The 141095-nt window shown below is 44.9% G+C and overlaps 10 protein-coding genes across 11 annotated transcripts; 3 read left to right on the plus strand and 7 right to left on the minus strand.

The window, feature by feature from the left end:
• Window positions 1–8725: 8725 nt before the first annotated feature.
• LOC128727475 (tyrosine-protein kinase Btk29A-like) lies at window positions 8726–72509 on the minus strand. The gene is made up of 14 exons (XM_053821390.1): window positions 72354–72509; window positions 61132–61227; window positions 60904–61036; window positions 60647–60790; window positions 13604–14037; window positions 11600–11728; window positions 10586–10666; window positions 10259–10518; window positions 9990–10183; window positions 9744–9915; window positions 9474–9642; window positions 9167–9404; window positions 8958–9091; window positions 8726–8883 (listed from the first exon to the last, which is right to left on the minus strand). Exons 1-14 carry the CDS (start codon window positions 72507–72509, stop codon window positions 8785–8787), a joined length of 2439 nt encoding a protein of 812 aa, XP_053677365.1. The 3' UTR covers window positions 8726–8784.
• Window positions 72510–76390: 3881 nt separating this feature from the next.
• LOC128723970 (dolichyl-phosphate beta-glucosyltransferase) lies at window positions 76391–76828 on the minus strand. Its single transcript, XM_053817734.1, has one exon. It carries the CDS (start codon window positions 76826–76828, stop codon window positions 76391–76393), a length of 438 nt encoding a protein of 145 aa, XP_053673709.1.
• Window positions 76748–83656, minus strand: LOC128725583 (putative RNA-binding protein Luc7-like 1). Of its 2 annotated transcripts, none has more exons than XM_053819337.1 (7): window positions 83500–83656; window positions 83270–83364; window positions 80750–80848; window positions 80081–80661; window positions 79961–80005; window positions 79729–79893; window positions 76748–76971 (listed from the first exon to the last, which is right to left on the minus strand). In XM_053819337.1, the coding sequence occupies exons 1-7, from the start codon at window positions 83558–83560 to the stop codon at window positions 76878–76880; spliced, it is 1140 nt and encodes a 379-aa protein (XP_053675312.1). In that variant the 5' UTR covers window positions 83561–83656; the 3' UTR covers window positions 76748–76877. The 2 variants fall into 2 exon arrangements, with proteins under 2 accessions (XP_053675312.1, XP_053675313.1); XM_053819338.1 differs by lacking the exons at window positions 76748–76971; window positions 83270–83364; window positions 83500–83656 and adding exons at window positions 82307–82460; window positions 82516–82793; window positions 82881–82927 and having other exon boundaries at window positions 78745–79893.
• Window positions 83657–84010: 354 nt separating this feature from the next.
• On the plus strand, window positions 84011–84807 carry LOC128727351 (uncharacterized). The gene is made up of 2 exons (XM_053821254.1): window positions 84011–84103; window positions 84163–84807. Exon 2 carries the CDS (start codon window positions 84232–84234, stop codon window positions 84733–84735), a length of 504 nt encoding a protein of 167 aa, XP_053677229.1. The 5' UTR covers window positions 84011–84103; window positions 84163–84231; the 3' UTR covers window positions 84736–84807.
• An 857-nt stretch (window positions 84808–85664) lies between these two features.
• LOC128725582 (TBC1 domain family member 20) lies at window positions 85665–88524 on the plus strand. Its single transcript, XM_053819335.1, has 7 exons — window positions 85665–86058; window positions 86126–86245; window positions 86831–87075; window positions 87147–87340; window positions 87418–87634; window positions 87702–87811; window positions 87877–88524. The coding sequence occupies exons 1-7, from the start codon at window positions 85665–85667 to the stop codon at window positions 88091–88093; spliced, it is 1497 nt and encodes a 498-aa protein (XP_053675310.1). The 3' UTR covers window positions 88094–88524.
• Window positions 88525–88942: 418 nt separating this feature from the next.
• LOC128727834 (acylphosphatase-2) lies at window positions 88943–92753 on the minus strand. Its single transcript, XM_053821781.1, has 3 exons — window positions 92421–92753; window positions 90816–90942; window positions 88943–89677 (listed from the first exon to the last, which is right to left on the minus strand). The coding sequence occupies exons 1-3, from the start codon at window positions 92488–92490 to the stop codon at window positions 89563–89565; spliced, it is 312 nt and encodes a 103-aa protein (XP_053677756.1). The 5' UTR covers window positions 92491–92753; the 3' UTR covers window positions 88943–89562.
• Window positions 92754–96457: 3704 nt separating this feature from the next.
• On the minus strand, window positions 96458–99681 carry LOC128723971 (uncharacterized). Its single transcript, XM_053817736.1, has 4 exons — window positions 99136–99681; window positions 98156–98308; window positions 97556–97739; window positions 96458–97472 (listed from the first exon to the last, which is right to left on the minus strand). The coding sequence occupies exons 1-4, from the start codon at window positions 99679–99681 to the stop codon at window positions 97039–97041; spliced, it is 1317 nt and encodes a 438-aa protein (XP_053673711.1). The 3' UTR covers window positions 96458–97038.
• Window positions 99682–101203: 1522 nt separating this feature from the next.
• On the minus strand, window positions 101204–108143 carry LOC128723972 (uncharacterized). Its single transcript, XM_053817737.1, has 4 exons — window positions 107702–108143; window positions 106407–106571; window positions 103679–104133; window positions 101204–101404 (listed from the first exon to the last, which is right to left on the minus strand). Exons 1-4 carry the CDS (start codon window positions 108141–108143, stop codon window positions 101204–101206), a joined length of 1263 nt encoding a protein of 420 aa, XP_053673712.1.
• A 3688-nt stretch (window positions 108144–111831) lies between these two features.
• On the minus strand, window positions 111832–119802 carry LOC128726611 (START domain-containing protein 10-like). The gene is made up of 4 exons (XM_053820425.1): window positions 119511–119802; window positions 112809–112947; window positions 112437–112707; window positions 111832–112359 (listed from the first exon to the last, which is right to left on the minus strand). Exons 1-4 carry the CDS (start codon window positions 119800–119802, stop codon window positions 111832–111834), a joined length of 1230 nt encoding a protein of 409 aa, XP_053676400.1.
• A 15449-nt stretch (window positions 119803–135251) lies between these two features.
• Window positions 135252–139931, plus strand: LOC128722669 (phosphopentomutase). Its single transcript, XM_053816346.1, has 7 exons — window positions 135252–135317; window positions 135420–135682; window positions 135992–136237; window positions 137616–138026; window positions 138109–138314; window positions 138526–139072; window positions 139220–139931. Exons 1-7 carry the CDS (start codon window positions 135252–135254, stop codon window positions 139320–139322), a joined length of 1842 nt encoding a protein of 613 aa, XP_053672321.1. The 3' UTR covers window positions 139323–139931.
• The last annotated feature ends 1164 nt before the right edge of the window (window positions 139932–141095 follow it).

The following is a 141095-nucleotide window of genomic DNA, read 5'->3' on the forward strand; positions in this document are numbered from 1 at the left end:
AATGAAGTAGCGAACTACGGTGTAAAATGTGAAATTTTACATTTTTTTAAATATTATATTCATCCTGTTGTATGATGAATTTAACAAATTATCATCACATACAAATTAACATCACATCTATTATTGGACTTGAATAAAAAGTTACATAAAACGTAAAGACGTTACGGCCAGAAAATATGACCATTAGCGGCACTAGGCTGCTCCATTGGTTAGTAGCACGTCATGAGCGCACCACTAGTAACTCATGGGCGCCTGTACTAACGAGACGGTGGAAAAAATATGCGTGAGCGGGAAACTCTTTCCTCACAAGTGGAGCACAGCAAGCGTGTTCCGAGCTATTTCTGCAGGCTCCCCAAGCAATGCCCAAAGGAGGCAAGTGATCGTAAACCGGTTGGTTTTGGTCATCATTCGCTCGCGGGAGTTAAATCAGACTTTTTTTTTTGGGAGAGCCCCCGAGCGGCGTAAAATGAGTGAGTGCTCTATAGTTCCGAATATGATTCACTGAATGGAAACGGTTTACGAATTTGGTGCGATTTGAATTGATGCTGAATAAATATTGTGTTGTCCGAAATTGGTATTTTCAATAAGTTGCAAATTTGTAATAATCATCGGTTCAATCACATTCAAATACATGCATGTGGAAGATATGCAAGAGATTCGACACGAACGAAAAACTATCATGAAATGCGTGAGCAAAATATATAAAAATTGTGATCTTAAATTTCAAGACAGGTTGCGCCAGATTGGGCGATCTCAATAATGCTTTTGTATTATTTGGTACTAATATAAGTTTATTTATATAGATATATTTCTAGAAAGATGAATATTCTAGTGAATAGCTCTAGAACTAGAATAAAGTCATATTGCCCTTAGGTAGATCCATCGTTTGTTTAACTTCAACGAACGTACATTAGAGACTTCCTACCCTAGCCACCCACATGCGCCATAGGACACCTTGGTTAGGCCATGCCCGCGTGGTGGATTGCGTTCAACAATAACCCAACTATGCCGCTTAGCTCGACTGTGGCAAAGAAGCAGCCAGTCGTCTCGGTCAGCAACCCTGCACGACGAATGCGCAAACCTGGCACGAACCAAGGCTCTTCCTTACCCTGCGGGCGCCGTATAAGCCACCCGCGACAGTACGACCCAACATCCGCCGTTCAGTGTAGGTGGAACCAATCCTCCGCCACATACGTGGCCTTCATCCTTCTGCTGAGCTTCGAGCAATTCCGGTAACGATGTGCCAAATGGCTAAGCTTTTACGACTATGAGGTGGTTCCCGCGGATTTGGTGTACTACATCTTGAACGCGCAACCAAAGTCCCGAACCATCCTCGTGAAACACGATCATCAACCTCCTGGTGGGACCTCAATCGACACGGCGGTAAAATGGTTTTCACGCCATTTTCGGTAATTCCGTCGGTATCGAATCCGTTACATCCTGCAGCGCCAGTAGTGAAATGGTTCACCGATCGAAACCCACCAAGGGACGCGGATTAGTCGTAGCGAAATGAATGATGTCATGGCATGACCCCTTTTGGGGCTGGTAGGTGCATCTGAACACGCCCCTGCAGTCGGCTGGTTCGTCCCACAACCCTGGAAAGCAAATGTTCACCCGATCGTCGAGCTGGTTTAGCAAGTAACGTTCGATTAAGGCGTGTGACAACGGGAAGATGTCCGCGTGTTGGTCGGCCTAGGACGGTGCCTTTCTACAAATGCACGTTGGGCAATTGCCGGGATAAAAGTCAAAAAACAAATTTGAGATTTTTTTAAAACTTTTGTTATATTATGAAACTGGAGGGTTGAAGTTAGTTAACACCAAAATATTATGGGCTTAAGTTCAACATTCACGGAGTAACAGCCTGTCAATGTCGAAGATGAGTGAAAAAATTGAAAAATTGTCAATTTTTTAAGCTGACTTTAATCTTTTTTTTCTCTTTGACTAAATATCACAAACTCAACATTTTTGTACCATTTTGGATAGGTTATTCAATTGTTATTGTAATTTGATTAAATAAATTTAATTTTTTTAAAGAATATATCATCAACAAATGTAAATGTACGAAAAATACCATGTAAAATCATGTTTTTTTTATACAAGATGATTTTTTTTATTAAGCTTCAAAAGTCTTCAAGCAATGACATAACACAGGATGTAGTACAATAATTTATCTTTGATTTTATGACATAATCTGCTGCCACCTTGCGCCACCTCACATGAAAATGATTTTTTTAAACCGCACTACAGGGTTATTTTGGGGGGCGGACTGTTAAAAATGGCGCCTTAATTTTTGGCCAAAAGATCCATTGCCGGGAAATTCGTTCCTTTCAGCTAAATAATCGATGTTATTATTATTACTAGGTACTGGAAATATCCTTTCCAAAAACTCACGAATTCGCACGCAGATCATGCAAAAATATTGAAAAGGGTCACCCGAATTTATATAAAAAAACCACGTGACGCACCCTGCTCGCTAATCGAGAGGATTTCAGCGACGGATTTTGAACGCCAAAATCGCCAAATTTGAATTCGCTAGTAACGAGAGAACATGCGTCGAAGAGGATGCACGTACCAGCTGGAATATCGCACTAAATTTAATGGATTTCCCCTCCAAATGTTATCAGTACATATCGTCGATCTTTCTGGCGCATGATAATCAGCATCCTATCTCGTTTGCTCTCGTTTGCTATCGATCGGTTTGTTCTAAGCACACTGTAGCGTATTATTGAGTGTCTTATCTTGCCGGTCATAATTCGGTCGCAGCATCTCGCCGATCATAATAAAAGGTGTGGCAACGTACATAAAAAGCTTTTTCGATACAAAACATAGCAGCAAACTGTGTGCGATAAATTTCTGTTTCTTTAATCACTGCTCCCCATATTATTGAGCATCTTTATATCACAAAACTATATGAAAATAGCGGGATTATCAAACACGGTGTTCAACTAGCATGCATCACTCCATAGTGCAGGTAATGGTCACCTTCTAAGCTCGCCTGGTAAAAAAATATAGTAGCTTGTCCTTGTTACGCTCACGTGCTGCTCCCGTTATCCGAAATAGTAACGCCCATAGCGCACATCTTTAAGCCCATGGCGCACGTTTTTTATCAGCAGGCCAAATCGCTCGTCGTTGCGCGTGTTTCTTGCGCACGTGAATTCCACAAAATTCTATCGGTAAATCGCCACGACAAAGCCCACGTGACGCACGCTTCTGCTAATCGGGAGAATTTCGACGACGGATTTTGAACGCCAAAAGCGACAAATTTCATATTGTGAGTAACAAGAGATCATGCGTCGAAGAGGTTGTATGCACCAGCCAGATAACCACACTAAATTTAATGGATTTCCCCTCCGAATGTTATCAGTACATATCGCCGATCTTTCCGGCGCATGAAAATCAGCATGCCATTTCGTTTGCTCTCGTTTGCTATCGAATGGATTATTCTACGCACACTGTAAGATCTTATTGAGCGTCTTATCTTGCCGGTCATAATTCGGTCGCAGTATTTTGCCGGTCATAATAAATTGTCTGGATGCATACATTAAATAATTAATTGGTGCGATTGGTGAATAATTAAATAATTGGTGCGATAAATTTCTTTTATCTAAACCAATGCTGCTTTGTTTTGTATCAAAAAAGCATTTAATGTATGCAGTCAGACAATTTATTATGACCGGCAAAATGCTGCGACCGAATTATGACCGGCAATATACGACGCTCCATAATACCCTACAGTGTGCTTAGAACAAACCGATCGATAGCAAACGAGAGCAAACGAGATAGGATGCTGATTATCATGCGCCGGAAAGATCGACCATATGTACTGATAACATTTGGAGGGGAAATCCATTAATCTTAGTGTGGTATTCCAGCTGGTGCATGCAACCTCTTCGACGCATGATCTCTCGTTACTAGCGATTTCAAACTTGTCGCTTTTGGCGTTCAAAATTCGACTCCGAAATCCTCCCAATTAGCAGCGTGCGTTCATATCGTTCCGATATTGGTGGCTAATCGAAAGAATTTTTGTGATATCCACGTGCGCGAAAACCACGCACGACGACGCCAGATTTGGGACTGCTGATAAAAAGCGTGAGGCATGGGCTTAAAGATTACTATTTCGGATAACGGGAGCAGCACGTAAGCGTAACAAGGACAAGCTGCTATATTTTGTACCAGGCGCGCGTAGGAGGTGATCTTGCTTGCACTATGGAGTGATGCGTGCTAGCTGGACACCGTGTTTGATTATCCAGCTTGTTTCATATAGTTTTGAGATAAAAAGATGCCGAATGATATGAAGAACAGTCGTTTAAGTAATAGAAAGTTTTCGTGCACCGTTTGCTGCTTTGATTTATATCATAAAATGATTTGATGTATGCAGCCAGACAATTTATTATGTCCGGCGATATACTGCAACCGAATTATGACCAGCAAGATACGACGCTCAATAACATCCTACAGTGTGCTTAGAACAAACCGATCGATAGCAAACGAGAGCAAACGAGATAGGATGCTGATTATCATGCGCCAGAAAGATCGACGATATGTACTGATAACATTTGGAGGGGAAATCCATTAAATTTAGTGCGATATTCCAGCTGGTACGTGCATCCTCTTCGACGCATGTTCTCTCGTTACTAGCGAATTCAAATTAGGCGATTTTGGCGTTCAAAATCCGTCGCTGAAATCCTCTCGATTAGCGAGCAGGGTGCATCACGTGGTTTTTTTATATAAATTCGGGTGACCCTTTTCAATATTTTTGCATGATCTGCGTGCTAATTCATGAGTTTTTAGAAAGGATTTTTCTATTATCCTCCCTATTTTTCCTATTATTTTAATAACATCGATTATTTAGCTGAAAGGATCGAATTACCCGGCATTGAGATTGCAGATCTTTTGGCCAAAAGTATGCAGGTCTTTTTTAGCAGTCCGATCCTACCCCACGAATATTTGCGGGCTCAGAGGGATATCTGCAAGGCACGATGGCAGACCCAATCGGATACAGACGAGTTAGGGAGGTACCTTTACCCAAACTCTCCTAAAGTCTCCACCAGACCTTAGTTCTACGGCCCCAATGTGGATCGCGCCTTCAGCTTTATTGGGCGCAATTGAGGCTAATCTAAAGCTGTCGGAGATCCCTGTTCGTGAGCTATCTAAGAGCAATTCATCGGTTTGCTTCGGCCAAGACTTGGTCATCTGAATCCCTTCTTCCCTATATCCTAAATACCCTCAAGTTTTCCAATTCATGCCAGGAGGCCGAACAAATGAAACTGATTGAACAACAAGACCTGCAATTCGAAAGAGTCCTCTGAAGGAGAGAGGAATAGCATAGGTCCAGTAGAATTGCATAGATAAACTAACCTTGCCCACCCAGGACAAAGTGCAATCCATACGGTTGATGGGAGGATATGCCCACCAGCCATGGAATTTGTAAAATTGGAGTTTTGGAATTCGAAAATTCGGAATTGTTAACTGTGGAATGAATTTTATATTATGTATTGTATTTTTTATTATGAACGCAGTTTAACGGTCAGGCCGTCACTATAATAAAAAAATGTAATTATTCCAAAATGATAATGTATCGTGTTTCCAATAATACCAATTTGTATGTTCCATTTAATTTTTCCAGTAAATAATGGCGCTAGACTTTTATCCCGGTATTTGTATGGGAGTGCCCACTGTGAAATGGAGTCGCAATAAATCATTTTCATTAAACAAGTTTGCACAAGCGGAACTGACCTACTTACTGATTTGTCAACGCAACACCGCACGGTACGGTGTATTTCGCTTTTAACCATTCTCAAACGATGTGATATCCAAATATTAACATACAGGCCCCAAACATGGCGCGCGGTTTCATTTCATACAAGACATGTTGCTTTTTTGTTTATTTGTAGTGTAAAAAAATGGATCGACATCTATCCAATAAGATTTCCATCGGTATGTTTTGTGTTGCTCATTTTCTTCACTTTTCCGTGCATTTCGGGAACGCGCCCGCGCACTGCTGGCCAGAGATCTCATGTCACAATCTCGGCGCAACCCGCGGCGCATCAGTCGGTTCCAGTGGCTTTCCATTCCGGAATGCCTTGCCTGCCCACCTACGGTTGCTACGATCGATTACGCTAGTAATTAGATTAGATTTTGTTTTGATATAATTAATCCACTGTGTCACATATCCGGTACGCATATTATTATATGTTTGCTTCCGCGCCCGTCCATTCCGGTGCGGTTGGCTTACTTGAGTAGATTCGATTCCCGTGTGAATGCTTTTTTGTCCGTACTCGCTACTCACAAAACAATTTAACGACTATTAGCTGTATACTATTAGCTGATTTCACGTTATTTCATTATTGTATTTCGTTTTCCGTATTCAATGTCTATGCTAACTGTAGTTTGCTACTTTATGCCAACGCTTTACCATTGGAGTTGTGTGTTTCGTCTTTTGTATTTCATTCCCATCGCATATTGCTATCGTCGGTCTGCAATCCTTCTGGGTCCGTACTCGGGTTGAACGTCTGTCGCGTTCCTCGTATTTTGATTTTAAATTAGCAACCGTTTTGCGTACTGCTGTAAGCGCAGTAGCGACATGCTTCTAAAAGTCTGCCATAAAATGGATTGCTTCTCGTACGTCACGTTGCCTTCTGTTCACTACAACGTGGTCTCTACTAGTCGACTTGGTTTTGACTTGAGTTGCTTTACTTGTTGGAAATCAAACAAAACAAAACGAATGGCATTGTTGTTCCTCGATATCATCTTCATCATCATCATCATCATCATCATCATCATCGTCGTCGTCGTGTTTCGTCGTCGAGCGAACGAGTCGTTCGTGTACGTTCTACGTGATTGATTTGATCTTAACGATTTGCTTAGTAGTTAAGGTAGCAATAGTAGTTAATAGTAATAGTATCAAGTAGAAGCTTACTGCCAGTTATCGCTAGCCACAATAGTTCGCATTCTATTAGTTGAGTTTCGCCAGTAAATCATATCGCAATCGGCAACATCGCAAAGAGAACGACGTGTGTGACCACGTGTGTCGATTTCGATTAAATAATAAAAATAACGCTATCTATGGTCGTGCTTTGCGCAACTTTGCCAATTCTCGCTCGTATGGTTGATAGCACGATAGACTGAAACTCGTCAGCCGGTTTCTTCCTTCAAGTAAATACAACGAGGCAGACACAATTAACTACCGAAGGAGCTGAGATATGCACTGCTAAATACAATCTGCTGCTGTGGTTGTAATTATATTATCTAACTGACAAAAAAGAAAGAAACAGTAACAAAAGTAAGGCCGTTGCCGTATTTACAGAAAACATATCAATACACAAAAGACGCTTAGGGGCGCTAGTGCGTAAAAAAAAGGTTCAAACGCAGGCCAATCGTTATGTCTAATGAGAGTGAGAACAAATTCGAATCATCCTCTGTCGCGATTTGCCAGCGAAAAACTGGCAAAGACAATTTTAAATATCACTTAAATATTTAGCTACAATGTTCCCACGATGTGTACCATTCGACACGCGTTTGTAATGCTGCTTCTTTGTTAGTTTTAGTCATCTATCGTTTAGCTTCGAAAGCAGCTAATCCTCAGAGCTTAAGTATGATTTAAATTTTGTTATTGTTTGTTTTGTGTGTTTTTCTTTCTGCTTAGCTACAGGAGAACTGGTATGTTTATGGTTGGTTGTGAATGCTTGTAACTATTTCGACATTACGCGTGCCAACGACGTTCGAAATGTCCACTCCGTTCCATTCCTCGGTGCGGACATCTTAAATCAAATCACTTTTATCACTTGCGAATCCGAATGCACTCGCTCCAATCGGGTCGGTGAAGTTGCGGTTGTTTAATAGTAGTATATCATAGAGTTGCGATATAACGATATTGATGTACGTGTTGGCAGACTCTGCTGCATATAGGAAGCAAATGTTTGCACGCACAACTTATTGTTTCTCTGGTTGCCTTTCATTAGCTCTGGATCCCATTCAGTCAGTTTAATGCTGTCGGTTTTTCGTACTATAATTACCTAACGGAAGATAAACGCAAAACCTGTCGGTTTACGGACAGCATCGTAACCAAACGAACCGTGCTGGAATTGGCTACCACTATTCTGTCGCTTATTTGTCCCTCTGTGCCTTTCCCATATTGAAAGTAAAGCGATGTAAGGACTACAAACCTTTGTCTTGCCACAAGCCGTACTGAAACTCTGCCTAAATTTCAAGTTCAGTCAATCAGCCACTAATCGGGCATTACCACTTTGCCATAATACATTGTGTTAGGCTGGCTATACAACTAATACACCCGAAAAGAGAGGTTTTATCTCTGATACCAAAGGAGCTAATATCTTGATCTTCCAATGCATGTCCAATAATATCCCTCTCGCTAAACAGAATATATTGAACGAAAACATGCCATTCGATGTAGTCGCACTCGAACACAGAACCCAAAAGTATATTAGAACATATAAATCTGGCACTCTTCGCGTTGATTCCAATTCCGATGCCTTTATCTACAGTTCGTTAACCAAATTTTAACCGGCATTAGTTTAAGTCGGCCAACGGAATAACAAGAAAAAATAAGGGTTTGCTCTTTACATCTACTAATTTTTTTTCGTACAAAATAAATCAAATGCCTCGAGGAGAGAAGCAAAAATCAATGATTTAAATACGAAAAGGAGGCTTTTGAGAAAGATTAACACATGCCATCGCTAGATTATGCTTCTGATGTCTTCGAGCTAAGAGCTTACAATGTACGCTTATATTTAGTTGCATCAAGAGGAGTAAAATGCCACTTAATTAATCTGTGAGTCCTTGGGCAACGGCGGCAAGTTGATCTTTCAGTATTCGGAATCCCGGGCGATCCTCAGGACTGTGGGACCAGCACTTTTTCATAACCTGAAGAGAAATGGAAACCATACATCAGTTTGAATAGCACACAGAATACTTCTCAGCACGGCTTGGATGCTTACATCGTATATTTCTTTAGCGCACGCTTTAGGCTTCTCGAGAATGATTCCGCGTTGGACGCGTTCCACGACTTCTGTATTTTTTAGGCGACCGTAGGGCATCTTGCCGCATGTGAATACTTCCCACATTAGAACTCCTAGAAGGGGTTTAAAGAAACAAGAAGCTTGGTTAAGCGGTGGTGACTTTTCGTAAACTCCATCATACGACTTACCGTAAGCCCATACGTCACTCTTGGAAGAGAACCGCGTATAGTTCAGCACTTCCGGTGGGGCCCATTTGATGGGGAACTTGGTACCACCGGAGCTAGTGTACTGGTCGTCCAACACGTAGCGTGCCAATCCAAAGTCCGCTACCTTCACAGTGTTCTCGGAGCCTACTAGACAGTTGCGCGCTGCCAAATCTCGATGAATATAGTTGTGACGCTCCAGATAAGACATACCCTTGCAAACCTGGGAAGGAGTGAATGCGTGTTCATGTTGATCATTTGCTCTTCTATGCCGACGTCCAAAGAACCTCACCTGTATGCACATGTCTAGCAGCAAACCCATGTTTCCAATCAGCGATTGCTCGTGCCTTCGAAGGTAGTTCAGCAGAGAGCCATGCTTCATGTACTCGGTGATGATGTAGATGGGACGATGCTTCGAGCAGACACCGTACAGCTGCACCAGGTTAGGATGCTGGAGTTTACTACGTGGGCGGAATGGAAGGAACGGGTTTTAGTACACCAACGGCACCGGAAGATGTTCTTGGCAGAGTGTGAAGACACCCCAAAGTCGCAAAACACTTACGTCATTACTTTTGCTTCCTCGATGAAATCATCCTCCGACATGGTGCCCACCTTCATCATCTTAACCGCCGTATCGATGGAGCCGCGCCATTTGGCACGTCGTACCACCCCAAACTGGCCAGATCCCAGCTCCTCCAGGATCATCAATTCCGATGGATGAATTTCCCATTTGTCTGCGCATTGTACGAGAGAGAGAGAAGTTGTTGTATTAAAATGATTCTTTTTTTTCAATCGATCGTGCACATACCATGCGATAAACCGGCTGTCGGTGGCACTGGACGATCGCACGGTGACGTCTTAAGGCGACAGGCGAGCCCACCGGAGTTATGGCGATGGTAGTTTATCAAATCCGGGATCGTTTCACAGCAGTGCTTCTCGGAGAGGTAAAATTCACTGCGAGCATTCTGTTTGATATGGTAGTGCTTCACATGCGATTGTGGTCTGGTGGGAAAGAGCAACGAGGAACAAAATGCAACGCACGTCCTTTCGTGACAATTTTCGGTACAATTTACTCACACTTTGGTATGTAGCGATAGTGTGTAGAGACCCTTGGTGGATGATTTGCGGACCACGAAACAGCCTTCCTTGTCGTTCTGCTTCAGTAGCGACTCGGCACGCTGCCGGGACATGTCACCTACGTACCAGTCGTACTTCTGCAGTCCCAGCAGCTCCTTCTCCTTGACGTAGTTGCTCGGAATGTAGCCGATCGTGCCATGCTGATCCTTAACCTTCCACCAGTGTTCCTGTGAATCGTCAATCACCTCGTACTCGGCATTCTAGAACAAGAACAGTAAAGTTGCTAATATATCTCGCACTCGGAAACTAACCCCTTCAAAGACTCACCTTTTCGAGGGACAAATCACCACTTTCGATTGCCTTGAATGGGTAGAGGGCAACGACGATCTTTACCCGTGGCGATACATCCTGTGGATAAAGGGAGAAGCCGGATAAGAAAAAGAAGAAAAAACGCAAGAAAGAGCGTACAATAATCCCGTTCCAGTTGCAGCATTTTAAGCATATTAATTGCTCTAAGTAGGGTATCCGGTTTCGCAAAAGTCAAGCCTAACGAATCATATTAAATCAACTCACGAATGGCACGGTGGCAGAAAAAAAAATTATTCGCACAAAAGCAGGCAAGTCAGCGCCGCCAGCCAAAGGAAATTGCAAATAACGAACGATTAATTAGGAGTGTGCGCGGTGGAGGTTGTGTTGGTTTTCTTGTTGTTGCTTCCTTCATCGTGCATCAACAACTGCATCCGCAAAGATGCGCCCCGAAAACGTCTCGTCTTGTGGCCAAACGCGAAGGGCAAACGATCGCAATCAGCATTAACGTCGCTCGCTATAATGCACCGGCAGACACCCGTGACGATGGCCGCGGACAGACGTACCGCGCGATGATGAGGGCCGTCTGATGGATGGAGATCTTTTGCAGTGCCTAAAACCGCGCGTTTGCTAGCTGGAGCGCATCGACGCTTTGGGTTGGGCCGTCGTCGTGAGAATCTCTCCTTCGGTGGCGCGCGTTTGAATGGAAAATTCATTTTTCGGCAATCTAGTGCCTTCTCTCCCGCTGTCGCTTTCGATCGTGATAAAGCGCCGAAATAGTTACAAAAATAATAATGACGAAATACCCCCCTCGAAGTGAGGGTGTGTCTGAGGGTGACTAACTTGTCCTCGAGTTTGGGAAACGAAGCTTTGTACGACGAAAAATAAGATGCAATCCTGCATAAGAGGCCAAATATTTTTTTATTTTCTTTGTTCTACTTCATTCAGCCATCCTTCTTGCATCGCGTGAGCCGTGAAATTGAAACCGGAAATGGGTGACTCGCGCAGGCGCGTTTTTCTTCCCGATATACGTACCTTAGCCTTTGTGTTCGGTGTTCCAGGCGTTGCTGCTGGACCACCGGGCATATTTAAATCCCCTCCTCCGTTCACGTGCAAACCAACTCCGTTGAGGGACGCCGTTTTAAAGGAATTCACAGTCGGAGACTGGCGTGGAGCAAACGATCGAGAAGGAAAAGAGCAACAGATTGAAATATATTAACTGGGGTGCTACGAAAAGTAAAAATTTCTACATTTTTGAACGGTTGAATGATTTTCGACCCATCATTAAACACTCCAGAGGTTGCCACTCCTGGATGCCCGAACAGAAACCCATTATTTTGTCACTGTCTATTTCTATTGGAGATTCATCGTTTTGGTGGGTACATTTGTGCAAGTCACACATCTCGATCGTTACTTTAACATATTTTCCATTGCTTGGGCTACTTGCTTGGTGATAATGAATAATTGGTACTTGTTGTCGGCCGTTGCTACTAGTGTGCACCTGAGTGTAGTTCCATTATGCTTAGAATGGCATTAGCATTATCAATGTTCAACACATGCAATTAGCGCTGTCAAACCATTTATAACAGGCTTGATTGCCTAGTTGAACCAAACACGATGGGCTTTCACATTTCTAACATAAACAAGTAATAGGCTATGTATAAAGTTTCAAATTCAAATACTCTGACGCCCATCACGGCTTTCCTTCGGAAAAATGTTATAAACAAATTCCCAATATTATTCCGCGACGGGGCGGGATGATATCATTATAATAAAGAGCAATAATCGAACGTTTACGAATCGAGAATGGAATGCATGGGGGCTCAGCCAAAATGGCAAAGCAAACTAAAAGGAAGAGAAAACACAAAAAAAATGCCTGCCAGACCCAAACATCGAATTAGCGCTGAGTGGAGCCATTAAAAAGAGCACCCCTAAAAAGAACACCAGAAACAATTTGAAGAGTGTTCGGTTGCATCCGTGCGTGCGATAAAACCATAAGTCATTCTACCACGAAACACAAGAAAAAAAAACACCAAAAAACCATCCCCAAAAGAACCCAAAAGCGCAGGGGTGAAGAGAGAACGCGACGTCGCGACAAAATGACGGTACACGCGCATCGTATAAACCAGTAAGCCCACCATTCTCAAACACACACACGCGCGCGAGCACATAAACCTCGCCAACGTCTGATCCGTGAGAAAATATTCCTCCTTTCGAGTGCTCCCTGGCTCGAAGGGCACCGCGACTCGGAAGGCTCGAAAGGCAGCCGAAAAGGCTCGACCATCTCGAGCAACAACAACAAGAAAAAATGCTCGAATTTAACGAATTTAATAACACAACCCAAACGGTCCCCCGTCGATCTTCCGTGCGAAAGGGCGGAGGATGTGTTTCTTTTTTTTTTGCTTTTGCTCCGGGATTGTTGATTGTTTTCTCGATTTTTATTGTCCATCTTTCCCTAATTCCCGGCCATGCATGTGGAACCCGTGGGGCACATAAACGCGAACGCCACCGAAACAACAGCACAAATCAGCATCGGTTTGATGCTCTTTTGACGGTTGGGGCCAGCAATTCGGTGGCCACTCCTTACATCCCACTACCCGAGGAGAGGTAATCGGTGTCGGAAAATTAGGGACCGACCGAGGAAGCACCCGTGGAAAACGGGCCTTAGGGCGGAGTCTTGTGAACAGGATGCAGGGATTCAAATGATCAAACGATCACAAGCGATGGGATAACGATCGGTCACATTCGCCATTCGGGACGGTCTTCCGCCACAAGATCGAAAGGTATGCTACTATTCCTCTACATCGTGGTGGCTTACTCTCTTTGGTGTCTACATTTAGCCCGACAGACGATGATCGGAACCCTTGGAACGATTTTCGATCATTCCGATGATCGCCGATTGTCTAATAACGTAACACGCCCCTGTCCGGTCATGGTTATGCTTAATTGCAGTATTTTCTTGACGATCTCGCCTCGAGGCGGGGTTGAAAATGCATCGCGAAAAAGAAGGATCACTCGCTAATCACAAACACACCGTACCTGTGGCTGTGCAACGAAGGTGGGCGTTATGTTGCCTAAGCTGCTCGAGCTGCTGTTGAGATGATGGGACGACTGTTGGGATGTTTGCTGCTGCAGCTGGGGCGATTGTTGCTGCTGCGCTTGGATTGCAGCCTGAAGGGCTTGCTGTTGCTGGAGGTGCACTTGTTGCTGCTGCTGGACCGGATGCTGCAGCGAGGGCGAATGGGACTGCTGCAGGGGTTGCTGGGTGGATTGGGGCTGCTGTTGTTGCTGGTGCTGCTGGAGCACCGGCACTGTGCCGGAGTGATGTTGCAGTTGCTGCTGCTGGTGCTGCTGCTGCTGTTGCTGCTGTTGAGAATGGACCTGCGCTTGCTGCTGTGGCAGCGGCAGGTGACCGTTCGGTACGTTTGGGCTGGTACTTCGTGTAGAATTTTGGGCAGGAGAGCTTCCGGTACCTAAAATGATCGTAAAAGAAGGAGAAGCACTCTATTAGTTCGATTGGTAAATTTACACTTTCTTATTAGGTCTGTTTTTAATCCTTCAATCCGAGCTTCTAAACCGCACATAAAGAGCCTCACGGACAGGAAATCATTCCGTTTCACCGAGGATCATCATCTAAAACGGTACTCTCGCAAAGAAAATCGACGCCAGCCACAGATCCTCGCGGTAAACGTCTGGAATGTTTTAAGTGGCCTCCATCGGGGGTGCGATCGAAAAAAAACCCCACCAGAGAGAAGGCGTATCATAACTCACGATTAGGTAAGCCATTTCTGCCGCTTCTTTTTCGCTCATTCATGCGTTCATTCATTCGCCCATCCCAGGCGTGTCCAGCGGGAATCGCAGAAGAAATGCGCTTAAACCATCCGCGCCATCCGCCGCCGCGGGCTGTTGCGCTGCCCGAAGCAGGAAGCTAAGGCTTTTGTTCTTTGTCTGCGCGTAATTCGAACACACAACCGCTGCGCCGAAAGGAATGGTAGGACTTTTCATTCAGAATTTTATTACACACCGCTAAAGCCCGCACCGAATAACTTCCCGCCACAACCGTGGGAAGGCAAAAGGGCGTATTCGTTGCGCTCCCGGTTTGGGTGTTCGGTTTTGCTGCGCGATTTACGCCGTCCTGAGACGTCGCCGGATTGCGGTGCGTAATTGCGTGCGGAATTTGTGCCCGGTCTCGGTGCAAACAACGCGCACACAAACCACAACGCCATCATTCCTGCGGCACCAACTTCCAAACGCCCCGAGGGCAGGTGTGATTGATCACTGTGCTCCCAGTGAAGCCAAGCGCGATGAGTCACAACGGTTAGGGACCACTTGGAAAATGCACGTATCGCGGGTCGCTACAGCACTGCAACGATGCAACCAATGCATCCGATGGGTGTAACGGACCGCCGCGTAATGCCGCTCACAGTTGATGGCAAGATTGGCTTCTCTTGATGGGCGCTCGTACCCCAAGGACCTGTACCTGTGCGCGAAGGAAATGCCAGTGAAATTGCATAGTTTGAGCAATAATTGTACCGTAAAACATAAAATCCCGACCGAGCGGGACTTGCGCGCCGTCTCTGTACCGTGTTGGATCGCACTCGATACAACACCCGCACCCCCGAGGCGGATGTTTTTGGTCCGACCGGCAATTAAGATCTAATTTATTATCCACCGCGCAATGGCACGGGAATTTGCGCGCGCGAGCGCGTGGGAATTTCGCCTCCAAGCCCGGCCACCTAGAACACAATGATCGCATAACGCGAGATGTCCAAACAGCGGCGGTATTCAGCGGTCAACACGCGCCAACGACGGCAGAAGAACACTGACCAGAGCCCAGAAGTGGTGGCCGGGTCGTATTTTAACGTGGCACGATTTCCCGAAACACCTCCCCACGAGCTGAAGCGGGATAAAGCAAAGCGGTGTACACTTTATCACGCGCTTCGAGTGATTGCATTATAAATCCTGCCATATATTAGGGTGGGTGAGAGAAAACGCTGGTAGCTGGGTTTTTGAATCGGTAAACAGACGAGGATCATGCCGTAATCGGCTAACGTTAGAGGTTAATGTAGCGTTTCATTCTAGCGGCAGATTTCGTTAGGAAAAATGGATGAGTCGTGGATGGGCGATGGAACTTCAGTGCACCTGTGCGCATGGAGCTCAGGTGCGTTGGGTTATTATCCTACCATGCTTCGTTAGGCTTAGTTTAGGAGAAAATGAAACACCACCAACGACATGCGTAAGCGTCCCAACCAACGAAGGCGATCGCACGAAGAAGCATTGGGGCGTGTAATGTGCCTATAACTGTTCCATTCCTACGAAAGCGCGTTTTTTTTTTTCAAACATCTCAGGAAGAGTGCAACCCACTCAGCTCAATCACTTTATAGCTTCCATCTGCGTGCGTGTGGAGCAACGTGGAAAACGATCGACCGAATCAACCGATCGGGCAAGTGTCTTTTGTCTCGCGCGACAAACTTCACATCCGCCGCGTGTCACGCTGATGACCGGATGTGTGTCAAATGGTACCATTTCTATTTTCACCAGCGAGGATCGTTGCCCGGTGATGTCCCACGTTGAATTGGAGGGGAATTTACGAGGGCTGAGGCACACAAGAACCGGCGTTGGTGCATCGTGCCCGTCGGCAACGCATTTCCAGCGCCGGGAGTTCAGCTATGAATGAGCAATTTCGTGCTTCCTGCGAAATAGACTTCAAATGCACGCGTAAGCGAGTGCGAGCGATGCGCATCGTAAATCGACCGTGGTTTCCTGTCGGAAATCGGTTGTGCCGTCTGCGTGGGGAATTCTTAACCAAACCTATCGTTGTCTTTGCCATTGAAGAATCACAGAAATGTAGACATTTACGCGCTGCGATCGAGTTCGCATTTAAATTCTCTTATAGTTCATAGACCGAAGCAAAGGAACACCAGCAGGAGAAGCGTAAAAATAACAAACCAACCAGACAATCAAAAGCAATATGCTATGCGATATGAATTTGTTACTCGCGAAAAGATTACGTCGGCTCTTGTTTGACACGATCCCGAACAGCATCAAAATCTAACAATCGCTTCAAAATGAGCCAAAACGTTTCACACTTAATCCGCGTGCTTTCAAAGCGTTCCTTTTTTTTGGTTGGCTCAACCAACTACAACCCCCATTGCATCTCTATCAACCCGCAGAAAGCGAACTAACTGCGTCTGGCTACGGTTTCGTCACGCATACCGACGGAGTTTGCTCTCATTCCAGGTGGCGTTGGTGGACAAAATTGCTTTTAATTGTTTTTTGATTGCATCGCGCCCTCCTTCGGCGTCGCGATCGGTTAATAAATACGACGGTGACCTGTGAAAAAGCTCCCAAACCACAGGCAGGGGGGCCCATTTCCACCCATGCGGGCTTGCAATGAACACACGGGACCTAGAACATTAGGAGTGGAAAAACGAACCAGAGGACGAGGCACGTTCTGCTCGGGTGGTTGGAGAACTGAGAAAACAAAAAGTAAAATTAAATAAACAGCGCAGCATAGCCGCGAGCGGGCTATGTTTTTTTCCCTCTTTTTTCCCCCAATCTGCCTGAAACTGAAGAGGAAAGCCAAAGAGAGCGTCGGCTTGAAGACAGAACGGTAATTAAGCTATTGATGGCCGGAAGCAACTATCGCGCGGGTTTGATCTAAAAATTCATTTGTTTCTAATAACGCAACGAAGCGCGATGCAGACACCGAGCCGCAGAAGAACCCCACGAAGGCACACCTTTGGGATGGGAGAATGTTTTTTTTTTTCAGTCTCAGGGCATTTTTTTATCATTTCTCCATCTAGTAGTTTTGACGGAAACTTCTAAGAACGGACCATGCCCGTGAAGCAAACGGCAACCCTCCGTCACAAAGGGCCCCCACATGGCAGGGCAGATGGGCGGTGAGAAAATGAAAAAAAAAACACCCCGGCAAAAAGGATAGCCCCTTCGAAATGGGCAGCAAATTTAAATGAACGGGATTAGATATGCAACCATTTTTTACCTCTTGTCATCACCGCGGACAAACAAAAGGAAAACAAAATGAAGCAATTTGGGTGCGCCGTTCTGCTCGCGTTCTCTTCGCGTTTGCACGCTCTTTTGCTGAGAGATAATTCGAACATCATTTTCTTTTAATACAATGTTTTGGGTGTGTGTGTTGTTTTACAAACAATTCGCTAGGTCGCCTTTTTTTTTTGACGAAAATCTCACGCGAGACCGTTCGTTACAGGTGACTGCGCGTAAGTTCGGGGTGTGCATTTTAATCAACACTCAATAGGTTAGCTAAAAAAAACGAGCTGGTTTAAGTGCACCGTGTTACCGCCACATTGCATGACGGACTGGTTTTTTTTTTCACCCTCTAAGGATTTCTTTAATCCCAGTGCGAGCGGAGACTTGAAAGGTGATCGCAAGATCGCGCACCAACCTGAAAGCTGCAACGCCATTTTATGACGCGGCCGAATACGTTTTTAAATTAACGTACAAAATACGCGAGAAACTTGTAACCCTTTTAATCCCGCCTGCTCTAGGTTCGGCGATGAATCTTGCCTTTTCACACGACGGCTATCGGAGCGCAAAAAAGCACCACTCGCACCTCGCCATTAAATTCAGTCACGGGACAAAGCGTTCGCCGCCCATCGCTGACAAACATCTCTGCACTGAAATCCCCCTCTTCACAAATGGGCGCCCTTTCGAAGGCATTACACTAAAACAAGCGCTTAAAAAGGCTCCAGCCACCACTTGCAAGATCGCGTACGGCGATCATTTGCTTCATAATTAAAATTCGTACGGCTCGCGATGTGAACCCGGGGTTCTTTTGTCGTAGATCGCTCACGGGCTCCCAAGGGCGATGAAATGTTCCATTCCCAAAACAAAACAAAAAACCAACCCACAAAAATAAAGGTACACCGATAATTAACTCGCCGGGTCGCTCGAGTGAAAGGGAAAAGCAACGGAAAACGTGCACCGAAAGCGAGAAACCTCTCCACCAGAGGATCGCGACACGGCACAGTGTGTTAATTGATCCGGTTCGGGTGCGACGACGAGAAAGTGAACCTGACATGTTATCCTTGAGGGCCGCCAGCAACCGTTGTCTCCAGCAACAAAACGCAATCGAAAACGACCCAAAACCGGGCGATCGATACGTTCGACGTGACATATTGGCACAGCTGCTGCCGATCGCATTCATCACGGGTAGATCCTGTTCAGCGAACAGCCCCCGAAAAACCTGTTACCACCCAAAGAAGTAAAGCACCACGCGATGATCATTTCACACAATTTAATCCACTCACGCAAGGCAGAGCCCACGAGAGCACTTTATTGACAGTGGTTAACCTTATCCCGGGTTGTAAAACGGCTAATCTTTGCAGGCGCGTACGCGAAAAGGGAGGATCCACTAGCCGTTGCGCAATTTATTGCATTGTTAGTTGCCACTCGCGATCGCTGTTTCAATGTAACCGTGGAGATCGACCCAGGATCGATGGTGCGCATTAAACATTTCAAACCGCTTCATGCCACCGATCCATGTTAGCCTTTGGGCGGACGGAGCATAGAAGCCATTTCCAGGGACACGTCAGAATGACACTCATAATTATGCCTTACCGTGCCCATCGGACCGACACGCTGGTGCGTTGCAAGAGATGCAACCTTCGGGTGCTACATTCTAATTTAGTGCCCACTCCGCGGTAGCGAATAGCAACGGGGTGCAATCTCACCAAAGCACCAGTAGGGCTAGAGAGAGAAAAAAAGCCCCCTCGACAATGCGATCGTGCGTTCTTGGTCGGTTGGTTTGGTGGATCGATCGAAAACCCACCTCACGGTGGGCTTTGGCGGCGTGTAAGCCACTCACATCTCGCAACTGATCAACGCAAAGAACAGCGCGTGTAGGCTACATTTATTGCCCCCTTAATTGGGATCAACTTTTTACGATCACGGTTCGCGTGGTTTTTTTTCTCATCGTTTTCTTGTGTCTCTTCAATCGACCTCTACCGTGTGGGACGTCTAGAGGATAATCTATCCACCGTCTGCGTGCTAACGAGTGGTGGCTTTTTTTTCCTGCAGCCTTCTAGTGCCTTTCTTCGTAGGCTCGGGCACATGTGCCACCCGGCTCTATTCTCCCGGCAATGTGCAATAAAAAGCAACCTGCTGATGGAGGGTGTGTTTTTGTTAAATGATCCTTCAACTTGCTGAGCCACCGCGAGCAATGGAGCTATTGATCGGGCCCATGATTTATTCTCTACCCCTTCTTCGAGGTCAACCATGATTGAGTGCAAATGTCGCACGGTTCGTTCGAAGATGAAAGTGAACAAAAAATAACAAATCCAAACGAAACTCGGTCGTAAAAATCGTAACGCTCGACGAGTTGGGCGCAAACGGAAATAAACATTACTAACCAACCTACCACTTTAACGCAGCTCGATCGCCCGCTCGTGTGCGAGTTATTTGCATCAATTATGTCACAAATTGTTTTTTACGACCGCCTAATCAAACACGACGATCATCGATTGTGGCCGGTTCAAGCGTGGGGTCGTAAAACGAAAGATCAAAGGTACGGGCACCTGCTTGGCATAATGGTTTTTAACTAGCGAACGTTACTGAAATGTCAGACGATCGCGCTCAGTTGTGACGTGCCGTTCCAAAATGCCCGCTAGAAGAGCCCAACAAATTTACTTCTCTTTGAGTTGCGGGATTTGTTTTTTTTTTGGCGACGAATGCAGGGAGCGACCGTCGGACGGGCTCAAAATTAACTAAGCGTAATAAAATCGGAAACGATGGAGAAAATTCACCCTGACGAACTGAGGGGGGTAATAATCGGTGGAACCGACCGAAACACCGCTAGCTCCAGGGGGACCCCACAACTAGGATGTTGAGGCCGCCAACACCGGCTCCACTTTACGATTATGCGTGATAATCATACTCGCCCCGAAACCGGTGGCCCTCGTAAAGATGCACAGCTTCGTACGGCATACGAAGCGAGCGAAAGAAGGCAAGAGACAGCGATCATCTGAAGGGTGGCGTATCTTATAGCTCAGGGCTCAGGGTGAAAATCACGCACCATGGTGGGCCCAATCGGTCGTGAGCAATGGATAAGGAACCAGCCAGATCGAGCGCAAGTGAAAGAAAAATGAAAATCCTTTCTTCGAAAGATGCCGTAATCCGCTTAAACAAGGCATGTCGATTGGGGATAGAGGGGTGGCCCTTTGGTGCTTGAGAAAGGTGTTTGGGAACTCCAGTAGCCAGGGATTTTACCAAACTAACGGCACATACTGCTGTAACTGGGTCTAGAGACAAAGTCGACACCTCATTGGCGGCCTCGATCTCTGGAGAGTGATCGAGTGATCCCACCACCGGGTGTACCAGCGCGGCAAAAATAAAACACCACGAGGCGTGTGTATTTTACAACCGTGGGAATGCAGCTGACTGAAGCTCCAGACTTTATGGAGAACGGTTGCAGTGAAGATGGTTCTTCCCCCCGGCAGGTGAGATGATTTATCACCCGAACTTGAGCGAGTGATCGTTAAGCTTTCAGAAAAAAAATACGGTTCCAGTTAGTTAGTAGTCCGACCGCCCAACCGATGGATAGGCTTTTGACAAGGAGGCCGTTGGAGGTCGTTTTTGATCATCCACCCGTATTGGAGAGTCGCTATATTTTCGGCAAACACACGCACCACGGCACTGATTTTAATTCCTAATGGTCCTCCCGGCTGATTGCGTGTCGGGCCGCATTATGAACGCCCGTGCACGGACCGGGGCGTGTTGAAAGCATATTAATACCACCGTTGCCAAACGCCGAGGCCAGCTAGAGGTCACTTTAACGGTCGACCACCAACAAACGCGGCTGGCGAATTTTTCATCCAAATTAATTTCATTCAATGTAAATGAAAAGCGAGCCCTCAAGCGAAACGAGGCGGTCCCACTCACATACACACACACACGCGCACCCTCAGCCCACCCCGAAAAAAAAGGAAAACTTTAGCAACAAGCGTTGGTGCGTTGTAGCATTAACATTGCCACCAAGGTCTCGCGTCCAAGTACGAGACACCGTGCCCGGCGCGAGAGGCTTTTCCCGTGGACGTCCCACCAAGTGGACACTCCAAACGGGGAGGTTTTTCTTTTTGTGATGTTGAGCAAACGCTCATAAAACACTTGAAACTCATTACCACGGCGCGCACTATCGAAGTGGCAGTCAAAGTCCGGCCCCGGAGGTGCATTATAAAATCGCGGATTTAACGCCAACGGTAGCCCGACGAAGAGGCTTTTGTGTGGCCCCTGTGGTCACACTTTTCACGTCCCCAACGTGAGTTTGCAACGCAACGGCGAAGGGGGGGTGTTCTGCTTTTGTTGCTCCACTCGCTCGATTGAAGAGTCTCCTTAGGGTGGAAAAGCGAGAACTTTCGCAAGCCTTCTCGCCTTTTTACGAGAGCCTGTTAAAAGCACGTGCGCAGCGTGGTGAAGCGTACACTTTTCGAGGCTTTCCAGCGGCTAAGCGCATGCGGGCGAAATGTGTGTGTGTGGGCTTAAGTCCCCATCGTAGGGGGATGATCAACTTATCGTGGTAAAAATGAAAAATGGTAATCCGATCGGCACGGACGCAAGCACGAGAGAGAGAAAAAGAGAGAGAGAGAGAGTGAGATAAGGAGCGTAATTTACGCGAAGCTGTTGCATCACGACCGATTGACGTCATTGGGGCAGTGAACGACGAGCAATTGGTATTCATTTTTGATAAGAAACGTGAAACGTGCCCACGGGCAGAATCGCCCCTAATTTGTGCTTACATCGAGTGTGAGAGAGAGAAAGAGAGAGAACGAATAACAACGTGTAAAATGTGTAATTCACAAATAATATCATTGAACGAAAACTGTTACAATAAACCCACGCCATTCGTGTACCTGGTTGTTTATTGTACTAAGTACAACACATTTTCACCGGCTTCTTTCGTAAGAAACCCGACCACCCCCTTTATGGCTGTTGAACCGTCACTGTTAACAACACAACCCGGTTGGGGGGTTGTATTTTTAACAAGCACCATTAAATGTTTGTTTTCCACCGCACCACATGAAATTGAATTTTCCTCCCCCAATCAGCAGCACCACCCAACGCCGAACGCAGTTCCAGCGGATGCGATGCGATTCGATTGCGGCCCATCGGTGCACAAGTAGTTGCCGCCGCCGCCAGTGGGTTGGGTGAAAGTGAAAATTAAATGCCACCCAGAGCCGGGCGTGGAAATGCATGTACGCCTCGAGTGTTCGATGCCGGTCAATGCTGATGTGTTCACCCCTGCATTCGACAACATCATCACGGGCATGCCAGCATCAAAGCAATCGGGGGGGGAGGGATCTCTAATGAAACTGAGCCATGGAGAGTTGAGAGAAGGGAAGTAGATAACAAAAAAGAAGAAGAAAGAAGCGATTTTCTTGCTTTCTGTGACGGTGTGCGCAACATCGCGCACCGATACGGATACGGTAGCGAATTTCACCGTAATCTCCTCGCGAGAGTGGCCCGGGGTGGGTGGCACCCACCGATGGATGATGAAAGAAATCAATTGTTTTCTCCACCAATCAGCCAGCCGGAACAGCCACGTTCCGACACCACCGGGATGATGGATGTTACATGAAAGGAAAATCGACGGCGTAAAGCCAGCGCAGCCTTAAGTAAGTGCGCTACTGGGCGGCTGGAAATGGAACCACATTTTCAGCTCGAAACACCGCAAGGGGGCATCTGTTTCGAGTGTAATTGATGCTAGAATTAAAACGTGAGTTAAACACGCCATGACGTCGCGAACGTCCCGAGATGACTGCCATTCCAGGCAGGCTTGGCACCAGAGCAAAATGGATGTTGTTGTCGGGACTTGTGATGCGGGTGGCAAGGTTTCCACCCGCAGTTCAGCGCAGTAAACGATGCCACATTATCCTATTATTATTGTTGTCAGTCACCGGGCGCTCGAGCCGCTCATTACGCTAAAGTGAATTAATTGTCTGCCGTAAATGTGCGCGCCGTAAAAAAAAAAGATTCTATCACCTGTCGCGGGCAATGGTGCCTTGCCTTGGTGGGAGTTGTTTTGTTTGGGAGAACGGCCTTTTAGTCGCGTGGTCGTCCCTCATGGCCAAACCTGAGGTACAGCTTCCGTCAGAGCCTACCACAGGACGAACGGTGTGTGTTTCAACGTGCACTCACATCCCCGTCGTGGTGACAACACGATGCAACAGCGGAAGAAAACACGACCGGCTAAGGCTCGGTACACTGCACATGCACCAATACCACTAGCGGTTGAAATAAATGCCGCACGTAATAGGATAAATGGACGGTCGCTAATTGCCGCGTGCACCTCGAAAGGTTTCAGGAAGTCAAAGTCGAAACGCGATCGTTAAAGGATGGAGAAGACAATCAGCCAACAGCAGTAAAAAAGTGTAGTGTACTTCGTCGGGAGGCTACCCGTTATCCTGGGGCTATCAGAGGTGTACGACATGAATACCACTGCCCACTGCCATACACGGGCCGGGCCTTTGTTTGTCACTTATTTCTGGCTCATTAGCTGCGAAGATGCACTTTAATTTAGCGCCCGTAAATGTTGTGCGTTCAGCGTTCGTGTAACGGTGTAACATCTCGCTCGCTCGCCGTACTTATGATCGTCTTCGCGGTGGTGCAATGTTTGCCCCGTGAAACGCCACCCTAAATGGGCTTTTTTCCACTCCCATTTACACATCCCTATCGAACGTCCAGTGTGCGATGCTGGGTGTTGGGGCGATGAATCTCGCATTTGAAATCGATTCAAAATCGTCGAAAGCGCGGGCGCTTACGGCAAAGTATCACAACAACCGCTAACGAGACAGAACGGACCAAATCAATTAGGGTAAATTGCACGTCATTAGCCGAGAGGGCATCGCTGGGCGGTACAGAGGGCCTTCGTGCATACAAGGGTGTGGGTTGATTTACGGGCGATCTCGGGGTGATCGAAAGTGAAACAAGCGCAGAAGGATCGCCACAAACCAACCACGCGCGCTGGTTGGCACATGGACGTTGATGAAACTGATGGAAAAACGCGCACACACACACACACAGACAAAAAACAAAGGTTACGATCACGTAGCTCTCCCGCGCCGTGGGGTCTTCACCGTGAGCCCTTTTTCCCGTGGAGAGTCGCGCTTAATTTCTCCCCCACAGCTGAAAGTGAACCGCTCATCGTTGTTCGATCGATGGGAATGGGCAAGCGATCGTTCACGGAAGCCAGGGACTGATTGACTGTGTCCCAGCATCGAAATGTGGCCCCCCACCACCCCCGTTTGACCCCAAACCCGATCGATGGGAGACTAATGGAAAGAGGCCTACCCGGGGACCTGAAATTGGCACACTCATAAATCCTATCGATTTTTCGAACGGTGTGCGCCACGAATCTGGGCCGATCGAAAGCCGCGACCCGTTCGCAATCGAGGAACCGTTGCCATGGCACAGGCCAAAAGCGCGTTAGCTCATCGGAGGTCAAATCGTGGCAGCGATGGCGATTGCGATGGCCCTTACGAGCATGGGATGGATGGATGGTTGAGAGGGTGCTCGCGAAGGGACAGCGCGGACCGATCGACCGATCGGTGTGTGCAAACATGACGATCGAAGGATGATTATGAAACCTCGCGAAAGACAGAGACAACACAGTGAAAACCCTGAGGAAGCTGAGTTCGAAACAGCGCGACACGATGTGCCGCTGGTCTGCTGTGTAAGCGAGAAGAACAAAAAAAAACCACCCCAACGGAAAGACGGTTAGCAGGCAAAAGGTTAATTCGTGATTTGGATTTCCATTCGTTTTGCTGCGGTACGGGCCGAGAATTTGCCCATAGTTGAGCCACCTCTCTGTCCGTTTCGAGCGGGAAACAGAGCTAGTTGAAGTGCATGTGTGAGAAGGCAGCAAAGAAAACCCCCTTACACGAACAACGACGCACGTCAAGGACCGTGAACAGGTTGAAAGACGACCCCAAACACTTGCACCCATGGTTGTGCACCGATGCGACCCTACCGTAGATGGGCCGCAAGTGTACAGGCGACCAAATGCGGATCGCCATGCAAGATCGAGGTGCGACTGTGACATTTTCTCGCCAGCTTCGGGAGGGGAGGCGAAACTTCCCGTGTGGAGGTGTTCCTAAAACAATGGCTTCATTCGCCTCCTCGAAGCTGGTGGCTGTGTTGTGAGGCGTGAAGCACAAGCCTCGCGCGATCGGTTGGCGAAAATCGCGACATTGTTGCGAATAAAAATGGGGACGCACGGCGGTTTCGGAAAATGGGAGCACAATAGCTTCGAAAAGAGAAAAAAAAAGCAGAGCGCCATCTGGCGGAGCGCTCATGAGACACATTTGCATGGGGATTTGGATTGCGAAGCGCGCTTAAGAAGACGTGTTGGGATGCTCGTTCAGATCGTTCAGGTCGTGCCAACGGCCAAATCTTACCTAGTCTCCAGACCGAGAGCAGCGTCATTGCTTTGCTGAACGCTCGTGCGCACGGTTACGCTTGAGCTAGGGCGACCCGATGTCGTCACCGTCCAGTGGATCTAGCTCGACGGGTGGAACTACTTCTGCTACGGGTCGGGTGTATCGATTGCACTAACCGTTACCACCGCATATGCACACCACACCACCTCGCGAGAACACCCACACGTATCGAAAACACAAACCCACCCCAAAACGCACAATCAAGAAGTGAAAATAGACCAAAGAGGGTCTACTAGTTAGCCTGCAGGAGGAGAGCTAGAGCGACAAGTATTATGACACCAATAGCTAATAGCCAATAGCCTGGACCACTTCACTACGCTTCCTGTCGCGCAGGGAGACGTTTTTACGATAAAAAAAAATAGCGCCCAACACCCGCTGTGCTCTGGAGGCCCTTCGGGGTCTTATCAGTTTGCAGCACTCTGCGGTGTCGAGACGTTGAAAAAATCACCGACTTTGAAGCACACCAACGGCTGAACTTCCACGACCTCGAGCACACTGCAAACAGGTGACACACTCTCCACCGTTTGGAGTTCCTTATCACTGCGTCTGCTCTTTCGCTGATCGTAGTAGCCTCAGCCTTGGGAGTCTCGAGTTGCAGGTGTACTACAGGACAGTCTCATATGACGAGGTGTACTCCGCACGACACACAAAAAAAACGGGCTACATGCGCACTGCAACACCGAGCAATGATGATCGACTAATTTTCGATTTCTAATGCATCCACCATCGCGCGCTCTACTACACCGCACAGTACCAAGTAGAGACGGCTAGAACATCCACTCTATGGCGCTAATGATTCCCTTCACTTTTGCACCTCATACACGGCGTGGCTCTCGTCAAGTGCGGGCAGGTGCCAGAGGGCTCGCAGGTGCCATGTACACACCGTTCAAGAACTTTTATGACGGCTCTATAGAAGGCTCGTCAGCGCTAGCGACCCAAGGGTAGCAGCATGCACACACACATGCACGCACACATACACACCGCCGGGGAAAAACGTCACTCGCGCGACACCTAGCGGACGGGAGGACACACTCGGTGGCGCTTGCTGGGGGGGGGGGTTGGGTGTTGGGTTTTTCTAGAAATCGTGACACTAGCGTCGATCGGTGCAGACCACGGCGTCGTCGTGCACTATCCGCGATCGCGAAGCGCTGGAAAAACTATGCCCACCGGAGGCACCCGTTCCACGCGATGGAGCCGTCGCTGGATGGCGTCTCGGGGAGGGGGCTCCCTAGTTCGCTAGCTTTTACTTTTCGTCATGGTATTGTTTCACTCCCAGTGTCTCGCTCTCTCGCTCGCTAGCTCGCTATCTGTCCCTCACCGACACGCAACACACACACCGCCGAGCGGAGATATCTCGCGGGCGTTTGGTTGCTTTTCGCGCGAGCGCTTTCCATCTCGCTCGCGCGGCTAAGTGCAAGATTTGGTTTGGAAAATGTTGGCTGCCGTGTTATATATTTCCCTCGTGCCGGGGTGGCTCTCGAATCTGCCGTCCCGGCTCTCGGTTGTAGCTACAACAATCGAGCAAGCGCGGCCAAACAACAAAAGCTGACGCCGTGGCGAGGGAAGAAAGGCAACAACGAATCGGTGGTCGCGATCGTGATGAGAAATATATCGTGCAGCTTGAAAAAGGCAACGAAAGGCTAGAAAAAAAAATATATACTCCAAACCAGATGCATCTGCATGTAAGCGCCTGCGGTGGGTGTAAAGCCCAGCAAAAGCGCTGGTAGTAGTATCCGCCATCGGCTTCGGCTGTTTTAGTAATAGTAGCAGCCGCCGCGAGAAGCGTCTAGATGTGGCGAGTCTTTTGCCGGAGAAGAAGGCAAAATGTATGGCGCCATCCCGCATAGGTGGTATCATATATATTTTTTTTGCCATCCACCGAGCCTCCCTAAGTTGGGTGCCACTCAATCCAACCCCCAAGCCGGTGGTCTTTTTGAGCGGCGAGTCTCCAAACACAGAGGGTGGTTTTCGTACTCCATTTCATTAGATCGTGCAGGCGCGAAAAGTGAAAGATGTTCGAGACATCTCAGACGCTTGAAGTGGACCGCTGGGTGAAGGAGCGTCTGCTAAACAAATCGAAACAGAAACGGAAATTGGCTCCCTCTTGAGCCGCCCGTTCTCGAAGGCAAATGTTCGAGTGGCCCTTCTTGCCGTTGAGTGCGCAAATTTCTCGCCTTGTGGGGAGACGGATGATCCTGGAATGAAGGTGACGGTGGTTTTCCCGAGCTGGTGGCTTGTTAAGGAACGCACAAAAGCACGGGCTCTTAACATGTCTGCGTCCGCTCAGCTTGTAGTGGATTTAGTTTTCACATTCGCCAAATTTTGTGATACTATCGGTGTAAATAAATTATTTTAACGAGCCCACACCCCAACACGATCAACACCCATTTCCCTCTTTCGCACGAGCAACCCTCGGGGGTCGCTTTCCAATCTGCGTTGCGAGATTCGCTTCGCGATAATGTGGCAACATTGTCGCTTCGAACGGGCAGATACAAATCTCTATTCATCACGTCAATCAGCGGGTGAATAAAAATAATGCATCATGTGGGTACGGGTTGATGAAGGCGCATCAGTACGACTCATCATAGCTTCTTTTAAATCAATGATGGTACGGCTTCCGAATCGCAATCCTTGGGGATACACCGATAGGTCTAGGAGCTAGCGTTACCAGGCAACGACTGGCAGGTTACATCGTCTGCATGTAAGACATAGTATGCCATGATTCCGCGAAATATTTCCACGCGAGAGCCACCGGTAGCTGCGCATTTTCCGCACAAATGATGCATCGTTAGTGAGGTGCATACTTCTCTCCATCAGTTCCCATCATTTCGCCTCGAAAAGCACGATAAAAAAGAAAGAATAAGAGAAGGAAATAAGCTTACTAAAAAATCTAAAGCAAATGAAAAGGAGCATCCTTAGATAGAATTACAAGAAGGAAAACATCCAGTCACGTATACACCCGCATACGACGTGAAACAAAGCCATAACCCGTTTGTTTCACTTCTCACTCACCATATCCTTGTGCGCAGTGTGTTCCTTGTGACCTCATCAGAAAAGTGTGTCACATGGTTCGCCTGGTACGGTGGCCGGCAGCATCCTTTAGGGACACATAACGTGACAACAACACAACGCGGCGGTTGGCGCGAGTTATGTTAAAAAGAGCTATGACCCCTATCACCGGTAGTAGCGCAATATATTTTCATCCCCGTCGCGTCGAGTTCCACTTATGTTCCACTCGTTTCTAATGGATGTGCGCCGAGCGTAGGTGCATCGAATGAAGCGAGGGTACATAAAACTACTTGCCCAGCATCCCATTCCAATTTGCATTTTATATTTGTGCAAGAGGTACACACAAAAAAAAAACAAACGCGTGCGACAACGCCACAGAGAGCGCATACGGGAAATTGCTCAACTCATTTATCCTGCCAACTGGAAGGATTACTCTGCTTCGAAATGAAGTTTTTCACGTCCCTTGGCGCGAGTTGGTATGTCGCAAAATGGTGCTGCGCTATTTTTGCTGGTACAAAAAAAGCTTATCCGTGTGGAGAAACCAAGATGACCCCAAAAATATGGTGGTCCCCCAGCAGAGCTAAAGCAGCGACAAAAAATGGCTCTTTATTCGTTGCAATAATCGTTTTTCCATCGTCTAGCAGTCTAGAGTGCCCTGTGGATTTTCCCTTTCACCGTGTTCTTTTACAGCAAACACCGTTGTGCTCAACAGCGATGGTTTGCAAAGCTGAAGTAGCCAAACGGCTCAGCCAAAAAAGGGTTGGCTACTGTGAGCCCGGTCCGAGTCTGTGGAGCCACAGACCTAAAGCTCCCTGGCGTCAAGGATCACCACGCACACTCTAGAGGCATAAAAGGGATAACCGAGTTTAACCCCCCATTATCAAGCCCAACGCACGGGGTCGAGCAACATCTCACACGAAACCGCTCGTTCGCCTGTGGCGCGCCGCTAATTGGTATCTCGTTTTTATTTTCACCCTGTTTGTTGCTAAACGCAATCGGACTCGCTCGGTTCATCACATTTCGGTGCAGCAGACAAACTAGCCATCCTCCAGGGCATCTGCTGTCCATCTCCCTGCATCGATGAGGACGGACGGTAAGCCGTTTCATCTAGCAAAACCCAGCATGAAGGAGACCCATGCCCGTTGGTGTTGCGTTTTCTTTTTTCGGGGCTTTTTTTTCCTGCTGTGCGTTCACTAACGCGCTTATTGTTCACGCAACACCTCGCCGCAGGAGCTCCGAGCTCGCGAGTGGACTTCGCTTGCGTGCGTTCATTATAGTTTTTTTTTCACTTCTTCAGGCGCTTCGACCACAGTTGGATTCCGCCGACCCGAGGGGCAAAATGATAATGGCCAGCAGGTGGAAAATGGCAACGGGCGGTAGCCAAAAATTGTACTCTATCATCAGCTGCGGCACTGGATGGGGTCGTAGTGCGCGGAATAGACATTACGAAACGTCACACAAGCGCGAGGTGCAAGATTCAAACAGCTTGGCGATGGGGTTATCTCAGCTGGTGCGCCAGCATCCATCAGTGGAGAAAACGTGCGTCGAATCAATCGCAGCTGAGGTTCCGACAATGGCACACCTTACACTAAAAGTGCTTCAATCGCGGCAACCGTTTACCATCAATTGACTCTTTAATGGATGGATAAACGGCACGCTAAACGTCGGTTTATTCGTAATGCTTCGTCACAACTAAATTGCGAACAGAAACGGCACCTTCTCGAGTGGGCTCTGCTGTCAAGATGCATGTGCGAAGACGCGCTTGAAAGCGGTTGGTTATTTACAAATTGAACGGGAGCCTCATTACGGCTATCATTTTAAATTGATCCTGCTGCCAAGCCCAACGGTCAAGTGTGGGAACCACGCCAAGGATGACATCGCCAACATGCATCAAGTAATGATAGCAATCAGACGGAGTAACACATTTTGTTCGGTGAAAGTGAACAGAGCGCGACCTCATTCTTTTGTATCCTTCATCTTCATGGCTGCCATCTGAAAGTAATGGAAAACATTCCTATCCTCTATGAGAACCAGGTCTAAGTTGCATTAAGACACGCTACCTGAGGAACCACGAAATGTTTAACATTTCGATCAGAATTTGAGCTCCATACGAAAAAGGACTCGTGAAACTGTACAAATGACATAATCGGATGTATCCGGATGTACCCTAACAAGACCCCGTTGAAACATGAGCCTTGTCAGCCAAATGACTGCATTTTGAATGGGCTGTTTTGTACAACCGAAGAATGATGCCAACAGATAAGGGCGAATAGTATACACCAGCAAGAAAAAAAAACCCTCTCACAAACCTCGACGAATGATGGTACCTTCCGCCCGTCAGCTGACATCAATTCAGATGCATTTCTCACATGCATATCTCAGGCACGAGAGCGAAAGAGAGCGAATGCGTTACACGCAACGGATTCGAGTCGGTCAGAGGTGTACCTTTCCGTTGTCTGATTTGTTTTTCGCCTTTCGAATCTCCCCGGAATGGACGTTCCCGAAAAAAAAACCTCCCCGAGGTTATTCGCCTTCTTAGTTTGAGCTGACCTTTACACCCGTACCGCCCATAAAGGAGCAAACACACGAGACAACCAACAGAAACTTGTTCTACCGTTTCAAATTACTTCCCGGAACCTCATCGCGATCATCCCGGTGCATCTGGTAAACCCGTTGATCACCGACATTGGATCGAGTTCGGGGATAGAAGCCGCAAGATTGCGTGCCTAGTGTTCGCCTTTGTTTGGATTATGAAGCTGGCTGCAGTTCTTCTTCAACGCTCGCATATGGTCCTCCCGTTAGCTCCATCGAGATCCCTCTCCGGCTATGAGATTTTCTCATCGAGCGATCGTTTTCCATCACTCTCTTTCGCTATCCTTCATTCAGCCTCTAAGTATTCGTATCAGCACATTTCAAAACGAAGATTGAAAGGTGTCGATATCGATCGGCTTCGGAGCATGGGATGCAAGACACCCGTTCGGAGAAAGAAAACCCAATTTTCCCCCCATTGCGACGCATGTCGAAAAGATGCAGTTGCGCTGCAACGGACGCGTATATGCTCGCGCAGGCGTACACGCGCGCAGAAGAAACGCGATGATTGATGGATGAATGGGTGTTGTTATATCGAACGCCGTCCGAACAGGCCCGCCCCCGTCAGCCAGCAGCTCAAAGATCGAACAGATTCAGGGAGGGTGAATTCGATTTTACCTTAGCACCGGAGAGGTCAATGTTTGTTCTTCGAATTACGATACAGTCGAGGCCGAAATATGAATGATATAGGACAGGCCGGACACACAAAGCGAAGAGAGCGTTACAGGCCGGTTTCTTTTTATTATGTGCTGCTGCACGAAGAGTTGCCTTCAAGCAAGCACCACACATCAGATTCCAAGCTCATGAAACATGAACGGATGAAATTGGAGCTGAGCTTGCTTGAATGGCATCTTGGACAGTCGGTCAGCCAGTTTCAATCCTCTTTGGGGTTCACGTTCTTAGCATTAGAAAACTTGAAACATCATCGCCGGTGCGTCGTTCATTCATGGCATTTGTTCTTTCATCCCGTGACGGCGGGAAACCATACAGCGTTAGATGGAGCCGATTGGTGAAATTGCTACTTGGAGGATTAAGTAATCACGCATTCAAAACGGATACAATAATGCAATAGAAAACTGAACAAAAAACCTGTATTCCGAGGGCGAGAGATCGTAATAACGAACGCCAGCATATCAACGAAACGTGCTTTTGAAAGAAAAAAAAACATAAACATAAAATAACGCATTTTACGATCCCACAAAGGAAAGAGAATGCCCGCACCGTACAGCGGATCAAAAGCAAAGCAAGCTTTGCTCCCCTCCCCCAATAAATTACTTCTACCGCACTGAAATCGCAGGGAAGAAAAAAGGAGCCGATATCTATATTCACGATACGCATTTCCAGTGTGCCATTAGCGCCATGCATCGCGTACACTGTCGTAAAATGATCGATTTATTGTTTTTTTATTGAACGCTCGCAAGCGGACACGCTTCTTCGTGTCCTCTGATTGAGCCTGTTATCAGGCACTTCATCATCGGCACCCTTTCTTCAAACTTGCCCGTTTTGCCCGTTTCACGTGCACTCGCACCCACCGAGCAGAAAGGGGGTGGGGCGGTCCGTTAGACGTAACGCGACTCAACAAGTCAATCAACATGGCCAATTTTACAATGCCACACAACCCCAGCGGAACGAACCACACCGCGTCGTTGGTGGGTACGAACGATCAGCACCATCATGCGTACGGTGTTCCTGTCCCAGAGGCCTCCAGAGGTTCGCACGGTTGCAATCAATCCCCCGGCATTGCACCACGGAGGGCACAAAAACAACCCTTAAGCACACACACACACACCCAGCAGAGCCTGAGGGTCGCAAGCGATGTGTGTGACACTTTTATTGTTTGCCGAAGGGTCGGCCACCCTTGGCCATGGTTGGTTTTCCCGGTTCCGCGTTGGTGTGTGGCTGCGTGTGTCAAAGAAGGGTAGCCACAGGTGTGAACCGAAAAAGACACCCAACTTGGTTGATTGGATTTATTCGCGGCAGGTGCACCGTCCATAAGGCGCAACCGTACCGCAACCGGGTCGCGTTGGAAGTCTACATTTCGGCGTTTTCACATCAATTTTCATTTCACCGGCGGTGGAGGCGCCGCGATCAACAGGTCCGTTTCGTTCCGAAACGAGGGAAACCGATTGTTTGAACAGACGGTGCGCACACACGCCTCAATGGTTCACCGCCAAAGGAGGAGAGGGAGCTTTTTTACAACGGTTGCGGAAAACGGCGGTTAACAGGCTCTAACGAGCCGCCAAACGAATCAAGCGGAAAGCGACCATATGCATACGATAAAGGCGACGGGTTCGATGCATCTATCATCTCTGAAACCGTGCCGTGACGTATGCCCCGCCATTAACCGTAATTATGAATAAAGGTGAGACGAATGGTGGTGCCGATGATAAACATGGGAGGTTTTACGAGCGACATTCAGCGATATGACGATCAAATCGACCCATTCCCATTGGGGCTTGTTTGTTCGCTTCGGTCTTCGCGCGTGTTTCATTTTTCATCCTTTTCCCTACCATCACAACCGGTGGGACAACCTTCGCGTGCATCGAATTCATCGTCAGTAGGCTTACCTAGAAAGAGAAGAGAACAATAAAACAAACGTTAGACGAAAGCTAGCACAGGCGAAGCTGCATCATACGAACGGTGACGGCGGCATTCACCCATTCCCAGGATTATGCAGCCGGGAAATCGTTAAGAACTAATGTCTGCTAACAAGAAACGCGATGAGCACGCGCGCACAAGTCGCCACGCTGCAGAGAGATGGTTTTTATCCGATCCTATCACTGCATACATTAAGCGTGAGCCTCGCGGTGGAGATGGAAGCGCGTCATTAACCTCACACGTGAAACGTGACAACTGCAAAATGACGATTCCAAAGCCCAGAACCGTTGGTCTCTCTCTCGACCGGGAGTGGCCATCTCCGGTTGTCATTCCGTGGTGGGAAACGACGTGCGAGCCTTCACTCGGGGCGTTCGCTGGACAGACAGACAGGGGTTTGTGGGCTAGCGATTTGCATATCTTTCCACTCGATCCCGGATCGGTTGGCATCGCGCGCATGGGGAGACCTTGGCGCGATCGATACCTGGGAATGGGGTGTTGCTAAGTGGCTGTGTGTCAGCTACAAAAATGAAAGAATACAAAGACTTCACACCAGAGGTGCATTTCCCGGCACGATGTGGCAGCGAAAGGGCGGACCAGTGGTGGAAAATTTACATCAATTCATAAAACGAATCTACGCGCCAATGAATGGGGCAAATGGGGAATCGGGCTCGACTGCAACCATCTATCGCACCGGAGAGTGGCTTTCGAGATTAAGGAGGCCTCAATCAAGAATCCTATTCAAATGAACCGAAGGCCTCCGGCGGGAAACGGATCTCGGAGCTCACTGACAACCTGTCATGGGAAATGAGTTAATTTTGAGCTGCGTTCTCGTTCTCGCCCGCCATTGGTTCGGAGGCTTCGATAAATTGTTTTTCATTGTTGGCACACCCTTTTGGCGGCCGTGGGGGCTTCATTAACAGGCACGTTTCAATATTTAGCTTTAATGGGGCACTCTTCGCTCTGCCTCCGGTGTGGCTGGTTTGAAGGCGTCGGGAAGCAAACAAGGAAAACACGTCTAACCTGGAACGAAGTGGAACACACCACTCAAAACCAAACAGCTCCACTGGGGTACACCTGCGCGCAAGAAAGGACACGGAAGTTTCCCGCGCTATCGATTAAACATCGTTTAGTTGGGGCAATAAAGCGGCCCTCGATTCTGGTCGAAAAGGGGTTGTGAAGCGCCCCGAATGAATCGATTCCGTTTCGGGATGATTTCGGCATGGAGCGCTGGAGCCCCAAAAGGGTTCGAACAAATTGAACCAATTCCACGGGCGTTGGTTGGAACAGCAGAACCTGAGCAACCGTGAGCCGCCTCTCGTTCGTCCGGGGGAAGCCGAACCAAATCCACTTCCATGCCGCAGGATGACAGGGCATGTTTTTAACCTTGCCTCGTTACAGTAGACGCACCCGGGTCCGTATGGCTTGTCCATCATTCATATTCCAAACCCCCGTTTGCTTTTAGGCGTCGTCGCCGTCGTTCGTCCAAGCGCGAACGTTTCCGGTCGGAGGTTGAAGCCGCACCATAATCGCTTTCCATTAAATGGAAAATCGTTGTGCATTCGGTTCCACTACCGGAATTTCTTTAGTTATGCTTTGGGTAGAGCGTTTATTCGTTCCATTCGACGAGTGATGTGTGTTCCGATGACGGGGGATTTGGCGGAATGAACCCTTGCAATACCAAATATTTATCAGCCTCTGCTGGTTTCGAGGTCGGAAACCTGTTGCACAGTGGGAAAAAAGTGGTCCACGTTCTGGAAACCAACTGATCTTTTGAACTAGACTGAGATTTGAACTACAAACTGCCGCTCAAACTGCCGCTACCGAAAGGACCCAGATAGCAACCAAGTGCATGCGGTCAAGATGGAAGCGGTCATTTCCACTCATACACAAAGAAAAACCCCCCATGACCCGTTCATTGGTCGCGGTGTCAGATCGCTAATAACATTTTCCAACCAATTCCAACCCCGACGGAGGGCACCAAGCGAAGAAGCACCCATCGATCGGGTGTGTTTGCGCGCAATGTCCGGCCAGCCGGTACACGGAAGGTTTCCCATTCGCCTCCCGAGGGGCTAGAGTACCGTTAGCAGGGCCACGATTATGCAAAACATGCGATGTGTGGCCAGCGCCGGTGTTAGCTATTAAATAAGACAAGGAACCGCTGGCGTCGGGTGATCGCTGCTGTTGCTGCTGCATCCGCCGCCATCTAATCGGAAAACTCCCGCAAACCGTCGGTTTTTGTCTCGCTTTTCCGCGAGCCCAAAGAGAGCGAGAGAGAGAGAGCACGAAGCGAATCGCGGAATCGACCCCCGGCGGAATACTGACCAACGAAATGGCGGAAAACAGAGCGCGCGAGATGGAATCGTAAACCATGTTTCCCGATGTCTGCATCGTGAGCATGGGTAATTGATTCCAGATAATTAATGACTGCATCGCGTCCGTGAACGTAGAGAGCACACATCGGGGGTCTCTGGTGGCTTTGCGAAAGATCGATTCCCTTGCGCAATAATTCCAGGCCGCGCGCAAAGCCGAGGAAAACGCACACCAGTGCATAATGAGAAACCGATCGTTCCCTAAACGCTCCCGTGCGCAGACAGGGAGATGGTGGGTGGGATCCTTCCTTGCGGGTCATTAATATTAGCCGTTGTGCTATTTCCCTGCTATCCGATAATTGAAGCTCGCCGTGGATTGCCGTGGTTAATTCTCGACATCGATCAGAAGCACATTAAATTAAACCGCAATTACGCGCGCTACGCCACGAGAGCAGCACGGGTACGAGTATTTTATTTCCATCCACTGCGAACCATTTGCAGGCCCTTATCGATCGATCCACTCCGTACGGCAGCCGTAATCGTAGTAATTTCGCTTTAAAGATGCGCTAAACAAGCTGCTTTACTGGGGCGACGTTTTGCACAACTGGCAACGTGGCTCAGTGGGTTCACTTCCGGTGCACTTACCCTTATTACTACCGAAGTTCAGCGTTACATTGTTCCAGAAATTCAAGCGACACCCGAACACGCGCATCTCTTTAACGCGTTCTTTCATATTCCCAAGGACACTGCTCTCCGTGAGACTCACGCACGGAATCATCGGGATGTGTAGTTTCGGTGCCCAGCCGACCGGGGAAATGGGCCACTAAAACGACACGCGCACTCACTGCCGCACTCGCGCTTTTCTTTTTGCAACTGCCGTTTGATAAGAGACCACTTGCCGCTTGCTGTCGACTCGTTCCACTACGGTTTCGATGGTTTGATGGGGATTCTGTGTGCTGGATCTCCTTCCTTCCACGCCAACACGCATTCACAGTGCACGAACATATAAAAACACGCTGCAAGCAAGCTCCTCGGTACGTCCAACGCGTCACACGGACTTCCGGAGCTAGCTGCTTGCCGTTCCTCCTGGAAGAAGTGCTGCTACCTAATCCAGCTGCGAAACAAAGCACGATCAAACGATCAACCGATTGGCTTCGATGGGCGCACAAAACCAAACGCGAACGGAATCGGTGCACTGCTGCAGCAGCATAAAGCATAATCACACCGCTGCACACCGATTCCCGAACATTGTGCACACGGTGCACAGCCTCAAAAGAGCGAGAGAAAGAGAGCAGATGGTACGATTTTGCGATGCAGTCACTAACACGAGAACACCTCGAAAGAGAACACCTCGAATCGCCCGCGAATTGGGCGTCCTTCAGCGCATCATTAACACATTCACGCCGTCCGTTCCTCCGTTGAGCCGCGTGTAGGAGCCCAGGAGTGAAGGCGCGTTCCCGATTCGAGCATTCGCACACAGTGCACGGTAATTATGCGGATCCCAGGGCCAGGCGTGACCCGTGCCACCATCCAACGGACCACGCGTTTATTCCCGCCCGATTCCGAAAACAGGTTTTCCACCGAAATTGCTTAATCTGCTGCCTTTTCTGGCGGAGCGCTCGATCGGCGAAAGAGGACGACCGGCTCTGATCCTCGTGGCTTAAAGCAGCAGAGTGGAAACGCGAGCGATACCAATGCAGCTGAGCTTCCCACTCTTGACGTATCGGAACCACCTTTCACAATTCTCGATCGTGGTCGAACCACGCGAGAAATAGGCTGAAAGATTCTGTGCGCGATGTGGCGCGTTAAGACGACGGACTTAGTGACCCCCAGTGGTCGGATTCGGTTCGATTCGCTGGATATTCGTCTCATTCGGTCCGGTTTCGGGCTCCGGAACACCGCTTAAATCGAAACCGAAACTAACTAAAACCACCCAGCAGCAATCGTTGCTCACCAAACTCCCCCAAAAGCCAGCCGTTTTCCACAGAGCAGAAGCCACAGAAAGGTGTGAATAACGCTCACGCTGAAGTGAAGCGAGGTGCTCTAGCCCCAAGTCGCCTGGCGTACTTATTTACCCCGTCGGCGGATGCAGTATGGGGCACATGCTTTGGCTTTGGTGGCATTCGATACGGGATTTAAGCTCGCAACGTCTGCCTGGCAGGATTCTAATGATAATGCCCTGCCGCATCGCACTTCACACTCGATCCCCGTTGACGAAGATGGATTGATCGTGGCCGTATATCTCGAGCGCATGGGGTGCGGATTGCGCGTGCTGCATCACTTCACGCATGCTGTTCTTATTAGTTCCACATTTCTCGACTTACGGCCGGTCATTAGCTTCGTTTGAAGCGTTTCAGCTGGAAGTGCAACAGGGCGGCAACAGGGCAAGGCAAACAGTTTCTTCGCCCCCTTTTTACGTCTGTGAATGTCACTGGGAGGATTGAAACGGCACGCGCGATTAGCGCCTCTTGTGGTTGGTTTAGTGGTGACACCAACAGCAGTACCATGCAGGAGTGCAAACATCGCTTATGTTCCGAGAGCAACCTCTGCTTTCAGCCCAAACGACTCGCGTCAGAGGGCGATTAAAAGGGTGACTCTCTGTCAGAGAGGGTTTTCGTGTGAATCATGGTTAACTTTTACGTAAGTGTAAAACACGTTACAGTTGCATCTTGGCACCTTAGCTCCGGACCGAAGATGCCACATGCGCAACCCTTACTGTGGGAGATGATTGTTTGTCTTCCCGAGCAGATAAACTGCTTTCTTCCGTTATGTTACAACCGCCGTTGCTGGTATGATGCAATGGAAAGCTTACATGCATCAGATCCAAGTGAAGATGATAAGAATGATATGAAAACACGGTCACCAGTCGTAGGAATGCAGCAGTACTATCAATTTGTTCTTATCAGCGTAGGATATAGTTAGGCCAACATCACATTTCGTGGAACCAAAGCCAAACATGCAGTGAAAGAGTGGAAAAGAAACACACAAAACTCAAATGCAACGTGCATAGACGAATTAAAACTACACCTGCTAGTGCGTGTCTGGTCTGGCCACTTGCGATGCGGAGATAACGCTTAATAGAAAGCAATTCTAATGCACCTTTGAATGAAGGGCTTTCAACGCGCTTAGAATGTTATACACCGTTTAGGCAGGTGTGTGGCAAACGCCAACGCTATTAGTTAATCTTCAATTTACTAGACCCGCTCGGGGAAACGCAACAATCATCAAACCACACCATGCCACACCGTCAGTGAACGGGGCAGGTGCATTTAAACGTTCCTCTATCGTACGGAAGAAAACCGATCTAAAGCACTGGTGGCACAGGCGTAGCACACATACGCCCGCTAATTAACGGGCTCTAAAATGCACCTCCGAAGCCTTCGATGCCAACTCGTCGGTTCTCGCCTGGAGCAACCCTTTTTCTCATCCATCGATCGTTCAGGAGGACGATTTCCAACGGATCTTCCACCGACAGCATGTTCAGCTCCAACGCGAACGATCGTCAATAAAAATGGCCCCACAAAACTGCTACCCAGCGATCGTTTTCCCAGCGACTTCATCAAGCCGGTGTACAGACCGCCACCGATCAATCATTGCAGTCTTCCTACACCTTCCGTAATGCCTGCGGGTGGTGATTTTTCTCCATCGCGTGCATTCACAGCCCTCGGTGCAGTACTTTAAGCTCTTTATTCTTCAAGCCCACGGAACGGGTGGTGTAAACACGGCCCTCCACGGCTCGAGGGAGTGACTATTTCCTGCAAAACGCCTGCAAACGGCGCATCGCTCATCTCTTGCGAACGTTGGCCACTCCCATGCGATGAGATGGCGGTCGGTTGGCCTACTTTCAGAGGTCGCAGCCTGTGGTTTAACAGTTGCGTGGTGTGCGCGTGTGTGTGTGCACATCGTAGGCGACACAGGCGGATGCAGAAGTCCTCCAAAGACGCCAGCAAACACTTTATCCAGCGCCCTCGGGCGAGAAGGGTGTGTGCGAAAAGAAAAAAAAAACAACCACCACCCCAACGACGACGGCGAAGCAATAATAATAGTAATGATAATTATATTCATTACCCATTAGCAAGCCCGTCGTTCGCCTGCCCGATGGTTTGGATGGCTTTGGAGCCGGTGGTACTATCCCACAGCTAAACCGGCCACCTTCAGGCGGGTTCCTTTCGGTACTGCCACGCTGCACAAACGCTGATGAGGTTTAGGTGGGTCTCGGTTGCGTTGTGCCGCCTGCGGGCTAAGGTGGACTCGAGCTAGGGGCTTGCATGGTGCGTAAATTAGTACGTGTAGGTGAATGCACCACCGGTCGAACGAGTGAGTTATCGGGCATAGCCGTAGGGTCTTTCGAACTGAGGTAGAGGTCCGTTTCACGAGCGTGTCTGGTGAGAACTTTCCAGGTGACATAGACTGAGTAACTCGAAGCGTGCTAGTGTGGGATGTACAGCCGAAGATCGAAGATCTTATCGAACGGCTCATTTGTAGAGCCATCCATCTCAGCATCGATCGAAGCGATCGCTGCACCAGAACCAAAATCTCATCTAACGGAACATCGGAACATCATGAAACTGCTGCTCCGATCGATGTGGTTTTTTATGTTTTATGTGCTTTCAGCCATTTTACGACACACCGTAAAGGCAGAAAGATGCGCCCAGTGCGCCCGTAGGTGCTCTTGGTGCCTAATAAACCTTCTTCCAAGGTGCACCGTGCATTAGACGGAACTATTACGCGGGTAGAATGCCGTGAAAAGAAAAACTCAAACCTTGTAAACACCTCGCACACAACCAGATTTGGAGCAAAGCAACGGCCTTTCGTGGCTGGAAAAATCACACAAAAACAGGGAGCATCAGGAATTAGTGAACGTGATCGAGCAATTATGAAGCGCGTGGTCCGAACGATACACACCGGCAGAGGACGATAGCATCACGAACGAACGAAAACCCGTTCACCGGTCAGTAGTAAAGATCGGCCCTTGCATCTTTCAACAAAATCCCTATCTACCATCTCCGGCACGACGCTCCGGTGCCCATTTATTCCGAGTAAAAGCTATAAAACGCGTACGACCGCCCTTACAGAACGCAACCCCGAGACTGGGAGCTGTTGCCGTTGCATCATCGCCTCATCACAACAGCGTCACGCGTGGGGCATCGAATAGGGGGAGAGAGAAAAAAAACGGCACCCTCTCGGAAAGCAACCCCCCCACGAATCGTGGTATACCGATGCCACGCAGCATCAAAACCGGCTCCCCAGTCACGGGGTGGGCTCGTAAAAACTTAATTGGAAAGTTCTCCATCACAGGGCTGTGTTTTTTTTTGTTGTCTTTTTTTCCTTTTTTTTCCTTTTTTTAGTTGTCCTCACCGTAAGGGTGTTTGAGCGGGCGCAGACATACCGGTATACACGCGCTACACCAGAGGGCGACTTGTCAACGCGGCCGGCTAGAACTGCAGTCAAACACACACGATCGCGGGCGCGCGCGCGCGCGTGTGTGGCAATTTTATGCACCGCGAATATTTATTACCCTTCACGCGAGACCCAAACCATGTCTCCCCGGGACCAGGCGGTTGGGTCCATGTGTTTTATTTGTGCTTTGAGTTGAGTTTTTTTCACAGTTGCTGTTTTTTCGTTTCTTCTCTTTTTCATTCAACGCCCTTAGCGCGGCTTGCGTTAATCAGGTATTCGCACCGAACGCGAGAACGGGTCCTTTTGCGGGAGGCCGCTTGTGGCGCATGGAGATCAGCCATCGCGACAACACCACATCTTCGTCGCCATCATTCATCACGCAATGGAGCAAGTGGCGTTTTGTAAGTACCCAAAGCCGAGCCTTCAAGGGGGACCCCATCTCTATTGCTGCTCTTGTGGATGCACTTTTGCACCAGCGAGCGGGTCCAAGATATCGATCGTCAGCACCGTGTGGTTGCCCGGTGAGTGGTGAAATGAATTTTCACCAACATACCCCAAAAGGCTGCGCGTTCACCGCCAGGAGGAGATCGCGAAACGATTACGCCGCCGCTGGACCGATGAATAATGGGACACGCCATCGAGGGAGCGGTTGGTTTGCGAAATCGCGCGTCAGCGATCGGAAAACGCAACCCCCCCCACAAGGATCGGATTCGCTTGGGGTCATATTTATCATGGTTGTCCTGGGTGAATTTGCTTCTTAAAACAATCGGAATGAAGGGGATTTTTTTTTTGGAGCGTTTGGGTAATTATCCTTACGACCGGAATGGATCATCCCTGTCGGTTGCCGTCTGGTGTGTCAAAATACCCAACCGACTTATCATTATTTTAACGCGGCACTTTGAAAAAGGGGCATTAAAAAGGGAGTGCCCGGTTATGGTGCGTTCTGTCAAAGAAACCGCAAAACCAATGAATCCTTTTAACCTCCAGCAAAACCCGCGCGAACATATGTCGTGCAGAATTCACTCGCACAATGCATCCCCGTTTCGAAACACATTCTCCCCCAACATGGTCATTTAGGCGTGTGTTTCTTTTCTTTTTTTTGTTTGTTTAATTCCATGCACTCCGTTCGCTTAACCCAGCCTGGTGGGGTAAAAACCACGAAAGCATATTCAAATTACAGGTTGCATTAACACTCTCTTACGGCGCGTTGTTCACGATTCTCTACATACACCGGGGGGGGCCGCCTGGTGCCATCGATACCTGATCTCCATTAGCAAAAGCCCGTCACTCGCCAACCGTACCCGCGCAACTCTTTCCACGGGATAAACGAGACATAATAACCCTCGGTGAAGCGATCGCATTTCCGCGCGCAAGGTCAAACGAAACCGACTGTCGGTACGCAAAAATATTATTATTATTCTCCACTCCTTCGTTTCACCTTGCGCCGGCGCAGCATCACGAACAACCGGGTGTCGATCGAATGCAGGCAAAGCGCTCTTTGCAACAGCAGCTGCACAACAACACCTTCTGGTGGCGTGCAATTGGAAAATGCTGGCTCTCTCGCTGGTCCGCACAGCGTCATCGGTGTGTGGCTTTGTTTTTTTCCTTTTCGAAGAGTGCGAAGCAGGGCAAAAAATATGCGCCACGCAATCCAAGATCGAAAGCACCAACCGAGGGTCGAAGGACACCAGCGGTGGTCGGTGAACACCAGCGAATGTGGTAGGATTTCAGACGCACGTGAGATGGTGGAAGTAAAAAAAAAAAAGGAGGTACCTCCCGGAGCGTAATGATAGACTTTCGATCGGCAGAGACACCTGGGCTTTAGTCTAGGGGAGCGCAAGAACCACACGCTTCGAGGTTGTTCCCTTTTTTTTCTGTGCGTGTCAACCAGCCGGTGTATGGGGACGATCGCGAATAAATCGAACCTGATTTGAAGGTCAACCGTGGAAGGAGCGCAGTTTGTTCTTTCGGTCGTTTTGGCCAACTCATTGCACTCGAGTGGTTAGGGAAGGTGAAGGTGGCGAACAAAAACCTGCCTGCATTGTGAGGTGAAGCAAAAAAAAACCCTCCAATAAACACACCCCTGAGTCGGTGTAAATCCACTTACAGCGAAGGAAAGCGTCAAGATCGCTAAAGGAAGGGCTGGCGCTGCGTTCAACACAGCCGGATCAGCACCGCAAAAGTGTAAATGTTCGACGAGCAAATAACAAAAACAAAAAACACCACACTCATTAGCCCAAATAAACAAACAGCTAGGGATTTTAGGGTCGCCCTCGCGCGCGGTGAAAAATCCCATCTCATGTGTCCGTGGGGTTTTTTTTTGGGGCCAACCTTACCGCACGGTGTAAACAATCCGCAACCGGAGAAAGCCGAACGAAGCGCCGGATGGCGGCCACAACAACGCCTATCGACGACGACAACGGCGCGCTACTTCCCATTTTCGTGGCCACCATCGGATCCGCACGGAAACGCTTTCTTTCGGTTTTAAGCGAAATTACTTTTACTTTTCTTCCGCCATTCAGCCAGCGTGGGTTTTTTTTTCGTGCGGGAACACAGCCTGCCAACCGCCCTTTCTGGTCGGGCTCGATCGATCGATCTGCCACTGTATCGCGAACCTTCATTCACGACAAAGCCCGCCCACCGTTTCTGCACGAATCGGTGATACGCGATTCGAACCCTCCCCCGGAGGCGGTCTAATCCGGGTTGGCGAAAGGGTCAATGAACCGCGAGCGCGCGTTGGAGTTGATTTGTGGTCCAAACTGAGTTTTGTGGTCCATTGAGCCCCCAAAGCAAGCTACGTGAGAGTGAGAGAGAGAGTGAGCATCGATCGTAGAGTGTCGATGAAAGAAAACCCCGATAACCCTAAGGAGCGACAAAATTACAAACCCCAAAATTTACCACCCCCTTTTTCCGTCCCACTGATGACTCGTGGAAAACGCCAGCAAAATGCCCTTCGCGACGATGGTCGTGGAATGGTGTCGGGTTCCAAATTGGATACAACAACAACAAAAAAACCACCACAAGAACGAACGGAAGAGCCAGTGTGGTGTGTTCGTTTTCCTTGCGCATTTTCCACCCAAAATGTCGGTAACCGAGCACAAAAAAAAAGGGGTTACCGCACGTTGTTTGTCGTTCACCACCGCCATTAGGTATATCCACGGCAACGACCTACTTCTAGGGTCGCATTCGGTGGGGTTGTGTTTTTTTTTTGGTTCGGAAATCTGGAACAACTGCGCGAATAAAAACGGCGGCCCGTTCACGACCATCATTCCCGCCCATTTTTGTTCGCATTTTCCTATTGGGAACGACGGCCCATAAAAAAAGGCCCGTAAAAAAGTGCAAAAAAATGCAGGAGGAAAATTGCCGAACTAACCTACGCCGTGTGACGGACAGGCTCGCGACAGTCGAAAAAGCATTGAACCCAACCGAGCCCGCTTGACGGGAAACCTTTGGGAGGCGAGTGTAGGACAAGTTGTTTAGTCAATGTATCCACACACCAGCCTTTGGGCGGGCTGAATTTGCGTGCGAGAAATATCTTCCCCGCTGCAAAAGGTTCGTCCACCACACGAGCGCAACGATGAATTTTTATGCTCAGTCTCGAACCATGCTGCCTGCGAATCATGAAACGTAGCACCAACATTATTCCCAAAAGGCCTAGGACGAACGGCTGACTGTCTGTCATTTTTTTTTCTTCCTTACGATTGTGACTTTTAGCGGTTGAGGTTGGTTTTTTCCCCTCTATTTTGTGATTCAGGCCTCTCCGCACGATCGGACCCCGTTCCAAACCTACATTCTCGCTACTATCCCGGCTACTTTGCCTGCACGAAAGCAGCTCGAGCGCTGGCCAGCGAAACAACAACAAAAAAATACAACCGTTTCAGGTTCGTTTTTCAGGTTCGCCAGTCCGATCCCTAGCTTTTGTCAGCCGAAAAACGGGGTCAGCAGACATCATTTGTTGGATTTATCTTTCGGCAAGTTTCCTTTCGCTGTCCGTATCCGTATCCATACGCTACCCCTTCTGGGCAGCTTGTTCATTGCCGTGTGGTTTTCTTAATTTCTGGTGCCACAACCTTCTCGAGAAGGTGGTTGACATTTGCCAAAGTCGGACTTATTTTGGCCCATATCATTGAATTTATTTTGATCATTCGAAAACAGCAAAAAAACAAATCACACTTCACTGATGTCGAAAACCTCTCACACATCCATATCGGAGAACGCCCTAATCAACGTTCACCATTCGTCGCGGATTGGTTCCGGTGATTTGTAAAATTCAACATTTACTCTAAAAACCCGCGTGTCATTATGCGGAACCGCCGGTTGAAAACCGCAAATTTACGCGCTCGCACAACTTTCCCTTGCTTCCGCAGCACCAAGTGAACGAAACCAACAACCAAAAAAAAAAACCACGTCACGTGGGCCAAACCAAAACCCATTCCATTTCCCAGCCGCTACAGATTACAGGGTAATAAAAACGGCACAAATCAATTGCTCCGAACGCTCGAGTTCACATCCGAGCGCCACGCTTTGTAAAGGTGAGCCAAAATAAAAAAAAACCACCAACACCCAACAAGTGAGACAACCAAAAAATTCAATCCTCAAACCCCACCTGTGCGGTGGATGCATGAAGCGTGTCCTATTTTCCCCCACAAATGGCCCCCTCATCACTTCCAACTCCACGCCACGGCTGCACTTTCCATCCCATCAATCAAGGGGTTGGGAGCTTTCGGCGCCACACAACCCGGACGGAAATGGTTACAGCGCCACGGGAGGAATTAAGGCCCCGATCGAAACAATCGAAAGTGATTTTCCGGCGCTGCGAGAGGCTGCAAAAGTTGCACTCGAGGAAATGAACACGATCGCACCGGTGATCGCTGATTCCGCGCATTCCGGACACGGGCGAAATCGAGAGTAAAATATTGAATAATTTTTCGTCAGTTTTTCTTGCTGGTAGGCAAAAAAAAAAAGAAAGAGAGGAAGCTGCCAGACGGCGAAAGCGCAGAGCGGTGCAAACAATTTTTCTCCCGATCGGGGTTTAATTTTGCTGATTAGGGTGCGATGCAGCTGTCGAAAGTACACCCATGTGTGATGTGGCTGGGCACTGTTGCGTTACTTGCGATCAGCCAATCACATTGCATCATGCGGACACGAAATAATGTGTCAGTGTGCACGGACTTTCGCCACAAACCAACATTCACAGCCCAGAGACGGTGAGGGAAACGGTTTCCTCTGTTGATTTTGTGTGATTTTCGTTCGAGAGAAAAAAAAATCCTTGTTCTTCTCCACTGCGCGATTGATGACCTTCGGTTTTTCTCGAGCTGAGCGTCACAAGCACAAACCTGTTCCAATAAATCGCCCAAAACGTTGGAAAGCGGGCACGCAATTTCGAAGCCATCGGTGTCCATCTTCCCGAACCACTGGTGACCGGTTTGGCGAGATTTCGTGAAGCTTTGCGCGTTTGGGCAGACATTAATGAAAAAGAAAAAAAAAAACAACCCCGCGCTGGTGGAGAAAAACGAAGGCGTAGCGAAAATAAAACAAAACGTACAAAACCTGTCGCATGTGGCATCGCTATTTTGGATGCTGAGGAAGCCATCGTCCCCAGCCTCACAAAGGCGCGTGACCTTCACACCACTCATACCGACACACACACACACACACACATGAATGCACAGATTCACGCTGTTCTGCGGAACGTGGTTGGAATCGCGAACCGAGGCCAATGGTTGAGGGGTTTTTCCACCCGTCGGGGTGCACTTCACATGTCCGCGAAGCGCACCACCATCAGGAGAGCCACTCAAAAACCCATCTCAGTTATATCTCAATTAGCCACCGCACATAGACCGGATGGCCAGTTGGATCGCAATAAACCCCCCCCCAACAATCGGATTAAGCGCCCCACCGAACGCGAAGAGCGCCAAGTGCGGAATTTTAAAGCTATTATTATTCAAACACATCGTGGGTTCGACATCGGCAAGGAAAGTCCTCGAAACGGGTCTCGCGCGAATGCTCAAATGAGGGTGGATGGATACAATAAAGGCCACACTGCTACGAGCGAGCATTATGAGACGCTTTTTATTGAAACCATCCACCACCACCGCTGGGCAGAATCGGGAAGGTCCGAGTTGAATTCCGCGCGTTTGATTCGCTTATCGCAGCATCGCCTGGGCGTATGGGCCACCTTTTATTGAAGGCCAAAGTCCAGGCCCTCTCTCGATCAATTATCCGTCAGCCACGGTCGACAGAGAATGCGTTTTTATTTTTGCGTCAAAAGTACCACACATCGCTCAACTGCACTCCGTTGCACCGGCGTTCAACCCGGCTCCGATAATCTGGTGCAAAGAAAAACGCCGTTCGCAAACCTTGAGGTACCCATGGGCCAACCGATAGCGCCATTTTAAAAGCAAAAGAAGAAAAAAAAGGAACGCCCGTACGCAAAACATGGCCTGCCGAGACGGCGCCGGTCACTGTCGGTGCTGTCAAGTTTGTCATAGTCCGCGTCTCGGTGCAGCGCTTGCGATCGCGGCCGGGCTACTTTTCGGCCGGCGGCGAGATCATTGCTCAAACGAACCCAATGCTCTCCCCTCGGTGCGGCAACAAAAGTGCGCATTGTTTGCCCAGACACGCTCTGCCTTCCCGCATTGGGTTGGATAATTTCTCAAATCCTTGCGGCCCTTGCGTTGAGCTCTTGGGGTGGCGGCAGCTTGTCGATACGGTCCTACGCGGCTTTGGAGCCGTGCAATCGACGGCAAAAGTGCGGCTTGGACACTAAAAACGGGGGTCTGCGTTCAACACGCTTAATCGTCTTACGCTTGGGCTGGCTGAGACCCACCACCGGGGGGTTTATTTGAGGAAGGAAAAAAAATATATATATCTCCCCCATTCGCTGCGATGCAGAAATATGGTAACCAGTTTCTGCTCTTTTTGCGATCATGCCGGTTTTTTTACTCCCTCTCTCGCGCAGGCAACTGCCGTGCAATGCTGCCAGTGTCCGCGCAGATAGTCGCAGCATTAACGACACCCTCCGAAAGCGAAAGACGAAGGCAAAAAAAAATACACAAATGCTTTTAAGCCACCCCGCGGTCGATCTACGCTGACAGTTATGAACTGTAACCGACCCGGTTGCATAAGCCGCTGCAGGTCTCTTCGACTCGCTACCGCGACGCTAAGGGTAGAAGCTAAACCTGCGCCAGCCTTATCAGCACACCCCTTTGGAATCGTGTGCACTGTTTGACATTTTCCGGACGAACGATCGCCGTGTGGCAGTTTCTCCACCCGCTGTGCGGGCTTTGGCGATGCTTTGGCAAATTTGCATACAGAACTCGCGCGAGCAGAGAGCTTCTTCCTCTGAGCTGCTAAGCTTCTTTGGAAAACGAGCTCCCTGCTTGGGTGAGGGTTTTCTGGTGTCAATAGTGAGTGTTACAAACCCGCCACGCAAACCCTTCCAGCGGTTGGTTCTCGGACCGTACTGCCACACCACACGCCCAGGGTGCAGTTTGTCGCGGCGACAGTTTCGAGTGGTTTGCCTATGGATGGTTTCGTACTTAGATTAACCGGTTTTGGTTTTTTTGTTGTCATTATTTTTTTTTTTTCGTAAGCGACTGGAAAAAAGGTGCTCTTTTCGCAACTTCGTTGGCATTTGTGAGCGTTAAAATGAGGTAGAATACGCGGTGGTTAGTCGCTGAGTTACGGCTTTTAGCCAGTTGCAAATGCACTGCTGGTGTTTCAGAATGGCGAATGGTGACGCTTTCTTTCTGGCCTTTGCACTTGTGCGATCCACAGTGATATTGTGTGTATGTAAATGGCAGTGAGCAGTAATCATGCGCAAAGTGCTAGCGGAATGATCGACGGTTGGTTAAACAATACTTATTGCGATCTGCTTCGCTATGATCACTGCGTAATAGTGATGACGAGGAAGAACTGCTCCACCAGTAAGTTAATTGCAGCTCCACCAGTAGGAGCCACTCCATATACAGCGCAATATCGGTGTAGAAGAACGCTCAGCAAGGATGCAAGTAATTACATGCTTGCGAGATGAGCCAATCTCATACCGAGAGGAACAGGAGGCACAAATTAGAGCCTCCTCAGCAAAGTGGTACTTAATTACCGAAATCGTAATGTACCCGGCCATCATCGAGATCCTCACACTTGCACGTGACGATGGTTAGACGCATACATAGTACCACCGGATCGTACCATTATCGATCGGAAGCCAAGCCTTCAAAGCAAAGGATTTTCGTTCAAACGTACACCACAAGGCAGGCGATCGTTTGGAAGCACCTAAAAACAAAACAAAGACACCGACCATCATCTGACCTGCTGAGCAAAACCTGTCCCTTCGTTCGTGGTGTTGCTGCTGCTCATGTTGCTGGCACAACAGGTACGATGAATGCATGCTCGCGCATAAACCCACACGAGCAAGAACCACCCGTGAAGAGCTCCGAGAGCCACATATACATGCGCGAGCGAGGACAAGTTTTCAGGAACAAAACCCACCCTCGGACCGTGGCAAACCACAGCGCCGGACCAACATACAAAACAACGAAATAAAACAAAAATACACAACCACACGGCCGAAAAGAAAATGATCGGTCTCGGCCAGGAACGCCATTTCTAATGCGCGTTCACTTCTCGCAGTGATCGTGGATGGAAAGCGAGGTGGACGTGCTGGACGAAATGTCTGTCGATACGGGAGCAGTCTTCTTTCGGCACTAGCCTTCCTCGATGGTTCATCGTTTATCGTCACCGTACGCGCCCGTCTTTGGAAGATAAACATAAAGCTACCACTTTCATCCACACGGCACTGGGCCCCGGATCGAGCGCTACCCTGCAATTAGCCTGCGCGGAAGGAACAACTTCAACGACGGGACAAGCGACGAACCCGAGCCGCTCTTCGCATGGCGATGGTACCGCAGCACGGGCGTTTGTGGCACTGTGCTGGAGAGCGTAATCACACGGATTCCATCTACTCGCCGGTGCGCCACTACACTTATTTTCCACCGAGGCACAATCGAGCACGATCGAGGGTGATGACGGCGAAGCAAACGGAGCTTTGAGCTTTCGAAGTCGAATCCCAAAATTGAAATTTCTTCCCATCAATTCCGTGGGCACACGCTTCAACACACGCACACTGCCTTTTCCTGGTGGAGGCCGTCTTGCACACTTGGCAGGTGATCGCGCGATCACTCTCTCTTTCTCTCGCTCACGCGTGCACACTCTCACTCCAGCGCCGTCCCGAACATGTCGTGTCACCGATGATAATCACTTGATGAGCAGAAACGGGAAGCGCATTAAATTTCACCACGAGCGTTCCCTCGGTTCGAGTTTTCGCACAAAGCCTTCAGGAGGTGTCGAGAGATCAAGAACTAACCTAGCACTAACTGACCGAACCCTGAGGAAAAGGGCCAACGGAGGGCATCCACGAAACGTAACGATCCACACGACGGTAGCAAGGCGAAAGTACGTCCGAAGCGTACGACAGGAACGCAACAACTGAGCCCGCGACGGCCAAAAACTGTGCCTTCAAAACATGGGGTCTCTCTCCCGTGTACGTGCTGCGGCAGGTCCGCCCGCACGATCATGCTCGATCATGAGCCAACCAAGCCACGCACACACACACATACCAGCAAACCGGTGGGCTCAACATAAGGGAAACTGGTAACATCAGCACCAATACGATCAAAAAGACGGCGAGGCGTAGCGGAAAGATCGCCAACCGGGCACAAGAGCGAAATGCGCGAAGAAGAGAGCGATCGTCGATGCAAAGTGGTGGCCTGGAACAGAGGTCGGAACCTCCCAGTGTCCTCCACGCGAGCACTTCTTGCGAGAGCATACAGCGATCGAGGCAACACCAGTGGGGATGCTGAAGAATCGATCAAGCAGCACTGGAGGCACCCCAAAAGCGCCCCATTTCGCAGAGAACTGTGAGAGATCAACCTCGTACGATCAAGTACGTTCGTGTCTCGATGCAAGCAACCCAAGGTGGTGTAGGTAGGAACACAAGGGATGAGCCGTCTTCGTCCGTGTGAACGACCAGCTCGAGGATCTTGGTCGAAGAACTTGCCACAACAGGTCGCGAACGGATTTCTTCTCTCTGGTGGGGATTGGCAGGGGAATCGAAGTGAGAGGGATTTTGGTCCCCCACTCACCCCGTGCTAAGGGTCACGGTGAGGGTGCGTTTCATCCCCCGTGAGGGATGCTCTCCACCCGGCCAACGAACATGGCACATGGGAAGGAAAGAGAATGACCGAATTCAACCCAATTCGACGTGTTCGAATCTCGATTTGATCTCTCCACGTCTCTTTATCTGTTTATTTCTTCCTCTCTCTCGATCGTTCGCAGCCTCTCTTTCGCTGAAGAAGTGAAGCATAGTGCATATGAGGTGCTATCTATGCCGTTTCAAATTGTTTCGTTCGGTGTCCCACACACGCTTAGCCGCCTGTTGCTCTTCTGGATGTGCTTGATCTGCAAATGTAAAACGAACACACATGCAAACGAGACCAGACCAGAACAGGTCTTCGGGGTTGCCATGATCGCGAGAAGAAAAGCAAGCGCTACGAAAGAAATGAACCACCCCTTTTGGTTGGCCCGCTCGCGATCGCTGAAGCAAGGAGTGGTTGATGTGTGTGTGTGTGTGTGTGTGTGTGTGTGTGTGTGGCGAAGCGAGAAAGAAGGGATTACAATAAAAACATGATCTTTCATTGTTGGTCCCGCTTACAACGAGAGCTTGCGTTTGTTAAGTACGGTACGCGCATGATTAAGTGATTGTCACACACAAAAAAAAATGAAACGATCAGCAAGAGAGAATGAGAGATTACGCGCCTTGGCGATCCATATTTCTTTTTCGGCGTGTTTCCCAACATGATCGAAAGACTAGGAGGGTCACTGCACTAGAGAATTAATTATAAAAACACTCAATCACAGCCTCGCGAGGCGAGCTTACATGATTTGACATAAAAGGAAAATGTAATTTACATACACGCACAGGTGCACCCTACATCGAATATCCATGGAACTCACCTGAAAGAAGGCAAAAAGAATGATGGTCATTTAGTAAAATTTCATAATTGATATCCCTGTGAAGAAATTCCCCAAAATGATGCAATCCCATCAAGGAACCCATGACTAAGCACCGGCAAGGCATAACCGCGCAAACGCATAACGTGGCATAACCGCGTTGAAACAGAGACAAACGTAAGATCACCGTTTGCCTACACACCGAAATAAGATAAAAAAAGGGCTCCACCTTCGGTTCTTTGTGTCTGGAGCAGGTCGACCGTCGTCACCGAAACGGGTCCACTGACCTAACCACCCCTGCCGGTGGAGTTGTTGCCCCGATTGGCAGTTGTTTTACTCTTTCTCACCCCCGATCATCCCCGTTAAAACAGCCACAGGAGAAGGTACCATAAAGTAAGGTAAAGCAGCGAAAAGCGCGACCGAGCGCAAATATTATCATCCTTCGCCAGCACAGCCACCGCTGACCACCGTCATCGTTGATCATTGTCATTAGGGTTTGGACCGCCGTGTGAAATGGCGGCGCTGCATAATAAATAATCTTCCACCTTCCTAAACCTCGACAGTTCCCGTCCATTTGCACCCATCGGTCCGGCGTACGCGAGAATCTTCGCACGCTTGTACCGCTGTAATCGTTGTGTGGAAATTTTATGGGCCCCACATGCGTGCGAAACAAACCGGAACTGCCGTGGTGGTTGGAGGTTATAAAAAATTTGACATAATTTAATTGTGATGCCACTCCGCCTTCGATTTTCAGCCAATTGCGCACAGTGTTCGGGAAACATTTTAGACCTGATGATTAGCAAGCGGCTTTAGTGTTCACAATTAAGACAGTGAAAATGGAAAAGTTCGTCTAAAACTCAATCACATACGATTATGCCAAATTATATCATATTAAATCATTACTTCAGAGAGCTGAGGCGATTAAGTTACGATCAGTCCAAAAATTGTCCCTACTGACTGTACCATTTAGCTGTACTAAGGCCCATTCGAATGGCATAACTTCTTTGAGGGGGTTCTGTTACATTTAAAGTGCACATCTATGTTTTTCGGTTGCACTGCATGATTATTCACCCGCTATGCCTCAGAGTCTAGTCCAATAATTGGCTGCAAGTAACTAATAATAGCGAAAAAAAAAATAGTGCAAAAAACATGTTAACCAAACAAAATATGCACACCTGGGCCGGCGCTTGTCGGGCTTCGGGCACAATAGCACACAGGACAGGAAAACAGGAAAACAACATTCGGGACGAGGGCTTAAACCTGGTTCAAGCACCGGACCACGACACCGTGTGTTGGCGCATTATTTGAACAAATGATTTGAACGTTCACGGAGCACGCCGTAGATTCGTTGCAACGAATGAGCGTTGTTGACTACTGCAGGAAAGCTGGAGGGAGATTGTTTCGAACTGCTAATTGGAGGAAAATGTGAACGAACGGACTTAAGACTGGCAAATGATTCACAACGATAAGGGCGCTCTCTAGATCGAAACGTATATGTGGTTGGTGCGGACACCGAGCTCCTTAAAGCGGCACTGACCCTATCACAAAGAACCGTAAAGGTTTTCTACCGGTACAAATAAATGAAAGGGGACAGTTTTTAAATGATCCCGTGAAGCAGCTTGAACTTGCCAGATTATATGGCCACATTTTATAGGTAAGTACGTTATAATTGGAAAAACCGCATTTGCAAATTAGCTGTTCCACATCATATTCACATGTCATACAACCGGAAGCCATCTTTTATTTTCGCGTCACACACGGTGTTTTTGGGACATAAACTTTTCCTTACAACATTCGACAAAGGCACTCTTTTCTCTTGCTCCCTTGAGCATCACATGCGAATTCCAATCATTGTACTTGTTTGTAGCTCATAAAATCGTCCACCGTGTCCTTGTCGTGTCCCTCCTATCTTCGCTGTTATTATTTGGCTGCTGCAGGCGAGAAACGTCTTCCATATGTAAGAGGTTAGCAACGTGCAGCAAGCGAAGCATGTGGCAAAAAAGAAGCAACTTTAGTCAGGCTTTCTGCAATGGAACCATCTCGGCGCATTATCACACCAAGCGGCCGTTACCTCCCGGGGGTTTAACTGACGTCAATACTCAATACCAACTGATCGGAGACAGTTGTGTCCTTTCGATCTGCGTTCAGCGTAAACAACGAAACCAATCCCATCGAGCGATAGAGAGAGAGAGAGAGAGAGGAACACAGAAAGGAAGAGAGATAGATGATCATTTGAATAATTTATTGAAATTGATTTCACAACACCTTGAGCAGCGTCAGCAGTTTCGGAAAAGGTCCAACGGCTTGCTTTGGCAAATAGGTTGCAAAACAACAAGCAAAAAAATGCAATCATGTGGGGCTTACTTGCATATTGATAAAAGAGTAAATTTGCACATTCACATTTGAACGATCACATGTGATAAGACGCGAGCTCCGGATTTACATCGCACATGTGCTCGGATTTCTAAAGAGTAATTTATACACTTTGCTATGTTAAGTTCATCAACGACCTGCCGTATGAATATCAAACCAACTGGTGCTCGTCGACACTAATCGAACCCATTCATAGTACACCCGAGGTCAATGGACCACCGAGCGACATATGGCCGACAAGAGTATTAAACCTAAGCTCCATCCTTCACCAAGCGGAACCACCACGATCGTTCTTCAGCGCGGCGGGCACTAAAAACGAGAAAACAGCACTCAAAACGAACAGAACAATTTCCATACGGCTTTATTTCATTTGTCTCGATTGTGGTATCGCGGCGAGAAAACGGTTCCGCCATAGAGGGATGAGAAAAGAAGAGAACAGCGAGAGACAGAGTGAACGAGAGAACAGAAAACCATAAATGTCGATCCTCTTCGATTCTCTGCGGCCCCGGGAATGAACTTTCTTCTCGATTCGTCAACCTCTTTTCCGCTCCATCATCTTTTTGGACCGTTCAAGCCTTTTTTTTTTCGCCTCCTTCCGCGATCTCCAACGCCTTGATCCTTGCTTCGTTTCCTTGTTCTCGCCCCGTGTAACGTTAAAACGAACTGATAATCATCTCACTCGGTGCCGCCAGCAAGCGTAGCTTCCTATATGGAGAAAAAAATACCGCGACTGGGCCACCGCCTCGAATTATCTTCACCAAACAAATCACCCCAGACCTGTGGGGCCAAAAGGGCCACAAAAATACACACCACACCGGGGCCAAAGCCCAGCTAGGACGAACGCCAAACCATGCCCATCACACATCATCACCCGCCGAGAACGCGGCACCGTAATGCTCCAGTAATGCGAAGAGGAAAGTGCGCTGCTGTAGCATTCGGCGTGCAACCGTGCCCGCTGATCGAAGGGAGACCACGCCGAACGGATGGAATATAGGGAAGGTAATATGCGTGCTGCGGCCCGGTGTGCTGTCGCAACCACAATGCGAGGAGAAAGAATAAAATATATTACCACCATAAAACCTGGTCGAACGAGCGAGTGACTTGGGGTCCTAGCGTTAACCCGGGGAACAATAAATTTGAAGGCATGCACCAGCGACGAACCCGCCGGCGGACGGTAGTAAAAATCATCGTATTTAAAAATTTTCGATTTTCTTTCTCACCCCTCGCACAGCCCCGAGGGAGGGGGAGCAAACAGGCTATCTGGAAATCGACAGACCAATCCGAATGAGAATTCGTCTCATTTATGGGCTGGCAGGAAGGCACCCGTTTTTCTCGGAATGATTTTCATGTTTTAATTCTGTAAAATACGACCCCCAGAAAGCATTGAACTTTCGAGCCGTGTTCGACCAATTGAGCGTCTTCCCGAAAACGGAGCATACGGGCCCGGAGCTACAGCACCATCTGTTAAAGGGGAACGATTTGATTTTGAACCTGAAATGAGAGTCAGCGTTAATAACGTGTAAATCCTTTCAAAATTACTGTCCGCGAGCGAAGTCCCAGCGGCGGCGATAAAGACCGGTAGCGCGAAACCAATAAAATTAGAATTTATTCCCAAGGTGAACGAGTGCGTAAACTTAATACTTAATGTCTTCAAAATTAGCCCCATGATTAGGTTGTTGAACGTGGAAAAAAGTTCAGGCCCAAAAAAAAAAATGTAACAAATTAACGACAACATGCACTTTGGCGAAGGGCATTCCGAACGTGCACTCACGACTCGAAACCCGTCTGGGGTTGGTTGGTCTGTGAGCCGTATGGCATTGAAGCCCGCATGGTCAGCTCTTCCGGCTCTCTTCAACCATTTTGCTAATTGAATTACCGCAACAGGTGCACCTAAAATCGCACAACATACATTTCCGGTGCTAAAATTTGTACCACGGCCGAACCACAGGCCCAAGTGTCGCTTTCCGTACCTAGACCAATCCCAGCACTGACCTAGAGCACTCTAAACATAGCCAGAGCATAAGCCAATCGTTGTCCTTCCATCGCCGCATCGGGCCGACCCATTAGCTGGCCGGTGAGAATAAGCTGCAAAACCATCATTAGGCAGACGCGGCGCAGGATAGTTCCGAAACCTAATGACGCTAATTAGAAACCTTGTTGGCGTGCAGCACACATGTTTGGCACACGACCTCTTTCTCGTTTGCGCTGCTCGGACGCGTCTGCTTCTGCACGTATGGCTGCCGAGCCTATCCCTGCACGAGAGCGGAAGATGAGAAGAAAATAAACGCAAAGTCACACACTTTTACGGGGCGTCTAGCTGTGGACGGCCAGTGGATGTGAACGCGGGCTGACGCGACGTCACCGAGGCTAAGCTTGTTATATCTCACATTGCCCCTCACGAATGAATGCCCAGATGCCCTGCATAGGCTAATCGATTGGCCCTTGGATTATGCGAATGGTTTAAATCCGGTTTTCAATCGTCAATCGTTTTCGGTCAAATTAAAGTTACATTACAGGCTCACTGGTGGTGAGCGAGAGTTTTAAGACTTCTCAGTGTGTACCTTTCCGTGGTGCATATTCGTAAGTTTAACCTACATTTCCGCGAAACAACGACAAGGTTACGTTACACAAAATCGTGAAGCACGTAACCATATGTGGTACAGAAAAAAAGGAGCATATTATTTCCACGGATAATGATGGCACTACTCTAAGGGGTTTTTGATGATTGAAGAGAAAGAAATAAGCCCTTTTCCCTGCACGCTACTGATGTAACGTCGGTCCAATCAAACCAGCCACGATCGTACCGCCACTAGCAGTGATGACTTCCTCTCACGGCTCATTTTGTGACTGCACGATGTTATACGCAAAACAAAAAACAGCACATAATCCTGCCCGCTCAAAGTTTCACGTGTGATCGAGCCAAGTGGTGGGTAAAAAACCATTGCCACCGGGCGAGGAGGATATGGCCGATGCGCACGATTAAGAAGCAAATTACTATTCACCGCTGATAAACCGGCAGAGCCGACTCTCTGCCCTGGAGCCAAACGAACTGGCGGCACGTGTGCGATGATCGTGAGCCATTTAGCGGTGATATGAGGTAAAAGAAGAAAAAAAAACAGCAATGATATTCGCTCCAGCAACGCCTACTGAGAGCAACGATATGCTCCCCGATTCGAGGGGAAAAGTTCACCGACAAGTCAATTCACCATCCCTCCGAAGCAGCCGCTAAGCGAGCGGAAAATGACATGATGAATCCAGGGGGAGGAGAAAAAAAATTCGCGGTGAAAAATGAATCAAACAAAAACAACAACAACGCTCAAGGAAGAGGAAGTTAAGGCCCGGGCGGGTTGTGTTCAAACGAACGTCGGCACATTGCATGATCGCAAACAGTTGCAAAATTGTTGCACACGGCAAATTGTCTGACAGAGGAATTAGAGGCCGGTGGCTGCACGCCAAGGTTTCTTCCGCGGCTCGTGAAATCAACGGTTCATTTGTTTAAACACACTCTTTCGATGCTAATCAAATATCTTTGTTAATTAGCTAATCTCATCTCCATCTCGGCAGATAATTTCCCGCAACTGTATATGAATATTTCATAGAAGGCAATTGTTCAAATGAAGCAGAAAACGAACTGAAAAATGTCGAACTAATATCACTTCGCTTGTAAATCGCAAGTAATTAAGGTGTGTGCTGTCCTTGCGAGCGGAAAGCCACACCTAATTAGCCACATTCCAGCCTTATCGCCCGAAGATGCTGTAGCTGCAATGTAACGAAGTTTACCTTTGCGAATGAATTTCACCTCGACACGCTTTTTTTTTGTTCCGAATGTTAACGATTCCGAATTCATCTACCCAGAAAGAAGCAGCATTTTGAAGCATTTGTCATGGACCCGCATGGTATCGGTTGGTACCATTTCATTAAGGACGAATTAGTCGCACTCTCGGGACGTGTACGCCTGGCAATCGTTAAAAAGGACGTAACGATCACCTTTTTTCAATGCTTGTTGTCAAGGAAAAAGAATCGCACAAAGAAGGCATTCTTTGCTCGTTCTATTTCTATTTACGTTCGTCTGTTTCGGGACAAGAGGTTACATTTAAACAAACTTTCCATTCTCGTGCCCTAAGCGGTGTATGTATGTGTGTGTGCGGAAAGGATACCCGGCCACCAGTAAAAATACCTGCGCACGATAAACGGTTGCATTTAGCGCTGTCACGAGCCACATTCCACCGCCACCGAAGTTTCCGCTTTTGAAGAAGGATAAAAATAGGACAAAACATAAAAATAAGCCTGCCGGTGGGTCGCAATTGACCCCGCAGAGTTCACCGTCAACCCAGGAAAACACTGCCGGTGCTAAGGGTTCTGAGCAGAGGGCAGATAAGAGCCAAGAAGCGCCAATGCGGTACACACGATGTGCCCGAACCTGGAGGGTGCAACCTGCAACCGGGACATCCGGTGCTGTGAGGATAGATTTTTCACCACCCAGCACACACGGTTACTTGCCTGCAGCAAAAGAGGATAAAAAACCGCCAGAAAGCGCAGGAAAACTAGGCAGGTCTCGGTGGCCGGGTGTCGTATAAATTAATTCCCCTGCACTCACGTGTGTTGGCGGATGGCAATATCCCAAGAAGGTGGCCAAAACAGGAACGCAAGAAGCTTCTGCAGGAGTACGAAACGTGCCCAAATAACCACAAAGACGAATCGCCTACAAACGGCTACTTTGGAGTGGAGAAAAACCAGAAAACCTAAAATGCATTGAAACCAGAACAGCAACGCAGGTACGTAAGCAGCATAACGCCACCGTTGGTTTGGGAATTAACCTGTCGCTTGAAGTTGCCCAGTTCCCGTTCACCTTGATACCGTATTGTAAACATCCCATTTGACTGCTCATAAAAAAAACCATTTTGACCTTGAGGACAGGTTCGAAACATCGGGTGAGATGAGTTACTTAAAAAACCAAACCAAAAGCTAACTTTACTATCGCCTCATGCAGGTCGTAGGGCAATCGAAACATCAATCATGCGCAGGAGTTGTATGTGTTTTTTTTTATTGCATTCAACAACACTGAATAAGGGGTCATAAGAGTTGGCACACAAGCACGGATCTCTCGTTGGTGTCAGCAACAAAAATGTGTGAAACCTTGATCCTTGAACGGTTATAAAAACATGAGTCATTACGGTAAAATCACAACAAGTTCCATAAAAATACTATTCGTGCTAAGTTGTGATCCTTCTGAAGGATTGTATGCTAAGTAATGTTCGGTAGTCAGAATATAGTAAGTACCCCCAATGTACTCCGAGATGTATCGAGCTACTATCACTTACTTGGGTTATTGTTGTATTCTGGCCATACCGTCGCCACTTGACAGCCGAGTGCTCGTCGATTTAAACTCCTGCAGCAGGACCACTTCCGTCCCAACCAAAGCCCGAGATGATAGCTGAACGATTTCGGGCTGTATTCTTCGCAGACTGTTCCAAAATAGTAGACAGAAAAAGGAAACACCAGACAGTTAGTTGTACAAAATCGGTTCGATTGAAATATGGTTTCTTCGTATGAAATCGCTCCATCTGCGCCTACATACCTTTCCGAATCGAGGTGATCCAATCCGTGCGGCCTTTTTCACTGTCCGCCACGAGATAGAGCGTGTACTGGGGAAGCGTCGTGCCGGGGTAGATGCCGTCACTTTCGCAGTATCCTACTTGAAACGGATACCCCTGTTTGGGAGGGCAGATAGGAGACAGTGAAATAAAGAAAAAAAACCTTACTGCAGTGGGCCTGTTTGCCGCACTGGCAGGTCCGGGCAACTTACATCCGGTGCCGCTGCATCGCCACCTTCGCCGTGCAGGAGAGCAGGTTCAACGAGCCGTACTCCTTTGACGCTGATCCTGCCTCGCTCGCGACGCTTCTGTTTCACACGAGCGATGCAATTTTTGGTCCAAAAAGGGAAAGAGAGAAGTTGGGCAACAATTAGCGGCGAAGAGCGTTTTATTTTTTCACTTTTTATGCTTGGCGTTAGCAGCCGTTTTCCCGTACTTAAAAAAAGCACCACCCTCAGCCATTCCCGATTCCCGATCGCACAGCAGGTGCAAAGTGTTGTAGCGAAATTAGATAGTGTTATCGTTAGCGTGTGTAGGTTTCGGTATTAATGTTGGGACAAGAATGAAGCAAGTGAAGTCAGGTGCAAAAATTATGACAGTGCCAAAATGCGTGAAGCGTGTGTTCACAGCGCGGTGTTTGATAATTAACAGCGACAGCTGGCCAAAGAGAGAACAGAGAGACATATATCGAAAAGCGTGTGTTTTTTTGGAGAAGGCGAGATGGAAAACGAGATGAAAACATACGTGAGCTATAAAGGAGATATATGAATGCTAGAAAACGTACTATTACTAACTAGGAATATGATAGGGAAATAAAAGCAATCAAACATGTTTAAACGGGATGTGCAAAGTGAAGAACCTAAGTGTACCATCTACTAACGTATCATAAAGCACATACCAACAAACACAAATTATAAATACCAGGGACGAGCAAACTAATTCAAGATAAGAACAAAACTTTCCAACGATACTGGTAAAGACCATTCAGCTGGCAACATTATGCATGAGTCATGGGACGTCCTGAAAAGTAAGTATACCTTACGATCTGAACGCTTTACACCCAGATTCTACATGCATCCCAAGAGCTGAGTTGTCCTGACATTTCCCGTAACCGGAATAGCATCGAAAGTGATGCCGGAAATATCACTTTTCTGCGACCGAGATCTCATTTCCTGTCAATGATTTCCAAGCGCTGCTCACAACGGACAAACAGATGCGCTTTTCCCAGCATCCCAGCTGCTGTATAGCAGGGACACATCATATCATTTTTCTATGTTCACAGTTCTGACAACGCATCATGAACATTCCAAGGTAGCAGCAGCACATCGATTTTTTTTTCTGTTGAACAGACGAAGTGCACCACGTACCAGCCACATCGTGCATTGCTCCGAATCCCAATCCCGGTTCAGGTGAAACGAATGGGGCAATATTTTAACCGCACCGACTGGCTCAAAGCTACCCGTACGGGCAATTCATCTAAATTATTCACTCTGCAAGGATTAGCGCTCATTGACCTTTCGCACGAAGACGGGGAAAAGATCTTCACACTTTTGAAATTCTCGATTCGATCGAGGCCGAGAATAGACAGAAATGGCCAAAACAGACGAGCACTGCCGGGACGAATCTTAAACCACACTCGAACAACCTGTTAGAAGTGGCCGTAAAAAGGACATTAATGTTGACGGCACGAGTTAGGAAGGGCTTCCATTTTCATCACGGATTACTCCGCAAACTGGCTCAATTTGTCCTCCGTAGTTTGATTGGATGCCGTACCGTGACAGGAATGGTTCACGATCCCAATCACTCAAAACACACTCATATTTCAACGTAACACATCCCAAATTCGGTAAAGTACAAATGATCTCTTAATGCGGGAAAACGAATGGAAAAGGATATTTCCATTTCAATGAACGCTAATGCGATATAAATGGGGATTCTCCCTACTGCTTTGATAGGACTATTTGAAGAAAAAAAAACACATCTAGTCTTAGCCGTTGCACTCAATACAGGGGATGCAACCGCACCATGGCAGAGTGCATTGTCGGTCTCGGAATGCGTCGAATGAAAAGTAAACTTAAATTAACAATAGCGTTCGAATTTCAGCCCGTGAACCGAGCGCAGGAAAGTATCCCAGCGGCGGTCCCTTGTAACAGAATCCCTTTTCCGTCTCCCTTCGGACTTTCAACGTAGCTTCCACTTAACGGCTCCTAGAGGACTTGTCGCGTATAATAGCGGCAAAAAGGGTCGCCCTGAAAAATGGGACACAAATAAAAAGGTTTTCAAACACCCCGCTTCGTAGCTCCCTTTATTGGGCGTTTTCACTTCCACCGTCAGGATTATGCTCGACATGGGGCTTTTGCATCCACATCGAACTGTGGACTTTATCGGCCGCTCTTACATTGTCAGCTCGTTGCAGCCACATACACACACACACACTCAAGATTTGTGGCAATCTATAAATCATGCTGCAGTTTTCTTCTGTCGGCAGTTCGCGGCTGCACCCGCCAACATAGATATCTTGCTCACCACCATCGACAATCGACGACGAGGATCGTCCAACCGAGCGAGAGCGAGTGGCGTCGAATTACGACGAATTCATCCCGACACGTCCGTTCTCTTTCACCCTCCGCTCAAAAGGGTTGCCCCCTAGTTGTAGGTTTCTCCTCCCCCATATTGGGTTGGAAAACTGGGCCCATGAAGATGAAGCCCCATTCATGCAAGTTTATTAAACGAGGGTGGGAAAGAACTTCCTTGGACGGTACACACAACAATCGCCGGCCTTCCGGACGGTGCGGTGTCGTTGTTCCAGCTGATGGCTGATTTATCGTCCTCGCCCGTCGTTCAATAAGCTCAACTAGAAAGACAATGCCCGCCGACGGCGTAGACCCGGCAGTGGCACGGTGCTGGATTCTCAATTGAAGAGAATCAAACGAACTGGGTTAGGTGCCGGAACCGGCGTCGTGAAACTAGGACGACTCGTTCAAAACAAAAGGCTTTCGATTTCCTTTTTTTATCCTGCACAATTCTGGCCCCCTTTTTTTCTGCGAGCAGCATTCAATATGTGCGGGCATGTATGGGGTGTATTTTTTTAATAAAATTAACCCTTTTCCCGAAGCAATTATTGCACTTCTGTTGGCTGATTGGTTGAATTCAAACATTAACTCCGTTTCATACCATTCGATCAACTAGCACAATAGAGAAGGTAGGCGACTACAGGCTTCTGAAGAAGTCAATATGACACAAAGCCCCTTGAATTCTATTTTAAACACAATCATTTAATGAGAAAAAATCGATCCAAATATTCACCTTATGTAACCCGAACATCATTAGAGCACATATGGTTTCTATAAAATTAAAACTCGTGGCAGCTTTAGCTGCCCCTTTTCACACGTATAAATTTCCACTCGAGTGTCGAAATTAATACTTGCGAAAGGAGCCACTCGAGCTTTCGCAACAAAAAAATATTCAAGCTAACGTGCATTTAAATAACACCGACCGGAAGACCCCTTCCTTCGAAGCGCACATGCATACATCAGCGCGCTTATCTGGGTCGGTTTAGGCACGGCCCAAGGTTTCGTTTTTCGTTCGCGTTTCGATCGTGCCTTTTCCCGGTGCTTGTCGGTATCCCGCTGGGGGTTATGGCTGGCCATTTGCCAAAAAACCGTACCCGATAAGCAACGATCCTTAGACATATGGTGGTACCTACGGGGAGGTAGCGAACAAACTGCCAACTAAATTATCTGCCCAAGTAGCAGGGGAAATCAATTTTGCCGGCGCATTCGAATGCACTACTGGCAGGATCAGAGTGCAGCGCTGCGGAAGCGTGACGGCAAAAACATGACCGATAAAGTATGCTACGGCCAAGAAGAGCGTATCCTAAAACGTTGTGTGCTTTTGCCGTTTGCTGCATAATTCGATTTGGATGAACCAAATAAAAACTGCAGCTGCATTGATCTGAATGAAACATGTCACTAGCGGGTAATAAATTAATAACACAAAATTAAACTATGCTATTTTAGGTAAAACCATTGAACCGGTTCCTTGAAGAAGTAAACGTAATACCATGTAGTATAGCGCAACACCCAAAGGAAACGCACGCCCAAAAAGTGGACGGCGAGTAACCGACATACCTCTTAAAATTTAATCAAGAGCTGCGCGAAATACCCTCACGTCCTGGCGGCAGGCAGCTGCTGCTGGAGCAGAGGGACCGCTCGTCTCGTAATCCAATCGCAAAAGTAAATCCCAATCGAGTTCACCAACTGCACAATATCCCTTCCACGCAACACACCCTTCGATGCGCCCACAGTCTAGCCGGCAAAGACAAATACAAACACACCACAAACCGCCCGCCCAAGCCAGCAGTAGGGTGGCTGGTGATGCTTGAAACAGGGCTGGGGTCGAGATTTCGTCTGCGTTCCCGGCAGGACGAGCACCGCCGAACGGTCAACACAGCACGCACACAATGGCACGATCGATATCCGTGTGTCCTTACGCTGGACACACGCACGGGAGAGACACAACCACAACGGTACAATGACGACTCGTCAATCTGAAGAACGCGCCTCGGAAAGGATTTTCTATCTCCACCCTTCACGGCTGGTCAGAAGCGGCTTTGTTGTAGCACTACACACCCATTTGGTGGATTTATCACGTATCACTTTTCCCGCAGCTAACGAAACTCTAATGTCACGGGATGACAGATGCGATGAGTACACGCCTACTGCGAGTGAGAATAATTTAAATGCACGTTTACTTTTTGCGGTTTAATTTTTTCTCGCTTTTATTGGACCAACAGAAAAGCGCCCGTGTATACGTATCAATCATGTACGCAATATCGATATATAGCTGCTATAGGTGTTCCGAGTGTTATGATAGGCCGTTTTGCCACGTACCGTGCTTTCCACTATGCAATACCGTAGCACAATAGGAGTTTTCTTCGCTGTAGGTACGCAAAGGTGTAGAACAAGCAAACGCTTTATAACTCACTTAGAACCACTTTCGAGCAGCCCTATTCATCCATTACACACCCTGCTATGGGGACCGCAAATCACCCGTCCAGCCATACGACACCGTACATCCTTCGCAAATGCGTCAAAGAATATGGACACGGTTTCGTTGCGAATCGAAATCGTAACACTCTCCCACCAAATGCGCCCCAAACTGGCCCGCTTTGCTCAGCTGCCTTCGCGTTTGCCGTTTTGCCCGAAACAAGGATGGAGCCCACGCACTCGAATTACGACTGTCGACGCTTCCGGACGGCTTTTCGGTTTGCACGGAACAACAAAACTAACACGCCATACACGGGCTCGCGCACACACGGGAGGGGACGGGCTTTTTGTACGGCTAGTCGCCTTCAACACCCGTGGCTCGTTAAACCAGGATTGGGCGGCTCCTGGGTGCGATTTTTCCGACACCACAACGACAAGCGCACGAGCGGACGCCAACGCGCACGCTTTTCTCTGCTTGCGGGAAAAGCCTTTCCTGCGGAGGCGCGACCGAACCAACACACACTTCAAGCGCAGGCGGGTGTGCTGCGTGTGATGTATTGCGCCATCCAGCTGATAACACTAATACCGAGACGGGTTCCGGTGTTGATAGCAAGCGAGCCCCGAAAGGACACGTCCCGTGTGTGCGTGCGCACGAGTGCACGGAAGAGTTTTCCGACCTCTGCCCGAACCCTTGCAGTGGCAAAGGATCAATTTTCCGCACACAGTTGGCGTATGTTTGCGATGCAGTGGACATACTTTCCAAAGAGATGTAAGATGCAAATTTGCAATGATGAAAGAGAATAGGTTAAATACATAATTTCCGCTTAATCCAAACGGTCATGAGGATGAAAAAAAAGGATATTCACCGTTTGACAGAAATAACAGGTTACTCCCTTTTTATAAAACATCATAAGACATTATAGGTGAAACAAAAAACATCCCTTAATCCACTGGTCCCATTGTGAAATCGATGCGCTCCTAAAAAGGACAAAACGACAGAGAGCCACCGGCAGGTTTTCCCAGCATAGAAGAGAGGCGAAAGGACACCCTACCACCTTAACCTCGACACCCGAGACAAGCCTTCGGTTGATTTTTTCCCCCTAGAAGCTCTGTATGGCGTCTCGGGTGTGGTGATTCATGCGCCGGCCATGCAAGCGTTAATCCTCCCCGTATCCACTTACAGTACCGCGAGCCGTGGCACACGGACTCGTTGGTGGCGTCCTGTCCTGCATCCTTAATCAAATTTTGTCCCACTCTTGTGGTAGTGGTAAAAGAAGCATCCGTCAGCGAATCTACATCGATACTAACACTTGCTACCCTCGGGGGGTAGGAAGCATTATCATATTCCGGTTCTTATCGTTACACACACGCACACATACACTCGAACGCGTCTAATGAAGGCGAGTGAGAGATGTAAGAACAATAGGGATCTTTGGTCGCATAAATTGGACGGGAAACAAAATGTAATGAATATAAATTATGAAGGGTTAAAAGCAAGGACTTGGATGCCACCTAACGAGTATCTTAAAGTTGCTCCGTCTACACATTATGTGTGATGATGGATGGATGATGCATCCCAATCCTTCAGGGTGCACATTTAATTATACATCATTCAGGAAACATTTGACAGACGAACTTAAATGTACCCTGGTACAAATGTACAATACTTTGCAGCGATGTCAAGCAGCACAATCATTGCACCGGTGAGTGCATAAAAGACCTACAGCTGCACCGATTTATCAAGGCGCGAAAAAGTCTACAGGACCCAATGCTGGAAATTTTTATATACAAAAGAGACAAACCTTCCATTCGTGAATTGAAATGAAAAGCGAGGAAAAAAAACGCCCCACGATTATGCTTCCAGAGCCAGTTCACTAGCCAACATAACAAAAGGGAGCGCGAATGGGGCAGTTTTCCCTAAAACATACCGCAACGGCACCTCTTTTGGTCTAGCTGGGTACGGTAGTACGCTTGCACGCCTGTCAAGGATTCTCCTGCAGGGTCCGTTTTTGTATATTTTTATTTAAACCACCCACAAAAAGAGTGTGGCCACAGCCCCAACCCCACACCATCGAGAGCACTTCCTTCTCCATCGACCTCATTTCGGTTCGTCGCGTTTCCGCGCTCCATTCTTTTTGCCGTTCCGAGCCCAATGCATTGGATGCATTTCTTCCCACTGCTGTTCCCAGACCGGCGAAAAGGGACGACCACTTATCGCTTAAATTGTGCACCGAGTGTGCAGTTATTACTAGACGCTGGTAATGCTACGCCGACTGCATTTAATGCAGCATGACGGGTCGAGCGTCCGATGGGTCGTGAAAATAATGAACAGCACACAACATTGTGGTGGTGGCATACTTAACCCACGCCCGGCGTTAGCTCGGCGTCTCTGTTGGGTCAATCGGCGATTGATAAAGAATTATTACCTTTCTGGGTGGTTGATGGAGATAGGAAAGGGTCAGCAGATGAAGATGAAGAAGAAAAAATGTAATACTGACCGGACAAACTGTTGCACTGAAATGCAGTCAAAACGTTCGAAAGCAGATCGCTCACGTATTTATGATTGCTAATGAAGATGGACAACAAGCGCCAAAGCGTTACGGCAAATCAACAGTCAACGTAAACCTTTCTAACTCATCCAAACTGAGTTATTGGCTCACGTGCATCGAAGCCGGAGGAAAAGCATAAAATATGAACAATCGTAAAACGAATCTTTCCGAGCAATAAATAAAACCCCACGACGCACCGCACCGAGGATGGGCATTCATCCCGAAAAGTCCCCATTGTTCGGCGAAACAATTAACCTGGGTATGTTAATTAAATTGCACCGTCCGCTTAATCTTCCGAACATCGCGGAACCCATCCGCTTCCCCTCGAAATCGGTTCGGTTGATATTTAAATGAGCCGCGGGTGACAATAAACATGTCCCATCGCGTGTAAAACCCGCCTGCTTTTGGGGTGGCAGATGAATCATGTCCGGGTGGGGATCGTTCGTAGAAAATGCCACCACTCGTGGCCTCCCGAAACGGGCAATATACGCCTCCGTGCGTGATCGTAAAAATCAATTCAAGGCGTGGTGTGATCGACACCGGAAAGCGGCCGGAGGATGGAGCAACTCCCCCTTGGCATTGGTTTCGTGGGAATTTCTCCACCCTAGGGGGTTGATTTTCGGGCCAGGAGCTAAACAAAGCCTCCGACCGGATGCGCATTATCACCATCACCAAGGTGCCGACGATGTCCTTTTCCGCCATTAGACATTCAGATCAAAAAGCGGCGTTTACTTCAACCGAAATGATCGCTTTTCGGTCGTTGCAAAAGCTTCTCAGAATTGGGCGCGTTTTTTTGTTTTGTTTTGCTGTGTCGCTTTTTTTTTATTCACAAACAAACTGCGGCCGCGCGAATTACAGACCGAAACCGAAGTGTGTTATTCTCGCGAGCATTTAAAACCGAAAACCGATCCTTCGCCAGTATCAGGCGGCGGCTTGGGCGGCTAAATAAAAGGCAAAACCCGGTGGTAGCTGCAGTGTGTGCGGGAAAAGTGGGAGAAAAAAGCTCCCCCCCCCCCAACTCGCTATAATATAATCACCACTGACACTCGGATTTGGACCACCGGCGAAACGGAACCTTCGTCCAAATCCATGCCAACGAGGAGGAGATCGATGTCCGGCCGAATGGCGGCGTGGTGCTTTGGTGTGATCGTGCGAGGATGAGTTTTTTTTATATGCTCTATCCTCTTGTATTTTTTATCAGTCGCATTACGATCACCTTCGATCGAAGTAAATATCAAATTTATGAATTTAGCGCGCACTTTTCGCGATCCTCGTCTTCCTAGATGAATCATAACCGATTGGGGTAGGAAGAGCGTACAAGAAGGTAGTAGTCCCACAAACCCCCAAAAGGTGGTTGAAAACAAACGTACCATACGTTGTTTTTCTCTCTGTGACTATCATTTTCGCGATTCATCCGTTGTCGAACAATTTGAATGATTTGTTTGTTTGTTTGGTTGCCGCAGTTGACCTCCCGCTGGGAGGGCCTCGAGGCGGAAGAAGCCCAAAACAAAACAAAGAATGATCAACCCTCTACCGCCGTTTTTTTCTCATTTTTTTGCACCATCCAGCATCGCCAGACGCGGCTAAACGCGGCGTCTTTAATCAGCTTGTTATAGCGCTACGCGGTGGTCGATCGGCGGCGATCTATTGGAACATGTTGGAATCGAAGCGACTGGGCTTATTAAAAACAGAATGGCGTGGCGAAGCGGGAAGATATGGCAACGCTTTCCGATAGTATGTGCTAAATTTATTCCCGTCTGATTTTGGGAGCTATCGGACGGAGCGAGAAACCGGGAGAGAAGCCGTAACATAATACCTTTTTGCTTACGGATGGACTACCGCGATGGGAGATAAACTCCTTTACGAAAGGTGTGTTTAAAAACGAATTGGACACATCCGGAGAAGATGTGGGTCATAGTTGGAAGACTGACATTCGCAAAAATATTCTACTTTAAGCTTGAAAAAAAAGAAATCAAAAGCCTTTTAAACGAGTTCGAATATTTTGTACCATCTGAATTAAAGGCAAAACTACAGCGATAACAAGTTTCTAACCTAAAAGAGGATCATTCTATACAAACTACAACTAAATCAAACATCAAACAATCATGCTTCCAACGAAAGATATATAATTCTATATACATTTTTTTTTTCAAATAGAAAACTACACGTGGATTCACATCTAATTTCGTTCTAGGCTTTTTTCATCACCCTCCACGGGTTGATGCTGAATGTTACATACCTTAAATTAGCAGACCGAAAACTGTACTACTCATCCAAAGACAAAATGCGTTTTATCTTGCTTCAAAAAACCACCACTAGGGAACTATTCTTGCCAACATGCTGCAACACACGCTTCCATCGCGAGATCGCGTCGCTGCTTCTATTCTATTCTATTGCACACCGGTAAAAAACACACATGGTTCGCTCACTTCTGGCGGCTTTTGCTTTCTACACAAACATAATACGAAACGATGCGCTAAAAGCCTCGCCTCGGTGCAGTGAAACGCAAAAAATCGAGTCTCACAAAAACAGAAAATAAGACAATATTCTCAAATACAAATAATAAACAAAAAAAACCAAACGGCGAATTGTGGTGGAAAGAGCAAAAACACACACACGAAACGAAGGAAGGCGACTCCACCAAATCAAAGGATACCCTCCCCCAACATCGGTACGGCGTTATCTGGTCTGCAGTTCTGTTGCTGCTTCCATTCGCAAAGGAAAAACGTTGGCCCAAAAAGGACGTCGCAAACGGGAACGAAAGAGGGGGCGCAACACGCGATCCTCCTTCGGAATTCCACCCGCTCTCCCTTTTTAGTGGTCCTTCTCCATCCTGTTGACACTGATTGATGATGGTCTGCTTAGCGTTAGACGGCCTTATCGACCGCCACACCGTATTAGTGGAGACGACGCTGGGTGGCAAACATCTCGGCAAGGATTATGGCGCAATTTGCGACGAAGTTTCCACGTCCGGCTCCGGTGCTGCATACCCATTTCCGGATCGCGAAATGGAAAGGAAATGGCATAAAACATACACACATACGGGAAGAAGAAGAAAAAACCAAACCGTGGGAGTGCTGGGGCAACGATACACTAAACACGCAATTATAAGCACTATGGTTAATTGAACGGGCGACGACATGATTGTTTCACTCTCCCTAAAAGCCGATGACAATGATCGATGGAAAGCCGCCGATGCGTCGATTGCGATTGGCAGTGATGATCGCGATGATGAAGATGACGATGGGGGTGTGAGTCATGCGGAGTGACGATTGTGTGGTGATGATGGAGGGTTGTTTTTACGACCAGTGCCAGTTAACACGACGCGGGCGCGTTCTTTAATATGTGTGTGTTGTTTTGTTTCTTGTAAAATCCGAAAGAACAAAGCGTCTGATTGTGGGGTTGCACGGGGTAACGATTTGTCGAAGACAATTTATTTTATGTCTGGCTTAATACCGGTGTTTTATTCATTCGTTATTAAAGCAATAAAATTGTACTAAAATGTTCAGCGAAAGATTAAGTGTTTGTAAATTGATCGTCTGAGCAAAAACATGCATGTTTTTTTTTGTATCTATCGTTTCCATCATAGTAAACACGAGAATTTTAGTTGCGACGATCGATTAAAGACTAGTTCCGTGGATGCATTCTGTGTAAACGAGTGTCGGTTGCCTTCAGGATCGCCTCGAGCACGATTAGTCGCCGCATCGAAGCACAATGAGTATGAATTACAGTTTTAGTTTACAGCCGCAGGCAAGCCAAACGGCCAAACGCGCTCAAGCACTGGTTAATAGGTTAGCCACTTGCCATTTCGAAGCAAAAGCCTTGCGCAATCGGCAACGCGATCATGTGTTCCTTTCCCGAACCCAAGCCACAGGACGAACGGCGGCGCCCACTTACCTCCAGGTTCCCGATATCATAGTACGACAGGTAGAAGCGCGTCAGCTCGAACCAGCGAGTCTTGTAGTTGACGGGCGTGAAGCGTTTCTTGTTCTGCGAACGCTTCACCATGTACCCGCACATGAGCACAAAATCGCTGCGCCTTTCGGTCATCATCTTCACGATCGCGGGCTGCCGTTGATCCTGGCTCGACTAGAATCCGCACCTGACGCGCGGCATCGACTAGCAGCGGATGTGGCCGATCAAAACCCAACGGCATGGGATCGGATCGCTCAGTTTGCTTATGGCCCTGAACTAGGTTGGTTTTTCTTATGCGTTATCTTTTGCTCTTATCCGCTTCTTTCTGTTATGCTCCTAGCAAAGAAAATGGCCACCGTTAATGCGAGGATCCGCGTTTCGCCATCAGCGACGTACTCGGTTCACGTTCCTTCGCGTGCACATGATCTCGTATGATTCACCAAACACTTGGACTAAATAAACATCACATCCGCTTTCACCACGCTACCATCCTGTTCCCGGTACTCTCAGCTGGGTTTCATGTTGCTCAACCGCCCGACGGACGGGTTACGTGCTAGGGGAACCGAAGGGGACTTTTTGGGCGGCGCCTTTTGCTGTAAGGGCAACTGATAATAAGCGATCAATCATGCGACTTCTCCCTTCTACTTCGGCGATCGATTAACACTAATCTATCTTTCGCCATAGAGCCCTGAATCTAATCGTTTGAATCGGAAGAGACCAACATTACTTAGGGCGGCCAGATAAGATCGCGATGAATGCTACAGTTGGGGAGGAACGAATAAATCCATGTGTTGAATACGATGTTTTAGCGGTAATGGGAGCTCTTAAGAATCAATCTATTTCCGACAAAAATATCCACAATGCGGAAAGAGAGCGCACTTGGAGCTGCATTGGGAAGTGCAAAAGTTTGCTCCAAGCGCACAGGCACACATTGCCAAATTGATTTTGCATAAATAAAAATGGAAGGGAGAGCGAAAAAACAGGAACAACAAATGGGAAAAATTACAAAACAACACCAACCTGATAGGCGGTGAAAAAGAAAAACCTTCCCCGGCCCGGACACGGTGCGGAACCGGTTCATTTGCATAGGCATTAGCGCGAAAAAGGCAATGGTCACAAACCATAAGCTCGACCAACTCTCGACGGGACTCTCGATCAGCGCCACGAAGGACGGACAGGAGCTGGCCCGGTGAGGCCAGGAGATGACGTCTCGGACCCCAAGAATGGTCAGCGTCTGGGTAGCAGGGGTTAAGACACGGTGTCCAGCCGAAAACACCGCAATACAATGGCATAATTAATTCTGCGGGCGTTCGCCGATCGACCGATCAGCGGCAGCGCCGGTTTACGCGCGATCGGTGCGCGAGAGGCGTTTCCAGCGAAACACGGGACAGGAACGAAAACCACCCAAGCCTTTGACTTTGGCCAGTTTGGCCGACAAACTTCTCGGAATGGAACCCGTGGGTTTGAACGGGGAGATCTTCGCATGAGACGGCGAGACACGGCGAAGCCGATTAGGAAGTGTCCACTCTTCTGGGGGAAGGTTGCTGTCGATTGCAAACAGCTCGTGATCCAACGTATTTTTAAAATAAAAATACAAACAAAAAACAATTGATTTAGTGAGAAATGATACAAATTATTAATCATTACTAAATTAAAAACAACACTAATTTAACCATGGATATAGGATTTCTTTACAAGCAACCCAACGCTTCTCTAATACAACGTAATATTGCTCATTTTTGCTAATGCTCCAACGGATCTCTCTAGTAATGGTTTTATCAAAGACAAGATAAAAAAACCCAACAAACGCGAAATGCAAAAAAAAATACAATCATCGGTGATTCATGCAGCAACGAGAGCGTTTTAATGAAACCATCCGCGTCCCGGAACGTGCCGTTCGATGGTGGCATTTAAATCCCTCCGAACCTGCATCCCGAACCAAATGGAAGCCGGTTTGAATCCGTGCAGAAGTTGATGCATTCCAGTGGCGTGATATCACGCTAACGGTGCCATAGTGACAATCCGTCATGCAACCAGCGCCACCCTACATAAGGGCCGGTGGAAGCCCTTCGAAGCCCGGCGAAAGGACTACGAACAGGTTTTTGGGCCGTTCGAAATCAATCAACCTCGACGGCGATTTGCGGATGATGCCGATGAGTCAGCCTCTTTCTCTTGCCGGTGAACAATTAGCGCGAAATGTCCGAAAACCTGGCAGGGACACGGTTACGTAGAGTGAGCCGGAAAACCGGTCCCTGGAGGTGTTACGTCCGGAAATGTTTGCCATTCCATGTTGGACACGAAACACGGTGATGCTGGCAGACGAGCCTCCGAGCCGTGTACCGGTTTTACTCTTCGGGATCGGAAGGACGATGGAATTGCGAGAAAACGAGTGATGATATTAGGGTGGAAAACTCGAAGCATTATCATCTACCCTTGGATGCTCGTGGTGATGGAAGCAGGGACGTAGAAGACAACGAAGGAACGTAGAAGATAACGTGAGAGAAGAAAACAAGTGAAAGTGGTGTGGCTCGTGAGCGGTGCAGGTGTACAGGAAGGTAAGCGCAAGGTAATACACCTATTATATACAGCTGATTCCTTACGGAAGGAGATATGTACAAACAAACTAAAGTACGCTCATGATCAGTACACAAAGAGGAACTATGGTAGGTTTGATCGAGGTGGGTTTTGTGGCTACTTAGAGGAGATAGTAGAATTCGCTACCAGTGTGTGCGCCTCTATGCTGGACGCTTTTTTTTTCTTCCTCGGTTTCCTTTTGGGAAATGCAAACGAGCAGCACCAGATGAGCACATATGCTACGCAGCTGCGTAGGAACCGATCGCGTTCACGTTTTTCTTCTTTCACACTTGCACGAAATCAACTTGTCGGACGACCTACGGTTTCACAATGAACCTGATTGTACACGCAGTTAAATCACTTATCGCAACCGGCCAGACTCGCGGCGTGAAACCTCCATGATCACAATCGAGTGACCCGGTGTTCGTTCTCTGTCCTAGCAAAACCGGCAAAATACACACAACCAACTCTGCCCGCGTGACCGAGGTTAACCGGAACAGTTCGCGATCGCGGCAACCAAACACTGACCGCCGGGACCGTCGTCACCTTCGCGTTCTCGTCTAAGGACTTGCCGCGCAACCTACGCACGCGGTGGCTGGGGGCGACTGAAATTTCGAGACTAATTCAACGGCGACCGTCTCGTCGCCGTCGTCGTTCCGGTTTCTTTTCCTTTTTGCGTTCTGCTTGCTTGTGCACGGTACGGCGCACGGCAGCAAAGGGGAATCACCTCGTCGCTTAAGACTTACGCTCGCGCCAATGAAATTGAAACACTAAAGTGAAGCACACCCAATTTCAATTGCCCCTTGGTTTGCCACGGGCGATCACACGATCGGGTTCTTATACGCACGGTATTTGCACCAGCACCGAAAAGCAACAGACAAGGCCACACTTAAACGGAGGCCTGGTTCAAGCGGTTTAGATCACGACCAATTGGCAACTGTTGGTCGCAATGTGCACTAACAGCTCTGGCCAGCAGACCAATGCAGCACTTACATTATACTATGCACTACGGAGAAGCGGTGTAATATTCCACGCCGCCAGCCACGATTACATCGCGACCCAGGCCAATGTCTTCCGCACACCGAAAATACGCTCGAGCAATGTTTTTCTTCCCTGCGGTTCGGAACGCCTTCGCAAGTCGCGCTGTGTTTTGACAGCTGGAGAACTGCGCTGGTGTGAGTGCAACCATGTCATTCCCAACGAAGTCAACACGTCAAATTCTCCCACTGGGTGTTCTCGTTCGTTTTTTATGTAAAATGGAACGGTTTTATCGTTATGTTACCGCGCCGGTTCAAAACAAAAAACAATTAATGCCAGCGTGTTGAGTTGAGCGTGCATAAGCAACGGTTTCGCATTTCTTTATTCTATCTTCATGACTCTATAGATTACGTTTGTTCCGTCACGGCTACAAACGGACAATTTACAAATAAATTCTCGTCCGCGTCTCAATTCGAATGCTGTTTTTTCAGCTGCCAGGCACCAATGGCATACCGGAACCAGATTAGCATGAGATCTCGCCCCATCTGCAGCCAGGACCAGAACGGCGTAAGCTTGGAACCCTCGATCTCGGTCCAGTTCACGGCGATCTCCACGATCGGAATGTTGTACGATTGTGCAATAAACAGTAGCTCCACGTCGAATGCCCATCGTTCGACGTGCATGACCTCAAATACCTTCCGGGCAGCCGAACGTGTCATCAGCTTGAAGCCACACTGTGTGTCGCGAATATTCCTCACAGCGAACGTCCGCACGAGATAGTGGAAGCCGTACATAAGAATCGTACGGAAGATTGTCCGCTTTGCCGTTGACTCTTCTTCTAGATGTGCCCGAGAACCGATCGCCAACGCATCCCGGTTCCAATCGGTTCCAATGTGATCTTCCATACTTCGTTCCAGCTTTGCATAGTCTGCAAACTTGGTCGCTCCGTCGGCGTCAGCAAAGAGTAGGAATTCGCCACGACTGCTGAGCATACCTAACCGTACCGCGCCACCTTTGCCGCGATTCTTCACGAGATCTAGAACGCGCACTTTCTCCGAACCATACTTCAGGGCGTATTTCTTCGCAACATCCACAGTCCGATCTCGGCTGCCATCGCTGACGATGATCACTTCGTAGGTGAATTTTTTTTCTGCTCGTGCACGATTCTCCAAAAACTCCATGCACTCATCCAGCATGGTTGGCACTGCAAAAGAGCATGTTTTCTATGATTGCTACTTGGCGGTATCAGGGACACTATTGCTGGTTTACTTACGTCTCTTTTCCTCTTCAAATGCAGGAATTATCACGCTTAGTTTAAGTTCCGGCTCATCAGAGCACCAAGGAAATGGCTTGCTTGACTCCGTTAAGGGATCTGTGTAGAACCGCTCTTCATCGTATCGGATTATTTTTGGGAACGGCGTCGTTGTTACTTTCAGCACTATTCCTAGCTAAAATAAAAATGAAGAACCATCAACGACCATCCAAAATTCCGGCTTTTTCCGACCCGAACTTACCACAATCAAAAGGAAAAACACAAAACCGGAGCCAAATAGCAACGCCAGCTGAACAAACTCTGTGGTCAACATTTTGTTCTACGCTTTGCTGCACGGGTCAGTGTTGCATTCTCGATGAAAGGAAAATTCAAACTAGATATAAAACGATGATAAACCGAAGAAAACGCGGCTCTCGTTTAAAGACACGGTTGTGTTTACGCACCGCTTTTTGCCACAAAGCGACTTGCTAAAACATTTGAACGTCAGCGCAAAACACATAGACAAAAACAGTGCTGCCATCGTGGCAATTGTCAGACGATTCAAATTGTGAGCAACAATTCCTACGTATGTTGGCCTACAACAACGGTCATGAACCTTTTTTTTAGGTAGTAGATTCTAGATCCGATATTCGCTATCGATAGTCAGATAATTTAAGAATTAAGAAAATTCAGAATTTTCTGACTTTTAGCATTTATATCTTCGAGGGTACGAGGCATCAAAGTAAAAAAGATTAGCTAAAAAGTACAAATTTCAACGGTTGAAAACGTGTTCCGCAATTCCATTTTTTCCATTCCATTGCAGTAGTATGGACTAAAAGTAGTAATATGTAAGCAGTAAATGCAAAATACATCATTAGAAACAGAAATTATTTGCTTTCAATTAAAAATGAAGAAAAAAATGAGCATGTATATGAGTATCCCTTTTTTGGTTTTAACCAAATGGAGCATTTCGTACAATCACGTGTTTCAAGCTTAGTAATGATAAAAAAACATATTGAAAATTGCTTATATTTCCATTATTTTAATATTCTTTACCATATAATACAGCAATTGTGAAACGCTCTGAAACCGCTTTGAAACGCAAATGTGTTACAATTTTTTTTTATTTTTTTGCTATTTGCAATGTAGCACCAAAGCTAGCGAACATGACTACAATATTCAAATGCTACAGCTTTGCAAATTAAGGACTGATACTCTTCATACACCTCAGCACCTGAAATGCAATATTTCTTATAGGTAGAATGTATTTTTCGTTCTTTCTATTAAGCATTTTCCAACATTTTCATGTCATGATCTTTAGAGTATGCTGAAAGCTAACTTGCAAAAAAAATTACACAGGGACGCCCTCTAGATTTCGAAAGTATCAGATCATGTTTAATTTTGTTACATAAATATGTTGTTTTGTTGTAATTAGTCAAACAGTTACGTAAAAAATACGATCGAATTTGATCCAGACTGCTCCACTGTGCAATGGAAGAAACCAAAGTGTAGGTTCGGACATTCGTGCGAATTCGATTGAAATAAATCAGCCATTTAATGATACGTACGATCAATTTTATTGCATCTATACACCAACAAAATCTGTATGGGAACTGACGTGAAATTTGTATCAAGATACTTTAAATGCTTAACTAATTATTCAATTTACACGCGATGAATCGAAAATTAAGTGATCTGAACCAGCCTGATTCTACATCTGCTGTATACTATACAAAATTTCTTACAAATTATCAACTGCTTGAAAGGCAGACAGGTCCTTTTCAAGTATGTTACCAACAGTTCGATGTTCTGAAACGAACGATGATGAAACGGATCATCTTTCTCTATGGAATAAAAGGACCATCTGATCAGATAATCTAAAGGTCATACAAGAGAACAGCATAATTTCAATTTGCTATTCTTTCATCCGTACATGCTAAACTGCATACTTCGTTTTCTTTCCTGATATCTTAATCTGAGCCTACAAGCTAAAGATATCTGATCCTGTTTCATTTGTCTTTCTTATCCTCAACTAGATACAACATATACGATTCTACTGTTTTGTTTTACACGGTTTCAATACATACTCGGAGGAATCACCAAATCAGCCGTTGCTCGTTTTTGTTTGAATCGACGACCACGTGTTAGCACACGTGACACACTCATCACTATGTTTTGCACTATTTTTGCAGTCATAAGTTTAAAATAAATTTCACCGTTTGACACTAACTAAGGATGGGAGCTACATTTTGCACAATATTAACATTTTCAAATTTCTTTAAATGAAACTAACTAAAAATGTTCATTTTGTTTTTTTGTTGTTGTGGCGTTAGAATTGACGAAACAAAACGAGAGGTTTAGTTTGGGAAAAAGAAATAATATAAAACTATGATTACACTTAAGCGACGTACCAACCGCCGTTTCCAAAAATCCTCGATGATAGTTGACTGAATTATAGTCGTTTATTGATCGGCTTCCTTAGTAAGCGCGTTAGTCGTGTCTACGCATCCGAATACCTGCTTGAATGATGTCTACAGAATTATAGATGCTTACCGTCTAGATCTCTCGCGGGATCGCGACCGTCGACGGCGATCATTATGACGATCATTGTGGCGATCTCGCTCACGACTACGATCACGGCTTCTAGAACGCCTATTGTTGCGATCGGAAGATCTTCTTCGGTCGCCTCGATCGCGTTGATCTCGGTCACGATCGCGGCTAAAAATTTAATATAATTGATGATAAGTTCAACTTTAATTGATCAACACTTTCAATCACTACTTACGTCTCAGTCCTGTCTTTACGATCTTCGTTCGGTTTCATCTCACGACTGAAAGTAAAAATCAAGTAAATATTAAACATATTTTTGAATCAAGTTTCTTGGCTTCTTTTTCAGCACACTTACGGCGTATCCTTGCGCTCACGACTGCGAGCCAAAGCACGAGAACGTCGATCGAGTTCTCTTCCACCGACATAACGCGACCGACTACGATCTTCGTGATCGCGATCGCGTCCCGTTTTGCGCAGCTCCTTCTGCCGAGGACCAGCGGTTTTCTCCAGTTCCGCCAACTTGTCACGAATAGCTAGAAATCCGAGATGCAGCTTACCGCCAAAATGATCCGCCAGCCGTATATCATTATCGTGAATTCCCAAGTACGCAGAGCAAACTTCGCACACGCGTAGCTTCTGCTGTTGGTAGGTGCTTGCCGGAATTGAACTGCGATACTCCTGCTCTGCACGCGTTTTATCCGAGCGTAGCTCATCGATCTCCGACATTAACTTCATGCTTTCCTCCACCTGTCCCGCCTCACCTAGAGCTTCTGCTTTCGCAAGTTTCTTACCAATTTCCTCCGCCAGCTCGTGGACTGCGTTTGCTTTAGCGGCCACTTCGGCAGTCAATTCTTCTTGCGTTTCCGCCAACCGCTTCTTCGCCGCCTCGGTACGACGATCGCAATCGGCAATAAAAGCTTGTAGATGTTCCATGGCCTGAAAAGAATCAAACAGGTAACATTTTAAATTTATTACATAGGTATTTCTGATTGCAGCAAAGAACGCGTAACACGATATTACTTACATCAACATCATAGTAGTAATCTTTGTTCTTCGACGCATTCTCGTAATCTGCTCGCAATGCCAGATCGTGCACCTTTGGACATTCGCCAAGATCCATACGCTGCAGGAGTGGATGAGAGAGCAAAATATGGAAGAGAAGGAAAAACAGAACCAATTTGGTTTAGTACGGTGTAAAACCAATGTTCTGGAGGCAAGAGAATCAACAATTCGAACTGAAGTAAAGCGCTATTATTAAGAAAGATAATATCACACTGGATAATTTGTGATGCATTCTTACTCGCGAGAGCCAATGATATTGACATGAATGAATAAACGCATCTCTTTATCTGCCATTTGCCACGCTGCTTGATCAAACAATTAGTTTGTGAAACATTTGGAATAACGTACTATTCGATAATTGTTCGAAGTCATAGCGTGGAAATGGCGTTATGCCTGAAATTCAAAAGACCGCGACATATATAATTAAAACTAAAGTAAGAAATTATTTAAGACGTACCTAATTTTATATGAATGGATGATGATTTGTTTTGTTACTCACCAACAAATAAAACCACCTCAGACCCCAAATATTAACGCCATCTGGGAAATCCATTTAACATAACTAATTTAAGTTACAATGGCATTGGTTTCCTATAGATACATTTCATCATATAACGCACGATACATCTAAATTTTAACGGCAACGCGATCAAGCCTTCGTCTTTAAGATTTATTATTTATATTATGGGAAAATGTTTAATACATCATAGAGATACATACGTACTGTTGATCTTCAACTTTAATTTAGTAAAGTAGTGACTAATGCTCGTAGTCAAATTATCCGTGTCGCCAATGATCAAAATCGGTTTCAACTAATAGAACGTGTAATGTAATTAGAAAGAAAACAACACAATTTCTCTACGGAACTAAAAAACGGCATATTGTAGAGGAAATAGTTGTTTAGTTACGAATACTAGCAAAAAAAAAGTCCACAAGCAAATAATCAAAGGGCAATTACATTAAAATAAAATTTAAAAAATCCTTTCGAAAAATGCGATGAATCGCAGATGTACTAGCTTACGAATTTGTTTTTACATTCTTGCAAAAAACTCTGGACATCATTGAACTTAATTCCTCACTTTATAAGCTTGCCACTATTTGCAGTTCAGTCACATAAACTAATTACGTACCCGTAGGACCAGGACCGTATCCGTTCCCCGAAGGTTTTTTTATTGCTTTCACGCAACGTCTCTCGTTTTATGTATTAATACGTACCCAAGACGATATAATATTCGCTTAATAAACGCTGCACAATAGGGTAAAGATATATGGCTTCCGCTGCTTGATCAGCGATCAGCGAGGGTAAATTCAAAGTGCTTTGTTCTGGGAATCGCTACGATGAACAGTGAGTCGTAACGAGAGATCGATACATTCTACCCGTCATTTGTTCGTTAAACGATCGTCAACAAAATACAACAGAACAGATTATCTATCACTTTTGTACTTGAATGAGGAAACATCTTAATTTTGCGGAATTGGTTGGATTTTTGTAACATCAGTTAGAATAGGAAACACTTACGTACGCCAGGAAGCAGCAGCACTGTTTAAAACCCGCATCGAAGAGAGGGACAACCCCCTCGGCGGTTCCTGCACGAGTCTCTAGGCAAGTAGGTATTTTGGGAACTAATTTGATGGCACCTTGGAGAGCAGTAACGATCGGGCGAAAGGTTTTACTGTTAAAGGATTGCTTTGAGTATCGGTCAGATGATGTTGGTAGAGTGTACTTACGACTCTGCTTCAGTTATCATCTCCCCTCTTCGACCAGTGCGTCTTAATCGTGCGCTAGCAAGTACTTTGTACGGTGGACGTGCTCTTTTTTGTCCAAACTAGACTTTTTTTTCTCTTTCTCTCATTTTTTTTGTATTTAACATTAATGATCGCATGATTACTTTTTTGTCTCTTGTTTTGCGAATTAATCCACTACCGACAGAACAACGCAACCCGTACAGCCTTAAGTAACCGAGATCTGCCGGTAGGTGGAATTGCTTTGTACGTACAAGTGTTGACTAGAATTCGACAGTGTTTAGATTGGGGAGGGAGTGAATACTGTTATAGCTTACTATGAACAACGTTGCAGGTAATGGAAAACTTACCAATCACACGCACCTTCGCTTTCCCTTATCATTTTATATGGGTTTTGTATCTTTGCTTTGCGATTGAAATGATTTTTATTGCTTGTAATGTGAGGAAAAAGCGACGTGTTGTGACCGTCTGTAAAATAGAACAGAACCGACAAAAGTGGGAAAATAGAGTAGTACGAGCAGACGGAACAAAACACGAGCAAGATGTACACCCATTGCTTAAACCTCGTCATGTTCACATTAGTTTAACCATTCGTTTTGCTACATGTGTACATTTTTGGGGCAAGTTTTTGAAGCAAAAGAGATGTGACAAAGTCACAGGACGGGATTAATAGTATAGTTGTGGAAGACACTGACGTCTAAGCGTAACATATCGGGGCTTTCGCATTCCCATCACTTACCGTAGAGGCCAGGATCTCGTGCGGGCAGCAGCCTAATAAAAAACTCTTACATACTTTGTTGTCGTAGAATTTCACCGAGTACCGATTGGTTTCGCCTGTTGAAATGGATGACAACAAATAATGAGCGCTACCGCAACATCAAGTGACACAGCAACCCGCCTTAGGCAACCACAATACAATATGGTACCGCCGACTGGTGGAAGGCTGAAGGGTATCCGATGCTATCTTACCATTTCTAGAAGTTCCCATAAGCTGATCTAGCATCGCTCGCATTTGATCGTGCGCCGACATGATTAAGGTTTAAGTTTTTGCTCCGTGCACTAGCTGAAGAGCGAAATATCTTGTAAAATTAACGAAAATTCAAGCTTTTCACGCAGCCTACCACACTTTATCTGTGCTTGGGTGAAAATTTTGACAGATGGTAAACGATGTCAGATTAGCCATACCTTCGATTTGAGCAAATGGTTTGCTGCCGGACAATGTGCATGACATTTCAAATGAATAAAAACTTGAATATTTTAATTATATTTAAACACATAGTAAACTCATGATAGTAATTAAACATGTTTCGCAGCATGAGGCATCGATTTAACCCATGAATTTCAGCAAAACTGCGAAATAACTCATAGTTTAAATTTGCTCTTTTCTACCAACTATCAAATGTCAAAATCGCTACACCAACAGCAACCTCTTTTTGAGATGTGTTCGTAAATATAAATATTAACATGTTTCAACTATAGATTGCATTATTTTAAAATGTTTCCTTTTTACTTACACTTGATTTGTTTAATTTAATATTGAAACTAAATTCTTATACACTTCCAAGAACATAAGGTATCTCATGAATATGCGAGGTGGTGCAATAGATGCTATGTAATTATTTATTTACACAGGCCATCAGTGAGCATGAGTTTACGATAAGAAACGAAAGGGAAAGTTGTTGCCTCTGATAAGGTACCGCAATGGAATCTACCGATAAAAGTGAAATCAAAATCAAGGAAAAACTTAACCTCCATGTCAAGAAACGGCTGCAAGAATCCAGCAAAGATGTTATGCTCGATACAAGCGATTCAAAAGATAAACGCAGTCCTTCAGTAGCGGCTAATTGTTCGGCTGGCCCACGGGCAAAACGACAGAAGACGAAGAATGTTTCTAAACCTGCAGCTAATGCAACAGTCACAACGGCTCCATCCCTTCCAAACGCGGGAATTCGAGGCAACGATTTGCTTCTTTCTCCTGGAGCTGCCAATAGTAACGATACCACAAATAGCAGTATCAATTCAACGGACCAAGATGGAGAGTTGAACGACCGAGAAACCTGCGAGAAGGGTTCCAGTGATAAGGCACCTAAGTCTGGACAGAGGATGGACATATTTTCAATGATTTTGAATCACAAAAAGAGGGCTTTAATGTGTGATCCGGAAGTGATAAAATTTATGAACAATCTGACCGAAAGCAGAAAATGAAAATGGGGTTTCATAGGTAACAAAATGTGTTCAATTGTATAGTAAATTTGGCATTTGTGTGAATATTGTGTAGCCTGAGCCCTGATTTATATTTGTTTTCATGACGATAACTCAACACCGAGCAAATACATTTTACGATTATAATACGTATGAATGTTTATTTGAAGCACAACATCATTTTTAGAATCTAGACTAGATTATATTGCATTGTAATTCCCCGTTAAATCAGTTATCTTGCTATTTTGGTTTTGTCAATGTTTGTATTGTTTGTTATGCTTTTTTATTGGTGCTAAATTGAGTAAGCTGCCTACACAGCCCTTATAGTACTAAACCATTAGCTGCTACCTTATCGTTTTGCGATTGTAATGAAACTCAAAAGCTGTGACATACAATTTATTTTTTAAAGAACTTTGTCCCTTCAAAAAATGGTGGAGGGGGGGGTATATATTGAGTTTCTACCGGACTTTGTTTCAGTAAATTTTAAAGATACTTTATTCCGAAAAGGTGCTATTCTGTGATTCATTTGCTGACATAATGCACAGTCTGGACCTCGAAGGGTTAAATGCCAGATGGCATCATAGCTTTGTACTAAAAGTGGGGGCGAATGACAACACACGAAAGAGATGGAGTCATCGATCGCAATGGAAGATTTGTTTTGAAAGTGTAAAAGGAAGCAGGAAGGAACAAGGACGGTCGTGGCAGGAGAAACAAAAAAATAGTAACAATATTTTCCACTCGAACAGAAAAAGCAAAAGAAACAATCTTTTGCCAGTCCGGTGGAAAATCGATACGTTTCAATTCGTGTGGGTTTGTGAAGTTTCTGTGATTCCAACTGGAGGAGCTAGCTCTGGGTTACATGACTAGTGCGTCGAACAGGGCAGTGACACGAATAATTCAATACTGTTCATTGTTGGAATGCTTACGACGCTATGGATCGCGTTGAACTAAACGGCCCTTTGGAGAAGCAAAATTCGTCTTTCCGTGATGCGGAGGATAACGACGACCACATCGAATCTCAGTTGATGCCAGATGAATCATGTAATACCGCACCGACCGAAAACGACGATAACGAAATCGGAATGTTTCTTCAGCCAAACGCTGTCGAGGGTGGCAGTGGTGGGGAAAAGTGCACCGATAATGATGAAATAATTGAAACAACACGGCTGATTGATGTTGGTAACGATGCAGGGTCATTGCAAAATGGAGTGGAATTCATATCCAGCGGCAAAACCTCGCCTGGGCTAAACGGGAAGAATATCGCTCTCGTACAACCGAACAATCATCGGCGGTCGGATGAACCGACAGAGTTGAGCTTCGAAAAATGTACATCAGCATTGCACTTAAAGTTTTCAAGTGTTTAACTATCTTCTATCCGCTTGTGTCGTTTTAGTTCCGGAAAATCACGAAGAAAAATTGAAGCGCATAAAGATTGAAAACGCATTGGACGATCCGAAAACGCTTCTGGAAGATTGGCAGGAATTTGCTAAGTCCGAGTATGGTCTTATAAATGGTAGGTTGAATGGTTGGCTCGTTCGCGTGCATGTTTATTGGTAGCTCCTTCTGCGTGAAGTTTATTTCGCCAAGGTCGAGTTGTGAACAAAAGGGAAACTTCAGCCTCGTGAAAGTTAAAATACGACTGCTAGTTCCAGCTCTATAAATGGTGTTCGAGCGCTAACATGATAGTGCCTTACAAGATTCATCGATGCGTAACGAATGGCTTTATCATATTTCATGCTTCAAACCAAGTTGAAAAACATATCACTAACATTAGAGCCATTTGATTTAGAAATAGGTTTTAACGGCATGTGACATGATTGGAAAATTATTTTTGAACTTTTTCCAGAAAAACGTTTCTCTACACCTTTCGAATAATAGTATCGAATTTTATTTTTCATAAGTATAAGATCATTTTTAGTATCAAAATTCGATCAATAACGATAGCATAACTAAAATTTGCAGACAATAGTTTAACCTTTAGAAGATAAAATGTTATTGAGAGTAAATAAGTTTTACTAAATTCCAAATCGTTCCAAATTTGATACGAAATAATGCTGTCCATCGCTTGGGTTAATATTTATGCGCCGTATTCTTCCAGATGACTTGCGACGGAAAATATGGCCGCTGCTGGTCGGTGTTGATCCCCAACAGGTCGATCCAGCGCCTTCGCTGGAAGAATTGAACAATCACCCCGAGTACAACCAGGTGGTGTTAGATGTCAATCGTTCATTGAAACGTTTCCCACCTGGCATTCCATATGAACAGCGAGTGGCACTACAGGATCAGCTAACCGTGCTGATTCTTCGTGTCATCATCAAGCATCCGCATCTAAAGTATTATCAAGTAAGGATATTTTCCGATTCCAAAATCCTTGCCACGTTGTACGATGACCATTTATTTTATAACTCCCTCAGGGATACCACGATGTAGCGATCACATTTCTGCTTGTTGTTGGTGAAGAAGTTGCATTTCACGTGATGGAAATATTATCCACCAACCATTTGGTGGAATGCATGCAGGAAACTATGGAACCAACGCAGCGTAGATTGATGTTTATCTATCCCCTAGTGAGGCGGGAGAATGCAGCGTTGTGTAGCTACCTAGAGAGGTGAACAAAATTAACAAAACTGATCAATAGAGCGAATGCAGTTAAATTTGACATCATTTTATGCGCTACTTATCTAGATCGACCGTTGGAACACTCTTTGCTCTACCATGGTACCTGACCTGGTTCGGACACAGTCTCAATTCTTACCGTTCAGTGGTACGGTTGTACGACTACTTTCTGGCCTCCGATTTTCTGCTGCCGATCTACGTAACTTCCGCGATCGTAATATATCGGCAGAATGAGATCTTTCAAGAAGACTGCGATATGGCATCGCTACATTGTCTTTTGTCCCAGGCAAGCAAATGCATATACGACGCTAAATGTTTCATAAATATAATTTCATTCTAATTTTCTTTATTAGCTACCTGAAGATCTGCCATTTGAATATTTACTAAGGAGTGCCGAAAATTTGTACCACAAGCATCCCCCAAAGGTTATTGAAAAGGACGTCGAAAGCATGATCGCCAAAGAGTAAGTGGTCATTAGAATATGGCGTATAGGAATATAAAGTATAAAGTAAACTATTTCATTTTCAGAAAACAGCAACGACTCAACGAAGAACGCGAACGCGAATATCGAAAGCTTTACGGCAAAAAACCTCCGCCGGTGTCGAACTCGATTATCAGTCGGTTTCTGCCTCATCTGCAGCTTTCCCGGCGGTCGGTATTTGTTACGACCGCATTTTCGATACTGGTTGGATTCTGTGCGTACTATTACCGCGCGCATTATATTCCACTGGAGGCAATCAGATGAGTGGAGGTGTTCCGACGGCTTCCGTCGTCGCTGGTCGTTTGTGTCCCCTTCAACCCACTGGTCGCATTTCGCAGGTGGCATACGGGTGGCAGCACACAGGTGCAGTAAATCGACTATGAATTGTGGGACGGTTTGTTTGCAATCGATGAAATGTGATGTATTATTTTTTACCATTATTTTCCTTCATCTACCCATTTTCATGTTTCTTCATCCCGCATGTTTGTCTCGAACGTTCCAATCATACTTATGCTTGTATTTTTAATTATTAATTTTTTGTACATACACATGAAAATTTTCTCAAACCATCTATGTTGGAGCCTTCGATTTGGGTTGGAATTTATGCTATGGTAGGCAGGTTTTAAATCGAACACTTTGTACTGTTTATTTTCTTGTTGTGCGTATTTTTTATGATGAAAAATTGCGAATAAAATGTCTTAAATTGCTTACGTATGTTTTCAAATTTGTTTTACAACCATCGGTCGAGTGCAACGTTTTGCAATCTTTCGCTTTTCTACTCTGGCAGCACTGCTCGGACCGGCTGTCATGTTTGATATTTGTTTACACAATTTAGCGCCTGCTACGATAATTATCGAGCGTTTAGAGCTAGTTCGGATGATAGAAGGCAATTTCCAAACGTGCGTTGTATCCAGTTTTGTTGTGTAGAAAAAGTTGTGAGGTTTCGCCCCAATTGTTCCCATCGTTCCAGTGTGTTTATTCCAAACGAATGTAGTGTAGCTTTTCTGCTCTATATGATTTGAACAGAACAGGATACAACCAAAACATAACCGGCTTCGTCGGATCTTCTTCCGCAGACGAATAGAAGTACTTCAAGGTAAGAATAATATTTTATTTCTCTTATTCAAGTTTCTTTTCATTCACAGTATTTACAGTTCAATATAATATTCTTAACCTACGAAGAGTTCGTTCATTGCGGATGATAAATTGCAAGTACTATTTTTTCTGTTTTAGGAGTGACTTGTGGCGTGAGTATGTTTACGGTTCTAAGTCTGTGACGAATGAGTTCTGCATCGAATTTGGATGCTGCTACAATCTATGCCCCAGAGCAGGGTTTTCTGTGGTGAGAATTGATTCAAAATATGCTTGCACCGGTTTCCGGTTCGCTCTATCTCCCTGCTAATTTACCGCTCTTCCCATACCGGTAAAATGAATACAGTGCAGACGCATCAGCAATAAACCGTCCCTTTCTGCGACAGGACAAACGATAAGACATACATAGAGAACATACAATAGTAATATCATCTAATATCTCGCTGATTGCGAATGCATTGCTAATAAGCAATCTCAATCTATAACACTTTCCACTAGAATCACTTCTACGATATGGTAATTATGCAAATTAAAATAGAATACGTCGTTGCTTATTGTTTAATGTATCGTTCCCTTTTTGCTGCTCATTGCATGCATGCGTGTGGGTGTGTGTATACGCTCTTGAGCTTAACCAACATAGCTTAAAACCTTATTGCAAAATCCGTAAAAGCCAACCGCGAACAGGTCCCCCAGTTTGTAAATTCTGCCTTGTCGATTTTACATCCAGGCGATCCGGTTTTAGATAGCCATTCGACCCTGAAACAGTTATAAGAAATGGATGATAAATTTATTATCTGTAACTATATTTTCATATTCGAAATTTGTGTGAAATGTTTTGCAAGTACTAACGTTTTATTAATTACTAACGTATGCAACTATCTGTAAACTTGATATGTCCGTTTGATATCTAATTTGCATGGTAAACAATGTATAATAATATAACATCATTTTCGTATGCAACTAGGTCAAGCGGATCGTAAACAGTGCAGTTCTGGCAACGAGTATTCGCTCAAGAATCTTCGTTTACAATCATTCTTTTTCAAAAGACATGCTATCCTTAATTCAATCTTTCATTTGCTCTCACACTCAAGATCAACAACCAGATCACATGGTTATAAAGAAGAGAAAAAAACAATAAAATGTGTGTCCTATGGCATGCATACGTGATTCTGGTAATTTATTGGGTAATATTGGATCTTGGTCGTCCCGCTTTACACAGTCAACGGCAGCAGATATTTTCAAAAGATTCGTTTTGCAATTCCTTTCTACGCGAAAGCAATAGGCATGGCGACGGGCGCCGCGATAAACATTTCGATTGTCGTCTCGAAAAAAATCTCTTACCACAAGCCTATACCAACCCTCCTAAGTGTCACTGCACGCTAACGCGGGTATGGTGGATTCGGCGTCGTCTACGATTCGACCGCTCCTCGAGCTTTGCTTGAAAAGAAGCCAAAAAGGTTGTTGCCACTAACCTAGCTGTACGAGCATTTCGAGAGGCCCAAGTATACTTATTATGATTAGTTATTTATAGAAAAACAAAAACCACGCTTTGCCGTATTTTTCTCTTCGGGTAATGTCCCATGATGCTCATGGGTTCGTAGAAAAAATGTTGCATGGTGTATGCTTAAAAGAGTAAAACATATTTTCCGGTTTCTATCATTCACTTTCGCTACTCTAGTTCTGTTGTTGGCACATGTAGGTCTAATCTCACAGTACAACCTTCACCCAGATACCCATAGCTGCCCATTTACTCGGCAACGAATCATGCCAATGTGTATTGAAATTTTTCTTATATTCTTCTAAATAACGGAAGCCTTATGTGTTTGGAAAATCGTACCACAGTCTTCCAACCAGTTGTTTGATCAACAAGAGGCTAGTTTGATGAAATACTTACATCTTACCAACATCACCCTTGGCACCCTGCATCTTGCCCATGATGGTGCCCTGCTTGGAGTTTTTCACCCATCCCTTGATGTTCAAGGCTAAGCAGTTGTCTCTGCAGAACTTAGTGAAGCCACATCCTGTAATTGAAAGACAGAAAAGAGACGATTTGTTATATCATCATATAGAATATATTTTCGAGCACACAAAGCATTTGTTCAATGAAAATTGAAAGACGAATTCTTCCAGTCGTCGAGAAGCAAGCCAGGAATAATAGCAGCATGTTTGGCAACTAATCGGTATCGTAGCCGATGTTCATTTGACACGTGTATTTAGAGAGTGTTCGATACGAATAATCTCATCGTCAGGGCGCTCGGTTCGATGCAGAAACGTCCTTTGCACATCAGGATCGCACGAGACGTCGCAAAAACGACCGACGCTCAGATGAAACGGCCATAAATAACGCTCTCGAAATAATGCGGCGTCCAAACACAATTAAGTAATAGAATACAAACGAAATAAGCGGAAAGGGGCGCGCGCAGGCGATCGCGTGCAATGAGGGTGATCCGATGCTAAAAATATGCAATCGGCACGACGTTCTGGTACGTTCGATATCGGCGAAGACGCTGGGCGCGGAAAATTCTCATGATAGCTACTTCGTTTGATGGCACACACGTTCGATGGGTTAGCTACGATCGATTCAAAGTCGCCTCGTGGTGATCGTCATCTCATGCAATTTGGGACATTCGAGAATATCCGAAACTCGGTCAAATTAGCAGCAATGTTTAATTCATAAACCTTATTATTGGTAATATTGAAATTTGAAAATATTGATTTGCAAAACATTTGTGTTCTCATTTATAGTATCTTTGGTAGATATATTCTTAGTAACATTGCTATTTTTTATCATATTCCCATAACATCATGTCAATATGCTTGAGAATCGACGTTGACACATTTTGTGCATGTCAACTCGTAAACGTAGCGGCAACTTCGTCAAGTATGTTGACTGACAATTTGACCGATAGCAAAGTAAAAGTAAACAGCTGACGGAAATAGGACACTTGGGTATTATTAGCAGCAGATTCTTTTTTATGTTGAACGTTATTTAAGTATGTCTTTCGTACAGCGAATGTAAAGTACCGTTAGAGTTTTGTATTTGAAATTTGTTGGACAAGCTGAAGCATATTTTGTATGCACTTTTCGTTACATGTGTCGAACATAGGAGCAATGAAATTCAGTAGAAGATGAAGCAAAGCATGATCGTTAGGCTAACATGTCTAGAGAATATGAACTGAAATTGAAATCCACTAATATTATTCATGACGAAGAGTTGCAATGCTGTACAAATTTTGCAGAGATGCATAATTATTGATATACATGGTGATACAAACGCATTTAAAGTTGTTAAAGGATAATCCGTGCTAAAGCGAAATAATATTTGCCAGAAAAACTTGCACTTATAAAATGTAATTGTTATTAAAGTGGATGTACTACATTAACAAAAAATGCAATATTCTTGCACATAATAAGCATGCATCACTAGGAGCATATAGCTCTACACTTTGATTCCCGCTTGAATTCGTCATTATATGGCGAATATTTGATTACCACGCACCTTGCACCTGACCGAAGATTTCAAAGTCGCACTGCACCAGCACATGATCCTGCAGATCCTGGACACCCATGATGGCGATTATTTTTCGAAGTTTTTGACGTAGATCTTAACTTTTCAAAAATACGTTATCCAATTGCTGTTGCTGTTATTTGTTTGCTTATCTTTTGAAATTATCCGCAAATTTTGGAAATTTTTCGCGACGATCAGGACTAGTTTTATTTTTTTTTACTTGTTATCTTGGAGGCTAGATTTGGCTATACCGTCGTGACAAGGTCAACCTTTTGCGAAGAAAGACTCTGCGGAATTTGCCCGCTTGCTAGTTTCGGCTTTGGTTTCCGTTTCGTTGGGCAACTCACTGGTTACTGACGATGCCCATGCACGAGGATAGCTCATTTAGACTAGCCGGATCAGAGTATTGGTGGGATTCGTGCTTCGCGATGGTTCTTCCTTCAAACGGCTGGGAGTCGTAAGCCGGTTCCTGCCCGCTAGCGCCATTCGTCTTTCTTTCGAGCAAGATATTCGAGGGGGATATTGTTTTTGTTTGTTTTCTTTTCGTCTTCACTAAATCCCGATAGTAATATCAGCGGCTATTGCGATTGCGCTGAAGGCTCCCGCCGACGTGGTGGTGCTTTGGCCGATCGATTTACCCTGGGACGAAAATATCCACTTGCGATCGTCTTCGGCACCGAAGTTCGGCCGTTATCGTACAACCATGCCAAGCAGCGCCTTATCGATGTGAGTGCAAATGGATGTTGTTATGGCGTTTTAAATTTTTTTTACAATGTCACTACTCGTGGCTCTTTTGCTTCAGCGCGTCGGATTACATTTTTGTTTTAGTTCATTGAAACAAATAAAGAAACCGCCGATAGCGTTGAACTATGTGTGATGCGTCGCAACCTGGGATATGGGTAGCTCTTGAAATTTCGTTCTTTCTTGAATTTCTTGAATGTAGTAGTCCCCTAGCTGGCTGTAGCATTATAGAAGAGCCTGAACGATTGGAATTTTTCATCTTTACACACACTCGATTTGAACTACCGTTTGTTATATTACAACAACATGTTAAATCTTTTGTCTCTATTATTTGTGAAGAATTCGCATTACCTACCTTTGTATATTAGCGTTTATTTCAGTAGACACAATCGTAAAATATTCAAGTTGCACTCACATTTGGATGTATGAGAATGTCATAAGAAGATCTTATTAAAACAGGAGGTGGAGGTGCCTGGTACTTCATAGTCAGTTAAATGTAGACATAATCGTTAAGATGTTTGCCGACTGTTCAGTGTTTCCGGTGCTTATCCGCGGTAGCTTACTATTACGGTGTTAGCATGTAAGCACATGATCATATAAAAAGCAATTAATTTGTATCATGTTAGCATTGGCATGCAGCAGTGAATTTAATGTTGTAATATACCATAAAATGTTGTACTAGCTTTATGATTATCGATTAGCTAAAATTCAAATAATGATGAAAATTTTGTCTTGGTTTTAAAAAACTCGAATATCATTCATTGCATTTTGTATTCCCAGATATAAATGCTAGTGTATATTTAGGTATTGGTGAATAAATATATGGTAAGGTACGTGCCCTTATTTAAATTAGTGTTGGATCAACAGCTAAGCTGGGGAGCAATATCTTCGAAAATTGCACCCCTGCCTCGCGTTGCAAAGTATTTGTTACATGGTGCAATTAAAGTTCAATGCACGAAACTAATTTCTCAGTAAACAATCATATCATGACCTTTAAAATGGTATTTTTCAATGTCAACAGGTTTCAACGGCAATATTAATAGCATTTCTTAAGTGCCATTCTTCACAGATATTCATTTATTTAATTATACAATTATCTTGTTTATTTTATTATATGTTTTTTATTAATGGTAATTTTTAAGTCAAAAGTGGAAGAGAATAAATTAAATATTTTTAAATTAAATTAATTTGAACTCATTTGCAAAATTAACATGTGTTTACCATGTGATATATATATATAAATAATAGTTGCCCTTCGCCTTGGGGTCGTTCGGGCGCATTGTACAGTTACCGATGTGATTAAGATTTTTGGAACATAGCCAAATTCACTCATCCATATGTTCAGTGCTACAATGTTTTTGTTGCTGCTAGAAATATGTTCCCAACCGGTATTTCATTAACATATTTAACTTCCGTTTAAGCGCCATCACTAACGAGTGCCAAATGTACACTAGACAATTCTTTTGCGACACACAATTTGCTAGTATTGCGGCACAAATACAGGAAGGGCAAAGAATTCAGTTCCGGTCGTTGACTTACATCCGTTAGTACTTTCGTTAGTACATCTTGTATAGTTCATACGTGCAGTTTTTTAGCTTTTGAGTTATCAAGTTTTTTTTGCTTTGCCGCATATATTCACTGCAATACGCTAATCACAAAATTAAAAACACCAGCAACTTAACACTTTAGTTCACTAAGAAATCAAAATCGATATGTAAGCAGCACAATGTGCTGCTGTGTAAAAGATTTGCGCATGATTCCCGAAGGTGCCGAATGATCAGCACATGTTTAGCAACATCTGTCCTTTACAAACCCATCAATGCTTCTACGTCATTACCGGACGCCGGCATTTAGTATTTGTTGATTTGCGTAAATACGAGCGCTATTTTTATGTTGTTCTCACCTCCGAATCATATCATGTTAGCATGGTTCGTCTACTGTAAAGATGGTATAGTAGCATAGTTTTCATTGACGTCACATTTTTCACGGTTGTTCGTTGATGAATACTTAATAAAATATTTGATGAGCTGTACGATAACTGGAAATGTTTATTGAACTCCACGACTTATGTGCAGATGTTTGAAAATTCATAATACTAATTAACGATACTATATATAACAGACTATTCATATACCCTAACGAATTCTCATGATGTATGAAAGTATGCTATGTAATGTTTCAATACGATTCTATTAAATGGACCACAGTTGCCAATTTAATTCGAAGAGCAGGCCCAAGCTAATTAAATAAATCAAAATTATGAAACGGATATAAACAAATAGCCCTTCCGTGGGCAGCAATAAAAATTAGTTCATTTGAGTTTGTTCCTTCCACCCGCTCTAGTAGCCTTGTTAAAAAGTAGCACACTATGTCCAACCGGGACGTATGCTTGCCATTGGTCGATAATGTATTCCCGAAATCTACCATTGGACTACACGACAACTCGTTCTGGCAGTGTTGTGGAGCAGGAGCGGAAAGTAAAATAAATTACAGGAAAACGTCACATTGCTACAGCAAAAAAGGGGTCCCTCTTACCCGTTCGCGTGCGATCCCTTGGGATCGTCCCGGATGCAGATAATACTTTTCCTGCTTTCCACGAGGCGGTACTACACGAGCACGGTACGTCAATTTATCAATGAATGCCTGCCAGCATGTTGCCAATAAGTGATTTATGTTTGACGCTCCATCCACTGGGTCAGATCGGACCGCGGGCACATTGCTTAGTGGCCTAATGACGAGCACTTTATCGTCCACTTTCACGTTTGTATACGAACTCGCTTTTAACTGCGTGACATTGAAATGGCTATCACTTATATCCGCTAATAGAAATGGCGGAAGCATATGAATATGCAATGAATATTCTACAGGCGCTGTTAGCTTTTTGCCGTCTTAGTATGTGGAAAGGTCAAGTACCCACAAGAGGACGTTTCGCATTGAGATTAGCTAAAATGATAAACCACAATCCTCTGTTCACATTTCGTGTACCTCTTTCCGTTAATCCGTAAGTGCTAATTAATTTGTTCGTATCGCATTTTTCAATTTAATCAATTTTTCTCTGCCATTTTTCCTATCTTCTTTTGCGTCATTCATTTTTTTCAATTTAATGATTTCAACCGCGGCATTCGTCAATTGCTTTTTGTTTCTTCTACACTTTTTTTTCTAGTTAGATTGATAGGCCGGCACGTATCGCTTTGCTTTTTTGTCTAGTTTAATCCTAAACAACTCCACCAGTTTCGGATCAGAACAGACAAAACAAGACAGTTTTTAAAGCGACACAATTGACGGTTTCGATTCTAGTATATTTACAAAATGAAATATATTGCGTTAATGATTAAGAGTGTTACTTCTTTTTTTCAACGCAAATCAGTTGACTAAATGGTAAAATTTAGCGTGCACATACTATAGCAGAGTTGGCTTAGCGAGTATGAGTCCTTAGTCGGTAAAAAATCCTATCACGCCTAATAGTCTCTTATACAACTAAAACACTTAATTTCTTCACGTATACTGCTAGGTTTTCAAAGATTTGGTTTTGTTTTGTAAATGGGATACAGTAAAACACACGACATACAGGCGGTAGGGTTTATATGAAATTATGCTCGCTTATAACTTCAGCATAGGTTTTATTTCATTGGAAAATTGCTATGCACGGAAGGAACGAGTCGAGTGGTTTAGAATTCTATGTTCCTAAATATTGGTCGAATAGTTTTATAACTCATGAAAGAATGGAATATCGCGACGTTAAGAATATGGTTTAATACATGACAAGGAGTGTTGGATTGGTTGTAGGTGCCCTGCAATAGCTTAGCTATTGAAATAACCTCAGTGCGTCGTAGTAGAATTCGTATCTACCTTTTGTTTTGCCGTAGGCTTACTTTCTAGAAGGATGAGTACTGTGATCACCGTTGCTCTTTGGATCGTCAATGATGGTTAAGGGAACAGCTTCTAGGTTTCGAATGACTTGATGATTCTGGTCTGCGGTAATGTGGTGATGCTGTGGCAACTGTTGTTGCTGCTGTTGCTGTTGCGATGTTGGCTGATGGTGGTGTTTCTTCTCCGGCAGCACTCCACCTGTGCTGTTGAGATCGGCCCGTTCCAGTGCGTCAAATAGACGTCGTTGCTTTTTCTTGCGCTCTTTTTGGAAGAACAATCGAATGTAATAGACTGGAAACACAACGCACTGACCGGCTGGTTCCTCCGCATCGATGTAGACACCACGAACCAGCACCGAGTTGGAACAATTCAACAGAATCAGCAGCAACAGGGACGCACCGTGCGTTATCCAGTTGCTCAACAATGGTTCATCTGAGAATGGATTGATTATCAAAACCATGAATATCTCTAGTAATGGGCAATTGATAGATTTAGCTTGATAAATCGATACCTACTGGGCAAAAAGTATGTATCAAGGGCTTGCCAAATACCTCGCCAAACATTGATCGTGCCAATGAAACTTAAGAACAGAAACAGATCTGCTACGATAACGCGGCACAAACCGGTCAAGCGATCGCAACTCCAACGCATTAGGGGTTGCAACGAGAAGGTCAGGCCTGTCACAGCATAACCTATGATCTGATGAAAAAAGGAAGAATGGTTATAAAGATGAAGAATCAACACTAAACGTGTACAATTTGTATTTGTAGCCTTGTTAAATATGGAATGTACACTACGAAATTGGAATATAATGGCAAGAAAAGATTATATTTTATTGCTTCGTATCTATGCTATTGAAGAATTTGCTATGTGGGGTATGATTCCGTCTAATTCAATTAAAACGATGTGCGAATTTCCATAGACTACTTCTTTTTGTCACTTGATCAAAGAAAAATAACCTTTTTTTATCAAACATCAGTTGATGAAATGAATTGCTATTCTTTCCAACCCTCATTTGAAGGATGAAAGATATTAGCATCACCCTTTTGACATTGGGCGTTTGTTGCCATGCATTTAGGAAATGGTTGTAATTTTAGTACGTTGTATCTACTTACTATTGACGCCCAAGCTGATTTGCCTTCATCGCCCGGAAAGAGCTTCTGGTCCAGTAATATCCAAAGTCCACGCCAAACAAACACCACCAATGTACCGATGACAAGCACGCTAAACATGCAATCCAATACATAAAGTCCGGGATCTTTGGAGCCCTGTAAGAGTACCCATAAATATATAAAACAATTCGGAACTGATAGATACATATCTTCCATTGTGTTTCTTGAAAATGTATCGAGTATAACCGTAACTAAATAGCTTTCATTGACATTCTTTTATGATCTCTTGACTGTGTTTATTATCTTTGGTGAAAGTTTAAATCAGTAATAACAATGCGTAGTATGGTTAATAGATCCATGCGTCATACTTTATGAATATTGAATAAATCTAGTTAGATTTTGATATTTATATCCTGGTGGATTGTATTCAACCTTAACCATGACCTTGTTTGACCGATCCTTTAGGAGTTATAACCAAGAAATGATTGCAATCAAGAAAGCCACACGCGACGCTAAGTTAAGCTGAAGGACAATTCTATTGACAGTTCCAGCACGTGTTATTACAGAATCACAATAATGCATGCAAGTCGCTACTACAGTGGACGAAGAACCTGGTATACGAGTCAGCAATTAAAGGTGTTTGTGGCATGAACGATAAGGAAGTAATCACTTAAAAGCGCTTAAATGATTAGTCGCATTCATGTCTCCAGTACATCGACCATGGAATACGCTTGATGCAAACCATTAGGTAGCGTTCTCTTTACTGTACACTGTAGTATTTAGATAGTGTTTTTCTGAACGATATTAGAAACGTAACTTCACTCTTGCGATAATAAGAGCACGTGCCTTTTGTTTTTGAATCATCACTTAGCCTCGGTCGCTTCCGTAGGAGATCCTTATTTAACTTTGTTGCTGTACCGTTTCATTATGTATGAAGTTCATCATGGTAAACGATCTTGCATGCACGTTATCATGCAGCTCACCGTTAGTTTGAAGTACGTCGGGATGTCAAAGTAGTCCCGTCGCGAATCATTGACGATGAGGAACGGCGTGCCCATCACATTGCGCACCCCCTTGAGGCATGCGAGAATGAATAAGCAGCCCAGTGTGATCAGCACCACGTACAGGACATCGTGCGTTGTGTAAAGATCGATCAGCTGCCATCCGCCTCGCCAGCCATTAACGCACACGGCCCCATAGATGATGGTGTACATGCGCGAGCCAATGTAGTACGCTATCCGATGCTTGTCTGCATTGAGATGCTGTCGAAGCGTGGACTGGAAGATGTTGAACACGATATGGCCTACGATGCCAATGGCGAGCGACACGATGAGGCTAGTTGTCTGGTCCGTTGGGAATATGTACAAACCCATCAGATTCCAGGTCCCCCGCCAGTAACATACTACCAGCGGGGCCACGATCAGCGACGCATAGGTGTAGTCGATCAGCTCGAGCACTAGGCCGTGGTAGCTCGGACGAACCTGCGTGCCGGTGATACCGTCTTCGATTCCGGCGATGCTGCCCCGCATGCTGCCGGCACCTTTTGGTGTAACCCTGGTCCGGTCTGTGACGTTGTGATCCTCTCAACACCGCTCGCACTATTACACCTTTAGCCGGCACCGTGCACTGCGTGCTATTGGAACAGTAGCGTGGCGTTACCAGTACGCCACTGTACGACGTTCCTTGTGTCTGGATGTACATTCACTTTTTCTTATCCACTTAACTGGCGGTCTGCTATCGGTGATGTAGTTGATCATACACCTGTTCGCAACGTGTTCGCACGGCCAAAGCTAGAACGCTAGAGGGCCAGTAGCGCCGTAACTAAGAGCACTAGCGGGATTGCTTTGGGTTAATGTCGACGGTGAGCCGGTCCTTAATTTGTTTTTTTCCAGTTTGTTGCGATTTTAACTATCGCTGCACGAGACCTCACAATGTCGCCCACCGTTGCCAACAGTGTAACGTTATGGAACGCAATGGAGTGCACTTAAAGGGGCACTGGTGAGTCACTAGAATGAAAAACACGCTCGTTTAGGCCTCGTTGGTTCTCCAACGCTGCATGTTAGGCCGGTATTTCGCGACGTTTAACGGTTAACGGATAAAAGGATGCCCGAGCTCAGTGAGTTCTGCCGTTTGCTCCGAATTCGCCGCCGTTAGACAACAACATATAGTGTGAATGGTTGTGCATGCATTTTTGGCGTTTCTGTCTTAAAATTTTGATAAGCAGATGGAGTACTGATAAGAATGAATAATTGCTTTCAACCATGAGAAAACTACTTATACACAGAAACGATAGCACGTAGACTAACAGGTGTGTTCTAGTGGTTCCAAGGTGTGGGTTATTTAAGGGAGTCTGGCTCCCTTATCTGAACATGCTTGATCTTCAAAACAGATAAAACCGAAATTGAAGAAGAAAAAACAATCTGAAAATATATTTCATTTTGTCATGGTACACGTGCTAGCTAGCTAGTTTCTCTTGAGTATTCCTCGTTCATCTAGTTGGTCCGACTACCGTTAGGCTAGTTAGACAAACAATTGCAACGGAAGAGTCTAATATTTTAAAACCGAATAATTGATCTTGTGTCCTAGTAATCAGAAGCACATCAACATTTTAAGAACGTCCACTGTGTAAGAGAGTCTAGGTGTATATCGGCTGGAGCTAAGGCGGTGGAAGATAAGTTCCCGTATTCGAGGCCCTTGTACCGCATGTGGTGTAAAATTTGTACACTTTATCGATTGATTTCACTACACTACCTCACAGGTGCAACAGCGGCGGTGCAATCCACCCAAGGTGGCAACTAAAGCGATCGTGGCAACGCTCCCAAAACACAGATTGCGAAGAACTTCCCTCACGCACAATTTAAGCAGCCTTGGGCAGGGTGGCTTCAGAAAGACCGGTAGCGGACTCGTTACACGGTCAAGCGGCACAACTTTTTGCGGCTCATAATTTGAATAAATCACTTCTAATGGCAACACCGCGCGCCAATGCGCCGCGTGTTCAATTTCATGCTAATCCAATTGATATCCGTACGCGTCCACTTTCGGCGCACTCCACTATCGCCCAACACGCACTTTCAATGCCTTAACACCGGAGACGTCCGCTGAACAGTGACCCTGCGACCAAAGCAGATGATTCTCCGCCGTGTTAGATGCTACGTCCGTATCGTTTATTCCAAACCGCGAGGTCTCGGATCGGATGGGACTCGACGCCTTGACCGGAACTCCTGAACCTGGCCGTTCGCGTATGTGGTGAGACTGAGACCGATCAGAATCCTATCCACCAGAATGTCGCGTTAGATTCGCGTTCGATCGCACGTCGCCAAAGAAGCGATGTGGTACCGATCGCTGGCCCAGCAACGGATCGAGTAATCAGATTAGCCCGAATCACCCGAATCAGCCGTAGATCGGGAATGAACTGTTATCATCCAAATTGTTCTAATCAAACTGGCCGGTTCTCGCTGCGCGGCGTAAGGGTCTGTCGGTTGACACACGAGTGTATAGGACGGTTGTGTGCCAATGCCGCCAGAGCGCGATCGACGTCCCAGTCGACGAGCGAACCTCGCCGGTACTGACAGGGTAGGGATCTTTGCGTTGACCACTTGTTCCCTTTCACCGTTTCACCCTTGCATCCCATCCAGTCTGGCTGATATGTGCGTACAAACGAGACAGCTCGGATAATACCGATCTCCAGCGCACCGCGTCGTCATGATCGCCTGGCTTCCGCGCACACCATGACAACCGAGAAATACCTTTCCATAATGTGCGTTATTGCTTTTTTTTTGTTTCGCGTATTGCATACGCACCGTAGATGCGTATGGTCCCGGACTGGATCTCGGTTTCAGTACTACTGCATCACGCTCTACCTTCCCGGCCCTAGAGTAGGGATTTTTGCGCACCTCATAACCGCCCACAGGGCATATTGCCCCAACGCAACTGAGGCTGGATCCGTGAGGCGAAGCTGCGTCCGTAAATAGTATAATGCGCGTGCAATAACGGCTGCCTGTTCACGTTCCGTAACGGGTTGTTGTTGGGCATTTGAACAACGCCAACTTTGTCTCAGTGTTGGTCATTTGAAAAATCACTCTGATCGTCCCTTCCTAGGGGTTATGCGATCAGAAGTCAATGGTTTTTGAATATTATTATTCTAATAACAGATCCTTATTATTTGCTGGCAATTCAAACGCAAACTTAATGTTAACTCATTTGTTCCATAAGTAGCATTTAAATGTATGCTTTTCTAATTTCATCTATCAACAATTCGGTCGGTCTTTTTTTGTTCACGCTTATTTTACAACTATTACTGATAAGCCGTTGCGTTGACTTATTCACATCTTCAGAAGGTTCTGGAGCTAAGGTTAGATTCAGTCGACGTACTAGTACAAAATAGATGGTTCTAGACGTGCCAACCATTGATTATTCTATGCTCAGTACTCAGCATTTTTAAAGTTTGTTCTGGAGTTTCATTTGGACGTGCAGATATTCTATAAAATTATATTTTGTATGGCATTTGTATGGTAATGATTTCTAGAGTTATTGCGGATCTTCATTGTTGCTCAGGATCCTTTCAACAAGCTGCTACCGCTTTATGTATACTGTCAGTCAGCAGCAAGATCTTGTGACTCGTTCCCAGACGCCAGAAACGTTACCACAAGCGGAAGCTATGATTTGTTTGGCTTCATGGTCGCGTACGCTTGAATTTTTGTAGACATACGGATGGTTCGGGTGGGCGCACGTATGTTGGGGTCCACGGTGAGATCACAACCGCCGGCGACGGTCAAGCCGGAGGAGAACGGTCTGATTATCAAACAAATACTTGTGCGTTATCAGCGCAATAAAGAGACCATTCCCGCCTGGTCGGGTTTACGCTACCTACATGCTTTTTCGCTGTGCGCTCAAGTGCCTGACGCGGATGCTGCACGCACTTTTGCTTAATCCATCCTAGTGTCGTTTGGCGTAGGTCGTACGCTGTTCGCAGCGTTTCATAAAACATCCCGAACCATTGGCAAACAGGATTTGTTCTAACGGTCGCTTCAAAAATCGTTTCGTGCACGATGGGTTCATCTTTTGTACAACAGAATCAATCATACCACGGAGCTTGGTGATATGGCTTGCGGATGAAGGATTATCGCGATGGTTTGTCGATAGTTTCGCTATCAGGGCGAAATTCCGCCAATGAGTTTTGTTATCAGGGTTCATTGGGCCTTTCAATGCCAGACATGGTATTGCTAGTATTATTGTTACATCTTTTACTTGGACCATTAGATGAGAATTGAGAGACAGTTAAATTGAGTTGAGTTATTCATTTACCGAAGTTAGCTTTTTAAAACTTAAAAATATATTAAATGCCATTTCAAGTACTGTTGTTTTTTTTTAACTATAAACTAATTACAAAGTAGATCAAGTATGAGGCCGCAATCGTATTAATCGTAATGTGTATCGTTTATGACAGATAAGAGAAAATCCCCTATCTCTATTATAGATGGTGAGAGTTTTTGAATTATGCACCTGCATTGCTCCACCGCAGCTTACCTTCGATTTGAAGTACGTTGGAATGGCAAAATATCCGTCTGGTAAATCATTGATGAATGGTGCTCCAGCAACGTTACAAAAGCTTCGTAACGAGCCCAAAAGTAGCAGGGCCACTAATGATGCTTCGATGAAGAACATCAGGCTTGGAGGCGAGTAACGATCAATCAATATCCAACCGCCACGCCAGGTGCTGACGCATACCGCACCGTAAATGAATGTATAGACTCGCGAACTGATATAGAACACCACCGGATGCTTGTCAACGTCGAACCAACGTTGCAGCTTTGTCTGCAGCAGCAAAAACAACAGGTGCCCTCCGTTACCGAACCCTATCAGCGTGATCATCCGCAACACTTCATCTTCAGGAAAGAGCAGCTTATCCATAAGATTCCAGATTCCCCGCCAGTAGCATATCACAAGCGGGCTTATTATAAGTGCCGCATAAATATTGTTCACTAACTCGGACACTTTGCAGTCATCGTCGTCGAAAGTCTTCCGTTTGCTACCAGTAATTTGATCTAATCTAAGGAAACTGCCGCGCATACTGTTAACTTGGAAGATCGAACAGGGCTAGGTACTTATTTTTCCAACCTCACAAAACACCACTTTCGTAAAATAGGGCAAGGGAAAATATTTCAAGAGTCCGGTTTGCCAGTCCTGCACTTTCGCGTGCTGTCAGGTGTCCCAAATCGTTCACGCACTCTCGCACTGGTGGGGCGTGTTCGTGGTCGTTTAGTCCTGTTGCTGCACATTCACATGCACGGAAGTAGAACTACCGCTTCGCAAAACTAACTAGCCCCAACGGACAACAACTTCTACAGCGTTCTTGGCGGAACTGTAGTTAGATGGAAGCTTCTTCAGGCGCACTCACAGCTGCTAATCGCATTCGTTGTACTCCGGCTGACACCGATTGCATGACTGACGGTCGGAAGTATGTCAATGGCTTTATAGTTTCATCGCCGAAGCTTTGTTTACGTGGGGATCATGCCCTTCTGCCACGGGCTCGAGTGGCCACTGCGACGAAAGCATCTGTCACCTCACCGAAGAACCAAGAATTGCTGATAAGGGAGATGCATCTGCCACGCTTAGGGCTCGATATCGATAAGATTGTTGAGGCTGCCTGCATGCTTACCATTTAATGGTCTTGTATCTCACGGGTTCCTATCACTTCTCTTCCTGTTTCCTCCTTCGAAGGCCCCGCATAGCGACAAAAACGAGCCACCAGCTCTTCTGAGAGTGTTCAATTCCAGAACATCTGTATATTATCCCCAAAGCAGCCCGTACCATCCGATCATATGATGAACTTTCTTGCAGGGTAGCGTCTGCGAAATGTTAAATTTTCGCTCACATACACGTTTGCACCCATTGTTTGGAGTTATCTTAGACCTATAAAATTAGCTGATCGTTACGAGAATTCCGTATACCAGTGAAATCTTTTTTCAGCCACAGTATCATACGCCTTAGTTACTGCCGCGATTTTTTTTTATCATCGACCAGGAACGCCACTTTGGACCAGCAGTAACTATATTGAGTGAATAACAAAGCGCAGTGCCTCGCTCGTCATTATGTGAACAAAGTTTCAACCTCTTGTTATTGTTACACAGACGTTCGGCAATTCTCGCGAGGCTTTATAAGGCTTCCTATCGCCACCGTCCAAGGCTTAAACTGTCAGTGTTTGCTAGCGTTTGATAAGCTAATACTCTGCTATTGCTGTGATAGCATTTCGCAAGGCGTTGATGATGGTCAATTTGCAACCAAACAAAAGAATATCTCTTCTGCTGGAGCTCAACATCATTAGAAAATGTTGGCAAACATGCGTCTATTTTAAGACATGTCTATTTTATAATTTGTTTTGTTGTTTGAAGCGTTAAATATTATTTAAACATATGTACTAATGGCAATTTTTGTGGGTAGTAGATGTTGTTAATTGAGCGCTTTAAAAGACAATAAAGAGCACGTGATCTGGGCATGCATTGAGGCGATCCGGTATTTGAAAGCAGTATTATTCGTTAGCAATGATACACATTGCCTTGTTTCGCTAGCGGTACCTTTGAATTTACTATCATTCATCATGTCATTGAGCTACATTATCATGATCGATGGTACTTTCTTGGAAAGCTCCATATGGTCTATCAATCGTTATTATATGTTTGGACTTCTTTTATCCTACAATCACAAGCGCGTGGGTTATGATACTTCTGACTGTCGTTAAGTCTATTGATCCCATTAAACACAGAAAGTACCATAATATGCCGTATAAATGTAAAGATAGCTTTTTAATGACATTTTCGAAGCGATCATAAAATTTTTGCTGCTTTTTTTATGCAGGCCAACTAGCTATGGAATGTAATGTTTAGAGCTTAAAAAAAATAGTTTACCAACGAGATAAGTTTGTTTCAATGGCTCAAGCGATTCTTTCTAAGATTAATAATAATCAAACCAATGAAACAGAAGAATGTCATATTTAAATAGTACTATGGATAGTAGATGTCCGTCTCTACGCAGTTTATGCTTTAATGCATTTAATGCATTAATGACAAAACTTGAATGTCCCGAATCATTTTTATCCATCTTTATCCTTCTGCCATCGAAAGCTTCGATTCTTTTTGAGTCACAACGGCTATGGCAATGTATCTGTGGCTGGAAAGCGGCCGAAACAATGCATTTTGATCACCTCCTCGAGCCAAACTGTGTGCGGTCGTTCAACGTAATCGGTTTAATAGACTACAAATATTTACCTTCATCCTGAAGCGCGTCGGAAAGCTAAACATTGCCTCCTTGCGATCGGTGAGGATGATGAATGGTGGTGCTAGCAGGTTTCGGACCGATTTTGACAGCACGAGCCCTACGAGGCAGATCGCGGACACCGAAAGGGCCGGAAGAAGGTGAAGTGCTGCAACAAAAAAAGGCACACGTTGGAAGGGAATAGGAATGAGCGCACGCAAACAGCACGATGAATGGATGGCAATCAAATGAGGGAGACATAAAAATGCGAATCATTTCCGCGCGTCGCAAGTGAATAAATTAAACAAAATGAGAATTAGCATCATCTAATGATGGAAACAGTTACAAAGAAGAAATTCGACTGAAAGGGCAATCTATTCTTTTACCTATTTTGTCATACGCATAACTGGAAATTAACACAAGCTCGCGGCTAGTGCATGTTATGTATTGGAGCTTTAATTATTGGTTTAATAATTGATTAGAAATCGCTAGGAATGGCTACCGGCCGGTTCCATTCGATCCGAGCCTGTTCTACCTAATGGCGCTAATAGTTGCAATTGCAGTTGGCTGCATCTAGTTATCGTCTGAGCTCAAGTGCAATTACGCTATCGTCACAGTATCGCGTAATTGTGTGTACGTAATGGGTGCAAAATAGCCTCAGGTTTGCTGGAGGACTCGAAGGTCTACTCGTGCTATGGTCGTGTGTTCTAACATGCATTAAATTGATGAAGATAGAGAAACGAGCTCTATATCATCAACATGATGAGACGGCTGAAAACAGGCACTAAATTGTTCAATGATACTAGGACTAGGAGTGGGATTTTGGGTTTATTGCAGCAAGCGCTATTTTTAACCAGGCGGATAATGACATCGACTATAAAATGGTCGTAGCTTTTACGGGTTTCTTCTTTTTCTCGCACTGCTTCCATCAATGATGATAGTGTTGAATTATAAGTCGGCCGAATCTGCAAGGCCGAATTATTTTAACGAACTATTATTTTGGTAAATCTGCAAGGGTGAAGTTTTTGAAAGGGTTAAATTCCCACTTTTCGACTTAGAAAACAATAAATTCCATAACTAAAAGGCAAGATAAATTGCGTTAACCTATTCATACAAATTTTAAATTAGGGTAGTTATTAAATACTTTCTTCAGTCGGTATAATGAACATTAACTCTATGACTTTTTTAGTTCAGAAGAAGAACTGTATTAATGCGAACACAAATGCCTCTGTTGTTGAAACATAAAGCAGTGTCTGTTGACAATTAAGCTAATGGGGTAGGAAACGGGTTTTTACTTACCGAAGTACGATTCCATAACCATCCAGCCACCGCGCCAATGCATTAGGCATCCCATACTGAACGCGTACGTGTACATCCGATTGATTAACCACTGCTGGATGGAACGCCATCGACTTTTCGGAGCATCACGTCCCAATGCCAGCGCGGTATTCAGTGGTTCACGCAGAAAAGCGAAGGTAGTGTGCAGAGTGGCTCCTAGCACAAAGCACAACCAGGCTGGAAAGTGCGGTCCATTCAAATCCATCCAACCCCAAGTGCCGCGCCAATGTGCCACCACCAGTGGAGAAATCACGACCAACGAAAAAATATTATCCAGAAGGTGCAACAAGCGCTTGCGACAACGGCCATTCCGACGTCCATCCAACAGTGAAGGTCCGATCGGGTTCGCAGGTTCGAGCGGAGTTTCCTCCGCAAAACTTTCCGTCCTCACTGCAGGCGCCATACTGTAGCAGAAGTGCTGGTTGCCCTTTTTTTGACCAATACTCGTGGGAACACTCGATCAATTGACAGCACGTTTTCACTCGCAAACTTTTAAACTTTAACCGGTGTTGGATTATTGTACTTGGCGTATGATCTACATCTCACGGAGTTGCATTGTGGATTAGCTGCAGGGTGCAAACGGAAACACACTTCTGTCCTTTCGGTGCAATGGCTCTCGGGGTGAATCGTTTTTTTTCTACTTTTTTCCTTGACACCGTTACGAAATGCAAGTATGTTAAATCTCTATTCTTCTGCGCTCGGTGTCAGTTACACGCAAATTACTTGGGTCGATCGTTTGTGATAGCATTTGTAAGCGGATCTAATTATCACCAAAACGTTTACGCGGCCCTTCACGAGCTAATCACACCGGCAGCCGGTGGTTCGGCAAGCAAGCTCCAAATGACACTATGCTCCAGCCAGCCGAGTGTTAGTTCGTAAGTAGTACGCGGATGGGTGGCTACCAAAAGCCAGCTCCAATTCAGTGGTCCCGTCAGTTAGTCGCACTCGGGCCTTCACCACGCGGATAACAATCTTGTGAAATATGATCCACAATAATCCATATCTTGCCGTAGCCGTTTATCCACGCGGTTTGCACGAAATCACCACAACGTGTGGTCACTGTGAGATAAGTACACGGGCAGAGTTCGTTGTTTAGGATGGATGAAATATTCGGCGGTAGTAAACGATTCCACGCCCCACAGCTGAGCGAGCCGGCTAGCTCCGGACCTGTTGATTGCCGGCGAAATACTGTGCCCGAGGACTTGGTCTAAACCTCGGGAACACCAGGATATATGGAAGACCGCTGGGGAGCGTTGGATAGTTATCGCGCGGTTGTCAGTTCGTGAGTCGCCCCTTCGCTTCCCGTGCCATCTCCATTTGGTGGCGGGATCGCCTGCGCAGGAAAAAAGTCTGCGTGGCTCTCACTATCGGCCAGCATGGCAACGGCGAGTAAGATGACACCATTTTTTTTAGCCTACTCGGTTGGCGAGCGAAAATGGAAAACTTGTGGCGTTTGTACATTTTATTGCACTGTGGATAAGAGCTCCACTCTAGGGGCAGAAAGGACCAGGATTAGATGCTTTTCCGCTCATCGCCGTCGGTCGTGTGATTCACGCGTTCGATTAAAATGAGCTGTCAATGCTCAACATACGGTGAACTGTGGTTTGAATGTACCGTAAAATTTTGACGCTTTCGGATGTTACAGCGAAGAGAATAAGTGTAAAAATGGTAATATAAGTGGAAACGTGTTCCGCATAATATTTCATTGTATTGTTCAAATACTATGTAAAATAGCGTCAGTTTGTTGAGTCGCGCAAACATTGAAGTTCATAGAGTTTCTGATTTCATTCGACATTTGATGAGTATTTTAAACGTCTGTACGGATATTGTCCATTTATTCTATGAAGTGCATTTGCATGCATTCTCTTAGGAGCGCGTGTCATCCTGGAGTGAAATAACAGGCAATGGAATGATTTATGGTGTAGATATAAACGAAATGGCATTTCCTATAGACATCAGTTCGATGGATGGACCTTTTCTTCATCGGCTTCGGATAATTTGAATGATAGCTGAAATATAAATGCATGTTAGAGTATGAATCGTGTTTTCTTTTATTCTATTATTTATTTTTGAAATGATCATATATTTCTCTTTGTTGTCAAAATAAATCGTCACCAATTGCGGAAATAGGGTTTCAACTGATTTATTTTAATTTTGTTTTATTTTAACAACCTACAATTCCAACATAATTACAGTAATGATTTACAACCTGCCCTAGTTTTCCACGTATCACTATATACTGCATGTTCGATCGCAAGGTCGATGGTAATCATTAACCAATTGTTGTTTTGATTACTTATCCACTTTTTTGCTCCGATTTTGCCCCCTTGTGTCAGTCGACTGCTAAACATTGCTCACACACAAATTACACAAATGTGCTAGTACTTGTACATACATAAATACAAACATTTACACCTGCTTAAAACTAAAAAAATGCTTTCACCGTAGAGATCAAGAGATAGATAGAGTACATAGAAAAAGGAGGGAGGGCATCTGGAAGATTTGGCTGTATTTTCAACGAGTGGAAAAGATGCGTTATTAATATTCGAATGATTGACTTCGTTACGCTAAGATTTGTCCTTGTAGACAAGATTATACACTGTTTGCAACGCTTCGCGATTTTTAATCTGAGAGGCAAAGATATTGATTACACTATCTGTATGTCACGATCCTGCACAAGCCCCGTTCACCTGTTTTAGAGTTTTGTCGCTTACTACTCACAACGCGATAGTGTAATTGGTTCGTTTTGAGAGTTTTAGTGGCTTGCGGTAAAATTCTCATTTGAGTCTACTACATTTTGTCGTATTTATTAGCTCCTAGCTATGATTTATTCATTCTTCTTCTTTCATCATGCTTATGTTTATTAGTCTGAAGGGTGTTTGTTACCTTTTTACGATCAACGAAAATAGGAAGAAAGGCCACAGGAAAGGGGTTATACAATTATTGGGGCTAGGATATCTTAGGAGGAGAATATTACTTCCTACCTTCCGTTTGCCTTGGTTAATAAATCGTTAATTACAATTGCAGAGGTCTGCGGTCCAATCGATGCATTGGTGCTCTTACTTCCAATTGGCTTTGTTTAAATGACTTTAATACATGTCTCACTCAGAACAATAGTTTTCGTACAAGTTATAATCCTTGGAAACTGTTTCGTAGACGAACAGTACTCTAGGATTCTAATTATATTATCACTTTGTTTCCGATGGCTGTTTGTTTTGTTCGCTAATGGTTCGTTTTCAAACAACATGTACAGTTTAGCTACACACATTCATTTTTCAACAAAATTTACAGATCCTTTTACAACCACTTCATTAGATGTATTTTCGTAATTCTTTTAGTTTTTGTGTCTATATCGCTTTGCAAGTATATACACGGTTTTGTGATAGGTTGCAATTTGTTTTCATTATATTCTATGAAATTAGTATGATTTATTAATCTTTTTTTTAGACAAATCTTTTCAGTTTGGGTCGCTAAACACATATTTGCTGCAAAGGCAGCAGTTGTTATGAAAATAGCAGTTGCAAAGAGATTATTCGTTTTTTGATCGGCTGTTTGAAACAGAATATGGAACTCTAATGTCCAATACCTGTTAGCGCTCCATTCAACCTTGCAACACTTGTGTACAGTCCATAATCAATGCTTAAACATGCATCCATTTCATTACGCATTGAGCGACCGTTTTCCTCGTCTAAATTAGCTGACGGCATGATGTTTGCAAAGATAAACTAAAATTGATCGATTTTGCTTAATTCGACTTTTTCGTGCTTTTCTTTATCGTTTTTGTTAAATGTTTTCTCCATTACATGACTAGTTGCAGTAAAAACCGTAACAGTGGTTACATGAATATTAAAACTGTCCCATTCACATGGTAAATTTCTTCGTATCGCATCGTGCCGTTATTGTATTTCGTTTCATTTTCTAAATGCTCCTTGGAAGGATCGATCGATTTTCGTTTTATTCGCTGTTCAAAGTACACCCTCCTTGACTAAACATCGATATCGTTCGCTGTGTAATACTGCTGAAAGGCTTTGCTCAAGAAGCATCTTGCCAAGTTCGACCCGGTTTGGATATCTGTTTTGTGAGGCAACTAACTAAAACTTTAGATTCAGCAAAGACCGCCGCTTGGTCAGGCCTTTCTCTTTCTTGTCCTTCTTAGCCATCGCGCTCTCGGCGGCCGCAGCTTCCTTGGCCGCGGCTTTGCTTAGCTTTTTGCTTTCTTTTGCGGCAGCTTTAGCTTCTTTTTCTAGCTCTTTACTGCTTTTCATGCTGTCTTTGCCCTCCTTTGCCTTTCCGTCTTTGGAATCCTTTTGTTTTTTCTTTTCATCCTTGCGATCGAGCTTTCCGTCCAATTTTTCTTTGAGCTCGTCTCGCTTTAGGAACTTTGCCTCCTCCACCACAGGGGATGAGGGCGTCGATTGGGCTTTTTTGTGGAGTATTGGCAACACGCGCCCATTGGTTTGCGCCTTCAGCTGGGGTAGCTTTCGTTGCGTTGGGGTTTGTAGCTGAGATTGTTGTTGCTGCGCGTTAGCAATATGCTGTGGAGGTTGCTGTGGCGTGCATTTCGTTGCTGGTACGATTGCCGTAGGCATGCCTCCCGTTCCAGCTGTCGTTTCAAGACACTAAAAGAGATGTTAATTTAATAGAAATAGTTTAACGACGGAATAGTTTTTGCAATTGCATTGTTACCGTTACTTACATCGTCAATAGATATTCGCGGACAGCGAATTTCTTCTGGAAATCGCCACGGTTTTCTCAGGTGTGGTTGCGTTTGTTTCCAGCCCACGTACCCAAGAGCGGCTTTTTTTAGATCTTTCACCATTCGGGGGCCGAGCGTGTGAGTCACTTTGTTCACGAGCCATGGAGGTAGCGTGCCCTGTGGGTCACAATGCGCTACGTACTTAAGTATACAGCCAGTCTTTGAGTTTTCGTTCGTCCGCAGCACGAACCCCGTGATGTATGACATCGCACTGATCAGAAAAAGGTTAATCAATTAGACATATCCATTAGCATATTCATTACCACCAGGCCAGGAACGGTAACCTGGTAGCATTCAGAATGCCGAACGTACCGCACGTATCCCTTCTTGGGTGGATAGTTCTTGTGTGGTACGGAACGTGAAAGTAACATCTGTTCACCCTGGGGACCGGTATCGAGCCAGGACCGTTGCAGGACAAAATCTCTCGGCTTTAGAGGAGGAGGGCAGGACACTGAAATTGTGAGAAGAGAAGGAGAAATAATCGTTAAAAATGCAAGAAATAAAAAAAAATGCTATAAAAATGCATGCATAGGAACGACAAAAAATGTAACGTGAGCCACTAGAAAACTGAACTTCTGCGTTTGCTTGAACCCTGTGTCGTACGAGGCTCGATATTGCATCGCAATTGCAATATTTTCCTCTACACTGCTTTGCATATTAATAGCGTAGGGTGAATACAATAACCTAAAAAAGGTGAAACGATGGTACATTTGTTTCGAGAAATAGGTATGAAAACGGTAAATTATAGTGTACACTAATTATACAATTTCTAACGGTTGTAACCACAAATAACAATATATTACAAATTCCAATTTCATATTTATAATCATACAACAAACCTATTTTAACCGAAAATTTATTTATATTCATATTTATATATATACACCAAATACAGAATGTCTATTATAGTGAAACAATAGGGTATGTATGTCGGGGTTTTCTGTATCCAACGTTATCATTTAATATTCATAAATTCAAAATGCTGCCATGTTTTTGTTTCGATGCTTCATAAACATCACTCTGCTACTACGATGGTATTTCGAACCGGACAGGAAATGTTTTGATCGGTGGCATGGGAAGCCCGAGCATTTCTGGGTTTTTCATGAGACACGAATAAAGCGTGAATTTACGATGCTTTTTCAGCTGTGGTAAAAAAAACAAATGGTATCGTTTTTATACTGCCTGTATTGCAACGCAGTATGTATAATGTTAATTTGTGTAATTCAATGTTGTATTGAACGTTGCGCTGAAAAATTGCAGATGCTTTTGATGCTTTTCGAGCATACCTGCGCAGGATTGCAGGATCAAATGTTAAGCTGCGAAAAACAAAACCGAAACACGTTTCAGCTTATGAGTTTTAAATTTTAACAGGCAAATGGCAGTAAGGATATTCTTTTTCGCCCAACCGGTGCTGTAAATCAACGGCTTTGTAAAAACTATTTATACATTTCAGATATAAAATCACCAATGAGTTGTTGCATATTTCCACAGAAAGTTTTAAAAAACGTTTGAAAATTTTGCAACAATTTTTCTTTTATTTGAATTTGAATGTGAATTTCGCTCGAAATAATCGGAATAATGTGATAAACCTACAGTCTGCGCTAGTTGCTTTTATTTATTTAATGTTCGAAGGTGGCCACTTTGCAGTTTGTTACCTTTTTGTATCACTCTCACTGCGTCCATAAAACTCCTGGCACAAATAAACACCTCAGATCGGTCCCAAGGCACCGTGTGGTACAACGCGCTATATTGAGGTTTAATAAACTCGGTGAAATGTTTTTCAACCTCAGCCTGCTTCTTCTATTGTGCTTTCTGCTTTAGTGGTTGATACATCCCAGGCTTCAAGTACCTTTTCTTCATTTCTCTAGAGAGTCAGTTGCCGTAGCCCGGTAAATATTGCTAAACGGTTGAAAACATGTTTAAGATTTTGAAGTAATGGCGATGAGTATCGTGGGAGTATTTCGAAAGTGGTGAGATAATGTAGATACTTAATCGCGCGAATGCATACGAAGTGTTCGCATTTGTTTCATAGAACCTCGTATGATTATGCTTTAAGAAGAATTTTTTGATTATGCTTTAAGAACTGTGAAAATTTTGTTTGTTGATTTTGATAATCTTCTGTTAATTAAATTGAATATTATTGTATTAATCGTGTTGATACATTGATCGTGCTAGTTGAACAAATAATTTCATATCAAGTTATATTGAATACATTTAGTATCCGTGGAGATTCAGCTGAGCGATAAAAGAAAAGTTTTATGGTAAAAGTTTTATCGTTTTCATTTCATGTTTAAATTACGACATGAACATGTTGGACTTTTATCATAGTTTTCAAAATACCCAGAAGAGATATAAAGATAAGTTGTGCATGGTTTCGTTCTTGTTTTTCTTTTTTTTTCGTTTTTTTTTATTTTTAGTTAAAGTTGTTTTCTATATTGGTTTGTTAGTTCAATTTAATTAGTTAATAATTTTTTAGGAGTGATTTTATCTACACCATCATTACTTTTTATATTGCACATGACAAGTATCTTAAAAATATCCATAAAATGTCGCGCAAAGCATAGAAATAAGAAACGTTTTTTATATGCTTAAGTTTTGCGAGTTGATATTCTTGGTCTTTTTGACAACAAAAAATGAACCAGCTTCATCAAGGATAGAATGAAATATATACTAGAAGGAAAAATTTGAAATGGATACTAATTGTGCCGTAGGGTGAAATATAGGTCCCAGGGAGAAAGCATTGCAAATTGCAGTCGACCCACCAACAAAACGGCAACATGATAGCAAATATACTCTTCTTTATTTACCTCTTGGTTATACGAAAGACCCGAAGTAAAATACAATAAAAGTTTTTCATTCCCAAAGAATATTGTTCAGCGCTCAAGGATAGCATTCTTGAATTTAGATTGATGAATAATACATCCCATGAAATTAATTCATCAAATTCTATTTTAAAGTACTCCCTTCGGCTACGACTTAATTTCAGCAAAGTAGAATTTTTTTTACAAGTGATTATTGTTTTGTAAATCAATGTTTAGAATGATAACCTTTTTTCAATTTTTTTGATGAAGCTGATTTCATATTCAAACAAATACTTTCTCTTTTTCTTTTCTTTTGATCATAAAACATTACTGACATGTTCTGGAATTTCTAGGATTTTAGAGTATAAAAGTCATCTTTTAATATCAATCACAAAGTAAGGTCTTTATTGCATAACTAACTGATGTAGTGGAAAAATCACATAGATTTGACCAGTTAGTTCATCAAAGATCAATTTCGTCGAAATTTGTTGCTGATGGCTTCCTTAATTTTGCATACCTCTATCAACATTTACCACAAGCCAACATCAAACATTTCGATGTTTTTTTCAGCTCTGCTATCTCCATCGTTCTCGTTGTATTTTCTTGCATCAAAATTTGTATCACTGCTGGCTTTTCGACCCAGATGAAAGGTTTCCTCGATCCATGCTCCCCGCCAAACCCACCTAACACTAAATTCAATTTGTGGTTTGCGCTGGCCCGTCGCTTCCCTGGTCTCACATTTGTCGGCCGCTGGGCTCAACTTTACATCCTGTCCTTTTCTGTCGGGTGTCGTTATTAGATTTGACCGGTTCGGAGAATATTCAGCTCCATTAATCGGTTTACGAGTATCCTTACGCTGATTCAGCGAAAGGGCAATTGGCCTCTTCAAATAGTAGACAACACCGCAGTGTATTTAATGAAGGAAAAGCAAAAGAATTTTGAGCTTCGCAACTACATGTGTTTATATCATTGAAGAAATATATCGTTTGTTTTGTATATTTTTGAAAAAAAGAAATTTTTAAATAGTTGTTCATATTAATTGCATTATAAACAGAATTTCTAACAACAACAATTCGATCTTTTTACCTATCAACGACAAATCTGTTTCTAAACAATGTGAAATCTGTTAACCAATTTAAAATAACTTTTTTGGTTTATTAAAAAAATATTTTAAAAATATTTTAGTACTTGAAACAAAAAATTTTTTAGAAACTTTTGATCTCTGATATGCTTTTTTATCGTTTTCTTCTACCAATAAAACTATTGAAGATCTTGATTTTTTTTCGCGAATTTTTTCTTATGAATATTTTTCTATACACTATGAACTAATATATTTTCAAAACATGTTGTTTTGCAGTCGCAAGAGTGTTTTATATTCTTGAGAAAAAAGTTTCTTCAAGGTGTGTAATAGTTTAGTAAGTAAACTTTTATGTCATTTTATTTTGGTTGTTGATTAAAAGGCAATAGCAAAGCTCACGTTGTTCGAGGCCGGTAACAAGCAGCTTCGATTTTAATTAAGACTATGGAACCTGTAATATCCTCAGTTCGCTCCGACAACCTTTGCGGTTTATGTTTGATATTTTTAGACCACCGACAACGATTGCTAAAGATTCTTAGCCGCCTTTTTATCGAGCCTTGGCGGAATATAGGCATTTTCTACTACCCGGTGACGTTGGCAAGGAAAACCGAACAATAAAAGATTTGTTGGCACGGCCAACTGTCCCTCCAACGAGCTACGAAGCTTTGTTCTATCAAATCCGCTTTGCGCGATTATCCTTCAAATACGTGGAGTAGCACGACGGCAGTGGATAACGTTTTCATCACCTCATTTATCTCATCGAGGACACGATCGTTTGATGAAAATAATCAAACCATTCCAGCGGAGATTAGGATCCTTCTTTGAAGGAACGGGACGAAATGTATCGCCCTCTCTGGTCTTGCTAACAATATTTGATGATGTTCCTTCCCTCCCCATTCTTATCGAATAAGTGTCCGGGTCAGCGAAGTTTTCTTGAGATGAAAGATACGGAACATAGCATACTAGCAACTTACTTAGACCGGCATGCCTTCGAGACATATTTTTCGATCGTTTCCAGCTGGGGATTTCTCATTCCCGACATTCCGTGCTATTTAAAGTGCTCCTATCCTCAAATTTATATGAAAAATAAAAATTCTATTAGGATATTTGTAAGGATATTTATCCAACATTTGATCTTCGTTTAAAATGCGAATTATTCAACAGCTTAATGCTTACATAATTTAAACATTTAGCTTATTATTTTCAAGTGTTTTTTTATAAACTCAATATATGGTAATAAATTTGTAGTAAATTAATTAAGCTTAAGATATTAAATCATTACTCGTTATGGCAAGTTTTTTGTCTAACAATAAAATCTGTCCTCTGAAAGCTTCGAAAACAAATTGGTTGGAAGCTATTCATAACAATGCCTAAGGGTGCTTACAAAGCTGAAGATTTATCAATTTTACCCATAGAAAGATGAGGTTTGTTTGCTCTTCACTGCGACAGTAAGAGATGCTAGAGATTTTGTTGTTCCAGATGCGCATTACCGATCTCACTGATCCGAACCCTCAGGGGAGAGCAGCAAAGTAAAATCCCAAGCAATTTAAACCAATTTACATTGGAAAACAGTCGGCTGTTACATTTGCACATGGTGCAGACCAGCATCTTACTCGCTTGGGTGAAGCTGTGAATGTGAAATTTTGATTATTATTTTAGCTTGAAAGGGAAAAATGGGAAATTTCAATGTGGCTGTCGCCCACAACGCGTGGATGAAAATCAAGACAAAACTTAACAACCTTTTTTTTTATCTTGAGTTGGTTTTACAGCGGATGTAAATTATGAAAATGAGCAGTTGCAAATTTTCGTAAGAATGGGATAAAGTTTCTCTTTGCCATTGTGTTGAGTTGGGAAAGCTATTTGGTATATTTCTTCATTCAAGCTGATTTATTTTCAATTTAGTTGTTTCTGGTTACAAAGATTACTACTTATTGAATCGTATTACTTATTTTAATGTGTTTTTTGATAACGGCATTTTATTTCTAATACACCCAAATGTTGCGAACCACCTTTCTTTCGAACTTGTGACATGTTTTTAAGCAAAGTTGGTCTGTCAGATTTAAGTGCCCTGCAAACGGTTACGTTCTCCCTTCATTACGCCACCGGCTATCACACTGAACACTTCAGCGATTTCAGAATATCCTGTTGAATCTTGAGGCGATATAAACCGCCCTCGTGGTTTTCTCGCATTACCTTAAGCTGTTCGCTGTAAGCTTAAAATATTATTACCCCTAGATAAGCAGGTATGATGAAGTGAGGGATACGGTCTTAATAGTCTGCAAATCTGCGCTACACACGCGGGCGCTGCTTCGGGGCGTTGATAAAGTATGTTCTGGGTGTTATGAAAAATTAATTTACCTTCGCAGGCGCACACCTTCTGGAACCAATCCGGAACCCTGCGAGTCGCCATACCGTCCGGAATCCCGCATCAAAAAGGCGGAACTTGCGGTAAACCCCTGTGGCACATTGGTTGCCAAACCGGTTGGTCGCGCCAAACGTATGGCGGGAAACTTGAATAAATAAAGCAATTGCTCCGCGCCATGCCTTGGTATTCATGGTGTATGAGATCTCGTCGGCGAAATAATGTTACTGAAAGTGGGCTTTACGACCGCACACGGTAATCACCCCTGGCAGGCGCGATAACGCCCGGAAGGAAAGCCCACACGACGACCAAAGCCGGCCGCGAGGTGAAAGCTCCCTGTGGGGTGAAAGCACTCCGGGGGTGAACCGAAAATGGCTGCTCATGACGTATTATAAGAGCGTTTGGCTTAATATATCGCGCATGAAAATGGCACTGCACGCAAAAAGGGTGCAAATAGAAACTGAGCGACGGGCAGAATATAAAACATAACTCGATTCACACGTAATATGGAAGAAGGGTAAAGGGATTTCTGAGAAAGGCATCACGAAGCAGCGTAAGGAAGGGCATTGAATCAAGGCGATAGACAAATGAAACGAAACGTGTCGTTTATAGCCCATCAAATTGTGCTATCGAACCTTTATCGCATCCGTGGGTGATACGATGGCGCAGAAAAGCATTCGAACTAACAATGGCGCATGAAAGAAGGTACTCTTCTACATCTCTGTCCGTTAATCAAGCGATTAAAAACAAGCGAACCGAAACGGAGTACTCACTTGCGTAGTAACCGACGTCATTGTTGACGTTTAGTATGCCGATCTCTTCGCTCGCCAGCATGTGCGAATCCCACACTTTTCGGTAGTCCGGATCGTGCAGCACATCGAACACGATATCGGCTGTGACGTCGGCGAACTCGGTGTGAATCTTCACCATGTTGAAGTTACATCCGGCAACTGGTCGCGTGTAGACTTGGGTGTCGGACTTGGACAGCTCAAGCGTCCAGCCGTCGTGATTGTCGACCAGTCGTTTCAGCGCTTCAAAGTCACTGTCGTCCGCTATTCGTGCCATTCGCCTGCGTGTGGTGTGCTCGCTGTGGAAAGGAAATATAACGAAACGAAGAATGTTAAAATGCGACATTGAAGAAAAAAGTCACATAAATAACAAGATGGAAGTATTGTGGGAAAAAAAGCTATGCAAAAGGGACGAAGAGCTGTACCGTGGACGATGAAAATGATCAACCATTAAAAGGCGGGTCGGAGGGTTGAAGGACACCGAGCTGAATGCGCGGATCGCCGTAAATTCCTAATCGAGTTAAGATATTAATTTTCGCAGCCGGCTCCAACGCCAACGCGCGAGCGCTTCTTTATTTGCACTGGATGTGGTGTGATAGGGACTATTTTGGCTGCGAAAGCTAAAGTTGCCGAATGGAGGCTTGCTGTGAGCGTGGCTTCGTGATGAAGTGGGATTTTTCCAGAGCATGGAGAGAGGTTTGATTGACGTATTTCCGGCGACAACGCCATTTCGAATTGACTAGCCAAAGCTGACCCGCGTACAGCACTGCAGGGATCAGAATAGCGATGGGTGGAATAAATTTTAATTTATTTCAACATAACTTATAAATCGTGCAAGAAACCAAAGGCAGAAAGTGAAGAAGCTGAGCAGTTTGGATTCACTAAATTGACCCTTGTAAAGCCTTTGGGCTCGAAAAGAATGACTTAGGATGGGGTTGACTGCAAAAGAAAATCAACATCATAAAGAGAGAGAGGAAAAAGTGAAGGTTTGCCAAGAGTCCAGACCAAAGTCGCAGACCGTACCGGAATTCAATGTGCGTGTAACGTAATTAGCTTCATTTAGGTGAAAACGTTCACGGGCCGTTGCGTTAATGTGCGCAGACAATTACGATTCGCCGAAAATCTAATTGTCCGACCGGTCGCTGTGGTGGAATGTGCTCGGAAACGTGTTTTTCTTTCCATATCAACAAAACGAAATGAACCGGTGGAAAGACACCGGAGGAAGGTTGGAGGAATTCATTACTTAAGTGGCGTAAATATTGTATCGCGTCCGATTTGCCGACTTTTACCAGTGGTTTATTGGTTAATGGTTAATGTGTTTCATCTTTCATAGTTGGTGTGATGCACGTATCATTTATGATTAACATCATGAGAGTAGCTTTCACTCGGCGCAAATCATTCCGTGCAGTTAATTTTATAATCTGTTAAACAAAATTTATTAATCATTTCACTTTGGCGGTAATAGGCGAAGCGTTGAAAAAATTATGTTGCTTTTAACGAGATATGCGAGTTGCGATGTAAAAACTCATGTTCTAGATGACTCAACGGAAAATAGTGAGGCAGTACATACAGGGCACTATCTCGGCACGATGAAAAGCATTTCTAATTATCTGTTTTTTTTCTTCTTCCCCTTCTAGCGATACCAATTTTTAGTAGTACTCAGTGTAAATCACTGCACTGCTTCGCATGTATGCGTGTATCTGGCAGCGCTAACACGCTGCAACTTCTCTTTACACGATGTTTGCATGGGTTGTCCTTCCGGCTTGCAAGATGGCTATGAAGTGGAACGCATCTAGCTCAATTTAAAACATGCACCAGGAACCATCCGCGGCTGTTAGCGCACCCTGGGGCTCCGAGAAGAGAACGTAGTTTAACATGCTTCTCTCCTCGGGAACGGTGCAGGGTGTTATTAAAACGGTAAAAGCATATTTCAGCTGGCATTTATTTTCCCCCGTTTCATTTTGCTTCTTGTGCGGCTCTGGATCGTATCGTAAAAGAAGCTTTTTTCGTCCAGGTTAGCTCTTTTACCTGTGGTAACCATGAAAAGTTCATCTGGTTTTAGCATTAATCATTTTGCCTTGAAAATACCTCTAACCATGCTTTGGTGAACGTGGTGTGCAGGTGTTGAAAAGCGTATGTGGAAGCTTTTTTTACGGTATCAAAATGGGGGTAACGTGATCAGGTACATTCCACACTTCCAAAATTGCTGCCATGCATGTAAAGTTTCGTGCAGAAAGTTTGACGGAAAAATCATTTTTTCCTGTTGGTTGAGATGCCTCGAACGGAAAGTTTTCTATCAATATTTAAGTTTGCTCAAATTATGTTTCGCTTGATTTGGAATTTGTAATTTAACATACGGCACTCCCCATGAGTGGCGCAACGAAAGACGTTATCCTTATCCAGTAATCTTCAGTCATCTGCAGGGTTCTCACCTCATCAACTGGAGGTGATTGGAGCCGGGAAAGGTTTCTGCACGCTCTATGATAGAAGACACATTTCAACGCTTCCGGCCCACGCACACCGGCTTCGAGCCGACTGTCGGTGACAGCTTCCGCAAATTTTGCGCCCGCAGGCCGTGAATCAGAAGGGTCTGCTTGACTTTTCCAAACACTTTAACTGTGCTTCACCGCGTCTCTAGAATCCGCTATAGCTATGTTCTACGTGTGCTTATTTTACCTCGAGGCTCGAGGGCAGGAAAGAAAAATGAATATATCCTAGCCTTGTTGGCTTTGAGGCCAATTTGAGGACTGTTGTTAAATCTCTGCTTTCCGGCTCTCACCGGATGCGGACTACGGACGATGAGATGTAGCATGCGTGCTTGCCTGGCCGGAAGTAAGCGTTCGAGTATTCCATCTCGAATATCTCATACGGGAAAAGTTCGTGGTTAGGTTCTTTGACCTGTGATGTAATTTTTATTTATGCTTTCACAAACTATGGAAAAGTGAAAGTAAAATATTGCTAGCAAAAATCAATAAGCGTAAGCTAGAAAGAAAAACATCGTAAACCGCAGTGAAGCGTGTGTTGGTTGCCATCCTCGCGGTGGGCGGTCTGCTATCCTGCAGATGCTGTGGCGTTTTTTTTATTCCGCTTCCCACGTTCTCTTACATTCAACCAGGTAACCAGGTGCACGATTCGTGGATTTGCGATGGAGTGACACATCTGACACCGGCCAGTTTCTGTCGTGTCGAAAGCAAAAGAAAAAGACATCTCAGATGGGAAAAGCTGATTTGTTTCCAATTCCTTTCTGATGTTACTTTTCCATCGACTGGCATTTGATGCTGGCTACGTGATTACGGTGATGATGATGAAGATGAATCCGAAGTAGCAGATTCTTCGATAATGAGTACTATTATGTAGTTCTGTTTCTTTCTGCAATCAGCTTCAGAGCGATGTTTGATACAATCAATGGATTGCATAAAAAGGATTGGATCAATAAATAATCGAACGGAGGGAATCAATCGTAATTGAATGAAAAAGTAAGCAAAAAATTGTGGTCGAACTTTTGTGACTAATCATCACTATGAATGGGGAAATTGCTAAAGATATTTCAAATTACAATCTAATCGATAAATTATGTCGGAATCGTAAAATAGGACACATGCAATAGTGTAATAATAACAGGAATTTCGTAGTAATATTATTGAAACCCAACTGTGAGCATGTTCCGTGAAGGTCGCACAATTAATAACACCGTCCAATCACGCAATGAGGGCTATATGGTTGAATTATTATATGGTGATATTTTATTCCCTTAGCTCCTTTTTTAGCTTTTTGCTAGCACTCCCTTGAATTTCAGATATTTATGCACACGCATTATAGCCGTTCTTGCACGTGAACTAAATACGTGTTGCTCACCCTAGGACTGGAAAAGGTCCGAGCAGTAGACCAAGATTCAATTTGCGAGCTTAGAAATTCGGTTTAAATTCAATGTTTATCCAATTTCCTTTTTCGAGATATTTTTGTGGCTTCCGCAAGGACACACATAATCACACAAATCGAGCACCATTGAGAGTATTGCCGTACGTTTTAGTAGAAATATCTGTTTTTGCTTATGAAAGGTATTTTTAGAAGTAATTGCCCGCAACACTTACATAATAAGGCTCATTATGTACTAATTTTTTTATTGTGTGTTGTTCATAAAATTCCAATCAAATGTTGCTCATTTTATTTTACTTATATACTTATATCATTACTTATATATTTTGTATCATTAAAGATTCTACTTCAAAACTCTGAAAAACACATTTTAAACTTTGTTGTATGAGAACATCCACAGAGCAGCTCTCGATAAATAGTTGCTGAAAACTTGTGGCTCAATAAGCGTGGTCTATTTTCTAGGCTAGCGCTTGTGGATAGCTTGGTAAACATGCACACAAAGTGTAAACTGAATTCTCGTATTTCCCTTCTTTAACGGGTGCTACATTCGTTTCGCAGAATAAGAAACTAGAATCGTAGACGCTACAGATAAGTTGTGAAGGTATAGCAACCATTGAAAAAAGTACTGGAAATTGAGCTCGTGAGCTATAGCGGAAGAACGTTGAAGACTTTTTGTCCTTTCCTAGCAACTCGCTTCTCAACTTGCCAGGAGACAGGTGCCGTGCTATTAACATCAACCACACATGTGAAAACCTGCCGTTGACAGAAAGGTGAAACACCAAAAAGACGACACTTTTGCGCAGAGTGGTTCGTTTCACAGTGTGCCCGACTAATAGGAGCAGTATTCTTGCAACATAAATGATGCAGAGACTTTCAACTTTGGGCTTCCATATGGTCTATCCATTCTTCTAGCCGAGCTCCGTGCAACGGTAGACCGGGCCTGTACTTCATGTTTTAGATGCTGTGAACTACGAACGGATGTTGAGGGTATAAGGATAATGTGTCCTCTTGTGTATCAGGCGTGTATAATCTTTCCCGGACGCGCACTAACAAGATCTTGCTTCACTGAAAAGTGTGAGAAATTGTTCTCGAAAGCCATTATACTGGCAACGAGACGAAGAATAGTAGATGGATACGGGAACACGTCAGCGTGTAGGGGTGTATGCGTGACAGCCCGGAGAAAACTGATTATGAATTCCGGCTGTACGTTGATAAGAAGAAATCGATAATTTTCGCACTGGAGAACATCGTTCCTCAACTCGTACAGTTCCGCGTCGTGACGATAACCACTTTGAAGCGTACAGTTACAGCATAAAGATATAGAAAATTGGATTTTTCTACCCACATTCACACCGCAAACTACTAGTTGCACACGGGAAGTTTTCCAATCACGATCAATTTCGTTCCACTTTTTTACTAATACTTACCCGGTGAAAATTCATCGTCCCATTCACAGTAACACTGCAACTGCTACTCATAATATGATTCAAGAGAAAACTATATTTATCGTCCAATTGAGAGCTTTAGATATGATAATGTACAACTGCCAAACTTGCATTGCTTTTCTAACCTCAACCAATACTTTTTTGACTTTTGCTGCAACAAATGTTTTTTTCAAGTCAATAACTTGGTAACAGGAGATAGGGGTTTTTCAGCTTTATTTTTGGATTATTCAAGGTATGGAAATCGGAATTGAATGTTAAGTAAGAGCTTAATAATTTAAAATATTCCCATACATGTTAAAGCTATTATATTCAAGCTTAATTTTGCTGCATCATTATGTCGAAGCTAACGTTCTCGACGAGCTCATTGAAGATTGAACGTGTAGTAGCTTAGACTGAAGTTTCTCTAATTACTTTTTTACATGAAAGTTGGCTCAATGGCACTGTGAGAGATTTATTGCGCGTTTCGAACCTCATCTAGTGAGTTATCGTTTCCATTTTTGCAACGCCTCAGATATTTGCAATAATGAATGACATAAATCATTCTGATGTCAGTGTATGCTTTTTTCACATTTTTTTCGTAAAGAAAGTCCACATTTTTCGTTGAGCTGATTTGTTTATTTCATCAAATATCGTAGAAGTAATTGGAACTCTTTGATGTTGTCAGCGTCTATTGACACAGACATAATTCCGCACATTTTGCTTCCAAACTTCTTCTCACGTTCATCTTGTAATGTACGTCGATATCATCAAACAGATTTTACATAAAGATCAATGCTTCATAGAATCGTTTTTATGAATCAAGTTTGTTTAATTTTACTTTTCAATTCAAACAACATTTGCTTGCAGATTGGTTACACTGAGAAGACTTATTGTGATAGAAGCGTGTCATATGAAATGTAACCTTTGCAAGGATGGATTAGAACGTTGGCTATACATTTGATTCGATAATCATTCTTGCTTCATGGCTAGGACCCTTGAAAAAGACATTTTTCTTAAACTTTTCCAAACATACGGGCACATTTCATAGGAATTCCTTTCTATCGGCTACATCGTTCGTAACCTCCGAACACATTACTTATGCGATATTTATGTAATATGAGTGGTTGCTCTGCTATTGAATGTAGCTAATGAGATATGTATTTTTTTGTGAGCATGGCATGAATTTAAATTAAACTGAGAAATTTAATCCGGTATCTCCGGTGTACAGTAATGGGAAAATAAATGGTCGAACATTTAATTAAACTTTTTACCTCAGCAACGTTATGGGGGCAATTGATTATTCGATATCAAAAATCAAAACACGCGCTGAATGAAACAAATGAAACAAGTTGAGCGTGTCTAATGGAACGATGAAATATTTGCGATGGAGGCGCCTGGTGCCATGGAGGCGCCCAGTAATTTGATTCTCGATAGGTTCCACAAGACTCCGCTCCGTTGCGCTCCAACGGTTCGCAATCTAGTCTCATTTCCTCACTTATGTTAATCAAGCATAAGACCTACCGTACGGGCACTGGAGTAGTGGTGGCTTTCCCAGGGGAAGCCATTTAAAATGCAACATGATACCCAGAGCTGGTACAGCCGAGCTTCGAACCCGTAGATTGATAATGAGATATTTGCGAAGCCCAGAGAACTGCGTGGAAAGAAACCAAAGGCGTACATTTTATCTACATTGTTTCGTTTCGTACAATGAAGGTCTGGCAGAAAAATATGACTATTACTTTTTTTAGTGTAGTTTGTCAGACGCGTTTGCCTTCCCTCCTTGAGGGCATACGACTAGACGAGGCCAATGGACTGCTGCCAAATGGTTGTGGTGTGTGCATGAATCCGCGAACTTGGAAAAGGAGTGTTGTTCATAGATAGAAAAAAAAATCAAAACGCGAACTCATACACACGCAATATTTCCCGGTTGCGATACCATGTGACGTGCTGGGTAAAACTTTGGAGAGAGCGCTCACGCAACAAAGGCGCAACAGTGCTGCGGAAGGGTAGTGAATACAGAGCTTGCGAGGTGCGGGTGACCACGTGAGAACTTGGCGGTGTAGTTGTCGAATGGAATCCTCCATCCTTCGTTCGTTCAGGCTTTCCCGTACACTCGGCTCACTCGTGCTTAAAACAAGAACGAAGCACCAATACTTACTGTGCGCCGTGTCGGGTTGTTCTACTCTTAACCGCTCGCTACGGTTTTGTTTTTGGCAGTCCTTTTCCACGCTTCTCTCTTTGCGGCTCCTTAGCGCTAGAGTGGGTTTTCCGTTTGCTTCCACTCTTTCGATTTCCCTCTTGCTATCATAAACATGCATACATACACACTTACACTTTTGCACACGTGGTACTGTTTGACGGGTTTGTTTCACTACTGCCAAATATATTCGTATGGTTCTATAGCGTATTTGGGCTACTATGCTTGAGAATCGTTGCTGATGGATCTAGGCTGTCGATAGCTATATGGTGTCTAGTATCGTTAATTTTAACACTCAATAGAACGTGTTTGAATAACACGGTTGCGAATGACTGCATTACCATGACCGCTGCACATCCCGACTCCTGCGTGAGTTGGCAGATGGCATTCGTTCGTTAAATTTGCTTTTAATTTACATAATAAATTCACGCATTTAGAATCTCATAAAACATGCGCCCTATTGTTTGGCCTCGTTCTCAACGGTAAACGTAAAAGCAAGCTCGGAAACATTCGTTAGCGCACTCAACTTTAAATTTGATGTAGACCTTCCCACATCGTGGATGGTGGTTTTTTTTTCACTGCCAACCATGCGAGTAATTCGTACCGTTGTTTATCGTTACACTGGTAATTGTGTTTACCAACTGCCTCAGCTCTAGTGATACTGAATTTTTCTATTCCGGTGGGAAAAGCCTCGCAAATATCCTCCGGATTTCGGTTACCGCAAAGGACGGTCGCTGGAGCTCATAAAAAAAATGTGTGGCCCAACGAACCGGGGTAGTTATTTAAGCCAGCACTGGTGGTGTGTTATATCTCGTCGAAATTATTGGCCACACAGCACAAACGCCGACCCCAATCCCTCCCTGCAGAGCACACACACACGGTGGGAGGCAGGGAAATCACGCATCAAACTGCAGCATTATCTTCACGCTACGGCACACGAACGCTACACCACTACGGCACCAACACCACCATAGCGAACTGGACCAACGTAACACGCGACGACACGTCGATGCGGCGAGAGAAGCCTGCCACAGGGATGCAAACCGGCCGATCCGAGCGCAATGATGGTTGAACGTTCACTCCGCGTTTGCTGCAGCGCCGAGCGTGGCTTTGCCCAAAAAGTATGCTACCCACGAAGCACCGACAATCCCAAGCACCCAACCGAGCACACGGTTCACGGCGTTCGAGCAGTATCGCTTTTCGAGCGCTCTCGGGCTGCTCGAAGGCGCGCGCTGTTTACTAGATCTGGGGCAACGAGATGTGATCCGACTCACCGTTGGTGTGCAAAGGACGTAGAGCAGGTTCGCAACCGGCCTGAACGTCGGACGGAAGCCAAGCGGCCGTGTCAAGATGTCGCTCTTTCTCTCGGTTCAGTTCGGTGGAAACCTTTCGAAGGGCCGAAACGTGTACGAGAGCGCGTATTTGCCATTCATAAACACCCGAGCATCTGATGGAGGCGAGGCGAGATCAGCAGCGCATGCTCGGTTCGAGAGGGAAGCACCGGTAAACACTGCACTGCACTTTTACTGCGGCCTCGGCAAACAAACGGCTTTGTGTTCTACCTCCCTGGAGCCCTGGTAAATACTTTCCACTTGTACTACCATCCAGTAACCAGCAGTTGGAGTGCTAACCTTTGCCGAGGTGCACACGAGTGCACTCTCAAAATTTTGGTAGTATTTAAGTTATGCATCATACACACTCAATGCCGAAATCCAGTATATTTTGTACGAATTGATTCAACAAAATTCATAGTAACAACAATTGAATGGCTTGTATGTATAATACTAAAGCATTAGTTTACTCTAACTTAGTTAGTCGCGATTAATCACAGCACTGTTTCTCTGCCATGCAATCAAAAAGCATATACAAACAACGCTCGAAAATCGATAACGTTCGGGTAGCCGATTAGGCCGAAGTTTTCCTTACGAGCAGCATTTTTGCACCCTGTGCTCAGTTTGACGCGTTTGGGGGTGTTTGGTGGCTGTGTTTTAGTGATCGCGTTCATTTAAAGTTTACGTCGAAGGCAAGGTGCATTATCTTATGCATACTTGCATTGAGCGAACGGATGCGTTGACACCGGCATAGCGACTCGTGTTCATACGGTACGCACTAATAGCGGGCTCGGAAAAGGGTTTCTTTATAGGCATTGGTTGTTTGCCAGCTGTCACAACGCGGTACCAGCTGACGACATTCAATGCATCGAATTTTGGCGTCGGCGTTGTACGTGATGAATCGCAGGTCGCGTGTGTGTGTTTCCGACCTAGCAACCGATGGATGCCTTACGCCTAGTAGACAACAGTATTGTGTTTGCTAGCGACCAGCATTAACACAGGAACATTGGTTGAAATGAAATACTGGGACGGAACCTCATAATCATCCCATTGTGATGTGTTTTTGTTGGACCTTTATTTCAGTCCATTTAAGACGAAAAAAAAAACATTCCCTCGTCACGATCTAAGGATTTGAAGGAAGATTTTTGCTGGAAGGAGAACCAGGATTCGTGATTTATGACGGTCGTACGGTCGTTCTTTATTTAGCACTTTAGCTTTCCCCAGAGATACAAGCGGTGATCCGTATTGTAATGATGACAAACATGAACAAACGATTCCAGAGCAGTACGTCGCAAATTGACCATTAGCTGTAATCCCTTGTGGTAATGCTGTTGATCATTTTTTTGTAAACGGCAGTCAGTAAATTTGGCAATATATTTCAAGTGTTCATTAACGGGATTTATCGTATTTTTACCGGTTGGATTAATTATGAACTATGGCTCTATAGTTATTTCTTTTGCTTTATTTATCTTTTTAAGATTGGCATTTAAAATGTTTTAAAAATGTTGACATGGATGATATTGAGCATTATCCGTAGTTGGCATTGACCCTGTACCCTGTTTTGTATTTCGTAAAGATTAAAATAGATGTCCTACCTGGAACGTTGTCAAAAATCGACTGCTTCAATATCACTTCCGATGTCGCTGGCACCGGTCATATGGCATGTGTTTTGCTTTTGTAAACAACAAATTGATATCTTGTCCGTGTTACGCGTGTTATTTGCCGCACCGGTCGAAAAATGATATGATAGCATATCGCTAGTCCTCAGTTTGCTTTTTTTTTCTTCTATTATACACAACCTGTACAGCTGTCTTCACATAAAGGTTTTCCCCGGTGCTGACATTTCAACAGAGCTATAAGGCAATGAAAATAAGCCATAAGGGAATAGGGAATTGGTCGGTCAGGCATCGATAACTCGGGGTCGCTATGCCGCAGCGCGTGTCTCTTTTGGGGGTTTGTCAAGTTTTCCGTTCTGGGAGCTTTAACGGTATGAAAGAACACTCTCTAGATGATTCCATTTTTTGTTGTCCTTCTGAACCGTAAACTGCCTCCATGAAGCATCGTGACAACACATCAAAGCGTTTGCAGCTTTTAGGAGGGATATTTCGGGCTATTTACATGATGCTCATTGATTTTTTTTATCTCACATTTTCGGCCAGCAGTTGCCTTATAAAGGCCGCACTTAAATGGTAGTCATGTAAAACACAATACAGACTTTGCGTGATGCTTTAAATTGCTCTTTTTCAATTTGAGTCACCGGTTTCGGCTACAGAAAGTGAGAGCTTTTTTTCTGGGAATGTTGCATGAATAATATAGCAGGGTCGTTACAGCAAGTATCTCGTTCAAATAGTCCTGCTCATAGCCGCTGGGGCTTGTTTGAAGATGGAAGCGATAAGTGAGGTTCCAAATTATGATCCTTCATCTCGCCGAGTCTGTACGGGACTTTTGTGAAGTATGACTGTATTAATTCGGACACAGATGATATTGGGTAATACATATCTTTAAATTTTGAGCACTTTTACGATAAGTTGTTTTTTTATGATTTGAAATAAAAAATACATCAAAATCTGTGCAACACACACCGTCATTCGTATAATAAGTTTTGATCAAACATGCAGTTTATTTTTTATAATACTATCTTGTTTTTTAATTAACACGCAACTAAGGTTGGCAGCTGAAGCTTTGTTTAATACAAGCCTTAAACAAAACTGAACCTTTAATAGGTTTTCTAGAGAAGTATTCGTAAAATTTTCATTTTTTTACGATATATTGTTAAAAAAATTATGGAGTAAAATATGGATGAGATACAAGAACCACTTAATTCGTTAAATCTCATTCGCTATTATTTGATTCAACAGATATGATCAATGCCCATGTTAAAGCTGTATTAGAAATTCCACCCAAAGGCCTAACCTTGGTCAGGCTCTTAAAAACTCCCCTTTTCATCAACGTACTTAGGACACTTGAGTATTTGCTTGAACCTTTTTAAAAACGCCTGTCTCGCCCTTATCAATTTACTTTCTTTTTTTGCTTGCTATGAAAAAAAAAGAAAATGGCTATGCCTTTACGCTGGAAAAGCTAACAGCATAAAAAGACGGGTTGCGTTATTTTTTACCAGTCCGTCAACGCAATGTCATGCTGTCTGGACTTTCTGACCATCATGTTGTCGCTTGTGTTTGACTTGTATGTTAGGAGTTCTGCTGCGTACAGCAACCCGTGCGGAAAATGTTATGATAAATGAATGTGTCCAGTGTCCTCTCAGCTTCCAGTCAACTGATTAATTGATCTGCTTTTCTACCAATGACTGTAGCTGGTTTTCATTTTCATGCCTGCTTCGTCCGGTGCTGCTTAACGCGTAGGTCGCAGGGCAGAAAGCATAGATATGAAACAGCCTTCATGGAACTCCTTTTTAGCTGGGCAATGGTAAGGGCAGATAATAATTGGTAAGAGCGTAGTAATTGAAAAGAAATTAATGAGTGCGTACTTGTTGATGGATGTACCAGTAGAATGTTTTTGCTATTTGCACTACAGGAAATCTTTCAACACAGTTAATTGGCACATAGATACGACACAGAGACATTGCCACATTGGCACAGAGATAGACAGTACGGCACATACATTGCATGCGAAAAGTGTTTCTTTTATTTATGAACTATTCACTGTATTTGTTATTATAATGTTACTTATTTGAAAGAATCCGTATGCAGCAGCCATTTTTTCGGCATTGCCAATCATAGACATTGCAAAAGAATTGATCATCCTTTGTATTATTAGCGAATATCCTTTGTGCAATTTATGTAATTAACAAATGCCTGTTGAAAGTCGGCCGTCGTTTGCTCGATACTTCTTCTACAGTCTGGGTTTGAAACTTCAACATTCGTTTGCTGGCACTGCGCATATTCCTCAAATTGCCTACTCAGCACATTGGCAGCAAAAAAATATAAATCTCTACCGCATTCAACCAATTTCGTTCGAGATTCTGTTTGGATGATGTAAATATAAGTGTTAATATGTTTATTTCGCTACTTCAGCGCTTTCTTACCAGTTGAAGTGATGGGATTTCCAGCGGTAGCTCCTAGCAGCAGTGGTGCTAATATAGCCAACAAAATATTCATAACTGGCTCAGCGTGCTTTAACTAGAACAGAGCTGTTTCTTAGAAACGATGGTAATTGGTCAACTGGTGCTCGGTGAAGACAGTTCCAAGTTGTTTTATAGCGTATTAACCAAGGAATTCGAAGGAAACTCAACAACTAGCTAACATTTGCACAGCTGCAAATGTCAGAAAAATTTGAATTTTAATTGCATCGTTCCATTCGTTTTATGGTATTCATTCCTTTATTGACTTGATGTTTCGAAGGAGTTTGCTGTTTTTTTTTTCTATTTGTTGTTTACACCTCTCATCTTTTTTTGAAGTTTTATATAGAGAAAAAATGGTTTTACATAATTCTCCATATTGTAATGACTCCTAATCATCCTGCCAATCGTCAAACCAAGCGGTGTTTGTTTGTTTTACTTGTTTTGCATGTATAATTTTAAATCATTCCATTCTAGATAATAATTGATTACATAAGGGTAATATTGCGCCATAGAATGTGTTCGATTTAGTAGCTCATATACTTCAGCTGGTATAGTCGCTTCTTATTTATTGTTATTATTTATCTAGGGACGGTCAGGCAGTATTTAGAATAAAGATGTTTCGTGAAAATATTTCGTGAAGAATTCGGTTTAGCCGTTAATAATAATGAAAAAAAAAGAATTAAAATGTTTTATGGAATCATCGAAACTAATTAAAGAACGCCCAAGTTGCCAAACTGTTTTTTGTAATTATCGCAAAGCCATTCTTTAAATTTAAATTTTTTGATGTTAAAACCGTAAGGCAACTTTTTATTAGCTTTAAAGGTAAACTTTTGCTACGAATTCGAGCTCTAGTCTTACAGAGTTTGCGTAAAATCGTATTTGCTTTAGCTTCCAGTTTCTGAGTCATTTATAGGGTTTACTGAAGGTCCATAAAACAACGAAATACAATAATATAAGTTAAGTAATGTTTCTGTTAAAGATGGAAAAAGATAGATTTGTGCATTAACAAATTTGTTGTTCACAAAAGACTACGACTACTCCTTTCTTCTAATTGAAAGGAGAGGTTAAGATAGTTTTCATATATGTAAAACTATGCTGGGCAAAAACGGTTGAGTTGATGAATTTGAAAAGGGCCTTAATACAGTGACAATTTTTTATTCGTACTCAGAAGCGCATGTTTGATTGCAACATTTCAAAGCCTTTTTTATTGCTCATACTCTCTTTATCTGCCAGATATTACAAATTCTTTATGGTATATCCTTTGTACAAAATATGTAGCTTAGTAGTGCGTGTTGTAAATCCACCGTTGCCTGTTGAATGCTGCTGCTGCAATCAGGGTCGGTAATTATATGACTTAATTGGTGGCATGCAGAATATTCTGTTATCTGGTCCACAAGTCTACTATTGATGAATTTAAAGAAAATTATTCCGCATTCTTCTAATTTCGCAGTCCAATCTGTAACATTGAAAGAATAATTAAAAACCGTAACGTTCTCTTTCCTCGTGTTTTCGTGCTATGACGTGTAAGTGTATTTTACCGGTAGCTACCGTTTGTGCATCTAAAGTCCCTAGCAAAAAGGGTACAAGTAACACAAACCAGAACATTATTATTACGTTAGTTCGCTTTTGATGTATGGATCTGCTTCTTGGATCTGTGGATAGAAATAATGAACGGGAGAAAGATGCGAATTCATTTTTATACAACTTCAGTACACCTTTCAGAAATGCGCCTTCTTTATACAGTTGGAGTTGTAGAGTACAAACACAATTAGAATTTCAAATCCAACTTCGTTGTGCTCTCCTACATTTGTAACGGTGTAATGTTTTTTTTTAATTTTCAAGCATCATCGTTAGAACGTGTCTCATATTTCCATGCACTTTTCACGGTTGCAACATACCGTTACGTTGCACATTTCTTCATTGCATTTTGCATGTTGATATTGTGCACCTTTGATGTTCCAAGAAACATTGCTTCTTCTAGCTTTTCTACTTTTCATCAAATGTTTAACAAAATATCAGCTTTATGTTTCTCTCTCTTTCGAATCTGTTGGTGAATAACAGTCATGGGCATCGTCAGAGCTATTAATTTGATAGCGTTAACTCAGTCTATCCAGTAATGGCACCCTGGCGATCATCAATCTGAAAAATGCCTGTACCCCAGTGCATAATACCGTTGATTGAGGCAACATTTTGATAAGCCTCTTATGGTATAGAAGAAGCAAAAACGCCATACGATAGATGAAGTGTCTGTGTATCAATTGAGCCGCCGGTGGGACAGTGCGTCATCGCGACCATTAGAAGTATGTTCTTGCGCCTCAGCCCTAAATGGTTGTTCCAGTCGTAGGGCCCACATTGGTGTTACGATTTCGCGATTTGCACCCCTAGGTGAATAGGTTCACTTTACTAGTGATAAGAGAGAGAGAGATAGAGAGCTAGCGCGTCTGCTTCAGCACTTCTGTATTAGTGCTGGAACGCCACTATTTCACGGCCAAACACATGCTCAATTCCTAATCATTTCTCGCGCTTTGCTTGCTGTTGTTTATTTCCAGTTCCGCAAATCGGCCCCAAGCTTCAACTAGCACCGTGCTACCCGACTGAACAGCGTGTTTCCTTAGTCTCCGAAGGCCCCCCAGCAAATCAGCATCAAGTGCTGCACGATACGGTACGTGGTTCACGATTTACGGAACGGCCCCGGACGAATCGTGACATTATCCCATCGACATCCCGGTCTAGCGAGCACAGCGAACGGAGCAGGATATCGGCGATAATTTGCAGCGCTAGGAACCGCGAAAAGGTAGCAGCGAACAGTTTGCACCAGCGATGGAGTTTGATTCCGGTTCCGCTGAACTGAACCAGCGGATAGCCGACTGGCTGCGATGGGATAAGGTAAGTGGAGCGTAAATCGCACCCGACGTATCCTTTTCAGAGGCGGCTTTGCAGACGTGAACGCGATCGGTGACGAAAATGTGCTCGCTTCGCTGATTTCAGAACGAAAAAACATCCGACGAAATACGCGGCCTAGCGGAGCGCAAGGAATGGAAAGTGCTGGCCGGACGGTTGCTACAACGGCTCACATTCGGTACGGCTGGTTTGCGGGGCGTCATGCAGGCCGGTTTCAACGCGATGAACGATCTGGTGGTGATTCAATCGGCACAAGGATTGGCCAAGTACCTCCTGCAATGCTATCCGACGGTGGAGGAGCGTTCTCGCGGTGTCGTTCTTGGTTACGACGGGCGGTACAATAGCAAAAGGTAAGGCACGTGAAAGGACGACAACGGTAGTAGCGGTGTATGAGCACAACGAATTTCAAAAACGTTTGCGAACGTGAGCTTAAGACGTCTTCCAATGAAAGAGGTCTTCCTTTGAGAGAGAAAGCTAGGGGATTTTCCGGAAAAATAGCTTCTTGTTTGTTGGCTAGGAAAGTCTAACATCCCTTGTAGTATGATGCTTGAGATGAGCGGTAATCTTTACACTAAAAAACATCGCAAACAAACGATCGGCAGGATAGTACGGTTCAGTTCCCATCCGTTATACTAACAATTTCAGTTATTTTCCATTAGATTCGCCGAGCTGAGTGCCTGCGTTTTCCTCCACGAAAACATTCCGGTTTGGTTGTACAGCCGAACAGTGGCCACTCCTTTCGTACCGTTCGCCGTGCTGGAGTTAAAATGTCTCGCCGGTATTATGGTGACCGCTTCGCACAACCCGAAGGAGGACAACGGCTACAAGGTGTACTGGACGAACAGCGCTCAGATCATTCCACCGCACGACAAAAACATCCAAACATCTATTATGGATAATCTCGAGTAAGTATGCATTGAGGCGTGGCCCCATTTGGATTTCGTGTTTTAATCTACTGATTTATTGCCGGAATGGGTGCTAAATGAATTTAGCGATAGTAAGTAGAAATGCCATTTAGCGCGGTTCGCCACGCCATTCAGCATAGGTTCTCGTCGTACTGTGTTTGTTGTGGCGTACATGTTTTGTCATTAGATTCCGCCATCATGGTTGCTTACATGACACTAACATTTTACTAAGAAAAATCAGATAAACAAATGCCTTGAAACCTTGACTTCACATCGGGTAATCTATGAGTGGAAAGTTTCTATAGATAGCTATCCTTTGTTGGTTTGTTGGTTATTTACGTAAAAGATCGACGCAAAAGTAATCCTTTAATTGAAATGCAAACGAAAAGTGTCCTGATACAAGCCCATTAACCTGCCCACAAACAGAAGCACGGACTGTATACTTTACCCTTTCCTTCTGCGTCGAAACAGACCGGAACGTTTGTTTGCAGCACTTACTTAACCGTTGTTTAAGATATGCTACAAAGCACGAAAGACACAGCTATTGCGATGGTGAGCCCTTTTTCCTCCATTCATTGCTGCCACCGAAGAACAGCTGGCTCTGAACCGGAAAGGATAAACTTGGTAATTCTTCAAATGGCACGGGCCAACGCAACGCGCTACCAGATGACCTTGGTTCAGGCAGCTTACTAGGGCGTTTGTCGTACATCAAACGGAGCGAAAATTTCCTGTGGCTTTTCCCTCGACGGGTGAAACCGTAGGAATTAATTGCAGAAGGAGATTTTCAGCACTTTGGAAATTAGTTTGGAGTGGTTCGTTCTTCTACCGCGCTGTGTCAGAAGGCGAGAGATGTTGCCTATGCTGTCACGCTGACCTGGTAGTGTCGGTTACCAAATGGCCAAATTGAAGTATTTTCTGGAAGCTAGCGAAGCCAGCAGTTACAGCGCGTTCTCATTGATGAAGCCATGCGAAGGCGGAAATTGAGAAGCTTGAAGAACCGCTAGTCTTTACCTATTTTCTTGATTATTTTCTGTAGGTAGGAATGAGCGATGGTTTGATGGTTGTTTATAGCATAAAAAGAAAACTGTTTGCAATCAGTCGAGGAATGCAATAAATTGATCATCAGACTTTCGCATAATTCATATTCGCAATATGTAAATCATAAAACCAAACCTAATCTATTCGCTACTAGTCGTTAAACTGTTGTAAGCAAAACAGTGTTAAGAAAGTTAATTACACTTTCGCGAAGAAAACACGAAAGTAATATAACTTGTTCGCGGTTTCTTGTCTAGGAGCTCGCGATTGTAGCTCAAAATTGCTGTAAACTTCTGGACGCCTTCTTCCACTACTTACATCTTATCTTTTTTACCTATCACAGGCCGCTTGAATCGTCCTGGAACCTCGAGCTGCTGCTCTCGGAGAAACTTAACGATCCGTACGACCAGATGGTTGAGCTGTACTTCCGTAAACTTCAAGCGAACGTACCACGGCCGTTCATCAACGAGTACAACGCCGGCAGCCCGGTACGCTTCGTCTACTCGGCCATGCACGGCGTCGGTTATCCGTTCGTAGAGAAAGCGTTCGAGTGCGCCCGGTTGCCGGCGATCATTGCCGTGCCGGAGCAGCGTGATCCGGATCCCGAGTTCCGCACGGTGAAATTCCCGAACCCCGAGGAGGGCAAGTCGAGTCTGGTATTATCAATGCAGCTCGCAAACGAAACCGGATGCGACGTGATACTGGCTAACGATCCAGACGCCGATCGGTTGGCCTGTGCCGAAAAAGATGCCAAGTAAGTGCCAAAGAGGTAATCTTTGCCCGGTCCGGTCGCGATGTTTGCTCACGTACTGCTTCCCTTCTTTTTGCTCTTGCAGGGGTGAATGGCGTGTATTTAGCGGAAATGAATTGGGCGCTCTGCTGGGCTGGTGGTCCATCCGATGCTACCGGGAGCAGAATCCGGAGCAGAGCCTGTCCGACTGCTATCTGATAGCGAGCACGGTGAGCAGCAAGATGTGCCGCTCGATAGCAAACATTGAAGGACTTAATTTCATCGAAACACTGACTGGCTTCAAGTGGATGGGTAGGTTTGCTTTCTTCCTAAAATCTCGTTCGTCACTTGTACCAGCTTTCGCCACACGTTCCTTTTGTGTTAATTCAACTCAATCGTAGCCACTGCGGCACTTCATTTTTATTAAATCTCTTAAAATCGTTTTATATACTTGTTACTATCCTTTTATTTTACCGTTTGCATTTTTTATCATTTCTAATTTATCCTGGTTGGCCTTTTTTAGGTAATGAATCGGTCGAGCTGCTGTCCAAAGGAAAAACGGTATTATTTGCGTTTGAGGAAGCGATCGGATTTATGTTCTCCCCAACCGTCCTCGACAAAGACGGTGTCAGTGCGGCGTGCCACCTGGCTACGATGACCTGCTACTTGCGTGCCACCTCTAACATGTCGCTGGCCGACAAGCTCAACGAGCTGTACGATATCTACGGGTTTCATTGTACACTGACTTCGTATCACTTTTGCTACGAGCCGCCCGTTATCGAGCGTATCTTCAAGCGCATCCGGAACATGGGACCGTCCGGGGACAATGCTGCGGACCGGAACTATCCTCAGCACATTGCCGGCGGCCGGTTTAAGATAGCAGACGTACGGGACCTCACCACCGGGTACGATTCATCGCAACCGGACGGATGCGCGGTGCTACCGACGAGCAAGAGCTCGCAAATGATAACGTTCTCGTTCGAAAACGGTGCCGTCGTGACGCTGCGGACGAGCGGCACCGAGCCAAAAATCAAGTATTACGCCGAAATGTGCGCCCAGCCAGGACAACGGTACGTGTGCTTGCTTCCGTCTCCGAAAGCTTCATCGAGAAGCTTTTAGCTCGAATCGAGCAGTTGTTAAACAACATGGCTGACTGGCTTGCTGGCACGTGTTGCGCTCTGGTGAAGCGGAAAATTTATTGTTATCTTCCATTTCAGCGACTGGAACGGCTCGAGAAACACCCTGCAGGAGATGGTGAACGTCATCGTGGAAGAGCTGCTGCAGCCGAAGGAAAATAATCTTACTCCAAGATCCGACTAGGGTGCGAACGAGCATCGATTACATTCGGTGGTCTGCGGTACGCCATTTTCTGGATGCGTATTTTTTGATCCATCTGACACTGATCTTCACCGTATCTTTTGCGCGAATCCATACCACGCACTTAAATGATAACGGTGACACCTCACACTCTAAATACATAAGCAGAAACAGGTTGCGTTTGGAACTGGCGTACGAGAGACGATCGTACAGCTGGCTGTAATCTCGAATGAGGAAGAAATGAGAGCTTACCGAGGCATGCATTAATTGACAATTATTTTACTATCTAGAAATAAATCAGAAAAATCGGTCCAACCGGAAGGTTCCGAACACAGGACGCAACTAGCGACGTATAGTGGTTTCGCTGCATTGATACAGTTCCTTAGCGGATGAAGGCACGGAGGCGGATATGCAGTCCGTAAACAGCAAAATGCTGTTTGCTTGTTCTTACAGTCCGAACACATTGTTCGTAAAAATGTGGTAATATTTATTTAAGCGTTTTAATGAATGACACGTAGAGAAGCTCTGTAATCAGCCATCCCTCGGGAATCGTATTTATCATTTCCAAACCGTACGAATATCTATGCTGTAAAACCCAATGTAGAGATAATAACCATCAAGAAATAAAGATGTAATCCAATGCAACATGCATATATTGCCTTATACATTATTTACAATCCGAAATGCAAGCAGAATTTCCCAATATTTCTTACCATTTCATGTGATATTGCATTGCAAATTTCGGCATTGGCCCACAAAAAAAACCTGAGAAAAGGTGTAGAATAATATTTAGTGTTCTCTCTAATTCCTTTAACGGCACTCAACCCCATCCGTGCGGAAATTTCCACTCCCGCCTCACGAAAACAGATTTTCCACGTTCAGAACAGAACGAGCTCGCAGCGCCGTTTAGCGAAGAAATTTGACGCCAAATTCTGCTATCGAAAACAGACGAATAATACCAGGAGAGCATGCCTCAAGGAGGCTGCTTGATTGGTAGCTATTCTTCCTCGCATTCTCGCATTTGCCAAATTCGGTTGCTCCCCTTCTAACGTTATCAACTCATGTTCTTGCTCTTTCTTGCGCGTAATCATGCTCAGCTCATTTCTTTTGCCAACGATCGCTTGTTGTTCTCACTACACACTACGGGATCGTAGTGGCCTGTAATCTCTAATCCGTGCGGAAATTTCCACTCCCCCCTCACGAAAGCAGATAATCCCGGATCAGAGCAAAACGAGCTCGCGGCGCCGTTCAGCGAAGAAATTTGACGCCAAATTCTGCTATCGAAAACAAGCGAATAATACCAAGAGAGCATGCCTCAAGGAGGCTGCTGGACTGGTAGCTATTCTTCCTCGCATTCTCGCATTTGCCAAATTCGGTTGCTCTCCCTTTAGCGTTATCAACCCATGTTCTTGCTCTTTCTTGCGCGTAATCATCCGCAGCCCATCTCTTTCGCCATCGATCGTTTGTTGTTCTCACTACGCACTACGGGATCGTAGTGGCCATAAATCATGAGATTATAATCGGGATTAAATTATTTGATTCATATATAAAGTTTCATTTTTTAAAGAAAATGAATAATAAATACGTGCGCGATGCATTTTTGAGACATAAATGAATATTTCCGATACCATGTCGTATCTTTTTCAGACGAAAACAAATCCAATTAAAGCGAACAATAAAAACGATGAGTCTTTAGCGCGCATTGTTCCATAGTGCATTGATAATCAATTTGACCAATCGTGTTCTTTCTAGCATGTCTCGCGCTCACGTGCTAAC

This window comes from Anopheles nili, chromosome 3 (genome assembly GCF_943737925.1).
Source record: "Anopheles nili chromosome 3, idAnoNiliSN_F5_01, whole genome shotgun sequence".
Lineage (NCBI taxonomy): Eukaryota > Metazoa > Arthropoda > Insecta > Diptera > Culicidae > Anopheles > Anopheles nili.

Excerpts from the sequence above, each read along its gene's own strand:
- LOC128725582 (XM_053819335.1), top strand. The coding sequence starts at position 85,665 with ATGGATCGCGTTGAACTAAACGGCCCTTTGGAGAAGCAAAATTCGTCT. Across the intron at positions 86,246-86,830 it reads CGAGTATGGTCTTATAAATG|ATGACTTGCGACGGAAAATA; the intron begins GTAGGTTGAATG and ends GTATTCTTCCAG. Across the intron at positions 87,341-87,417 it reads TTGTGTAGCTACCTAGAGAG|ATCGACCGTTGGAACACTCT; the intron begins GTGAACAAAATT and ends CTACTTATCTAG.
- LOC128726611 (XM_053820425.1), bottom strand. The coding sequence starts at position 119,802 with ATGGCACGAATAGCGGACGACAGTGACTTTGAAGCGCTGAAACGACTG. Across the intron at positions 112,948-119,510 it reads TGACGTCGGTTACTACGCAA|TGTCCTGCCCTCCTCCTCTA; the intron begins GTGAGTACTCCG and ends TCACAATTTCAG. Across the intron at positions 112,360-112,436 it reads CGCGAATATCTATTGACGAT|TGTCTTGAAACGACAGCTGG; the intron begins GTAAGTAACGGT and ends CATCTCTTTTAG.
- LOC128723970 (XM_053817734.1), bottom strand. The coding sequence starts at position 76,828 with ATGGAAGATCACATTGGAACCGATTGGAACCGGGATGCGTTGGCGATC.
- LOC128723971 (XM_053817736.1), bottom strand. The coding sequence starts at position 99,681 with ATGCGGGGCAGCATCGCCGGAATCGAAGACGGTATCACCGGCACGCAG. Across the intron at positions 97,740-98,155 it reads AATCAGCTTGGGCGTCAATA|ATCATAGGTTATGCTGTGAC; the intron begins GTAAGTAGATAC and ends TTTTTTCATCAG. Across the intron at positions 97,473-97,555 it reads TGATACATACTTTTTGCCCA|ATGAACCATTGTTGAGCAAC; the intron begins GTAGGTATCGAT and ends ATCCATTCTCAG.
- LOC128727351 (XM_053821254.1), top strand. The coding sequence starts at position 84,232 with ATGGAATCTACCGATAAAAGTGAAATCAAAATCAAGGAAAAACTTAAC.
- LOC128727475 (XM_053821390.1), bottom strand. The coding sequence starts at position 72,509 with ATGATGACCGAAAGGCGCAGCGATTTTGTGCTCATGTGCGGGTACATG. Across the intron at positions 61,228-72,353 it reads ATGATATCGGGAACCTGGAG|AAGCGTCGCGAGCGAGGCAG; the intron begins GTAAGTGGGCGC and ends CGTGTGAAACAG. Across the intron at positions 10,519-10,585 it reads GTGATTTGTCCCTCGAAAAG|AATGCCGAGTACGAGGTGAT; the intron begins GTGAGTCTTTGA and ends TTCTTGTTCTAG.
- LOC128727834 (XM_053821781.1), bottom strand. The coding sequence starts at position 92,490 with ATGGGTGTCCAGGATCTGCAGGATCATGTGCTGGTGCAGTGCGACTTT. Across the intron at positions 90,943-92,420 it reads AATCTTCGGTCAGGTGCAAG|GATGTGGCTTCACTAAGTTC; the intron begins GTGCGTGGTAAT and ends TTTCAATTACAG. Across the intron at positions 89,678-90,815 it reads AAGGGTGATGTTGGTAAGAT|GGTCGAATGGCTATCTAAAA; the intron begins GTAAGTATTTCA and ends TAACTGTTTCAG.
- LOC128725583 (XM_053819337.1), bottom strand. The coding sequence starts at position 83,560 with ATGTCGGCGCACGATCAAATGCGAGCGATGCTAGATCAGCTTATGGGA. Across the intron at positions 80,006-80,080 it reads CGTGAGCGCAAGGATACGCC|TCGTGAGATGAAACCGAACG; the intron begins GTAAGTGTGCTG and ends TTTTACTTTCAG. Across the intron at positions 79,894-79,960 it reads CGTAAAGACAGGACTGAGAC|CCGCGATCGTGACCGAGATC; the intron begins GTAAGTAGTGAT and ends TTAAATTTTTAG.
- LOC128722669 (XM_053816346.1), top strand. The coding sequence starts at position 135,252 with ATGGAGTTTGATTCCGGTTCCGCTGAACTGAACCAGCGGATAGCCGAC. Across the intron at positions 135,683-135,991 it reads GGGCGGTACAATAGCAAAAG|ATTCGCCGAGCTGAGTGCCT; the intron begins GTAAGGCACGTG and ends ATTTTCCATTAG. Across the intron at positions 138,027-138,108 it reads TGTGCCGAAAAAGATGCCAA|GGGTGAATGGCGTGTATTTA; the intron begins GTAAGTGCCAAA and ends TTGCTCTTGCAG.
- LOC128723972 (XM_053817737.1), bottom strand. The coding sequence starts at position 108,143 with ATGGCGCCTGCAGTGAGGACGGAAAGTTTTGCGGAGGAAACTCCGCTC. Across the intron at positions 106,572-107,701 it reads GGTTATGGAATCGTACTTCG|CACTTCACCTTCTTCCGGCC; the intron begins GTAAGTAAAAAC and ends TTTTTGTTGCAG. Across the intron at positions 101,405-103,678 it reads CAACGTACTTCAAATCGAAG|TCTCACCACATACGCGAACG; the intron begins GTAAGCTGCGGT and ends GATCGGTCTCAG.